The following is a 115878-nucleotide window of genomic DNA, read 5'->3' on the forward strand; positions in this document are numbered from 1 at the left end:
GGAGTTCACAAGACTAGTGCAGGATCAGAACATGGGGCTCTGACATTTTTGGAAAATTGATCAAAACAGCAAGAAATGTTTATCAAAATCTTTCTTGGGCGGCACGGTGGTGCAGTGGGTAGCATTGTTGCCTCACAGCAAGAAGGTTGTGAGTTTGAATCTCGGCTTAGGGCCGTGGAGTTTGAATGTTCTCCCTGTGTCCGTGTGGGTTTCTCCGGGTACTCCGGTTTCCTCGCACGGTCCAAAGACATGCAGGCAGGTCGATTGGAGACCCTAAATTGCCCATAGGTATGAGTGTGTGAGTGAACAGTGTGTGTGCCCTGCGATAGATTGTCGACCTGACAAGGCTGTATTCCCGCCTCTCGCCCAATGCCCGCTGGGATAGGCTCCAACACCCCCCGCGACCCTGCCCAGGATAAGCGGGTATAGATAGCCTAATGGATGGAAAATATTTCTTATAGCCAGTGGGTTTTCATGACCACTGACAAACAATGATTTATGAAAGGACATTCTTAGCATATGGCCTGTGTTATGACAATGGTGAACTCAAGGACGACATTAGTGAATTTGCAAGAAGAAAATTGCAAATTTAGGCTTCATTCTTTAATTTGCTCAATTATAAAGTGTTAGTTGCCTAATCAACACAGATACACATACATTTAATGAAAATTATGCGCGCTGTGCTCACAACATTGGCATTAAACAGAAATATGTGTTTCACATAGAATTTTCATTAATTCAGTCATAAGGCCGGAAACATACCCTACATAAGTACGCGAACGCACACCATCTGAGCTACGCGAAGTCGATTTCATGTGTAGTCGCGTTCTAAAATGTGTCACCTGAAATTCTAACCACGAGCTGCACTTTCAAGCGTCGCAGGATGAAGCCTTCTTCTCTGATTTCTGCTTTCTTCCGCTTAGTCTTTACACGACTGTCCTGGATCGCCCCCTTGAGGACTTCGGTTTATTCGAGTCGTGCGTTTGCAGTGCGTCGGCGTGGCGTTTTCATTTGCATCGGCGTACTTGCGTAGGGTATATTTCCGGTCTAAAGTGAGAGCATGCGTACAGTTGCGCACTTCAACACGAGGAATGTTGCTGTGTAAAAGTGATATTCGTGAAGGCACCATAGCTCATAGACACATGTTCATGCCATAGTCTTCCAGCCAGGAAGCAGGAAATGCGGCTGGAATCCAGGCTGTACACAACATTTTTATATAAAAAATAGGTTATTAATTGAGAACATGTAATGCTGTAAAGGCAAGTAACAGAGAGACATGACTAATATAATTATTATTTATAGTTGATAGTGAATAACATTATGTACCACTTCACATTTTTGTTTGATGTGACATTCTTCATTTAGCCAGCTAAGTAAGTTTAGTCGTTTCAATCTGTGAAGCTGCCTGCTACCGTTGATTAAATATTTCGAAACATATCTAGTATATGTTTCAAGATGCTTAGAGCCCAAACCGGGCATAAACACCTGAGTACTGATAGTATGCACGAATAAAATAGGATTTGCATTTTATTGAACTGTGGTAAGATGGAGTAGTGCTTGTTAGGTTGTATTTTAAAACATTTTTTTTACATTTCAATTTGTGCAGGATAACCAATGGATTTCCTCACTCTCTTCGCAATATATGTGGTGCTTGTGGTTTCCTGTATTCTTCTCGTTTGTAAATGCTCTGGCCAACAGCAAACTCCTTTTGGGAGGATTTTCAGCTCTCTTACTAAGGTAAGTACCCACCTGATGGCGCTATATTGCCCTGTACGTCAGGACCAAATAATGCTATAATCACTGGATGCCTCAAATATCTTGAAAATCTTACAATACGCACTATTTTTGCTTTAACGTACACTTTGTGTGAGTTTTGAAAGATTACCTCAATTACAATCAACGAAGCTCCCACATACATTATTGCAAGTTTCTTAATTATTGCCACATAACGCGGCAACAAACAAGTGAAACTTGCAAGAAAAGTTGCGTCTACTAGATTTCAGTTGGGTAACATCCTTTCCAAGCACTTGTGTTTGAATTTACCAGGTCATATCACCAATGTCAGTGTTTAACTGATAGTAATGATACCAGAGAAATGACAATAACCTTTTAGAACATTTGACTATTTTCATAATGGCTACCTTTTGTTGCATGGCATTTTTTATTTTCATTTTTGTTGCATTTTTGTGCAAAAAGTAATTTAGGTTACAGATATTTGACAGACTTTTCTTTAACCTACAGATATCAATTAGAGTGTGAACTGAAGTGTCTTTCGTTCAGTCTCTGAATATGACAGAAAAGGTTTCGATTAAAACCTGAATTGGAAACCCAGAATTACTCATTCATACATTTCTATTTAGCTTTGTTTGTTATTGTCATGGCACTTTAACATATTTTTATTTGTACAAGTGTTAAATGTGTTAATAAACACAGATCTTCCAATGGTGTCGGTAGCCTTTAGTGCATTTGGGTAACATTAACAAGCATTGCATTTTTTCCATAGATAATCTCACCCTGGGTTCCGCAATGGTTTCAGCAATATTCCTACAAAACTGTGCACAAGTTGTTCCATCAGCGGTATGTACAAACACAGAGAAATTTTGTCTCTTATTCACATGGCTCTAAAACAGTTATTGCATTGATTAAATTGTCAAATATTATTGTACTTCAGCAGTTATTTATTTATTTATTTATTTATTTATTTATTTATTTATTTATTTATTTATTATTTATTTATGCATAAGAAGGTACAAATACCAGACTGGGTAATACAGTATATTGAGTTTTCTATAGATGTGTCATGGATTACTGGATTTATGGAATGGATTTAAATGTATATTTTGCCCTTAAATGTAATCCAATTTTGTTTAATTTTCACTGCAGGAACAGGCTATTTGTTTATCTCCACCTGTTTCTGGAGGGTGTAGTGTATGCAGAATTTTCGTACGAAGTTTTCGGTTACTGCAGGGAGATGAATACCTCCTTGGCCAGCCTGTGTGTGCCGTATGTGTTACTGGCTGTGCAGTCCTACTTCTTCTATCAGTGCTGCAACAGAGACCCTGGTAAGTAGGGCTGTATGCCTGTTGGTTCCCTAAGCAGAACACTCATATTTGTGTACCACAATATATTAAAATATATTTGACTGTGTTATCTTGTGTCATGCAGGTACAGTGACAAAGGAAAACCATTTTGCCCAAGTTCAGGTGTACCAGTATGACAGGAATCTGTTCCACCCCGGGGTGTCCTGTCCCACGTGTCTTCTGGTGAAACCTGCCAGATCCAAACACTGCCGTATGTACATTTCCAAAGAATAGCAGGACACTGCACCTATTTCTCTCAGTTCCTTAATGGAATATCTTAAAACTGTAAGCGCTGTAGGCTCACAGCTAAAATGGCTTCTGACTCAGCAAATAATCAAGATGCTAGTTTGCTCAGGGTTGCCCTGAAAGGAGTCTGTGATTACATTTGCAGCATGGATTTTGAGCAGATACTGATGTGTGGTTTTCTCATTTTATCTGGAACAGGTGTGTGCAACAGGTGTGTGCAACGATTTGACCATCACTGTGTCTGGATCAACAACTGTGTTGGAGCTCAGAACATCAGACACTTCCTGTTGTACCTGGTGTGCTTATGTGCTATGGCAGGTGACATTGCAGTGCTGACTGCCGATATGTTGTTGAATGTTGTACTTGCATCTGGCCTTCTACATGCTCACTATGTTGACCAGCAGGGGGAACAACAGCCAGTGGGGCCAGTTTTCATTATACAAGTAAGTCATGGTGCTTTATGCAAGAGCTCCTTTGTAACACGTCACAACCTATTCCAAAATCAGAAATGTAATTAGATGTTATTTCATGTTCCAAATTTTGAATAAAAATACTTGACAATGACAAGCAATATGCACACTCTGCTTTTTCAATTCAGCATGTGGGGTTTAAGTACAGTAGTACACAATTTTTTTTATGTCAAGTATGTTGCATTAACTATGCTTTCTATTAATAAGCAAAATCATTTCAATTTCAGTTGTAAACAGAATGATGAATTTTCTCAACATAAGGGATGATAGTACCATATAGGTGGTGGGAGTAAGTTAATGACTAATGCCAAAAGGAATTCTAATAATCTGGTTCACCCTTAGAACAAAATTCATGCGATTAATCACAACACATTTCGGCTTTAAACCAGGAATTTCCATAGCTACACACCGTAGATACTCTATTTACTTAAAATGTACACAATGAATATATATATTCTTTGCAGTTCTAATGCTTATATTATCTTTGCCTTACAGCACCTTTTCCTGACGTTTCCCAGGATCATCTTCATGCTTGGCTTCCTAGTTTTCTTATTTATGGTCCTGGCAGGATATGCAATGTTCCACCTGTACCTGGCACTGGTGAATCAAACCTCTAACGAGTGGTCCAAAAATGGTGGGCATGGCTGCCAACACTGCCATCCCACAGCAGGGCAACAGTGCTCTGTGGGCCACGTTCAGTCAAGACACTTCTATAGCCGGGGCTTCCTCAGAAACCTAGGAGAAATCCTTTGGCCTCTCACTTACAGTGGCAAGAAACACAAATAGCCAACTCTTATCACACAAGTGTACCATACTTTGATTTTTAAACTTTTTGTACAATGTAAACATATCATTGGGTTTTTGATTCCATGGAAAATAAACTATTTCTGCCTTTATAAAAAGTGCGCTGTTAAATTCTCCTGACTGGAATGTCAGTTACAGTATACTGACATAACTTTAATTATATTAATGCATTTACTTTATATTCATCAAATATATAAAAGGTATTAAAACTTGGGACAGCGCTTCTTGAACCCAGTTATCACAATAAAATATCCATTGCACTCAATCTTCTATGCACTGTCAAAGGAAACAAAAGTGCAAAGGAAATAGTGATGCGGTTATTAAAACTGATAAGGAAAAATTAATTTAAACCAACAGTATATTATTGATGATTAATATTTGCTTGTATACATAACCTTTCATTGTAGATTGAGACAGCAGCCTTTTTTCCTCTTACCAGTATAGTTTCCTGGGATAGATGGAGAAAACTATAACTTCAGAGCAGTAGTTATATTATTACTGCACAAAAATGGCAGTTGAAATGACATACACACTCTCCCAAGAACTGAAATTAATACAGGAATACCAATCTTTCAGTAAACCCACAAATATGCATTCAAATCTATATCCTATAATGATTTGAATGATAAAATCCACACTGAGCTCCATTTTTTAAAGTCAACAAAAATAATTATTGAAAAATGGTATTTATTTGCATTAAAAAAATACAGAATTTCATATTTTAGTTTACAACTTCTGCTTCTTACATTTGCTGGCCCATTTGCCATCCTGCAACCAAAACCAATGACCTCTTCAGAACTGTGCAGACTGTCTCAAGAGAATCTTGCACCAAGGCAGCTCAGAACAGCAGTGTAAACATTTCAAGCATTTTCATGAAAAGAACGGTGCATAATTAACCTAAGGAACGGCCACTTGTTTCAATGTTCAAATTCAAAGTTAAGGTAGGCATTTGTCCGGTAGAAGATCTCTAGGTAGTTTTTTTTTTTTTTGGTAAGACTATTGTCCTTTTCTTTGTCATTAACAGAATCTTAAATCCTTAAAATTGTAGTCTAATCATAAGAGAAGCACACAATGAAAATGACACCAAACAAAATGCAGAACTTAATAAATTGACAAAATAGTTTGTCCTCAACTCATCCTGGGGAAATACATTTTAACAGACAGGGGATTTGTCCAATCCAAATGGTCTGAAATCTCACTTATTCTTCAATCAGGTTTTCCATTACAATAAAGGAAAGAAGACAGTGTTTCTACGAAAGGGTTGCTACCAGTTCAGTGTTCTCCTATTTTAAAACCACAGAGTTCTGACATTTGTTATGCCTCACGAGCATATAAAGCTGCATTCCTTCAGTAACTGATATCAAGGTGGCTGTATTTTAATCTTGCACAATAACAGTCTGTATCTCCACCTCCTCTGGTGAAGTGATGACAAACTCCTCCGCCTGCTCCATCACCTCGATGTCTCGGGACTCCACCATGGTCACCGTGCCGTCCGCTGTCTCTAACGTCCCGTCTGTGGTCAGAATGGCGCCATCGCTGATTGCCGAGGCTAATGTCATGGCAACCTGCTCGGTCAGGCTCTCCGGCGTGGCAATAGTGATTGTGTCGCCACAGTCCGAGGAAATGGCGGCGTTTTCGTCCATGGACACGTTCTGCACGATGATCTGGTGTCCTGACTGAGACTGGCTGACGATCTGCTGCACAACCTTCATGATGTGGCTGCCCACCTGGATGCAGGAGAGGAAACATGATAATCAAATACAGTTAACAAATCAGACTACAACATAGGAGTGAAAGTTCTAAGTAGAGGACTTTGTTCATAAGCGACACCAACTGTCTTCAGTGCCCTGAACTAACCTCATTCCTACTGAGAGGAACTTCACCATCCGCTTCCGTAACATCGGATGGAGCCTAGAAAAAGGGGAGAAATTTTAAAATAAAAACATCTTTTAAGCTGAAATAAATTACTTTTTACAATTCAACATTCCCAAAAGCTTCAGCGTGCAAATTGATCGGCTTATACCCACAGCCAGGTTTCAGCTAGCCTGCTGAGGGAGCTGGTATCAGTGCTGCTGATGAAAGCTCACCTGGATAATGTACTCTTGTGTATCTGCCACCACGGAGGAGAACTCCACCAGCACTGCATGGGGGTCCTCAGAGATGATGGTGGCAGCCATGCTGTTGGGTGAGTGCGGTTCCTCCAAAACCACAGGCTGTTCAGACTCCTTCAGTGGCCCATTGCAGCCCCCTGTTTCATGAGACATACAGCAAGAAATGACTAGGAATCAAGCATCAGTACTGCCTGGCAGCTTCTGTAAGTCATTTTCACCCTTAATTTTGAAGGGATGAATCAAACCTTCATTGCACTGAAGGAAATGTGTTTTGCACACAAGAAAAGGGGTCAGTGATGTGCAGGCCCGAGCCCAGCTCACCTTTGGCACGCAGGTGGCGGTTAAGTGTTCCATGCTCCGCAAACCCTCGACTGCACTTGAAGCACTTGAAGGGCTTTTCTCCCGTGTGATGGCGGATATGACGAACTAACGAGCCCTTCTCCCTGAACCCTCGCGAGCAGTACTGACACACGTACGGCCTCTCCTGTGCATGGGTACGCTGGTGTACTTGCAGGGCATTCTGAGATAGAGAGAGAGAGAGAGAGACAGACAGAGAGGTGAGTAGGGAAAAGAAATGTTCTACCATTCTGCGGTGGGTTTCCTCTTAAGAGTCTGTTTAACAACTGTAACTGTAACTTAAGGAGCTTGTAAACACACTTGGTAACCCTAAGATCCAACGTTATCGGGAAACCCACCCCAGAGCCTGCCATTCAAATGCCTAAAACTCAGCAGTAGCAACACAGTGTGGACTGAGGGCAGCGTTTCACTACCTTTGTCTTGTAGCCTTTGCTGCACCTGTTGCAGTGGTACGGGCGCTCGTCGGAGTGCGCCCTCATGTGCTCGCGCACGTGGCCGATTGTTTTGTAGAGCTTCCCGCACTCGCCACACTTGAAGCGCCGCTCGCTGAGGTGAGCCTCCATGTGCTTTTTCAGCAGGTACCCTGTGAGGAACTCCTTCTGGCACACCATGCACTTGAAAGGCTTGAACCCTGCAACAGGCACCGTCAGCTCACTTTGCGAAGCTTCAAAACTGAGTGGCAAGGGTAGTAAATCAGTCGTGGTAAATTAACACCAGAAATGCATGCAAGGATATCTACGCATCTAGGCACTTCAAAAAATGAGAACATGATATGTTTGATCATAAATTCAGCGTTTCCTAAAAATGCATTCCATGCACCAAATAGAAAGGATGAGGCTAAAGGCTGTTCAATATACTAATTAACAGCAATGTGAAATGGTCAGGTATAACCGCACTGTGGAATCAAAGGGACATGCTATGAGAGATTACCATTAAGAAGCATACTCGGAGTAGCACAGGCTTACCAAGATGTCCTTTCACGTGTACCCGCAGGTAGTTCAAGGCCTTAAAGGACCGACTGCAGTGAGGGCATCTATGAACTTTTGGAGAGGACGATTCACCTTGTTTCTCCATAGGGTCCTAAAATGAAACACAAAACAAAACTTATACATTCTCACATCTCAAAACAAACTACGAGGGAAGAGGTATGATATGATATATAATAATAAAGATGTGGGTATATAGAATTCTAGTTAAATATAATGCCTGGGGTACAGTGTTTATAATCCTAAATGAGTTCAGTTGAGGATTCCCACTCACCCCTGCATCTTCAGAGTCTAACTCCACACACTCTTCTGTGACCTGGATCTCAGTAATCCTGCCCTCGGGGTCACCACTTTGAAGGGGCTGCATGGGAGATTTGGCCCCAGGCTGCTCGCTCCTGTCTGTCTCCAGCTTGATGCCCGAGTTGATGATGGCCTGGCCCAGCAGGCTGTCTCCCTCTTCCACCGACTCGGCATGCTGCTCCTCCTGAGCATGAAAATTAACACCAAGTGGTCTTATACACAGCAAAAGTGTACCAAGAGAAATTTATAATTAACCCATCAGAAGTCACCACACCAGATCACTTCTACGTGCTGTGTAGGTAATGGAGACCAATTGATACGGCATGTGGTCATACACACACCTCTGGAGATTAGCTTGCTTTAACAAATGGGCGCCATGCAAACACAAACCAAATTAATGAGTATATTCAATTCAACTTTATTTGTATAGCCATTAAGACATGTCACAAAAAAACAGGAAAACCCAGAAAAGGTGTGCCTGAACCCCACAGATTCTGAAAGCGAGTTTCACAAAAAATAAAAATGAAGTCAAGGTTTCAGACCTGCTGGGTCTGTTCGGCGCTGTCCACCTCCATTTGCACATGGACCTCTTGAATGACCTCCTCAGAGTTGTCCATCACACTGACCACTCGAAGCTGCTCCTCCTCTGAAGAAGCCAGTGAAGGGGAGCCCTGCTTAAAACCTGGAACACAGCAAGACGGGACCATTGTATCAGCTGCTCTGGCCCTGGAACATGAATACCAGAACTCACAGTCGGAGATCGACTACAACTGAAAATATAGCAAGGAAATACACTCACTGAGGCCCTTCAGTCCTATTTTGGTCACTCAGAGTATGTTTTCTTCTGGTAACACTATGTGGTTAAAACATGGTACATGCAATACCCAACCAAATAACAGCAACTTGCCACAAAAAAGAATTCTGCAATATAAATAAAAAAACTGCACTATAAAAATTCTAATACGTAGAACCGTGAGCTCTATGCCTGCTGAGAAAATAAATCTTTCCAAGGGCATGAGAAAGGCTGATTGTATAAAGACAGATGGGAATTTTTCCCCATCAGTCTGTATAAATTTTTGTAGTCCATACATTATTAGTATCACTTATCCTTATTGCTTGAATTTACCACATTACCAAAGAGAATCCCAGGTATTTACTGCTTGGATCCTCAATTTATGTCCCAGTTTTACAGAATAATTGGACTATGCTCAAATTAAACTAAGGTCAGAATAACAATATGAACATCCCAGTACCTTTCTGCATTCCATCCTTGCTGACCAGAATCTCCTTGCACTGGCTAAATCGAATCTTCTCTGTGCAGGGAGTGATGGACTTCAAGTGTCTTGTCAGAGCCCCAGACTCCCTGAAGGACAGCCCACACAGATTACACCTATAAGGCCGCTCATCTGGGAGACAACACAATACTGTAAGTGACAGGTTCCCAAAAGATCTCCAGGACTAAATCACATTAGCAGACGTTTTGAAGAGAACATCCTCTCGCCCTCCATTTACCTGTGTGCCGACGGTTGTGCCGAATCAGAGAGCCTTTGGTTCTGAAGGAGTTCCCGCACAGCTTACAGTGGAAGTTCTTCTTCTCACTGTGTGTGGTCAGATGTGTTCTTAAGATGTTTACCTACAAGAAAACAACACTTTGGTAACTGTGCACAGGTCTGACACATATAGATTATTTTTATAAGCCTCAACAGGCTAAATGTGTGATACATGAAGCTCCTTTAGTGATGGCATGATTAACGGCAAGTTATTATAAAATCCCAAATAAAAAATGTAATACCCAAAAGGTACGCTATTATCTCATCGTTATGAAGAGCTGCACTTTTCCAATGATCAGTGTGACGCACCGTTTTAAAAGTCTTCTCACAGATATGGCAGACGTAGCGCCCTTCCTCGTTGACTTTGACTAGAATCTTTGTGACCTCGTGGCCCTCCGCGCTCTGGTCGAGTCCCGAGCTCCTAGCCGCACTGCTCCTTCTCCTGCGCGCCACAGCGGCCGCAGGGCCCCGCCCTTCATCAGAAAACAATCACCACAGTCTCACTGTCTGCAGTGTACACATGCATTAGCATGGGCCAACTTTCCTGACAGAAATGACTCATCATTAATACTGAATTATTTCTTGGTGAAGGGGAGGTGGAAAGTTAATTTTTTAAAATAATGGTTGAGGTTGATGTCTGCTGAAAAGTACTGGCCTACCTGTGAGCTTTGTTTTGTCACTCTCCTCTGAGGACACTGCACAGTCATCCATTTCTGTTGCAGTAACAGAGCTTCCTTCAATCAGAACTACCTGTCAGATTGCACAAAACGCTATTTGAAACAAACAAGAATCAAGAACAAGGCTTAATATTCCAAACAAATGCATTATTGAACTACTTAAAATCTGACAAAGAGCTGCCTCATATCACAAAGCAGGGAGTACGTGTATGAATCACATTGCTATATTAACCCTATAAACAGAAAATTATTATTTATAAAAAGTAAAGGCTATACCCCTAAAAAGATGAATCACAAAATGCATCAATATGCATTCCTACCCTTTCAAAAAGTCAGATGATTAACCTAGAACACACATCCTGCTATGAAGGGGAAATGATTTGCATTTAGCTTCATAAGTGAATGAATGATCAATTCTTACCTCTGGGGTGAGGTCATGATGGGCGTCACTGGGAGGTTGCTGATGACCCACCTCTTGAGCCCGCTGACAGCTGTTTTGCAGTTTGTGCTGAATAAAAGCCTCCAAGGTGGTGAACTCCACTTGGCAACGTCCACATCTGTGCACATCTTCATCTACACTCAAACAAATTGCAAGATGAACAGGTTTTCCAAAGCGAGATTTAAAAGCATTAAGGACAAACGGTGTGTTTTGTCAGTGCTGGTCAGTAATTTACTTCAAACATTCACACAAGAATGAATCTGAAAAATCGATTTTTAATAGTTAACGTTACTGCATTAAACATTCTGTAAATTTGAGTAAAGTTGAGTTACTGCAACACTGGTTGGGCAAGGGATCAATACTGCAAGCACTTGTGAATGTAAGAATGTTACATTTATAGTAAGACGCTGCAGGTGGAGAGGCCTTTTAAACTTACTACTAGCTACGCATTGCCACTTTTCATGCGCTGATGGTCGGTAACAGCACACACACCCTAGCTGATTTGTACGGTATTTATTAAGGAGTGCAACTACAAGCTAGTTAGCAAGTTTAACTGAAATCAGAAAGGGGTTACCGAAATAATAATTGTCTTAAAACAGTGCTATATATTAACTTACTGACATTATCGGTGTATTAGCTATTAATATAAGCGATTAAGCATTAGTGATGCCTTAACGGTCTTTCACTCACCACAGTCAGATTGCTCATCAAATGGGCAGCTAACTTTCTAGTAGTAGCTACGCTATCGAACTATGCTACGGCAATGATCACGTCGAATGTGCTGTGACGGTAATTGCGATAGAATCGCTTTGCAGTCACATCTGGCCAGAATGTAAACAAGTCAGATTTTATTCACGACAAGAAATTTTACGACAACGTTAGCTAGCTAGCTAGCTAAACAAGCAAGTGGAGCTCACTGGCTAGAGAGCTCATAAGAGCTGTAGCTAACGTTAGCAATCTGTGTGCTACGTTAATAACTTGTACGTTTTCAGTATTAAAACTACTAGAAGGGAAAGACACAGTGCATGCAGCCAACTTTAGTCAATTCGATGAGTCAAACAGCAAGGCACACCGTGGTTGCACATCGCTGTATTATAATCAGTCTGCAAGATAACTAGAAAGCTGACTGACGTTATCTTGTAAGCGGGTTAGCAGTCTACTTCTTCAAGAGCAGGCCTACGCCAAGGCCTAATCAAGTTTTCATTATTTAGCTTGTAAATATGGTCATATCATGGCAATGAAAGTGTAAAGTCAGCGTGTTTACCTTCGTCCCCGAGTGTGGTGTGGATGGTGATGATGTTCCCTGTGGGTACCGTTTGATCAGTCGGTGTTTCTGCCGTATTATTTTCTGCACTCATGTTCAAGCTGTCCGTCCCTGTCGCAACTTCACAACTAAGAAACATGGCGGATTTACGACCCCGTAGTCATAACAACAAAAAGGGCACGGAAAATAAATGCAAAATGCGGAGCAATTGTGAACGTGGAAACGTAGCAATGAGCATGAAAAGTAACCCCAGATCAATGGTAATTTTTCGAAAAGAGTAGTTTAATGAATACCATTTTGGATTTTTGCCTTTTGATATTTTTTTGGTCAGAATAAGGCGGAGGAGTAAATTGCGTAAACTCGTCAGTGCTAACGTCTGAAATTTAGGATAACTTAAGTTGCTACAAAGAGTTTAGTTAATTTTCATCCACACTGATTTTTTATTTTAAAAGAAAACCACCCTCCACCCACTTCTTTAGGATCTCGTAGACGACAAAACCCGACCGTAAAAACAATAGTTTTGGGGTAAAGACGCCGTTAATGGTGTCGATTAGTGTATTTACCAAACACATCTCTATCTTTCCTGTCGCTCAAGGTTAATGGAGTGGGAGAATGGGCAGACGCCTATACTAAAGCTGTGGTTCTCAAGCTCGGTCCTGGGGTACCACTGTATATGCTAGTTTTCGTTGCAACCACAATTGCAGTATTTTAATAAACTGTTCTTTTTACATGGTGCTTCTTTATGTATATAGGGATTATTCGCCCTCTTAAACCACATTGTCAGAAATTGTTATGCACGTCAAGAAGAATAAAATGCCCATGTTAACATTGTGCTTATTGTGCTGTATTGCAAACAATTACATAAGGTCACTATTTAACTCATGAAATTAAAGACTGAGGTGAACTAATAGGCTCCTGCTTGGTGAAGGTGTGGTGGACACATGGCCACTAAAACTATGTAATAAAGGACTGCCCAATCCTGGTATGGTTGAATGAAAACCAGCCTACACAGGGGTCCCCCAGGATAAGGAGCCACTGGAATACATTTTGAGAAAAAAACAGCAGAACAGAGTGCCGAGCAGAAGTAATACGAGGTCAATTTCAAAGCTGCTTGGCCATGATGCATACAATTCCCTTAGGCGGGCTCTCTATCCATTACGCTACACAACTGCACAAGAACTTAAAAAACCTGCCATTTTAGAGGCCACCTATGTCATGGGCATGGCTCATGTTGACTGGGAGACCAGGATCACCACTAATGCACTACAAGCAGTCACCTACAGGAAGTATTTTTCATCGTGGCCAAGCAGTGTTTTGAAATCAGAGTTGGAGTTTTCATTTTGTGCTTTAGTCTTGGCTTAGAATTTATGTAGAAGCCTCATGTCTGCCTAGACTAAGACAAAATCAAGGTCAAGAAAGAAAAGAGATGCTGGTACTGTTAGCTGACTTAAGGTAATCATTTACCTTGGGTGCACAAGGGCCGATCCGTTTCAGGATTTTGTGCCAACTTGTGCTCTTAATTATTTAATTAGTTAAATCATATCTTGATCTGACATTTGTGTACGCACTAGCTATAACCACAGACTGCAAGTATATCCTAAATATTTTGCTGTGTTCAAGTACAGGAGTGAACCCGTATAGCATATAGAGCTGTCAGAAAACTAAAACTACAGTAATACCTTGGAACAAAAACCAGCAGACAGAGAGGCCCTCCAGGACCACAGTTGTGCACCCCTTATTTTTAATTGAAGGAGGTAGCAATCTTTCCATATTCTGCTACTGCAGGTCTGTGGTGCACTTCAAAACTGATTGGCACATGTCGTGTTTGTGCCCAGTGGGTGTGGTTTCAAATCCAATTAAAAACTTTATTAGTCTCTGGAATGTGGGACCAAATGTTTTCTACTGAGTGTTGAATTAACACTAGACATTTTACTGTGAGCCAACATCTCAAGGCCTGCCTCTGTTTTCATGCAACTGGATAGCAAAGAAAAGAATGACAGTGACATAGGGCATTTTTTTTTCTAGGAGCGCAAAGTAGGATCATTTCATCTTGGTATGCACCAAGCTCTTCATTAAAAACAGCGAGGTGCACTCAAGGTGCTTGGTGTGCAATAGCAGCTTCAGACACATTACAAATAATTAGAAGCAAGGTGCCCTCAGCTGTTAAAAACATGTCCTGTCTGACTGCAGCCTTAAGTGTTTTTCTCTGCCCTTCCCTCTATGCAGTAAATTACATGCCCACGCACCCAAATAGAGTGCACCAAAAAGAACAAGGAAAGCACAGCGTCAGACAACCTCAACTGTGTCGGACATGGAAGTAAGCCTGTACTGCACATGATGCTGTGAGTGTAAAGCATTGGAGCTCCCCTTGATAGTCAATGAGAAATATCAGACTTTGAAGGCAAAATTAAACTTCCCTAATTGTATTTTAAATCATGGTTTACGGTCGTTATGTTTCTGTTTGAAAGCAGATTGTGAAAATATGTTTAAATTTGTTTTTGCAAATCTACAATAAAAAAACAAAATATATTTTCCCACATATAAAGCATATGGAGGACAACGGTCTAGAAATTGCACTGCCCAGATTGGTGTACCTGCTTTGTAGCAAATCCCATTGGCCCAAATCGATCCCCTGAACTGGCCATGGTTGGATACAACTTCAATGAAATACCCCCTTTTCACGGTATTTCATTGCATTCCTAGTAGAGTGACAGAGAAGGGAGAGAGAGAGCTAGCCAGCAAGTAAACGCCTTCTTGTGCAGCATCCACCGGTATAAAGTAATATAAACTACCTGACTTTCCAAAAGAAAGTTCTGTACGAAAATATTATTTCTAAATACGATTTGAAAGTGCCCCCTGGTAGGCTTACCTTGGAGTTTGGGTCTCTGGATCAAAAAAGGTTGAAAACCCGTGTTCTTTGAGCTCGAAATATTTATCTGTCTTTTAGTATTATATGAAATGTCCTGTCTAAAGCAAAAATTCTGTTTTCTATTCCATGTAGCCTATTTATAATTCGTATAGTCAAATGATGATTCAAGTGAGTGTTCATTAGTCGCCTAATACGAATTAGGCTTTGAAATGGAGAATTCCTAATCGTAACGATGGAGATACTTACGATCACTGAAAATTATTTATGTATAATTCCATAGTAGCCTATACGAACGACTACATTTAGGGGTAAAAATTGTCATGTGGGTAATCAATTTAGTTGTTTTTATTTTATTTATATTTTTAACTTCGGCATTTGATACCGGGCTGCTGTAGATTATCATCGTTTAATCGCATTTTCCTACCGTTTTACTTTGCAGTAAACTTTTTAACTGTACCAGACCCGATGGCGAGTCTCTGAGTCTAACTGGGAAGATTCACTAGCCTAATTGTTTCCTCTCTCCATTAAGTCCTAAAGTTCAAAAACATGGTATTGTTCACGTCAATGATTCAAGGCAATGACAGATCACCTTCAGATCCCTAGGTTGTTGACAGTAGAACCCCGAATAACTAGCCTATGTACGTTGCATATTTAACATTCAGCCAAAAACGGCATGAATAAATGTTTACTTGTCACCCCTCTAGAGAAAGCGTGCTTTTTGGCTTGGGTCAGAATCCCTCGCGCTGTATAATGTTTACGCAGAATTGACATTCTTCTCTTTAACGCTACAAGTCGGCGCTGATTGCGGAAGTGTTTGCAGTTCGTGTGGCAGGAAAAGGTCAGCAAGCTAAAGCTAATGTGTAACCGGGCCGTATGAATGTCTTTTGACACGATTCATTATTTTAACCTCAACGATCGAACTGTTGCTTCTTATCGATACTGCACGGAAAAGTATTTTCACGTCGCTTTTAAAGAACAGTAATAATAGAACATTAGGCTATATTACTGCAATGGCCATGTCGAAATGCAACCGTTTATGTGGTTCCTTGACAGGGGAATTGCTCGATTCCTTAGAGAACGTTCTTTTCGATTGCGATGGGGTCATTTGGCGAGGAGATCAAGCTATCCCCGGAGCCCCAGATGTCATTAATTCGTTAAAGAAAAATGGAAAGCGAGTCTTTTTCGTAACCAATAACAGCACTAAAACGAGAAGAATGTACGCCGATAAACTGGCTAAAATGGGATTCAACGCCACCGAAGAGGAAGTCTTCGGCACAGCATATTGTTCAGCAATCTACCTGAAGTCCACATGCAAACTGAAGGGTAAAGTGTACCTGATTGGTAGTAATGCAATGAAACAGGAGCTCCTAAATGTGGGGATTGAACAAGTAGGCGCAGGTCCAGATCCAATTACAGGGGTTCAGATCGACTGGGCCAATGTTCCTTTGGATCCTGAAGTAAAAGCCGTTCTGGTTGGTTTTGATGAGCACTTCAACTATATGAAATTAAACCGAGCACTTCAGTACCTCAACAACACGGAATGCCTGCTCGTTGGTACTAACACTGACACTCGGCTGCCATTGGAAGGAGGCAAAGCCGTCCCAGGTACGTGAAAGCGGTCATGCTGTCTGATGCTCTGCACCACTGCTTTTGTGAATGTTTTGCAGACGTAACTGTCTGAAACTTATGTAACTGATATAATTTCCCCCATCAGTTTTCGTTTAGGAAAATACAGTGTAGTTTTCATTAATATTACCTGGAATGTTTTCTGCCACAGGGACAGGCTGTCTGCTCAAGGCAGTGGAGACTGCAGCCCAGCGCAAGGCCCATGTGGTAGGGAAGCCGAGCCATTTTATGTTCGACTGTTTGGCCAGCCAGTACGGTTTGGATCCTGCCAAGACCTTGATGGTGGGGGACAGACTGGACACTGACATTCTGATGGGGTCCAATTGTGGCCTGAAGACGCTGCTGACCCTCACTGGAGTGTCAACTGTAGCTGATGCCATGGAGCACCAGAAGAGTGGCTGCCCAGACCGCCTTGGTATGGTGCCTGATTACTTTGTGGAGACCATTGCTGAGCTCTTGCCAGCATTGCAGGGGTAGACCATGACTTGAGAAAATTTTATTGGAAGTATGCACTGAAAGAAATGGAACAAATATAGAAAACTAGATATGTCTTTTAAAATCTGAATAAGGATTGCGGTTTTACTTTAAAATTAATTTGGTTAGACAAATATTGGTTGGATAATCTATCACTCAAGTAACAAAGTGTTTTAGAGCGAACATGGCACGTAGGTTGAAGGTTACTTTATTAGAGAGGTAGGGTTTTTAATAATATGTTTCATGGGGGATCATGTGGTGATTGAATTTTATGGAAACACAACAGCTTGCCTGAACGTAATGAGGATTGGGGACAGCAGCAATTGGGTTCGCGACAGCAGTAATCAGTTGTTTAAAGGGATAGTTTACTTTCTGTCTTTATTTCATATTATTTCAGTTCAGTGTATGTTGTTGATTGGCCCAGGTGGTTTTTGTGTGCAATAAAGGACATTTTAGATACTTACGTTTTTGCTAACTAGCCTGATGGCAATGACTGGTATCGGGGCATTCAGTGGTTCATGGTCTAAATCAAGAAAATACTACAATACAAGTAACTCCAAAGCAGCTTGTATTGTGAATTTGTGTTTCCAGAGGCTGTACATATGAACAGGGTTGTAAAATAATAGCCTTTATTCACAATTATAAAAGTGGATATCAATGTTTATATTGTGCCAGTACTACTGTACTTCCCTGCTCAGTTCTCAAACGGTGCAAGCTCTTAAATGAGTCATGTAGTAATGTTGATAGTGGCAGCCATAACAGTTTGAGTGTAGCAGTCTCAAGTTACAAATTTGAAATAAGATGAAGTACAATTTCTTGAAGAATAATGGGGTAATATTTATAGACATACAATCTCCAAAGGTATAACTTTGCTGTAGAAGAAGTTTGGAGTTTCTTGAAGTGTGTTTTCTTGCTTTAGACCTCAAATCCTTAATGCCCCAATGCCAGCCATTGTAAATCCAGCAGGTCATCAGAAAGCTGGATGAATATCTGAATCATCTTTCATTGCATGCAAAAAAAATTGTCTGGCCCTATTAAAGGTGTATACTAAAACAGAAATAATATTTTAAAAACCCAGAAAGTGATCCATTCCTTTTTTCTAGTATTTTTTAGTGTGACTGTCCTCTCTGTTCAAAAAAGCCTTAAAAGGACAGGGTTGTAGTTTTCCCGTTCTAAGTGGGCCAGTATTCCCAATCTGAGTCCTTTTTTAATTTATTTTGATGAAAAAGATGTTTTGTCTGCAAGGGAATGTTACCCCTTACAAATAGCAGTTGTGTCACAATGGGAAACATTTTGTGGAAAAACAATTTTCATCTCCATCTCTTGTTTTTTGGTTATTTATTATTAATGTCTCCACACTTCTGTGGTGTACCGTCAACACACTGTTTTGTATTGTTTGACAGAAACAATGCAAGGACAATATAATTCAATGCACAGATCTGAAGGGTCTCATTTTAGGTTCTGTGTGTACAATTTTACCAATGCAGACAGAAAGCTTGCTTGTTTTTAACTACCTCCATTAGTGTTATGAGTACACAAAATACATGCTTGCCCATTTCTTCACAAATCTTACATGGATAACATACTCTCAACTTTTGGCTGTGTTAATGTTGTTTGCAGATGCAGTGTATTGGACTGAATGTGGATGTAGCATTTCAAAAATATAATCCTTCTTACCCCTGACACACACACACAAAACGATGTACCTTGTTCAGATATACCAATTACGGAGCTGGAGCTTACTTGAGGAAAGCTCCAGCTCCGTAATTGCATAAGTATTGATGTTTAACACGAAGCCATTGTGGAGCAATGTTCATTTGAGACATGCAGATTAGCATTTTTTTAGAGAAACAAATAAACAAATGGTTGTACTTTTCAATATGCAAATTTTAATGTGTGGCAATGTATCATGGTATATTAATATTTTCATGTTTGACTTTTGGCAGGGTACAGAACAGCAATGACGATAAATAATAATAATAAGAAAAATTTATATATGTGTAGCACTTTATACAAAAAGCAGCCTGTCATACAAAATATAAACTTTAAATGGTGATAATCAATATAGCCCCATAGAGCTGACAGACAGGTGCCTATAGCCCGTCTTATCACTGCTATGCTAATGACACCTTTTTTCTCCTTTCACCCATCTAATACACTGGTCTTAGCACATATTTGATCAAACTTACAAGGAATTTCAAACCACCCCCTGAAGTGACTTTCAGTCACCTTGGATGGTGCCACAGTGTTGCCCTCCTTAACTACTAGGGATCTCAGTGGTACTGGGCAGAAAATTGTTGCTCTCTGAGAACATCACAGTGGCCTGTCGGGCATGCAGATTCTTCATGTAAAACATCATGAGAATCCCTCATCGTCCGCTCCTCCTTGCTGGTCTCTCCGCCTCCCCCATCAGACCATTGTGCTTATCCAGAACACTGCTGCACCCCTGATCTGCAAGTTCCCAAATCTCAGCCATGACACTAGCCTTCTCAGTTCTGTCCAATTGCTGCTTGCATGGGCTTGTGTGAAATTTAAAACTTAAAAAAGAATTTTAAAAACCAGCCTGGGTGCTTGTTGCAATGTAGGCTTGCTCTGTTAAATGACTGTGACATAATTATATGTAGTGTCCGATTTAAGTACTCAAAAGAAAAAAGGGAAAGTTCTATATTTAAAGTTTGTTGGAACTTTTTATACTTGTATTTCTGACTTGGCAACAAAAACATAGACCTAGGTTACTTCTTGACCATAATCCTGTCTGCCTTCATGACTGTTTAACGTGAAAAAATCCATACGTGCATGTTATGCATATATAGAGAGCACATATATATATATATATATATATATATATATATAGAGAGAGAGAGAGAGAGAGAGCAAGCATTTATACTGTACCTCATTTAAATAGGAAGGTTAAAATGACACAGATTATACCATTTGCAACCTAGGAATGGATCAATAAATATACTCCATTAATACAGAATATAAAACGATACATGCTGTAGATTCTGTATTGATTATGCTAGCTACACAGATATTTCAGGGAGATACTTGAGAGTTAGGCATTAAAATGATAAATTATCTGTTTTATAGTTCTGTTTATAGTGTTTTATCCAAAGAGAACTTGAGTCAACTGCCATGCTACCATGAAACCAGGACTTCAGAATACATTGTTTGTGTTGTTTTCCGCTACAGAACTTGCTACCAGTGCATTTTCTCACACAAGGTCCAAACATAGCAAGGCTAAACAGTCCTTCCAGCTTATCAAACTTTCAGGCTCATCACATACTGTGTAATGGAGCTAAAAATCACTTTCTTTGCTGTCACAAATTTTGTCCAAGTACTGTATGTAATAGAAAGCTGTTCACTATTAATGTCCAAATGTACCTTCAGTGTAATACTGTAGATGTTAATTATGCATGTAATTCTCATTGTTGAAGTCTATATTTACTAAAAGACGATGTCATTTTACTCTCAGTGTGAATTGTTGAAACATATGAAGTGGGAAAATGGATTTCAGATGTTTGCACACCTGAAATGTCCACAGATCATAATTTCTCATACTGTGAAAACAAAGTTTACTTCCAAAATAACCTTAGCTATAACTACAAATGACATGAGTATGGACATTAATGTTGCCAGTTTCTAGGTCATGAATGGTTAATTAAATATGTTTTTCGTTGGCAGTAAAAACAGGCAATAAACCAGTTTTTGAAACGGCTATAGTGGTCTAATGTGTATTCATTGTCTACAGTGCTGTCACATGTAGAGTGGGGAAGTGGGAAAAAATCAATTGGTTTGGCACAAGTGCCCTAATTTGAGTTCTGAGCTCGCAAAATGCATTAGCCACTGATAAAAGATTTGAATCTCTTCCCCTCAGTTTTTCTTGGAAGGCTTTTTTCCTTCTACAAAATGCAAACAATTGTCAATCAAAAGAATATTCTGCTGCATTCCACTATATTATTTTACGTAGTCAAGATGAAGTGTTAACAACCAAGCCCAAACAATATTGGACCACACCGGTGCTAGTATGTTTTATTACAATAAGGAAAACAACTGGGAGTAGATGAACCAGCCCCTGCACAAACAACATCTAATATAGGGGATGATTCATTCCCCTACACAAGTTTCTGCACCTCACTGGTTTCAGTGCTCAGATTTCTCTCTTAGGATGGTTATCAGGTGGCTGCTTTAATGTGGGGTCCAGAATGGCAGAGGTCCAAGAATAGGTCCCATAACCTTTGATATGGTTAAAACTATCTTAACACTCTCACCTAAGCACACAGTTTTATGAATAGGCCTAGCTAATGAACAATATTTAATCTTTGTTAGCTTGTATATCCTCACGTTTGCAAATGCAAATGAGGGCAGAGGGCAGAACACTCTCACCTAAGCACACAGTTTTATGAATAGGCCTAGCTAATGAACAATATTTAATCTTTGTTAGCTTGTATATCCTCACATTTGCAAATGCAAATGAGGGCAGATGTAAAACTACCACTACGTAGTGACCATTCTCTTATGAGATTAATTTAGTTATGTAAGGTGCTATATAAGGGTAAATGGTGTTGAGTATTTTGTGGGTTAATGGTTTCACATGAAAAGAATATTCTATGAGGGATTTAAATTAGCATGCCTAGTGTTCAGCCAAATAAATGTGTAAATTAAACACTGGCCAAGGTTTATGAAAACAGTCTATTTAAAATGCCTCCCCTAAGCCCCATCTTTATTTGTGTTAAACGGGGTAAAGTTTGTTGCACTGAATTTTACCACACAATTGCCGCAGGGCTTCGAGTCACCTTGGTCTGTCAACGTCTGGAAGTAAACCGGGCGAAGTTTCATATTCTCCACCTCGCAGTGACAGCTGCTGTCCGCAGCAGCCCGGCTCTCCTGCCCCTTTGTCCATTGTCTGTGGAGCTGCCCGGCCTGTGGTTTTAGCTGTCACGTGTGTCTGCGAGAGGGAGACTGGACCAGTCTGAGTAAGCAGCCAGGTGTACTGCTGGCTGGCTGGCTGGCTCACGCGGCTCTGGTCATGCACACGGCTCCATGCACAGCTGAGTGAAAGGCACAGAGAAGCTGCGTAAGAGGGCGCAGGATGGAGAGGTGTTGGAACTGTTCAGCAACAGCCCTGGAGGGACCGCCACGCACGGTGAGACCTTCCAGACATTTTGACTGGTCAATATTTACAATTATTGAAATTACTCTGTGTGATGGGGTACAGTGCACTAATTGAGCTTCAGATCTACTCACTTCAGTCAGTGTTACGATGAGCCGATAATGTAATTCCTATCTGCTTTATCAGATGAAAGCAAAGGGAAATGTGTTGAGTGTTTGATGGTATTGATAGTATTGATCAATTGTGTTCAGCATACAGTGATTTCCACGTGACAGAGAAGCACACAAAGCACTCTCATTTCAGTTTCACTCCCAACAGGATGGGGCCCCAGCACTGTCCCCCCAGTTTCCTCACAGGGCATTTTGGGGCGCTCTCAGTGCCATCCTGCTTATGGTTGTCATAGCACTCAGTGTCGTGGGACACATAGGCTTCAGACAGCCAGACCCACAGGTAAGGGGTTTACAGCCTTACCTAATGCCAAAATGAGAATTATGCAGTTCCGCGTACCCTTCAGTTGACCACCTGAGTGTTTAATTAACTAATGTGTCAGATGTTCAAATGCTAGTAAACTAATGCGGTATTTGCACTTATACCTTATGTTAATGATATGTATGGGTGTTATTCAGCAAGCATGTCCAATATAGTCTATGTTACAGGTGGTTAGGATCATAGTTCCAGATGAGACTGGAATGGTGGTCAATCAGTCAGCACTGGTGGACCAGCGAAACGATGTGGTGATCTACTCTGTGACCTCCATCGCCAACCACACCTCCACGGTGATGTTTGACATTAAGCATGTGAGACCCTTTCTTTTGTTTTCGAAGGGAGCATCCTGAACCACGGTCTCACATCTTGCGATTATATTCACTGATGCTCGCCAATTCTCATTCAATTCATTCAGGGATTGATATGCTACAAACCTGATAACCAGGAGATCTGCTTTCTACGCAAAATGGAGGGAACTGATTATGAAAATGTTCACACTCTTCTGGATGAATCTAAAAAGGTACAATATTTAGAATCAAAAGATTATAACTTACATATTTTATTTTGAAACTACTTCATATTTAGCATGAGACAAAAGCAAACCCACATAAATGAAGGAGTTAAAACATGTTCTCTGAAATACAATCAGTCACTATTAGACAAATCCCTTGTTAGATACGTGTGTAGTATTTTTGGTTTATTCAGAAAAAGCTGACCATTTGAAAATTAAGCCTAGGTAAAGTGTTTTGTTGGATGTGCAGTGTATGTGGAACATAAACTTACAAGACAGATTCAACTATACATTTAATTTTCTCTCAGAACAGCCCTAGCTCACCTCAGCCTTGAACAGGGAGATGCCAGCTGTGTGACAATATGAACTTAGGACTTAACAAGAGGTTAGATCTGAGGTCCCCTTGTCAGATATGGACTTCTATGTTTTGTGTGTTCACGTGGGAGTTGGTAGTGTGGTTAATTGACAGGTGCCAGAGCGCCGCCTCTGTCTGCATTAAGGGAGGGGGGGGGGGGGGGGGAATAGGCAGCTCAGGTGGCATGTGTATGTATCCCTTGTGAGTCCAGGAGGATGAAATGAAGCAGACTAGGCCCATAGGGCTGAGTCCAGCCACTCCTAAATTCCTCTGCACATCTGATCCTACAACCCCCTCTCCCAGATCCATTTACCGGATTGGACCTCAGAGGGCAGGGTGTGCACAATGGCCACTCTGTTGGCAAATTAGGGCTTTTTGCTCCTGGAAAAAAGCCCTGCAATCAAAGATTCAACGAGTGTCTTCTGAGCACTTTGCTCCTCGCCATTAATGGAGTGTTCCTCTGGTAATTTGCCACTGGTACAGGGTGGAGACATTTCGTATTGGGCACATTGAAATGCTCTAAGTAATGGTCAGAATTACTTTTTTCTGCTAACACCTCTTCACTTGCTCAATAAAGGTTACATAGATTAACTTAAATACCAATAAGTCATTATTCGGTCTGAATTACTGGAATCATCAAAATAACAACATAGAGATAACGGTTTTCTTATAGCTAATTGGTAGTGGTTACAACTGTGAGGTTCTTCTGGTTATCCAAAGTTTAGATTATGTAGTTGAAACGTTGCATGGGAACTTGGATCTCCAACAACTAATGACTCATTTCACAACCAAAAAATAAACTGAAAAACTGATTCTTCAGGAATGGTTCTACTGCAGTCTTTTAAACCTAGCTATCTGTATGCACTTCAAATATATTAACCAAAATGCCGATTCAAACAAAGACCTATTGTGTCTTGTATCTCTGTTATTGAATATGGTGCACTGAGAAACAAGGATAATGGGAGGTTTTTATGTCCATCCAGCCATGACCAAAGCTGTGCTTATCTGACCTATTAGCAGAGTAAATGGTGTAATTACATGTGCACATATTTCAGGGGACAAATGACATCAGATCAGAGACTGATGCCGTGTACCTTTCAGCTTTAAAAATGTGAAGTGTTATTTGATAGCTGCATGACTCACTTGCATCTGATACACCTATTGTAGTCAAACACTATCCCACATAAAATGACCTTTTCCTGTCTCTCCCTCATGTCTTTACAGGTCAACCAGTTCTGGCTGGTGGGCAATGAGACGCAGAGGCACACAGAGTTTCTAGGGGTGCTGGGGGGCAGCCAAGTGGATGCCTCCACCCTCCAGGAACCCCTCCAGACCCTTTGCCAGCAAAGCTCAATTTACTGGACCCGCAGAGCTGACGGTGAGATTGTACACCCGCATCCTCCTAAAATAGAACGTGGCTGTGTATTTGGGCTTCAGATTAACAATAAAAATAGCTCCTAAGGTCCTGAAATCCTCTTCATGTGTTAGCAGAAGCAGGGGGCTCAGGGTGTGTGACTTTTGGTGACACGGCTCTCTGCCTGCCCTTTACGCAGCCAGCTGAAACCCAATCTCTTAACGGCAGACTAACGTGACCTTTGAGGTGATGGCATAAATAACAAGAACAACTTTGTCCTTTAGAATGAGCACCCTAGACACACCGGTTCTGTGAAGTCAGGGCCCCAGGCCAGTGTAGGCGAGTTTTCTTTTTAAAAAATATTAAATCCTGTTCAACCAAATGACAACATTCCTCCGATTTCTTTTCGTCGCAGGTCCAGGGAAACAGAGGCTTATTTACTTCTGCATCGACATTTGCTTCCCCAGCAACATCTGCGTGTCCGTGTGCTTCTACTACCTGCCTGAGTGAGCGGCTGGGCTCAGCTCCACAGCCCAGGGAACGTGCTCCTCCTCTCCACTGCTGAGGCGGTGCCGCCGTTGTGGAAAGAGCATGGGGGGGGGGGGACGCGTGCTGAATCTCCACTCCCACACAGAACACGCAGCCCTGCGTCCCCTCATCCTACTAAGGGGGGGGGGGGGTAACCGGAGAAACCCTGTCTACTAATCCCAAAAGTTTTCATCTTTTTTTAAACTTTTTTTTTGGTGGAGGAATTTGACTGCAGATGAAAAGATCCATTGATGCCTGCGTTTCTTTAAACCTGCAGTTCATGACTTCAGAGATTGCTGTTGGCTGGAGTGTCTCATCTCAGCAATAAAGCACCATTATAGAAGGTACCACTGTCTGTAGAAGCTCATGTAATCAAAGCCTAGAGAGACATGCTGCATAGAACAGAGTACGGTTTGAATAAATATTTCTACAAATGTAGCTGGTCCTTTAAGTAAAACCAAATTTTAAAGGATAATAAAACAATAAAACTGCTTCTCTATACAAGAGTCTACACAAATAAATTTCATAGTAAATACTAACATTATTCTTTACTTGTGGAAGTGGATATTTTCAACAAATTCCATTCTTTTATTACATTTATTACATTTGGTCATTCTTGCAGTAAAACAGACAACTACAAGACTCGCACACGCATCTGGTTCAGGTTGCACATCAGAGCTATAACCGATCTGGTCCTTCTGTAAATAAGGGTTTTGAAATGCAGGTTCCTTTCCTTCTGAGGTCAGCTTAGACAGCTTGTGAGATGCTAGAGTCCTGCAGGAGAGTCATAGCTGGGAGTGATGCTGGAGGTCAGAGGTCTCCCTTTGGCCGAGCTGCCACAGTGACTCAGCCCAGCACGCTGTCATTGAACGCCAGGCACACCACAGCCTTCTGATGGCCGCTGTACTCCCGCTTGATCTCACCCGTCTCCACACACCACAGCCGTGCCAGGTTGTCTGAGGAGGCTGGAAACCAATCAAAGCCCAAATCAGTCAGTGCACAGGTCCACCTACTAAGCACAAAACAGGCAACCTTTGTCTTTCCCTGACAGAAGAGAACCAGTAATGACAAGTCTGACACACAAGATTTAAATGGAGGAAAGGAATGTAAAATTAACACAAAATGGATAATGTAAACAATGCAAAGCATTTTTCTCATTGCTCAAGTCTATTGATTGGCTCATTGATGATGCTTGAAATTCCCTTTAGAATCCTTAGTTTTGATCATAGCAATATTAACCAATGTCTCATTCCTTACTAAATTTCCTCCCTTCCACACAGAGTATACAATCTCATTCATCTTCTCATTCACCTTTACCACTTCAGTTGAGGAATTTCTGCACATTTTTCAGCTCACAGTAAATGACCCAGTAATGCTCTAGACTGGCAGACGGGACTCATTCTACCAAAGTCTATTACACATGAAAACTTGCTGTCAATTCAACTGCCTGCACACTATCTTGGGTGAAACTGTAGGCAAACTGTAAGTGATTTTGTAACTACTGTAGACCAACCTGTGGTTGCTGATGAAATACTTTAGTCACACAGTGCTAACCTTGTGCAATGGCAGCTAACCCACTTCCTTATCCAGATATTTGCTCACATTCCTTTATGCTGTTCATGTCCATGCATTTATTACACGATGGTGATTATCTCTGGGACTTATATTTACCCAAAGCACTCTACAGTTTCTTATTTTATTCAATAAAAGCAATGTTTGATGCTTGAAAACCTCTGAACACTCACATAAAGATATATAGCCATTTGTACAGGTAATCTTAGTTCATGCATAGTTACCATTTTCAGCTGAGTTTCATTGAAGCTTCATTTTCAAGACATGAACTCAGGTTGTGACAACACAGTACATTTTTTGCCGTTTATATAGATTGTGAAGGTTTCGGATAAACAGCTTTGTTTCCCCTATAAATATCTACATACTATGCAATGACTCTCTTCTGCTACATTTCCAAAAATATGAAGCTTGTACCATCTGTATATGTATATACATACTTGTTAATAAGTGTGTTTGGATTGTTTATAGCATGCAAACAAGTCTTCATTCAATATTTAATTCACATTTTAACATGCAATGCTGTATTTCCATTCAAGGCTATTTTTGTCACTCTAGATGTTAACATTGACCTGTGATGTGCAGTGTGTTTCTCGCGGTAAATAACAGCCTTCGGGTGTCCTGCAGTCATGTGACTCACCAGGCGAGCCATGTGCTCGGACTGACCTGTGACTCACAAAGCGAGCTATGTGCGCGGACTGACCTGTGACGATGTACTGAGAGTCTCCTGAGAAGGCGCAGTCCCACATCCAGCCGCGGGACGTCTCCCCAGGGTTGTTGCTCTTGATGCTCAGCTCTGTCATCAGCTGGAAGTTGGACGTCCTCCAGATCTTACAGGTCTGATCTGCAGAACAAGTGGCCAGTAACCTGTGGCAAAAACATAAAATCAGAAGCTGAAGTTTCGTAACGGTACACTGGATTAATTTGAACAACATGTTCACGTGTTGGCGGTGCGTCAGATATCACATGGGCTGACTGCACGTACGTGGAATCGGGGCTGAATTTGCAGCGTAAGGAGTAGCGCTTGTGAGCTGGGATCTTGGTCTTGGGAATGAGCTGGGTCACCTCATCCCCCTTTCCCGCCGCCAGGTTCCACACATAACAGTTCCCCTGAGGAAGAGAGGAAGACCGCACACTTCAGCGGAAAGCTCACAACACACCAACCCTCAGCAGGGCTGGGCCGCAAAAACAGAGACCCTCACACACTGTTAGAACTGTCAGGAGTACTGAAATATACACCTATACTCTTGGTATATGTAGTTTTATATGTCACACCCCCCCCCCCAAAAAGGCATCAGACTTATTTCTGCGTACATTAGTTCTGTCGTTGCATATATTTACAAAAACCGGAGTAAGAATCCCAGGTTTTTGTCTTTTCAGTTATGTTGGGAGTGGTTTGTACGGCCTTGTAAAGGCTGATGCCAGTACTCACTGAACTGTTGACTGCGGCCATGTAGCTGGCATCGGGGTCGATGTGGACGGAGTTGACAGAAACCTCTGGCTCAGGGCTGAGCTGCTCATTGTGGTCGGTTTTCAGATCCCAAATATGAATCACTCCACTCTGGTCCCCAACTATCAATTCTGCCTATAGAAGCACAGACAGCAATACATGGGCTGCTTCGTTTTACAGAGAAGGGTGTGATGCATCATTTCTATACCAGTCTAATGACTGCAGCTACTCTTTACCACGTGCAAACTCATCATATAGAAACTGAAGGTTACAATACTGTTGACGAGGGACTTCAACATTGTAACTTGAACCTAGTGTGAGATTTCTCCGGAAACAGTACAATCATTTGTAATAGAAACTTGGCCACTCATGATTTAACAGCGTGACAGACTTTATCTAAACAAGTGACATGGATATTTATGTCTAGACAATAATGCAACTTTTCTATAAACAAACAGGTGTCTGCCTTAATACCAATATGCAAGGTATTCAATGGTTCTAAGATCATTTCATGTTCATGTTCAATTTTTCAAAACATTGCGGATAATAAAAAGACCTAATACGCTCACTTTTGAAATCAAAATACAAATTGGCAGGTGAACCCATCATTGGCTGATGATTCAAAGTTTATGAATTTAACACCCAAAACATGTTAATGGATCAAAAGAGATATTCACAGCAAACCTTTATTAAGGCATCACCACTTTTTCCAGTAAATTGTGTGTTTTTATTTTTTGAATGTCTTTGAAAATGAGTCTTGCTACTCCCTCTAGTGGGAAATGCTGGGAAATTCATGGAGTGCCTCCTAGTTACCACAGAAACTGACTCACACAACCACGCTTGTTTCTCTATCATTAACCATGTTTACCATGGTTGGATTACTTTAAAATATGATCATAACACAAAGCCACTCCTATTATACAGCTAGTGATGTGATTCATGTGTTATATGCATCACTATGTAATAAAGTAAATCAAAGTTTTTCTCACCTGATTAGGATGTAGACATACGCAGTTAATAGGCGCATTGACCTGGAAGATTCTTTGGCATTGCAAGTTCCTTGACCTTCAAGGGAAAGAGAGTCATATTAAATATATCAAGGAAGTGGTCCTCTAATGAAAGTGAAAACAGTCCATGGTGTGTGAAAGCCATGTTCGCCATGTTCAACGGATGGCTGTTATGGTGGTGTATATGGAGAAGAAACAGGCATACCGAAGGTCCCAGATACGAGCCATGCAGTCCTCCCCTCCAGTGTACATCCAGCGGCCATCCTCATGGAAGCCCACTGATGTAATGTTCTTACTGACACCATCATAGTTGATGACAGGGTTGGGGTTGTTAGAGTTCAGATCATACATGCGGATGTGTTGGTAACCTGTTGAAACAGGGTTCAGCAATAAGGTACAAAACGTGTATTGAGAATGTGTGTGTGTGTGTGTGTGATCTCACCTGCAGCTGTGATCATACTCCTATCTGGAGTCACTTCCAGGGAATTCACCTGCTTTGAATCTTGCGTCAAGGAAAAATAAAAAATGTGCATGTGCATTATTGGTTCTGCTCGTTCCATCTCTTGCCTGGTTTAACTGGTTGCCAAGTGTTTTCTTGCACTGCGTGAAGTGCTATAAATGAACAGCTATTATGACAGCAGAGCTCATCTACAGTATACAGCTTTGTACCCAGTGGCATAGAAACTTGCCCAGTTCGGAATCAATCAGAAGACAGTCCTAAAGAGAGCTTCATCATGGAGTAGAAACGGGTCTGCTACTGTAACAATATAATTTTGTGTCTAAATCTCTGTTGGAAACATTTTTTAAATGCAATGTTGTAGAATATAAGCCCATTCAGTGTTGATTGATACTTATGATGACTATCGTCTAAGTTACCAAAAAAGAAAATACAAATATGTAATTTCGTATCCTTTAAATTATTCAATTTTCATTACTCACAGTATGCAATTATGTATGCAGTCTTTCAAAGGCTTGGTTTTTCATGGAAAAAGAGCACCGATTGTTTTAGGATACCGAGTCCTGATGCTGGACTGTCCTTGTGCAGATGCCGCTGTGTGCCTGCCAGAATCGCACCGTGTGGTCATACCCAGCTGTGGCCAGAATGACGGGGTCACTACCAACTGTCCCCTGGTTCACATTCATCTTCAACTTTGTAGCCGCTACAGACCTGTATTAGCATTCAAATTATAGCACGTCAAGCAGCTTAGTTTAAAAAAAGATAGTGTTCGAAGAGAGGCCCTGTGCCTCTGAACAAACATGATTTTCATTACGCGGTGGTCATTTACGCACAGAGAACATAGGCAGTGACATGTACAGATATAGCTAACCTTACCTACCTGAACGTGCAGGCCCTAGGTAAACATCACAAGGATGCAGCAAATAAATGGAGCCGTCTTTTAAGTAAAAATATCGGTAATTACAAAGATATTACAGCAACAAAGTGAAATTGTAAAATAGTGACAATTCACACGTGAGGACAAAGCCAAACATTATTTTTTGTTACCTTATTAAAACGTAAACATACCACAACACTGCAAGATCTGAGTAAAACACAATTATGAATTCCACCTAATGCCACTTCTACACTTAAATACCGGTTACATAACTACTACATTTATCCAGCAACTGACTTAAAACATGCATAGATAGTTAACAAGCCAGTTCTCTAATATTGACAAAGCTCACGTTACCCTCTTTTCCGAAACTGGGCGCAGTTGGTCTTTACGGTGTTCAGTCTGGTGTTCACCCTAAACCACTCCGACCATCACTCTCTTTCCTCATAGATGGTTCCATAGTAGAAACCTCAGATCATTTTCGTTCCTCAAGAGTTGAAACTTTTATTTTGTAAAAACAAGAAACATAAGGCGAGTAATATGAAATATTTTCTGGCTTCAGAGTGTGTTGAAGAGTTAATTATTTAGCGCATTGTTTATGTTTAGTAGGCTATATATACGATGTGGTAATATGTATAGATAGTCAATATAAGTTATGCGAACAGTAGAGTGCAAATTGTAGTGAGCAGAATTGACATTCATGAACGCCACTGTAAATGTAACATTTTACCTCTACGGAAATGCATAGGGACGTTTGTGACTGGTCATATTGCCAGTCAGAAACTATTCATGTCATATCTGGTAACGTTATAAAACGAATCCGCCTCACGCTTTTTCTGCGAGTTCTGAGTTTTTTTCTTGCGTTATCTCGTGACCATAGACTGTATCGTGACGCAAGGGAAGGGTTGCACTACGCAGTGCACTCAGTTGACCTGGCAGAGCAAAGAACACGCGGAACTGTATTACTGGCCTGGACTCAAAACATTTTACGGTAGTAGGGCAAAACATGGCATCGCAATTCAGTGGTGTCTTACAACTGACGGATTTGGATGATTTTATAACCCCATCTCAGGTAATGAATAGCTTATTGAGTTGCCGCTCACGGCTATTTAGACGTATTATGTTTTGCCAAACCAGCTATTAAAAAACGCTGAGGTTATGCATACTTTAACCGGCTAGCCGGCTATCAGCGAGGATGATCCAGATATTGTTTTGACGTTTGACAACGTTCGCTAGTCTACGTTAACTAAGATGGGTAACTATAGACTATAACGTTAACTGACGGTGCATATATGCTGAATGATGCAGCGATTATAACATAAATTAGCTCAGTGATCCTCACTGCTGCTCATGGAGAGCCCCAGACTCCGTCTGCTGGCTTTTGTTTGTGCATTAAGGTGAGCAACTGATTCTGTCCCGAAGAACCAAGTGATCAGACTTGGCTGTGTAGTCAACTGATCAATTGTTATGCTACTGTGCTGAGTAACAACAAAACCCAGCAGACACTGTGGCTCAGGCTCTACTGGACCAGGATTAGGTTTGAGGACTAAATGAGCTGGCTCATCGTTTTGTAACGAGTTGCGTTGGGCTGTTGGGTAATCGTTTGCTGGCGTACTTGGTTTAGATTTCTGGTAACTTTACCTTGTTGGATTTTTATTCAACATTTTCTGTCAGATAAAAACTCATTTTTTAATGATGACATATAATGCAAATAAAGTAATATAACAGTAAATTTAACAGACTCTGTTGTGCAGATATCCGTACAAATACAGCTACCCATCATTTGCTATTTTCGTCCTGATGTTAAACAAGTTAACTACAGTTATGAACCAGTAAGTCTGATTTGATCCGTTTCTGTTCACCTCTTGGACTAACGCTAGCTGTATGGGTCATACTACAATAAATGTCCTTTTAAAGATATTTAGCACAAAGTGTTATATATAGCCTATGTTGTCCTTTAATTGTTTGAGAGGTGTATAGCACAATATCATGTTATGCTGTCTCTTGCCTTAAGGCTTAGGCTATTCATTTCTGTGTATAAGAAGTAGCCTACATTGTGTAAATCACAGAACTGTGGGGAAAATGACCTACACATCCTGGCATTCTGTTTTACAGGCGTGTGTAAAACCAGTGAAGTTGGAGAAGAAGCCTGGGAAATCTGTTGCCAAAATTCAAATAGAAGATGATGGGAGTTACTTTCAGGTTAACCAGGTAATAATACAAGCAACAGCAATGAATTTATTCTCTCTTAAATTACCAAGCAGTTCATTTTCTTGTCCGCCCCTGTGTTGTCTGTGATGTTTTTGTTCCCTGCTATGTCATACCAAGTAGGCCTACATTGTTTGACAGAATGCTATCCATATCCCCACATCTTAGTTCTAGGAATGAAGAGAGATGCATTGGCATTTTTTAACTTCAGTTTTCATATTTACTAATAGGTAAGGAATATGTATATAAAAAATGAATGGAGCCCTACGGTAGATTGGCGACCTGTCCAGGGTCTATTCCTGCCTCTCACCCAATGCATGCTGGGATTGGCTCCAGTACCCCCTACGACTGACCAGGAATGAGTGGGTATAGATAATGGATGGAAAATGAAGGGATTCTGAGGAAGAGGATCGACAGTCTAGTCAATTCCCCATGGATGACTTGGCTGTTCTGTAATACTAGCAGGGTTGAAAGTGGGGAGATAAAATTTGAGATGTCCCCACAAAGGGTGTAAAATAAAGGGTGGAAGTATAGCGTGTTATTGTTAGAGAAATGGGCTTGTAACCCAGAGACTGTGTGTTGGAAATTAACCTGCAGTGATTATACTCTAGAGCACTGTACTTGGCTGTATTAATGGATACAATAATGCTGGATAAAAGCAATTAGTAAATTCCTAAAATGTAATGTGAATATCATAAAGGTACAAACACTGTGTGCTGGCAGGATGGTGGGCTGCAGAAGTTGGAGAAGGCAAAGATTACACTGAATGACTGCCTGGCCTGCAGTGGCTGTATCACATCTGCTGAGAGTGTCCTGATAGCCCAACAGAGTCAAGATGAGCTATACAAAGTGCTCCAACGCAACAAGGTACTGTATGCTATACCCATCCACCATAAACTAGGTACCATACACTGTACCTATTACACATCCTACCTAATTATATACTAAATACTCTACTCCATATACAGCAACCACAAAGTACATGTAAAACACTGTATCCCCTGTGTTACTATAAAACATACTGAATACTGTACTCCTTGCTCAGCCAAGACAATGTAGCAAAAAGTATATTCATTCGACAGTAGACTCAACGAGATACTAAACCTATATAGTGTATCCATTACAGATAAACTACAAGGTTCCATATACTGTACCTCTAACACAACTGTGCACCATATTCCTAATGCAAATGCAGCAACAAGGTATAATACACTTTGTGCCTTACAAATACAAAACATGCTACTGCCGACATTTACGACAACAAGATGATATACACCATGAAGTACATACCCATTTCAAAAAGCTAATATCTAGCACCGCCCTCATCCAATCACTACAAAACCAATGCAGTAGACTATACCCTTTATACAAGCACTGCAAAAAATGTAGGTCACCACGTACTGTTGCCGAACGCCTGCAATACGGGAGGGAAATTATGCCTTTTGGACACGCTCTGCAGAATGTGCACTGTACGTTTCCACAAACGCACTGTGCTTTTATCCAGCAGAACAGCGCTGAACAGACAGTGGTGGTGGTATCGGTGTCACCTCAGTCCAGGGCCTCTCTGGCGGCACGGTTTGACCTGAGCACCACTGATGCTGCCAGGCGGCTGACTGCTTTCTTCAAAAATCTTGGTGAGTGACCACTGTCCTTAGCCTTCTCACCTGCTAGTGTCTACCTCTCTCCTCTCCTGATGAAAAAACACGGGGCCAAGTTACATGAAGTAATTTTGGAAACATTGGGTAGCATTGCGTTGGAATATAACTTGCTTAAATTGTGTTGGCTAAGATCTCTGATATTGTTTGTTGTGACTTGGCCTTGTTTTGATATCAGTACTTTTAATGGCAGGCCTAAATTGAGCAAGTTTTAATTATCGACAGTGTTTTGTATGTGTGAGTATCTTGGTATTTTTGTATGTTGAAAACGTGTTTTTGTTGAGATATTGTCTTCCTTACAAATTGCTATGTTTTCGGGAGTCCTCCTGCTCTATTTTGCATATAATACTACAGAAAGTGTTATAATAGGAGATGCGTCGGCTGTGATTCAGCCACCCAAACTTTTCCATGGTGTTCCATGACATGAATATTAAAGTATGGACAGAATATCTTTACAATACAGATACACGCAAAAAAAGTTTTCTAAGCTAACAAAAGAATATTACTCCCCTACGGACATGATTTTTGTGAACAAGGTGGTTGTTGATTGCCAGTGTTGGTGCTTGTCTTTCAGGGGTGCACCATGTGTTTGACACTGGATTCAGCAGGACATTCAGCCTGTTGGAAAGCCAGAGAGAATTTGTGGAACGCTTCCAGCGCAAGGACCGGGACAAGAAGGCCCTGCCAATGCTGGCCTCTGCTTGTCCAGGTAGCCAGAAACTACTGCCTTCTTGTTGGTCACAAGGCAAACACAGTGTTCCTAGTTGCTCCTCTATATCTTTATTAGGCCATATTGTATTTAAGTTTTTAAAACTTGGAAATTTGGAAGTTTATTCAGTAAACATTTAAAATAATATTTTCTATAGAAGGGAAATAAATTATGAATCCCAGGAACTGCTTTTAGTTGGAAATACCAGGCCTCCACCAGCTCCTGCCGGACTAGCGTTGATGCATCCAGCATAGACTCATCCAGGGCATCTTTTCTAGCGTACTCCTCACACAGTTCCCGTGTTCTTGTGTGTGGCGAACAGGCTGGATCTGCTATGCAGAGAAGACTCATGGGGATTTCATTCTTCCCTACATCAGCACCACTCGCTCCCCACAGCAGGTCATGGGCTCTTTGGTGAAGGGCTACTTTGCTGAGCAGCATGTAAGTAATATTATATCAATAAATAATTGTAGAAATATTGATACACAGTGATCTGAGCAGTGGGTCAGTATGTTTCACTTAGAGTGTTGTGATGTTTTTGCATTCATTTGAAGTGTGAAGCAAGAATGTGAGCAACTGCTAATTTTTAACGTGGGGTTGGAGCAGCTTGTTTAATTACAAATGACAGCGGTCCAATACCCAATTAAGTGACTTTAAATAGGTGTTTCCATTTTTTCACTGGCTGTGCATATGAAGTGAGTGCATGCTGTGGTTATTTTGTTTGTGCAGAACCTGACCCCAAAACAGATCTACCATGTAACAGTGATGCCCTGCTTTGACAAGAAGCTGGAGGCATCTAGATCAGATTTCTTCATGAAAGAGGCCAACACAAGAGAGGTGGACTGTGTCATCACGTCAGGTATGGAGGAAAAAGTTGACCAACAAGTGACACATTTAAAACGTCAGTGTAAAACTGTGTAGGTATAGAACCTTTTGATGAGTTCTGTTGCACCTTACTTTCATAGAAATAACCTTTGACGTATATGAATGCAGGAGAGGTTATGAAGATGCTGGAGCAGGAAGGGTTGTCTCTGAATGATGTGGAACCAGCACCTTTGGACACCTTGTGAGCTTTCCTCCATTAATATATCTAAAGCTATTGCTTTTATTGCATGAATATGTGATAAGTGTGTACTAAGTGAAACATTATATTTTGAGTGTGCTAAATGTATAGCATATAGCACATAAAAAATATTTATTACATTTATACCAGAGTACAGAATGTCTTGAATATGTTTTCAGTGTATATTTAAGTACTGTATGTTTTAGGTAGCTGTTTATTAAACATACTAGAGCACATTTTAAATATGACTAGAGTACAGTATATCTTGTATGTTTGCTTCACAATGCATTGAAGACAGAATTAGAGCGGTATCCTGACTGAGTGGGTAGCCTGCTTCGTAAGCGCAGTAGCACTGTTGGGGAGGTGGTGAGGCCAGGGGCAGTGAGCCGTGTTCTCTGTGGCTGCAGCTTCAGTAGCGTGCACGAGGACGAGCTGCTGCGTCATGCGGGGAGCAGCTCCGGCGGATACCTGCATCACGTGTACATTCACGCGGCCAGACAGCTCTTTGGAGTGGAGGTGAAAGACATCACGTACAAGACCCTCAAGTAAGCCCCCTCAGACTTCCCTGAGAAAGGGCCTGGTAGAACAGAGTAAAGGGATAGTTCAAAATGTATGGAAAGTAGCTTTTTGGCTAACTTACCCATAGTTAGATGATAACATCAATACCAATTTCATCCCTTTGCGTCCAGGACAAAAATATTATGCAATTTCTACAGGGTCTGTGCTAACTGCTACCACTATGAATGGCTACAGACAGTGGCAACGTTAGTTATTTACACTCACGTCCTGCATATTTTAAACGAGTAAAAATAAAAACAGAAAAACAAGATCTTGGTTGTTTTGGAGGAAGCTAAATTTAGAACTATAATTGAGAAATAACCATGTATCCATGCACTGGGCGCAGTGATTTATAGCTGTGCAGTGCCGCTTGAATTGCAAGTTTGGGGCTGCTAGGTATGCAGTACTATTGGCTGCAGTGGGAGCGGCAGTGGGTGCGCAGGTTAACAGTCAGTGACACGCATACCTGACAACCCCCTATTCATGCTTGTATTTCCATCACTTAGCCGGCATAACACTGCTTGCATCTGAAGCTATTCATAGTGGTAGCACACTTAGCATGATATCGTTGGACGGGATGAAATTTGCCTAACTATGGGTAAGATAGCCAAAAAGTGTATTTTCCAAAACGTTGGACTGTCACCTTAAGCAACTATCCAGAAGCGCAATTTCTGCTAAAATGCATGCGCAACTATCAAATGTGCATCAGTCAGTGGGTTTTTGTGATATTTAAGAGGTATTTTGCTGTGTGATCTACCGTGGGTAAGGAACTACTAATACGATAGGTTGTGAAGTTGTGACCTTTCTTAAACACCTCATTTTATTCTCCTTTGTAAATCTTCAGGAACAAGGACTTCCAGGAAGTTACCCTGGAAAAAGACGGAACTGTTTTGCTGCGCTTTGCAATCACTTATGGCTTCCGTAATATCCAGAACCTGGTGCAGAAATTAAAGAGAGGGAAGGCGTCCTATGACTTTGTGGAAGTGATGGCTTGCCCTTCAGGTGAGGGAATGAGGGGTTTCCAGTGGTTCGCCACACATCATGGTTCAACAAATCTTAAACACGTTTCTTTGGGTTTCTAAAATGTAGACAGCAATTTGGAATAGTCAGAAAGTCAGAGATGATCTAACCTCATGTTGAAGTGTGTCATAGAGTGGGGGTGTTTAGTAAGGGGGTAAGGCTAAAAGTTTAGCGAAAGGGTTTAATCTGTCCCTTGGATAGAACAAGATGTCATCATTATATTTGACAATGCATTGGAAGATATTGAGGATATTGAGCATATCCTTTCTGTGACTGCCATCGCAGGGTGCGTGAATGGGGGAGGGCAGGTAAAGCCCTTACCTGACAAGCCCAACAAGGAGCTGCTGCAGCAGGTAGAGGACCTGTATAAGGCAGAGAACACCCGGGCGCCCGAGGAGGAGGATCGAGTTGCACATCTGTACCACAGCTGGCTGCACCATGTGGGGGAGGAGAAGGCCCGGGAGCTGCTACACACAGGATACCATGGGGTGGCCAAGAACACCAACGGCCTCGTCATGAAGTGGTGAAAATTACACGGTGAACACCGTGTGAGGCTCAAGTGTAGCCGTCAGTCAGCTCAAGGGTAGGCGGAGCTTCTGCACAACACTGCTTCTGTAACACAACAGTCCTCCCTTCCTTTCTTTCTGTGTACAGCCCTCAGTAAAGCTACTTCCTTAAGTCACTACATATTGAGGAAAGCAGTCAAAAAAGCCATTATGTAAACCGGAATTCAATGTGTGTTCGCTTCCCAAGCATGTCTAAGCCACAGGTCTATTTTTTTATTACTCCTTTTGAATTAGTTTTTTTTTTTTTTAAACTTTGCTTTATTGGGTAAATCCTTGCAGTTAGCACTAATAAAAACTACATGGATTTATCCCAGTTTAGCATGGAACAACATAAAGCAACTTCAGAATTTTCTTCCTTGTGTTGATATTGTTTTCATTCTAAGTTTTAACGGAGGATGCTAGTGTACGTATGGTTTGTGATGTTAGCCGTAAAGTCTAAAATACGCACAACAAAATATGACATATAAGTATGTATGACATATAAGTATGTTTATGTGATTTATCTCTGATTTATCCATGTAATATTTTATAATATATTTAAATAAATATATTTTACACACTGAAGCTGGGACTATTTGTTTAATTAAAGACTTGCTGCATAAGTGTACTTGCATGTACAAAACATTGTTTAATAGTATCCAAATCATTATCTTCCATTCTGCACCACAAAGCCTGCAGACTTACCAATAGCTTTGAAGCATCTCTGCATATTCATATTCTGTTACTGCATGTACATACAGGCACGTAAGATCATGAGTAACTGGCTATGTGCTCATGAGGTTCATGCAGTTCACAAAATTACAAATTCCATTTAAACTATGGGTTAAGTCATATAAGGCGGCAGTCAATATGGCTGTTGGTATATACTGTCATATATTATTTTGCCCCACTTTTACTGCTCTATGGATAAAATGATGCTAATCCGGTCTTTTATTTTTTACACTGTGCTGTGATGTCTAATGGCTGCGACTCACCCTAAGTACACAGTAACACTTGTTCCTCCCTTGCTCTGTCACATCAGCTCTACCTAGCATCACATTAATGACAGACAGTGACCTTTGCTTTTAGAAATTACATGGAAACTGCAAGCCTCTTGCCAAGTGTTGAACGCTTACAACCTGTACAAATCTGGATGGTTAGGTTTTGGCTTGGTGTTGACAAAAACGTGAAATCCTGTCCTATGTCTTGTTTAAAATTAATATACATATTGTGACTGAATTCATGATTAAGCAATTTAATAGCGACTGATTTCAGCTGTTCACGTTCATATAGAATAAAACATTCTTTATGTGCATATGAAAATAAATAGAGATGCATGTACAGATTATTTTGGTAAAATCACAGCACAGCTAATGCCAGTGCTCCCAGCATAGATGAACAGCTGCACTGAACTCTAATAATGCGACATACTGTGACAGCAATAATAAAGTATTGAACTCTACTGATGCTCTATGTGCATGTAAATTATAAAACTTCATGACTGCATGCTTCTGAAAACTGAGAGGAGTATTTTCATCAGTACTGTAGAAGGCTAAGCACATCTGAATCTAAAATTCTGTACGGTTGGTAGATATGCTTCTGAACAGCTGAACTAGAGAGCTACAGTAATTTCCATGCGGCATTATCGCCCGTTTGTCCTCTGTGAGGAAATGGAATTTCTGACTGGGAGACCCAAGGGGGTTTCACGACAGGCTGGCATTTAAGGACATTCTCACCATGACATTTCTGGCTGACATAACATGAACAATGAAAGGAATGTTGCCATTAATGACTTCTTTTTTTCAGTAAAATATCACTGAAGAAAAAAGGATTTAGTTTGGCCTGTCACAGTGATTCAGCTGATTTAACTCCCCAATCCATGGAATAATGTACCCTACTAAAAACTTAATATTTACAGTATTTAATATTCAATATGTATGTGATATCTCAGAATAATGTATCTCAATGGGATACAATATGCAATATAATACGACAACATAATTCATAATACATTTTAATGTATAATACTTGGAATATTTATTTTGTAACTTGGTGGAACCCATGTGTAACAAACTCAAATTATTCAACTCAAACATATCACATAAAAATAGCAATACCTGAAGCTATTACACCCAGGAGTAAACCAAAAAACCACAACATAACTCATCCCAGTATTAGTTATGCACTTGCGTTACTCAGTCAGGACATTTTGACGCACTTCCACTGGATCAGCTAATGTGCAATACAGGATGCTCCCTCTCAACCCAGTTCTGGCTTTTGAAGAAGGAAGAACCTGAAATTAAGAACATCATCCACTGAAAATGATTGTAAAAAAGTTAAAAAAAGATTAGCCTGATTTACCACCATATGTGAAGTGGACCTCTGATAATGACCAAATATGAACAGTGTAAAACTGTTGAATTGAATTTTGGATACATTTTATCTCTCTTAGATAATTATTGGAGACACTGTAAGATAAACTAATATGTATTGTAAAAACTAAACGTGTATGTACCTTCAGATAGATTTTGCATCTTTCCAAAAGGAATCTCCATTTCAGAGCTGTCCTCTGCACCTCTGTCAGACAAACAAAGTCTTCAGCCTGGAAAAAAAAGATTATCCGATGAATATACATAAAACTCCAATTGAGTTTAAACTGAGCCTGTAAATTTTACATTTGATTAAATCCTGGGAATGAGTGACAATTAAAGACATCAATGAAAGGTGGGTTTCACCTCAAAATTCCAGTTCACAAGATGAGACCAATCTGACCTACATTAAAGCAACTCAATGAATCCTATTCTTGTTTTCATTTTCATATTGAGCGACAAAATGTCTGATTCATAAGTGAATGTTGGTACATCTAGCGCAATCACAATAAATAATTTGTTTATTGTAATCTGCCTAATAACATATAAATGCCATCATAAATGCTCATTAGACAGACTCATATCTCAGGAGTTCTGCTTCAAGGAACAGTGGAAACTTTAAAACATGTTAAAATATGACCTATTATGATGTTTCCATAAATATGGTCACACCGACCCAGCCTCTTTTGATAATCCCAAGGCAAATGGGATTGAATGACTGGAGCCTTGTGGCCTGTATTTGCACTCACCGTGCATCCCAGCGTATTCTCCGCTGCAGTGCCGGACAGCGAGCAGGACTGCAGCGTGCCCGTGTGATCAGTGACGTCCACCAGCAGGTCAAACCCCGCCGTGGCCTCCAGGGGCTGCCCTTGCGCTGGGCACGCAGCATTGGCGCACACCTGCATTTCCTCATTTACCTGAAATCTGCACTTGGCACTGAAATACACACCTTGCCCATTAATGCCAAAAATCAGCAGTAAAACTGACACTTCTGCAAAAGTGCCCCCTAGAAAATGATACAGTGAATAGGCAATGAGCAAATGTACATTGCTTAATGTCGCATTTAGAGAAATGACAACTCCTCAAGTCTCAGGCATTAACTCCATTATCACGTTGTGCATTAGTAAAACATTGTTCAAGCAGATGGGCATTTTTAATACACGCGTACACTTACCACCTGCTTCGAATGACTTTGGAAATTGAGGAGTCAATACTCAAAGTGGTCATGAAGCCATATGTGATTCCATAGATGGTATCTTGCCTCTCAAGATTTTCCTGAGCTCTGAGTTTCAACTGATTCACAGTGAACACATCAGTAATAGAATCCACTGAAAATAGGAACAGATACAAAAACACAGCGTTACATATCAGGACACTAGGTACTGAACTAAAAACAGACCTGGAAACAACAGAATTCCCACAATGATGGTTTCTGGAAATTCTGTAATAGTGTCACAGTTTGGGCACACTCTTAGAAGGTCAATGTCAACAAATATGTATAATAATATTTATTATTTATATAGCGCTTTTCAGAACACCGAGTGACCATTTCCACCGCAAATTAAAGCATTTCTTTCCTGCAGAGATGACAATGCCTTGAACAGCCCTTTTCAATTCCACCAGCTGAGTATGAGCTGACCGACCTTCTCAGTGAAAAGTTGGTGACGTATTTCTACAGTAGAATTCCAGGCGCTGGTACTCTGCCAGGGGTCATGCAGGCCGTTCTGGCCACAAGCGGCAGCCCAACACCCAATTTACTGACTTCACATTGGTGTTGCTATTTTTTTTGTTCACTACATGCATGTTATAATCATTGCAGTTTGAAATTAAGTTTCTAGCATCTTATTAAAACAATATACGACTACATACATGGTACTTCTCCAGGCTGTTTTTCTTGATCATCCAGTCCTCCGGTTTCTGAGAACTCTCTGGCATAATTAAAGAGCTGATTGGCCTCTTTTGTGTCTTATCAATTAAAGAAAAGGATTAAACACATTACACACACATTATCAGAAACAATGTCTAATTTTACTTATTTACAGTAATGAATAAGTTCAGGGCCTGCTCATTTAACTGGGCTAAAATTAAGAACTAGACTAAAGATTTAATAATCTATACACCCAAACACAAATCACAAGGTCACAAATCATTTATATGCCAATAAAATTAGTTAGTAGATTGCATATCACTTTCTATTTGTTATAACCCTTCAAACTTTTAATTCCAGGGATTTTCTTACCAGGGTTGACGGTAATGATTGTTTTTGAGGTAACTGTGGCAACCATACTTTTGCGGAAGTTATCAAAACTGACACGTGCATCTGCAATGAAGAGCACTAAAAGAAAAAAAATTATAAGACAAAAATTATAGTTCAGTGACCATTACAATCAATTTCAGTATGCATGTTCAAATTGTAGACTATCTCACTGCACCTGTCTCTCTTGTTATCCACGCCTGAACCAGCTGAATTGCTTCTCTGTCCCAACTAAACGAAATGGAGGCCACATTTCACCAGTCAGAAGGAATAATGATACTGTATGCACATACATGCATTATTAACTGGAAGAATGGTCCTTCTTCTCACCAGGTTAAGGAAAACATTGTCTCGGTTTCATCAAAGAGTTTCACTTCACACCTCTGCCCTTTGCGACCATCTGAAGTTGTGAAATACTTGATCTCTCCGATCTGCAGCAAGAACATCAGTGATTTTTCAGGTGATAAATCTCATAATGGATCATATTTCATTAACGCACTACTGTTGCTATAAACGGAGGTGATGAGCGCCGTCTTTGTCCAGAATTCAGCATTCTTGTGACTCGGATCTTACCGACTGAACAGCTGCGAGAATATTAATCACACTGCCGTCCAAGGTCTGACCATTTGCAACAATATCCCCCAATGAATAGAAGTCAGCTGGATCCTTCACAGGCAGATGGAGCAGAGCTAGGAGCCTGTCGTCTGCCTCCATATCTGGGTATACACTTATGGTGGAGTGATTTTCAGTTACCAACAGCCTGTAGAAGCTGCAATGTAAAAAATACATAAGCAGGTTTTAAAATACACTTCCAGATAATTTCAGATGTAATCAGAGAAGATATTTAGCAAAGACCATTAGACTATTACTCAGATAAATTTTGAGCACACCATATTGTACTGTATATCATTTTAATAGACAGATTACAATAACAAATCTTCATACAACTAAATGTAATAGGTACAAAAGAAAGTAACTCAAATGTTTATTACATTTAAAATGTTATTATAATGGCAGTGATAAGTTTTGTTGTATGTTTCTTTCTTCAAGGGCAGAACAGGAGCTTCAGTCCATGTTCCATACACACAGTGCAAACTGATTGCATATAGCCTGGCTTTTTACTGTACTCTAATTGTTACCTTGCTAATTAAGGCCCAGACCGAGAGAGCAATGTATGGTTTACATGCCCATTTTACTGTTTATAGGCTAATAGCAATAACAAAGATGAGATATGTTTCACATAGTTTATTTCTGTTAGGAAATATTACATTACAGGCATTTAGCAGATGCTATTATACAGAGCAACTTACACAACTTTTTACATAACATTTACATTCCACCCATTTATACAGCTGGATATACTGTATACTGAAGCACTGCAGGTTAGGTATCTTGCTCAAGGGTACAAGGGCAGTGTCCTACATGGCCACCCAGGCAGTGGATTATGTGTGCAAAGGTTACGTGTGTATGCATGCAAAGCAGTCCTTCAAGTCTCTTCTAAAGGATAAAACTTTACCTTGGAGTTGAAGGGCAGAATCTGTCCTCTTTCTCAGCATCTTTTGTGAGGACTAAAGGATTCTCAATAATTACTGCAAGACAATGTTTTCCATTAATATCATTATAAGAAAGCATAGGGTCTTCCCTTTGCACAAATGAAAAGAGAAAGATTATCATGTAACTGCAGTCAGCAGTCCAAACTCACTACAGTGCCTTGGAAGAGGGCTGATGAAGCATTTCTTTTTTTTCATGAAGCTAGTGGTCTGTGTAAACAAACACTGGAAGGTATGAAGTTATTTCATTTGTTTTTAAAACAAAGAACTGTAATGACTTGAAAAATGAAAAATGTTTTCTTTTATTCTGCAAAGTAGAAATGGATATGAATGGATGTATCACATTTCTTAAGTAAGAAAAAATAACATTATTAATATCCCACAACATTGGCACAAAAATAAGTTCTTGTCAAGACCTGAAATTAATTCAGAATTGAAGTAGGACCACTTTGAAAAAGACAGTTGAGAGTCCACTGGTACTAATTCTAAGGCATATCACTTGCATATGTAATACTAAATATATTTTGCTGGCAGAAATGTTTTGCCTTTAGTAATGATTTGATAACCTGAGTAGATCACAATCATTCTAACATATCCCGGTAATTAAAGTCACTTATATAATGTCAATTATTAAATACATTACAAATTCAGAAAACTGAGTGATCTCACCACAGTCTCCAATTCTGAAGCTGTTGGACAGCCCATGGATATAATCATCTGTGCCCCACGATGAAGCATTGATGAAATGGTCTGCTGAGTCCTTAATGGTAAAGCTGAAGGTGAATCTTTCGGAACCAATATCTGACAAGTAAAACAGGTCGTTCAAACAATGAAAGTGAAAAAAAAATGACAGTGTTAATTCCTTTTGTAAGTAAATTTTAAATCTTGTCAGGAGAGGGCAGTAGAGAGCCTTTCAAATTTAATGTGAGGAAACGCTGGCACCCAACTTGAAAGAGAATATGCAAGTGCAAAAATTATTTTGCTATGACTATTGACAAACCTTAACCCAAAAGTTCTTATTTGAGAGGAAAAAATACTTTACTTTTCCTGTCTGGAAAGCCTTTGACATCAGTTTTCCCAATAACAACCCCTAAAATGTTCTGCAAACAAAAAATAACAGAATACAATTCAGATGAAGTGAAAATTAATAAATAAAAAGGGGGGGGGGGGGGGGGGATACACACCACAAAAGCACTTGAAATTTAAATCATGCCTAAAACCAAAATAAGTAATTGTATTTATGATATTATAAGATCCTTAATAACTGTCGTTAAATAATTAGGCATAACTACATAGCTATTAGAATAATGATTAAGAAGTTATTAATTGCCTTTCTTTTAGTTAACCTTTTGACCCTGCCATCGAGATTTTCCCAGCCACTATGCCATGCAGGGAAAAAACGCTATTAGGCTAACTCACCGGATGTGTACAGTTCGGATGTAAATCAGAAATGGCCACGTAGGTATGAGCAGTGGCATGGTACGTCATTTTCTTTTGAATAATATTGACAGAACAGACCCCCAGAAGTAGAACAGAATGCAAGACCTATAAAAACAAGGGCACCAAGGTTGACTTGCTAAAGTTAGGAATTCTCAGCAGTTGTCTTATTTATCTGTACGTCTAACGTTAGCTACCCAGCTAAATCGTGTTACCTAGGTGTTAGCTAAGGTTAGCCAATTTATTTTCTCACGGAAATAATACTGAACTTTACATTACTGTCAAACAAGACATATTATTTTCACAGAAGTTATTCCATATCTGACAACAGGAACATTTAGTATTATATTTCAAAGTATCGGAAATCCACGCTTGTAGCGTATACAGTTTGAATTAGCCTTACCACAACAATAAATAACCTTTGCTAATTTTTAAACATTACCCAGCTACGTGACTGACAACGCGACTCGAGCTGGGCGTAAGATGGTGCGCGTGCAGTATTGCTAGATAGCTGGCCTGCCAGTTAGTAAGCATAGGCAGCTAATTGTATGTAGCGTAGGCCTAAGAGCATTTTGAAGCCTTGTCGTAAAAAGATATACAGGGCTGACAAGTGCAACGAGATAGCTGGTTTATCATTTCATTTTCAATCAGTACAAAAGTGGTTAAAATGTTCTTGCACGAAATGACAATATAGACTAACGTTAGTAATTACGTTGTGAGTTATGTCATAGAAATACATTGGCAATCCATGAAATAAAGTATTGTCTTAAATATGGTTATTTAAGGTTCAATCAATAGCCTATTTTAATCAGAATTGGCCTATGTATATTGCCTTTCGGAAACAAAATATGAGGTTTCCCTACATGCTAAACAGGCATTCACGTGTTTAGACTGGTGAAAGAGGTTTATTTTATTTATCTTCGTGTGTTTCTCATTAATTCCTGAGGGGTAAGCATCAAAATTTTGTTAAGTTTTGGAGCTTAATGTACTCTTAATCGTTTTGCTATTGGAAGAAGCTATTTGCTTGGAAAGACAAAAAGTTTTGAAGCTTTGGTATTGCTTCTGTGTTCATTCTCCTAAATATGTAGCAAATTATGTTGAAACTGGAGCCAGCAACTCGTGCAGTCGGACATAGCCTATGTCTGAGAATCATTTCAAATTCAATTGTCCTACAGTGTCTTGTGCCTTGTTTTCTTTGCAAAATTGGCATTTCATTATTGTTGAAAACATTTGATTTACCATAAATAGAACATTTTATTTTATTCAGTTCAGTTGTTTATTTTTTCTGTGGATGGCATTTAGTTAGCATAAAATGCCTGCTGTTGCCTCACAGCAAGAAGGGTCCTTATAGTTTGAATCCTGGCCAAGGCTTTTCTGAGTTTACATGTTATTTCCATGTCTGCTTGAGTTTTCCCTAAGTACACTGGTTACCACCGGTTCTTAGTCCAAAGACATGCATTTCAGGTTAATTGGAGAGAGTCTAAATTGCTCCTAGGTATGAGTGTATGCCCTACAATGTGTGTGTGCCCTACCTGGCAAACTGTCCAGGGTGTATTCCTGCCTCTTGCCCAGTGCATGCTGGGATAGGCTCCAGGCCCCCCCTGCAAACCTGATGAGGAATAAGTGTATTTTCCAGTATATTATTTACAGATGAATATTCTTAAGTATTTTTTTATTTTGTTGTGTGGATTTTTTGTCCAACTTCAAACGATTTAACAGGGTTTTGTTTGTCTTTTTCATATTTAAGGCTGAGTATTCTTCCTCAATGCAAGTAAGCATAGTTCTAATCTCCCCTGCAATGTATACAAAGATGTTTTACCAAGCCTCTTTCAAAGGACACAGTGTATGATGGTATTTGATGTTCATGAGCCTTAAAACCACTGTTACCCCAAAAATTATGATAGAGCATTCAGCATAAGCAGGGGTTAAACATACAATAGAGCAAGGACCTTTACACATATTTACACAAAGCCTTATTCACATAGATCAAATATATAAATGGGAGCAAATAGTCTGCATCATTATCAGAAACCTCAGTGGCACTTCCACCTGTATGAATGCACTTGTTTAAGGAGCATTGTGCATTCTCCCAGAGGAATTCAACTCATTGAAATATCAAAGGTATATAACCAGGAGATGTATGCAAGCAAATAGGCTATCTTTTTCTGCCCTATTCTGTAACTACACAGTAAAATGTAATGCCGTTCACTAGCTTTTGACTACATCATATCTACCATCACAAAGTAGATTGGTCCTAGCCTGGGCAAGTGTTTACCTTGAAATACTGTAGGCTAAATGTAAAACACAAACTGGTATATTTGTATACTCTGCAATTCAAGTTTAAGCTTGACCATAACATTTGACTTTACCATCTCTTGTAAACCCATGTATGCAATTCCTTTACACCTTTGTTTTACAATTCCTGAATCCCTGAACTATTTTTCAGCTTCTTTACATATTTTTTGAGGCTAGATTCCTTTATTATTTATTTATTTTCAAAAGCACTCCAACAGATTTAATCTCTCATAGTTAGTATATATTGAACAGAATGACTGGTTTAAGATGAAAATATATTATTATATTTTGATGCGGTCTAATCCAAGAATGGGCTGCTGTCTATAGATGAAATGAGCTCTCTGAGCCTTTCTCGGGTTATATATTACAGTATATATTACATCACACAGCGATCTCAGTAATCTTGGCTATATGGTTCTTCCTGCTCTGGTTGAGAGATTTTATGATCCTGTCTTGTAGACTGATTCAGTCTTTTTCTATGCTGTCCATGAAGCACAGTATGGCAGTACAGTACTGCAAAGCACCTTCATTGTATTATTGCATGCCGTGAAACAGACCACCTGGGCTCATATTTTTTCACCTGTGAAATTGAATTATAATTGTGTATTGGTGATAAAATATGTTGCTAATGGCAAAGGGACTTACCACATCAATATCACGTATCGTCTGCGATTAAAATTGAATTTTCAATAAAGAAATAGAGGTGGTGAAAAGAAAGTACTTCTTCAAAGATCAAAGCCTCTCTGGAGGTGGAGTTATCACTTGTTAAGGTCAGTAGTACAGTAGGAGGCACCTTAGCAGTTTAGTTTAAATGTGCACAGTTGGGCATTGTTCCTAAAGAAACAAAGATCTGCCATTCAGGACTGTGGCATGTGTTAATGAAACAACTGTCTCATTTTTTTTTTAAATTCTTGTGTTTCTTATAGAATATAATAATCCTTTTCCAGGACACACATAAAGCACTCTTTTGTGGCAGATTTTACATGAATGGCTTAATTTTGCACTATAATACAGGATATGGGCTGAGTGAAAGCTCACTTTGCTTTATACCTAATTATGTTTTATTTTAGAAGACTCTCTTCTGCACCAAGAAACTGCAAATGAATGAACACACAATGTGCAAACATGCCTAGTCTTAAATTCCAGTTTTACTCCAAATCATATTACATACTGCCATCAATAGGAAAGGTGCGTATTATCATACTGTGATGATAAAGTTGAGAATCTTAATATAGACTCCTAGAAATGCTCATAAATGATGAACTATTTTTGTCACAGAATTTACCCTGTTGTGAAGTTTTTTTTAAATCAACTTTCCTTCATTTCTACCTTGAACAGAGTGCACACCATGAAGAATATGGCTTCTAGAAGATGCTGAATATTTATTTATAACTCTGAAACCTTATACAGTAAGTAGCCTATCACATTCAATATTTAATCTGTTCAGTAATATGCTTCACTTAGCTGCTGTTGCTTTCTGATGTACATTATGTTTACATGGTTGCATGACATGAAAAACCCAATTTTGTTTTATGAGGTATTAGCTCTAATACAAACGACCCACTAAAGGAGATGTCCTGCAAGTGTTCAAACACATCTACCTCACGATACAAAAGCTTATGGTGCACCTGCACCTGAGAGGTCTCACCACCACAAAAAGGGGAGCGGTGCCTTAGGCCACTGCATTGTCTTGTCTGTTTCTCTTCTATAAACCCACCTCCCTTTGATTCTGTACGCTATTTATTTAATGAGACAGTTATGGCATGTCATCCTTCCACCTGATACTTTGAGGCAGGCTGATTAACAGAGCTGGAGCTGGAACATGATACGGCAGATTACAAAGCTACCAGGATATCAAAGGGTGAAAAACCTCACCCAGGCGTTGTCGGTCACGTGAAGGAGTTCTAATGCTTAGGATTATTCTGGCATCAGGGTTTCAGTGCTGGCTGATTCCCATGCTTTAGTGTGTGTTTTTATACTAGTTCCACGCCCAAATAATATCTGTGGAATGTTTAAATCATTTCTTTTAAGTAAGCGTGTGGAAATCTAGGAATTTGGTATTAATATGCTGGATATTTACTGTACTGTAGTATGCCTGTATGTGGAGCAGCTTCATATACAGGAAAACTACAGCTCTGCTCATTTTAATTTATATTTAATTATTAACTTGAACTATGTAGAAATTTATTTAGTAACCATTTCCCTTTAAAAAAAAAAAAAAAAAAAAAAGACAACTTTATGCTCCCTGTATTTGATCCACCACTTTGTGCCCTTTGGGTGACTGCTGTGCCACCTGCAGCTGAGGTGTATATATCGTTATGTATATATATATATATATATATATATATATATATATATATATATATATATATATATTCCCCAGGCCAGTGGCTAGGGTCCATACTGGAGGCCACACAGTACTACCAGAGAGGCAGTGCTAATTACAGGCAATTTTACTGATGACAGTTGAAAAATTTGTTCTCAGAAATAGTTTCTACAAGGAAAAACACGTTATGATCTTCTCCCACATTCTAACAGCATGGGTGCAGTGTATAACCCTGGAAAACTCAAGGGGTCAGACTTATCTGTACTGTAAAGCGGATTTGTACACCTGTGATGATCTGGACACCCGGCCATCCAATCTGTGCCACACAGAGAGAGAAAAAAGCTGCAATAAAAATGAACAACATGTTTATTATATTTGGTTGCAATTTATTCAGCTGGTGAAGTATTCTCTTGGTTAAGACATTCATTTTATTTGGTATTAGAAGTTATTCACAAGCAAATCAAACAAAGCCTGAAATTTTCTCATTTAAATGTAGCCTACCTTGTTAAATGTTTATGTGTACCCCCTCCTGGACTGACAAGCATTTGAATTAATCATGCGGTATGACTGAGAAAAAATGTAATAACAAAAATGGAGGTAGAATGGCCCTGTCTTTCGCTTAAGTTAATTGACCAGGTCAACTGGAAACACATAAAAAAATAAAAATATTCCTCTGCATTTAATTGCTGTAACATATTCTTTCATGTCCATAATCACCATTTACTTAACCTTCACCCAAAATATAATCACCTTCCCTCCACTGACAAGCAACCGATTCATTTGTCGTAGAATTGCATCCATGGTCTTTCTCTTTGAACTTGAACTCGTAGTTTTCTCCAACAATGGAAAAACTCATATTTCACTTGATGACACCACAATATCCTTGGGAGGGGACAAGGTCCCAAAATCTGAACCAAATGTGCCTACCTGCCTGCTTTGCTTCAGGCTCAGTAGAACAAATAATGAGTAGTTACATTAATTATTTTTCTGTTTACGTTTACAGAAACTAACAAACTAAGCACTAAAGTGAAGCATAGCACCTACAGTGAGCTTTATAATGTTTGGGACAAAGAAATTTTTTCTTGATTTGGCTTGGTACTCCACAATTTTTGATTTGTAATCAAACAAGTGACGTGGTTAAAGTTCAGATTCTCAGCTTTTAAATAAAATGTATTTTTATGCATTTTGGTTTCGCCATGTAGAAATGACAGCACTTATACATAGTCCCCCCATTTCAGAGCACCATAATGTCTGGTACAAATGGCTTCACAGGTGTTTTTGATTAGCCACGTCTGTTCACTTGCTTCCTTAGTGCAGGTATAAGAGACTTTCTGTATCTAGTCTTGATTGCCTTTGAGTCTGTTATTGACATTTGTTAACATGAGGAACAGAGCTGTGCCTATAAAAGTCAACGAAGCCATTATGTATAAAAAGCGCTGTAATTTCTACATGGTGAAATCAAAGAGAATAAAAAGATGTCTTTGCCCCAAACATTATGGAGCTCAGTAATGCTCCTGTGATATGGAGAGTTAAGAGTCAATGGATACATCTTTTAATCTTTCTTTGACCTTGCTACACAGTTTAGCTGACTGACAATCCAGTTCCACAAGACTCTGTTCACTTACTAAACTTAGTATGCATACAAATTTAATCACATTGCTAAATCTAACAGTAACTGAATTGCCATCCCCTTTTTTACCGACATATGCAGTCTTACACACACGATTCAGCCCATTGGCACTGTGTTGTCTCTTTTCCCCGGATGAACGATGCACAAATGCCCTCAGGCCTCCTCTGCCATTGGCTTTGCATTTATCATTTTTTAATTACATTGCTTCTTTAACAGACAGTCACATTTCCATTGGATGTATTTAGAATTTTAAAGTATGTATAAATATATTGGCAGTTTTAGGTCTTGAATAAAGGCATCCTCAAAGATGCTTTCAATATGTGAAAGGCTGTCAGTGATGGAATGTGCTGTAATAGGGTGCCCCCCCCACCACTGCGCACAGACATCAGGAGGCAGCTCCCAGGAGTGCACCACAGGGAGGTCAGAGTTGAAATGGCTGACCCCAGGATTGTTAATCAACTGTGCTACATCTGCCGTCAGCTGAAAGAGCTGCAGTGTTAACCTGAGAGATGGCTGTAGTCATATCAGAGGGGCCATCAATACGCACTTCATCAACCCTTTCCTAATGCTCCCCTCGCAAGTCATTGATATACACTTGTTTAGGGATCAACCATTCACATTGACTGTTCTTCTTGTTTTTCCAAAAGTACATTAAGTATGAATTACTGTACATCCGAGTATCATTGGTTGATTTGTAGTTACAGTTTTACATTTTGGGAATTGGCTTTTCATTTTTATTTACTAGCATACCCGAGGAAAACTGAGGAAGGTGGGTATAATAAAATGGCTTACATGACATCATAATCCTCCGGCAGAAGATAGCATGCAAACACAAATAGTTTTGTTTTAGTCTTTCCTTCTTCTGTTAACTTCAATTTAATGGAAATGAGATATATGTTTTTGACCGAAAAAAAAGTCTTCAGAGTCTTCATGAACTCGCAAGCTTTGATCAGATTATATGATTCATAGCCAAGAAACTGCTTTTTTGGAAGAACACTAGCCTTCCAGGCTTGATTTTGGATTGTAATGAATCCCATATATATATAACAACTGTCCAGTATATTATCAAGTTTAACATACAGTTCTATGTATTTAGTGGTCACAGTATGCCCTGGTCTTTCTATTGCCACATGAAGGCTTTAATTGTACCCTCTAGGCCATGCACCCATTGATTTACAGATGTATGTACAGTGCCATGAAAAAGGTAGATGCCCTCTTACTGATGTTCTCTATTACTGCATATTTGTCAGGCTGAATGGTTTCAGATCTTTAGACAAAATGTAATAATAAACAAAGGGACCCTGAGTAAACACAAAATAAAATTAAAAAAAAATTCATTTATTTAATCAAATAAGTTATCAAACACCCATGTCACCCATGTGAAAAAATAATTGCCCCCTTAGTTATTTAATCAACCAATTAACCAAATTTAATTGATAATTGGATTTAGCTGATTGAACACAACCAGGCTTAACTGCAGCCAGCCCTGTTGAATCTAAACCTCACTCATATTGAACCTTAACATCAGAGTGAAGTAGCCACCACAAAATGTCTACAAGCACACTATGCCATGATCAAAGGAAATTCCTGAAGAGATGAGAAAAATGTTGTTGAAATATATCAGTCTGGAAAGGGTTACAAAGCCATTTCAAAAGCTCTGGGACTCCAGAGAACCACAGTCAGAGCCATTATCTCCAAATGGAGAACACTTGGAACAGTAGGGAATTTTCCCAGGAGTGGCCAGCCTGCCCAAATATGCAGCTACAAGTCATCCATGATGTCATGAAAGATCCCAGAAGAACATCCTAAGAACTGCTGGCCTCTCTAGCCTCAGCTAAGGTCAGTGTTCATGACTCCACAATAAGATAGAGACTTGGCAAAATGGTATTCATGGGAGAGTAGCAAGGCAGCAACCACTGCTAAACAAGAGAAACATCAATGCTGTTTACATTTCGACTGCACCTTTGTATGTATATATTCTTAACTGCACTACTTGTACATAGGGCCACTGCAGTTCAGCAAATGTGCAATATCTCAGCTGATAATCTTACCGTATTGTATTGTTTTATATCTTATTGTTTTATAGGTTACTGCAAATATATACATTTTATATTTTATTTATATATATATAGCACTCTAAATTAGTTTAGCTTGAACTCTGTTCTATTTTTAATTGCTGTTATGTGTGAATGCACCGTCAGAATTGCTACTCACTACTTCGTTGTACACTGCAATGACAATAAGGGAATCTATCTATGCTCGTTTCAAATTTGCAAAAAAGCACCAGAATGATCCCCAAGCTGTTTGGGATAATGTTCTATGGACAGGTGAGTAAAAAGTGGAAATTTTTTGGATGACATGGGTCCTATTATGTCTGGTGTAAAGCAAATACAGCATTTCACACGAAGCACGTCATACCAGCAGTCAAACATCCTGGTGTGATGGTGCAGAGATGCTTTGCTGCCTCGGGACCTGGACAACTTGCCATTATTGCAGGGACCATGAATTCTACTCTTCCCTTGAATATCCTTCAGGAGAATGTCTGGTCATCTGTCCGTGAGCTGAAGCTGCAGTGTAATTGAGTTATGCAGCTAGACAATGATCCAAAACACAGTTATTAAATTTAAGGGGGTAGTTACTTTTTTGACATGGGTGATATGGGTGTTTGATAACCTTTTTCATTCAATAAATGAAATAATAATTTTAAAAATGTGTTTTATGTTTACCCATGTTCTCTTTGACTTATATTGCATTTTTTCTAAAGATTTTAAACAGTTCATTGAGACAAATATGCAATGATAGAAGATATCAGGATACCTTTTCACAGCACTGTATGACAATTGTTTTTTTTTTTCCTTTTTGTCTCTTTGAACGTGACATACACAGTCATATTGCAATGAAGACAAATACCAGATTTACTTTGTTCTTTTGCCTTCATAATATATTTTATAAACGACACCATAAATGATACTGCGATTCAGCATGACTTTGTATGTCATCATATCCATCTTTTTCTCAAAGCTGGTGAATAGGCTTCTTTCTTATAATGGCTTTAGGCTGTTAGTCTACCCTTTACATGGTAAGATCTTTCTCTGGGTGTGAAACATCTGTTCCAAGTTGCATTGCGTGTCTCTTCTCAGCCTGTCAGTTATCAGAATCCTGGCACCGGCTGTCTCAGACCCATCCTGTGTAACCCGAGTCCCTCTGAAAAAGATTCTCTCCACCTTCAGGGCACTATTTCACTTGAAACATTCCATGATCGGAAGGAAAAACATTAAAACGCACATGCAAGAACACACATGCACAAACGTACACATATAAATACACACATACACACAAACACAGAGACAAACACTGAAGCACACACACACACACACACGCAACACACACACAAAGTTTCATACTCAGGGTCAAAGGTATGGGTCATAATATTACACAAACTATTTTACAAATAGTAAAATATATTTAGCATTACAATAAAAGTGCACGTGTTGTTTAGACTTTTAGCTAGATTTAGGTCACTGCTGGATAAGAACAGCATTTTCAGTGTTAAGTCAGTGACAAAGTGCACATATAGAACTTGAAAGAGATATGCCCTGGAGATATGTGACAATTTCATTTTGAATTCCAGGAATCATTTGTAACCTCACAGCCCAAGGTAAAGCCTGAGTTCATTGAATGAAATCTGTAGTCTGCAGTAAATTATTTAAGTCTACAATATACGCAATCACAGAGTGATCACTCCACTTCATTTAGAAGCTTGAGTACACAAAAAAACATGGAGAATGTAGGGACTGCCCACATCCTGGGGCAGAGTGCTAGATATCTGCATTACTGCAGTCAAACACACGTCGAGCTGTCAGATCATAAACATGGAAATATTACATGGGCTGTACTGTCCTATAGATCAAATAATAAAATGTTAATGTTGTCATATAAGTTCTAATATGCTTGAGATGGTGGAGCAGTGTATTATTTTTAATTGATTATTTTTATAGTTAATTGACTTCTCGAAAATGAGAGCAGACAGCTGCCTCCCCAGACTGCACTTTCTATATAATTTGTTTGCAAATATTCCCCTCTTGAGAGGGATAGCAATCAAAGGCCTGCAATTCTCCCAGGTTTTGCATGAAACCCAGTATTTATAGACCAAGTGAAAATAGAGGTGCCATCAATTACTTTGGTTATACTGTATGTGTCTTACAGCCAGAAGAGCTACTTCATATTCTCAGAGGCTGGGTTTCGGCTGCAGTAAACCAAAACCCTCCCACCAAGCACAAACAATGGCGATTCTCTTCAGTCAGACCTGTGATGCTACATCTTTGCTGAATGTGCCCACATCTTTGCAGTCAGACCTGTGATGCAACATCTTTGCTGAATGTGCCCACATTGTAGATTCTCCAGAGACTGAAATATAGCAATTATAACTTGTTTGTGTAGCTAGGTAAAGGTATTGTTGGCTTTTTTTTTTGACCGAAAGCGATATGCATAATCATTGATTATTGACACAATTCTCCATTCTGATTAATTGAGTTCTCAATTTTATATTTAAAAGTCTTCCAGAATGGGCCAATAAACATAATCTACATAACATAGTATTTTATCATGTGCAATATGATCTCAGAAAGATCTTGTAATAAAAACATCCTTCTGAAATGTGTTAGCTTTTTTGTCTGCCATAATGCTGTTGACCTTAATGATGCCATATTTTTAGCTGATTTGCTGGTAGCAAAGCGTACATTATATAGCTGCATTATTATATGCAACCTTTTATCTTTCATAACCTGCCTTACCTTTGTTTTGATATATATGGAACAGAATTGTCCTAATGTCATATTTCATTCAGACTAATAAGATGATTCCTTAGGCTGACAATTAGACATTTTTATGTTGCTAACCTGAGGAAGTCATGACTGCTTGATACATCCAATTTCCTTTCAAATACTGGTGACCTACACTTACACAGGGCACTCTGAATAAAGGTAGAATTGTGTCAACCATGTGATCAGCATACCATACAGGCAGTCAGACTAAATGTCATCTTTGAAAGCAAATCCATGGGAATCCCTCAGTCTGCCTGCATGATGCTATGGACATTCTTTGAACCCTGATGATAGATCAAGTTGAATGATTATGTCAGTCATATTGTCCAATTGCATAGAATGACTTTCTAAATAGCTTCTTGATGGGGGGGTGGATGGTGGGAGTGAGTCATGGACACGGATACCTCACTTTGTTTAAAAGCAAATGGGACAGGGAAAGATCACTGGCAGCTTTTGTACTGATGACAAAACCAGTTCCACTGATGTGACCGCCTTAAGTAATATAAGAGAAACAGGTAAAGACAAGTCAGTGCATTCATTTGAGCAGAGAGCATTAAGATTCAGTTCTCAGGTTGTAATTCCAATCACCTGTTCTGAGCTGAACAAAGCCAACAGTCTGTTTCCCGTTGAGCCTGTGGAAGCTGGCATTCTGCAATGGGCCTAAATCATATTAATAATGTGCTGATGAAAAACTGCACAGATGGAAGGCAGTGAGACAGCCCTGCATGATGTCAGCAATCAGCATGTTCGAGCTGTAATGTTTCCCTTCTCAAATAATGCATCTGTTATATTCATTTCAAGGTGCAGTGCCAATCCATTCATTGGCCGTTTGACTATTTGACTGAATTCAATTATAGTCAGCCTGAACTTTCTGAAGACCTCATATAACCGTTTATGACATCAATATGTCTTGACGCACAATTTGTAAATCTGGATTGTTTGGTTATTGTGCCTTATAAGCACAGCAATTTACCTAAACCTAGGCAAAATATGAAAGTCCTTTGAAGGAAAACTTTATTTCTTGAAATACAATACAGGGAAGACCGGACAAAGTGCCTCATTCATTTGATTGTACGTAAATGGCATGCCCCTGCCCTTCTCCAAAAGTCAATGCTGTAAGTTGGAGGAAAAAGTTCTATTAAGCAAGCAATGGATATTTAAGGCTGGATATCAAAGAGAAGTAATTACTTGGAAAATTCTTATCTTCTGCGATAATGGAAAAGATTCATATCATGATTAATGTTACCCTAGTAAAGATTTTGACTATTTCTTTATCTGTATTGATAAAAGGTTTAATAGACCAGGCCTACACTACTAACTTCCTTCATTGTCAATATGTGCAGTTGTTATGTCAGAACAGATAGGAGAATGGCGTATAGTCTAAAAAATACATCACTATTCATCAGTGTAGAGACATGCTCGGTGGTATTGTCGCAATACTGTTGAATTTTATGTCTCGGAAAATATGAGCTGAAATTCACCTGATTTCAGCTTTTTCAGGATTCATAGTAAACATATACTCTACATTTTTCATGTCTTCAAAATCACCATAAATGAAACTTTGGGATGCACTGTACTGTATATGGTATGGTATCAATTAGTAAATGCTAAATTGATTGATTAATCTGGAGTGCCATTGCTTAGCAACATACATATCTGTAAAACCATAGGTTGAACACAATGCAGTCACAATCATAACAGACATCTTACCATATTACTTTATAGAAATGTTTTGCTCACATTTTGCTTTAAACCATCTTGAGATTCTGATAAAGTGCATACTGCTTTAAATAACATTTACTACAGCACTGTCCAGAAACTTTGCTTTGTGTTTTATTTGTGTCCTACATTTTGCATGACTCTTTTAGTCTATTTTCTGTACAGTAGATGTATCAAGTGTGTTTCATAAGGCTGCCCAGAACAAAAATATAAACAGTGGGTCTCATCAAAGTTTTTCATTTTATGAATAAAACAGGTCTTTTAAGTGCTAAACGGAAAGGCACACACACTTGTTCAAGAACTCAAATATATAAAGAGGGAGCTCATTTCTGAGTTGAATATGTTCCGAAGAACAATGAGGCCATTTTACTCCTGAACATGCACAAGTAAAGGAATGAAAATTACTATTTCTGTACAAATCCTGCTATTCAGTCATTGTGAAGGAATTTGAAACACTATAGGAAATGGTGCCATAAAATACATTTCAACTGAAATTACATTTGAAAGTTTTTAAATGTACCCATTTACTGGATTTCTTTTGGAAATAGTTAAAATAGAGTAAATGAAATTATACCTTTAAGGAGAAATGACATCTCTTTGTGCCAGATGAACAGCTCAGGCCTTGGATGCCAGTCACTAATGTGAGGCAAAGCAAACTGCCTCCAGTCTGGGGTTTTCTTTAGGTGTTTTCTCTCCTTGCCTGCAGACTGGCAACCCCACAGGGGGCATCTGTGTCATGCACTCTCAAATACACTTAGATCTCCTTTGCAAATAAGGAAGAGCACATCAACAGCTACTGCTAAGCAGTGATTGTTTTCCATCTATTTATATAATATCCACAGATCACGAGGTGCACCACCGTACAGCTCTGCTCCTTAGTAATGGGTGGTAAAGTTTGTCTACTGAGGGTTATGTAGGGTTGGTTTAATGATAAAAAGACCTTTGAGATGCGGTTACGGGTAATTAAAAATTGTTGACACTTAACAGAACAATTAATAAGCTGTTTAATGGTGGCTAGTTAATGTGTCTTGCAAAGGCGACCTTTTATAAAATGTATGATGGCAATATTGTATACTGAGATGCAGATTCTGATTCAGCGCAGAGTAACAAGGACTTATCTGTTTCAGGATTTTGAACTTCTGCTCTCAATTATGTAATTAGCTCCGTTATATCTTAATCTGACACAGAGGTGGAAAGTCCATGGGTCAAAAAGTAAAAGGCTGGCCATGTGTTGCTTCCACCATGAACTCAACCAGCTGATTTCATTCAAATAGCTCTACTTTCCGGTCGAAGAATTCTGCTGATTAGCAAATCCAGGTGACTGGAACAAAATAGTGGGGAGGACTTTTACTTTTTTAACCTGGATTTTCCACATCTGATTTGACATTTGTGAAACACACCAGCTTCAACCACAGACTGCAAGAGAATTGTGAAGATTTTACTGTGATCATGTACAGGAGTGAACCAGTGCAATTTATAGAGCAGTCAGAAAACTAAAACTAACGTAATTGGTTGGAACAAAAACCAGCCTGCAGACTGATCCTTCAGGGCTGGAGTTGTGCACCATTCCTTTAACTGGAAATATTATCCCATTGAGATGTGTCTGCTCTGTACCATTCTGGAGAAAACATAAAAACATGTCCTTGAGTATTTGCTTTTCTTCAATATTTTCCTCAAAAAAGTGATATAAGAGAGTAACTGCAAAATGTTAGAAACACACTTTCTAACTTATCTCTCACTTTCAGTTATCTTCATTCCTGGTCCTCAAAAGCTGCAGGGTCTGCTGGTTTTTATTGTTAGTTCACACTTTTTTGATCAATTAAACCAGCCAATTATTAATGCGAAAACTAAAACCAGCAGACCATGCTGCTGCTCTCCAGGACCAGGAATGAAGTACACCGTAAATTAAGCCAGCTTCAAACAGTGCAGACTATGCACCTGAATTTATTGTACAGCTGCAATATTTGCTGGAAAACAGGAACACCATACAGCCTCTTTAGTGATGATTTCCTCATGTAATTTAATTTGTCTTGGGTAATGCATCATTCATCAGAGTAATGGGAAGGTGGTTACTCCTGCATTTAAAATGAGATCTCAGCAGTCAGTCCTGCTCCAACTGTGTTCCTTAGAGGTAAACCATCCGCACGTGTTTAGGGAGTCATTAACTTTCACAGTTGGTCACAATGATGTATGACAAAGGACAATGGGCTCATTAATCTACTGCTGACATCACCAGCTGCATATGTTGTCTATTTTTCAGAAATGTGACTCCAGTCTCAAGTGGAAATTTCAAGGTGACAGAGATAGTTGTATTTTCCACAGAAATGGTACTGCTCCTGATGTCTCTTTCACGGATGTGAGAAATCTTATGTCCTGGCATACGAATAATTAAGTTTTATTTTGGAAGTGGCATGAGTGACTGATCTGACATTTGGTTTGAACCTACTGATGACCTGTAGTTAAAGTATGGGTTTAATTCATTTGGATAAATCCATTATGTTATCCACCAATATTTATTTTTGGAGAATTTGTGTGCACAGTAGCATTATTCAAATTTTTCTCCTGTAACACTGCGTTTAATTCTATTAATAACTAACTGTTGAGGAGTCATGTCTCCCTTGAATAATAAATACAAATGTATTGGATATCGATTCTCATGAAGAGCCACCAGGTCCAGGAAATGATTTGTATACAGGATAAAATGAACATTAGTCATTTTAGAGATACTGAATCTATTATATATGTTTTTATTTCATCACACATAAACTATTCTAATGCTGTTTTTACATTGCAATACGTCACATCCTCTTTAAGTTGTCCAAAACTCAGCTGCAAAAAAATCAAGAGGCGGGACCTTATCACCCCTATTTATCTTCTTTTCACATTTTACAATAGATTTAAAAAGGTAAGCACCAGACATTATAAAAAATGAAATAGACCAGCCAAAGAGAAGACGTTGTCCAATTTGAGGATTCACACCCTTATAAAACATCATTTTATTGAAATAAATAAATATAGATGCTCAGCATCTGAGGCAGTATCAGGGAAACTTAGTTAACTTTTCTGGCAAAGGCCTCCTGTAATCTCATTGATGGTAGCAGATTTCCTATAATAGATTTGGTTAGTTGGGGTCATTTTTTTTTTCATTTTATGGACCCACGACAAGTATCTGTGCCCACTGAAAAACAGCGGGAAACTGAAGTGTGCTCCCATAGTGATTTTCTCCACTTGGTACAACTAGCATCAGTGGATTATTTGTTTTGCTAATATGGAGATTTAAGATGTTCTTGAGGCTGCTGTTGCAATATTCATTGCACCCCTATTTGAAGCTACTGCAGTAGGTCTTTGGTTGAAAACTGAAGCCTGATATGGTAACAGGTTTGTGGTTGATAATCAAAGAAATATCCAGCAAGGCCTAGAGAATGATGTCTCTATTGAGAAACAAGTGAATATTTGAAGGGAAAGGCTTTGTCAGCTACATGTACCAGCCGAAATGCCAACATAGTTAAATATATATTTCTAATGTCAAGTTTTACCTTGTTTTAGTATCACTGGAGACATTCAGTGGTAAGTCTTGTTTTATTATAGTAGGTTGACATCCTTATTTCCTAACTAGCTAAGCAAAGCGACCAGCTTTTCATGTGGAATATTTTATGGTGCAGTAGATGGATAGTTACAAGCCTTTCGTGTGTAAACCATTTTTACCAAAGCACTCTGGGACACCTTTGATTTATAAACAAAGCATATCAAAAAGTTGGTGGGGTGATACCACATTGGAGAGAAAAGTTAGTGAGGCTTATATACTGTATATCTGAGCCTGACAAGTGAAGCTATTATACGCCATGGGTGACCTCTGGCCTATACGTCAGGGCCAAGATTGTGACACCTTTTCACATGAAAAGTGTGAGATATTCACAAATGCAAGCAATAACAATCATGAAGAAGTGTCTATGCAATTTCGCTGATACATGGGAAATATGCGTAACATTTACTTTGTGTTCAACCTGAATGAGGCTTTGTTCAGTACACAGCCAATCAGGTTGCCGCTGTTGCTTTGTATCATCAGCATGTGAGTAATGTAGGTCAGTAAAAGGCTTTTTACTTTGCCCCAAACAAAAATATTCTGTGACACTGACAGTGAAGATAGCACATAGACAGCCTGTGTTTTGGGCATGTGTAAATCTGCCTACCATGAATGATTCTTGTCAATATTAGTAAAGTGCAGAAGAATTTGCCCAGTGGGGTTAGGTGTTATTATTAAGGTATTGGTTACACACTGCTCCAGACAGACTGCCTGTAGCGCTAATATGTCTGACAATGTGAGCCAGTATGTCTTGTACTGTATATCATGCACATGATCAGTCTTGTGCAATACTAGTTGAAACAAGTGAGTACAAAAATTTTGTGTAAATTATTCACAGTAATCAAAGACTTCATCATAATATTTTATTATGAATGACTGTTTGTTAAAAGGCTGCAAAGCTCCATTGTTAAGCTAATATGAGTCAGTAAGTCAGTCAGACCACGTGTAATCAGCATGGCATTTTCCACATAATTTCATTCTGGAAACAGGTGCGTTTCAGTGTTGGACGCTTCTAAGCATTTTTCTCAAGAAATATTTTTTTTCTTTCTTTCTTTCGGAGAAATCATCTCCTTTTGTCAGTCAGACAATGACATGTGAAAGTGAGTCCTGTGCTGAAAGCTGAGTCCAGTGAAGGAGATGAGTGATGCAGGGGCTAGGGGCCCAGGTTAACAGCAGCAGTGTGGCTGCTCATTTCTTCACCGTGCCCAGAACCATACGTACATATCTCCCCAGTCGACTGGAAACATTGAATCAGAGGGGACTCAACATGAGCAGTGCAGACCGAATGCGGAAAAAGTAGCAACAGCAGGAAGAGCATGGATGCATCCTGTTTCCTAACTTTAAATACTTTCACCCCCCCCCCCCCCCCCAAACTGCACTCATACACAATATTGTGTCACAGGTAGTAAATGTTTCTTTTGCACCCTAGTGCTGGAAGGGCAAATAATAGCTTTGGGAAATATTAAACATAATGGCATTTCCAATAAAATGAGAAAAGATTTTATTTCTTTGGAGAGTGAAATCTGACATGTGGTCCCATCCTGTGTGATCATTTTCTGTGTGAGTTGCTATACTTTGTGTTCTCATGAACTTGAAACCCACAACTGAGACAAACACTCATGCTTGACAGACTTATGGAAAGCGTCAATCTCTGGACAAATTGCCTGCTGTGCTTTGTCCTTAGTTTGACAGTGGTACTATACACTTAGCAGCCTGATTATTTTAAAGAGATTAGGTTTCTGCACTCTTATGTGATTATGTGAATTTCTATATGTATATGTGTGTGTGTGTGCCTATGTAATCTTTAAATGTGTCTTCAAATTCCTGCCTCATATAAATGTAATAATGTTACTTGTCCATTTTTATGACTTCATGATACCTGAATATATGATAAAAGCATTATACAAAACTAGTTCAATCATCACTGTACTTTACAGGTTACTGACCATTCCCCAACATCTCATCAATGTGACAAATGTTGCAAATGATGCAAGCTTGCAAATATAAAGATACATAAAATATAAAAGTATATTTGTCACAGAAACAATTATGATTATGATTTAATAGATAACTAGAATTATCAGACAATACTAATATAACTAACAGGGATTTACTTGCAGTGACTAGATCTAATAACCTTGCCTTGAAATAGTTGAGGAAAATGGAAATTCCCACTGGGGAAATGATCCAAATTGTATTGCTAGTATTAGCTGTCTCACTGCATCAGTCCCTTTCTGGATGGTAAGCGCTTGACTGGGTGTTATGCCACATATGGGAGCAATCACATTTTGTTGTAGGCAACCCTTCAAGAAGAATTAATAACAGAGTGGTTCTGTTTAATAAAAACATGGAACGTATTATTAACCAATCTGACCCTTGTATGAGGATGGCAAAATGCCATTCCATGGATTGGAAACATGATTCAGATCAGGAATTTTCAGCTGAATAGAAGGCTACTGGACTCTAACCAGCCAAGCCCTGGGGTCTGTTCCACAGTTGGGATAGGTGACCTTATGTATGATCATGGTATTTATGGAAATAAGGTTTCCATCTGCTATCAGAAAGCAGGATGGGGAGTCATAATAGCAGAGGAATTCTGAACTTTTTACCTTTAAATACTATTATTGTCCTAAACCACACTGATACAGCCTAGTAGGAGTTCAATCCCAAAAAAAAACCTTTAAGGATAAATAAATGCACATTATATGAAAAAGCCAAAGACCTGTAGGCACATTTTCTTCTGTACAGTTGAAATAAATGGCAAAAGAAAGAAGACAAACAGGAGAGTACAGAAATACAAGCAAAAGCTTTTTTTTTTTTTTTTTAAATCAATGCACAAAATTAAATTTGGGAAAACCTCCCAGTGACTGCTGCCCTACTGCAGACATTGGCAGTTGCCAACACCCTGCTTAATGAAAGACTGCAAGCGGAGCAATAAATGACACTGTGAAGATGGGAATTTACATCTGCTGTAAATAGCATGTGATGACTCACATAAAAGGCTGCCTGTTAATTTGTTAACTCTGTAAAAGACAGAAATACATATTTTCAATTAATTCAGCAATCTATGCATAGGAAAAAATGAGATTTTCTTCAAAGGCAAGTCATGCTGTATACCATGTGGGAAGAGAATAGCCGTCCAATGAGTATATTTGGTCCTATAATGGACTATACACTGCAAGAATCCCACATTTACTGGACTGGAGTGCATTTTTGATCATACTGATGTTTTCTGCACAATAGAGAAGGGAAAAAAAACAACAATTGTTCAATGTCATTATTAAGAGTAGAAGAGAAGAGAAATAATCAAGAGAGAAATAGATTTTGCTCCTTTCTGGTCAGTTCCTAGTTGGGAAGGAAAAATGTGAAGCTACAATTTCTATGTAATTCCACTTCTGTCTCTTTTATCCGTAAATTATTCCATGCATAGTCAGCATCCTCAGTGTGTCATCCTTTTATTCTGAGTGCATGTTTCTGATTATTTTTTCTCTGAACTGAAGGAACAGCCACAATCTGATCCCACATAAAATGCATATTTCCATCATCTTCTAAGTTATAGGATTATAATTGGATTCATCTTTTTTATAGAAGGCAAAAAGCCACAATTGTAAGAAACTATGGCAAGCCTTTACTTTAAATTTCTTATGAACTACATACTAGGATAAGTATCTTATAACCTCATGCCTGTCAGATATAATATGTTTTATTTTCATCTTTAAACAAAAAAATATATATTTTATTGAAAGTGAAAATGCTTACTTGTCTGAGGATAACTTGAAGTAATGAGTAAATTCCTAGGGATTAGAAATTCCAAATCAAAAGTCCCAGTCCATGCCTGGAAGTTAGAAGTGATTGTACTTTGTATGATGTTTTTGTTTTACAGAAACACCTAGGGCACAATTTGTTATGAATTGGTACAGATTTCTTTGCTTTCTGTGTCTGCTTTCTGTGAACTTTAAAGAATAGCACACTGACCTGTGACAATAAAATTCTCTGCTATGGGTACTGTTTGGTGAGGGGGGCAGTTTTTGTGTTGTAGAATTCCAAATCCACCCATTTGTGCTTGAATCAAAAGAAGGCAGTTTGTAAAAACATACATTTATTTTGCTAATTGCTTGTTAAGGAATTCTGAAAGCATGAATTCCTTTAGTTCCAGGCTGTAGTACAGACCGGTGACACCATACTATTGTTTGGCCTCACTGAAAAAAGCTGCATTCCCACTGACACACTCATCTCATATCCTCTTCTCAACACCCCACAGTGTTACTGTATTAAACACTCCTTTTCACTTCATTTGACGAAAGGAAGAAAGGTTGGGTGGAGAGGGGGGTGCGGATTGTTCCAGACCGTATCATCCGAGGAGACAGGTTTGGGGGCCCCAGCTCTGGCTGCTCTCTGGGCTTCAGTCTGTCTGAGGCTCTGTCCCCATTCACAGTCTGGCCCGAGCACTTTGATCAGGCGACCATTCAAGGGGAGTAAAACGAATGGATGAAGAACCCTTTCAGCTCTGGAATTAATATACTGCACCTCACAGACATAAACATGCTCACACAGACACACACACACACACACACACACACACACACAAAGGCACTTTGCTATTGACACACATGCAAATACCCAAGGCTTGTGTTTCGCAATGTTAATTTGCTTTTCAGTTACTTTATAGCTTAATTTTTGGCGGTTTTTGCGTATGTTCATCGAGGAGATACCATGGTACATATTGGTGCTCTGGGGGCCTTTCACAGTCAGTTGTGAAACTGAAAAATCTCAGTCTCATAATAGACAGGTCATACAGTTAAATTATCATGTGTTTTTGCTGCACTTAATTGTTGTTTATTTTCAATGGGTTAAATTATCATGTCATTGCTTTCAAGTGTAAATACTCTGAACCTCCCAAGGCATGTAACCACTCAGATACTGTGTTAGATGAGAACAGTGTGCTGGTTCAAAAAGTGACTCTAAGAATATGATTGACTTGTTTATGCATGCAAATCTCTGGTGTACATAGTGGGCTGGGTTTGAGTTAGCAGTAGCTGCCAGTGCAGGATATTTGGTGGGGTGAATCGTGCATGTCTTTTCCTCTAGTATCTCTTTGTATTTCATAGTTATCTTTGCCTTTCACGGATTACCAGGAGATGTATAAAGAATTGCTGCTCACATAAAAAGACCTCTATGATGATGATGCACCATTTTAACTGAAGTGTGAATGCCAATGTTCTGTCTCAACATCTGGCATGTCTGGGACAAGGTGTCCGTTTTAGTACTAATGTAGAGCTCCAATTAACAAGCTCTCAGGCTCATTGATTTCCCTCCACTGCGACTGTGCTGTGATACATCGGCCTAGCACAGCCTGACAGAAGAGAACTGAGTGAAAGTGCTATAATAAATGCACTGCCATGTCATCTCTGAATGCATCCTGAGGATACATCTACATTTCCCCCCTTACTTCCCCCGCCCCCCACTCATCCCGTTCCTCTCAGCTCACAACCAGACCATCAATATTTTATTACCTGTCCTTATAGTTCCCTATTGATCTGCCCTTCCCTGGCTTGAAGCTCGTATGTGGACTACAATCCACTGCATAACCTTTTCTGCATGTCATGGCCCTGGATGGTGGTGGGGACGGAATTAAACTGTGCTGGTTTGAGCTGCTCATCGATTGCTGGGGAGGTGAATGGCATGTGTCACATTAGGAGCCCTCGCTGTGTGACCTCACAGCCCCTCCCATAGCATAAACATTGGAGAAAAAAATTAAATGACTTCTGCCCTGAATATGAATATCAGCCTAATGGATTCAGGTTGATGCATGATTAAATATTCAGTCTCGTGAACAGACGGTAAATCTTTGTTGGCACATTAATATGAAGATTAAAAGCGCCTGACATTTTGAACTGAGTGGACAGCAGTGGCAATATCTGATTCTATGGACCGAATCGCTTTTGATGCATGCTTTTAATCAGAAGCAGAACAAAATCATACATGAATGCAAAACATTGTATTTACGTAATATCTGTAGTATACAGATACTTGTAGATAACAATTAAATTGTTATTTTTAACATTGAACAATAGTTAAATGAAAAAGATTCATTGATCATTTACATTTGTTATAGTCCTGCACAATATTTTTTGTGTAAAACTACATAAAAAAACAAATTCCTATAATACCAGTTGTACAAGGACTTAAAAAGCCAGAATATCAAAAGGCTGTCCTGTAGGCTTGCCCACCACATTACTGAGACATACCTAGAGTAATGAAAATACAATTTTGCACTGTAGATATATCTCACCAGGGCCGGCCCGTGGCATAAACGGTCTATGCAGTTGTTTAGGGCCACAAACGCTCGGGGCCATATGACCACGAGGGGGGGGCACACGATCCAATGTTTATCTAAGGTAAATAACGTTATTTTCGCAATTATGTTATTCATCCCCTATTGCGGAACTTGCTGTATAAATTTTAAACGCAACCAAACATTTCATAACAATGTAATGTAAGAAGGATTTTACCAAGCTAACCCCCCCCACCGCCCCCCGCTTAGGGCCACCAAAATCCTAGGGCCGGCCCTATATCTCACTGCAACACTCTCATCAAAATATTAGATTTCAGACACTGAATAATTAATTAGTTTGTATGGCCTTCTATGCATAGAGGTCACTGTTTAGACTACAGTTATAAAGTAGAATTTTGTTTTGTTTTTGATAGTGTTCAAGCATTTGAGGTATTTTTCATGTTTAATTAGAATTGTCTTATTCTTTCTCTTGATATTAAAGAGGTGCCTTCAAATGCCTTCATGAGTGAGCCTTCCCCGCCTTTTCTTTTAAAGGCATATTATGCGGAATTGTTTTGCCTTGCTGTAGTCCTGTGTTTACAATCAAAGAAGTCTCTTCCTCTGTCTTTAACACCACCCACTCACCCCGAGTACCCGACTTAAGCCATCTAGGTACTTAACGTAGCTAGCTGAATAGCTAGAGGTACTGTTACCTACAGGTCCAACAGAAAACATTCCAACTCTGTGTGACTTTTCATCCTCTTTGTGAACTTCAGCGCTGTCAGTGAATTGGAAAAGCAATTCCAAGATTGACTCTGGTTTTTGAAGGAGCTCTGTCGGCATGTCATTTCACTTTGCTGTGGGCTACATGTGCTTCTTCACAGCCGCCATTGCAGTAGCTACTAGCTAGCAACAAACACTCTGCTGAAACCTGATCCTACCCCACAGGCTTTGAAGTTTTTACTTGGATTGTAATATATTGATGAATAAATGCTGCTGTAGCAATACTGTAGTTTCTGGTTTGCGACTTGTATGGCTGCCTTGATTGCCGTTGGTGTGTGAGTGTGTGAGAATGGGTGAATGAGAGACATTCATTGTAAAGTGCTTTGCAGTTGTTGCTGTAAAATGCGCTATATAAATGCAGTCCATTTGCCATTTACCATTTCTGTCCTGCAGATGATGGAGTGGTGCTGATGTTTTCCTCGTCTGGAGGCCTGAGTAAAGCTGGCAGCAGGAGGCACAAAGAGGCACAAATTGAGCAGCAGTCTGTGGGAAAAGGAGCGATCAGCAGCGGAAGGCAACCATTTTAAAAAATAAAATACAAACTGGCAGAAGCCGGATGCCAATAGCATTTAATTGCAGCAAAACCACTAATTGCTTATGAGGTGGGCCAGGCCAGTAAAACTTCCCCCATAGCGGTATGTGCGGAGTGGGCGATGGGAAGGAATGTGACAGTGCTGCAGGGACAAGGTGAGGTGCGGTCAGGAGGGGTCCACGAGAGCCAAGTGGAAGCTTAGCGCTGCGTGTAACTGTAGCCCTTAAACATTTAAACACACATGCCTCTGTACTGTACATGGCAACTAGTTTTTACTGAAAATCAATAGAGCAGATGGGACCTGGATGCCAGCTACAGGCCTGAAAAAAACACCCATTGGTTTACCATTGCCATACTCTTTCTAAACATTTAAGTCAATTCTAGGTTCTCATTAGTGAATAAGATTAATATTTTCAGCAAACTATGTAAATGAAACACTTAACATGTGGTAGAGAATGGCCAGTATTTTCAGACAATTAAACATTTTACACTAGTAAAAATAATACAGTTATTTCGTTTTGCTAATTAAATTTTTCTTGTCTTTTGCTCAAAAGTGGAAAACAAGTTCTTGGCATACGATCAATGCGCTGGTCTCTATAAACAACTGAAAGATGTTCCTCAGATGAGTATTCTTACAAAGAGGAGGTATTTTCATTCTCAGGAAGATGCAGGCAACAAATCCTCCCTTCTCAACTGTAGGTCAGGAATATTTGCTCCTAGGCTGTTTGTAACTGCCTTGTTAGTGAATACATCATATGCGGTAAATCTCTGACCACCCAGCAGCCTCTGTATAAAGTAGTCTGATATTAAACAGCGAGGAGTTGGGGGAGCAGTTACAGCCTGGCCTCGGGGGCCTCTTGGTTCTGTGGCTGTTTTCCGTCCACCTAAAAATGTGGGAATAATCCATAGCCCTGTCTCCCACAGTGGCGCAGGAAGTGGACACTGTCTCAGATCTGATCACTAATCGCTGGAAATTACATTACAGGCATTTGGAAATAGTGCTGTGATGCAGCTGAGAACCTCCTCTGTCAGACTGCATGATCCTTTCCCACACGGCAGCTTCTGATGCATAGCTTTGCCACAGTTTTTATTTTGTAGAAAGTGGTAAGTTTATCAATGTATAATTAGACACCTTAAAGGTAGGCTGTGAAGTTTAAGGAATGTAACTGAACAATATATGCGGTAAAAGGTTGTTATCCTCCAGGATATGAATAAGATCCCAATGATAAATCCTGTACAAGGATTTTTCTGGATCCTATCGACCATAGTTTACATTCTCGGCTACCTGTAATTTGCCCCAAGAAACCTTTAAATTTATAATTTAACAGATAATACTAGGTGAACATGCTGTGAGCCTGGTGATTTTGCTGAATGAGACCTCTGTCTTAAAAGCCCTAATGAGATGGTTCACTTGACAATTACAGTTTAGACCCATGAGCAAAACAACCTGTCCCACTCCATTCCCCCCCAACCCCTTGAAGGAAAATTACAAACTATATAGTAATCACAGGTTGTCCCTCAGGGTGCAGCTATACCTCCCCCATTGAAGAACAAAAAAGGCACTATTTAGTCAGGGTCAGGTCTCAAATGTGACATCATAAGGAGGAGATCTTGACTCCATTCCATTCCAAGGCAGTTACAGACAGCTGCTATGTGGGGTGGCATCCAATTTACCTTTGGGGGCTGGGCTGTCCTTCGTTCTCTGGGGGAGATTGAGTCCTGTGAGTGGACACAGTACAGGTGGTGAGCGTACGCACTGCGAGGCCGGCTGTATAATCACGGTCCAAGTACAGGGACAGGACAGGGTAATCAGCACTGTGGGGAAGCAGAGCGCTCAACCGTGGTATGAAAGAGTGTGGAATGGGTATTGTTCTTGCTCTCTGCCTATTAGAATAGGCACTCTGTCTCCTGGCATTAGTGAAGCCTGAGTCTGGGGGATGAGTGGAGGGAGATTATTTATGGGCCTCGGTGGGCAGGGGGCAGAGATCCATCTCCACTTCCAGTTCAGCCTCATTTGCTGCTAATAACAGGACCGGGGGACAAGTCGGCTGTGTTTACTTCTCTCGTTTTCCACCAAAATGATGATGGGCCTGCATCATTCCATCATTAAAAGTCTATCATTTCATTTTAGCGCACTATGGACAACCTTTGCTTTGTTCTGATGTTGTATCTCTGATGCATTTTGAGTTTCTGGGGTCTAAGCTGGTAATCAAATATTTCCACATGACACAGTAAATAATTTGGATATTCATGCCTTTCAAGTTGAGAAGCCATCACAATCATCTCACATTGAGTTAGACACAGTACATTTGAATCATTATCCTTGGTTTTTTTTTTTTTTTGTAGAAAAAAATGCAATATTGCTTTTACCCTACACTTATCTTATTTATAGGTTTCACCAATGTGACTTCTTAAATGCATTGAACACCTTGGGTGATTACAATGTCTAGCTAGCTTACCCAGATGTCAGATGTCAGATGTCAGTGGGTTATATGGCTACATAACCCTGTTTCTCGGGGAAAATATAATATTTTAAAATATATTGTTTGCGGTGACAAATTAATGCGGTGACTAATATCCTCAACATTGCAGTAACCAAAATACTAGGGATCACTTTGCTTTTCTGTAAACAAAATGATCAAAATAATATAAAATATCAGAATGACCAAAACTAGCAAGCTACATGCAAACATTTGTGGTAGATTTTAGCTTCTTAACTAGATGTCAGCATGCATATCAGCAGGCTAATTGGATACCAAGATGTATTTATTCTATCTGCATCTACATAGTTTGCAGCTTTTGCTTTATACTTCTTCCTCTACTGAGGAAGCAATGTGTACTGTAGTTAGCTTTGATGAACTTCAAGCATCACATTAGCAGTGGTGTAGCTAATCTAGTACTAACAAGCTTACTAATTAGTAATTTAGTTAACTTGTTAGCTATCTAGTTAAATGTTGCATTTGATATGGGTATACATCTAGTGTAAAAATATGAATTACAGTCAGTGATGATCACTGATTTATTCAGAAACATTTTAGCCACCTACTGTAGGTTAAGGTTATTCTTTTGCAGTTTGTCCTTTGTAGACTATAAGACAATTTCCTTGATTCATTGCTTTATTATTAGAATTACCTATAGGCCACATGTGACAAAATCAATACTTTAAAGATTGTTAGATTTTATATATTTTTTTTTAGTTAAAAGTTTTTGAAACAGAATAGCTCAATTTCCTGTCAAATGGCAGATTCTCACAATGAGAACCACTATTGCGGAACATATGTGCAGCATGTGACGTCGTATAAATCTAACAAATATGAAACATGGGTGCAAATCCTTTGCCGAACAAACGTGCTATTAAAGACAGCCTACACGTTTTGCAATGAAAGACATTTTTCCATGTGAAAATGGCTGGGGAAGGCTTTTTCTTTGCCATCTGTTCTAGTTCAGGAGCTCTTGTCACCACATGGTGACTCACTTTGAGCAAGACGGAAAAGAGCTTGCAGGGCTCTGCTTCTTTGCTGAAGAAGGTGACCCTGCTCTGTAGCCAGCACATGACTGCTCATTCAGACAGAGCTTGTCCTGTTTGTATCCTTCCAGGTAATGTAATTATAGGGGGAAGTAAGGCACAGCCTGAGTGCCTCAGGAAATAACGCAGTGCACGATCCCTGCCATGAATGCAAAAAGGACCTGGTTTCTCATTTGAAGCGTCTGATTGCCGAGGGGAGATTTTCAATATTAGCTGACTCAAGTGCTGACTCAAATCACTACATTTGAAAGAATAATATGTGAAACAGCCTATATCACAGAAATTAGTTTAATATGTGTACTGGAATACAGTAATCAGCTGACAGTTATGGGTACCTTGTCAGGGGTGAAGATAGAAGGGTTAGCATGTACATTATTCCATGGGTGCTGTTCCCGGACAGCCAGTCTTCCCATGACCCCATTACCTCTGGTGTTTAAAGGGGACAGGGTCAGATGACAGCAGTTGTCACCTTCTCTGTTAAGGGGCAGCTTCCCTTTCTCCAACATATATCCCATCAACCACCACTAAACCGGAGCATATATTTTAGGATGAGTTTCGCCCTCCACTGAGCATGAAACTGAGCTCACAGTGTCCATACAGTCAATATTATAGATGTTCTGACTACTCTCATACTTGGTCAAATCATAGCTATTTGCCTCTTGTTTTCTGTGGGTGTGTACAAAACATATGTTTCTATATCTGTAACAGATTTAGCACCTATATCATCTTACACTGCACATAAAAGTGCCAGGCATTATAGAGACGTACTTTCCCATTTCCAAGAGTAGCATATGTTCGAGAGGCTCCGATGCACACAGGTGATAGGGCCTGGGAATGCTCTTTTACTCTGACCTCTCAGTTCAACAGGAGCAGGTTATGCCCCCCATGAGGACACACTTTCCTGGCAGGATTGCAGGGACAGTTGCTCAAGTCTGTTGAAATGTGCAGAATGTGTGTGGCCATTCATGTAGATGTGACAGTGGACATTTCCTGGGTCAGCTGTCTAGTAGTCCAAGTTGACAATTATATACTAAGATATATACTAATACTAAAAGAGTACCTTTGGTTGAGACATAATGGAAGATGTTTGATGTACATACTTTCAGTATGTGTATTTATGGATGATCTGCATATACAAAGTTATTAAAAAGATTTTGTGTTTACAGTAAGGACTTTTAAACATGTTGGGATCTTAATTTGATGTTGAGTGAAGTTTACTACATGTAAATATTGTGCTTGTTTTATTATGTAGGTCTCCATGTCAAGAAAGTATATAAAATATTTCACTATGATCAGAAAAACTAAGATGTTATAGCGATGGCTATGCTTTGACATCATCCACTAATCATCCACCATCAATCCCACCATCAGTTCCATTGGTAGACTGATGAGCTGTGGATGGCAGTGGGACAGGCCTGAATTAGCTCTTCTCCATTACCGAGAACACCAATACTTGACCCTCATGGTAGAGGTCAGCAATTAGTCTCACTATGTTTGTCGGACAGGTTGAGTCCCCTCAGGTCAGGTCTGCTGGATCCATAGATGGACTTACCAAACTCCAACCACGGCCTAACAGCCCTGTGGTAGCACAGAGGCCGCTGAGAAGGCTAGACCGAATGCTGCTCAGCTAAGCAGGATTCTGCCTGCATGCCATTGTGCCTTGGCGGGAGAGCCACAGCCTGAGCGAAGAGCAGGGCCCGCTGACAAAGGCTGGGCTGCAGACCCCGGGCATGCCTCTTTGCATATCAATATGTTCGGGCCTGAATGCAGCCACTCAACTGATAAATAGGATCACTATCTCAGCTTTCAGACCTCTCGTCCTGCCTCATAAAGGCCACTTTCCTAAGAAAGGCTCTCAAAGGCTCTTCACCCGAAAGAGATTCGACTTGAACACTCCTCTTCGGAAGAACAATGACCTAGAAAGGACCCTTGCCCTTGCCCTGTACCTCTGTCCCAGTTTTTTCCTTCTTCCCTTTTAGCGAACCTTTAGCCTCTTCCATGTCTTCCTCTTACCTCCAACCCTTCAAACTCCATCTACAGCCAATCAACTCTCTGCTTTTGTACAAATAGTGTTGTCTTGATGTGTAAGGTACATATGAAAATTCATTCATTAACTCTGACAACATAAACACATGACCAGGGAACATTGAAATATGTTGTAGTCACGCAAGAATACTGAGATAGAGCCATAGTGAATGATTCAGGGATGAAACAAAACCAGCATTTTGATGCCGCTCTATTGGGTTACCCTGGTAATGGAGAGGGAGTGACTTCTGTGGACTGGCTTCCACTGAGCATGTGTGATTGTGTAAACCCTTACGTTTCTGGGGCTGTTTACAAGTCTGTCCTAATTTGTGCAGACTCCTATCCTTAAAAACATGCTCCTTAAGTCTCCTTAAGACTTCTGAAAATCCTTTAGTAAACTGGATAACACGCAGAACAGAACCCCAAAGTAAATATTTAATATTACAATATCCTGTGGGATAAACAGTTAATATTTATCCCACAGGATATTGTTCCAGGAAGATAAATTCACATGGAATCACTGGTCGATCACCCTAAACAATCAGGTCACTCCTTTCTGGAACTGTTCTATTTAAAAAATGTTGGTGATCTGCCATTACGCAAGCATGAGGCTACTGCAGCAAACTCTCTGCCTGTCCCAGTCCTCCATTCAACAGCAATCCTATGCGCAGTGAAAGGAGTTCAGCTGAATATCTGAAGTTTAGACAACAAAATAAAACCAAGAAGCTGAATAGTTGATGAGTGACTCATATGAAATTCCATATGCTTGCTAAGAAGACGTTTAACTATCATCTGTTAACCCTGCATCAATTGGATTTGTATGACATATACTTTAAATCACCCCTTAAGAATAATTTATAAATGCGTATTACCCTTGACCTTAACTAAATCAAACTGACATAGGCACATAGTACATATAAGCGCATATTGCAGCACCTATAAACTAAGAAGGCAGTTATTGATTCAACAATTTCCCTCTAGCCAGGGTATGGGAGTTCAGTTAGCAATACAAATGGTTTCTGCTGAAAAGATGGCCAAGCAGCTCCTGTGGCCAGTGGCAGTGGTCAGCACTTTAATGCAACACAGCACATGGGTCAAAGGGCAGGCAAGGGTCAAAGAATGCCATTCCTAAGGTTTCAAATGACCCTTGCCAATTGATTGCTTACACATTCAAGACTCCCCTTTATGTTAACTTCAAATTTAGCCTTGGAGCCATGACCCCCTCTTCCCTTTCCCCTCACAAAGCTCTGGAGTGCTCCATTTAAAGAGGATTCCTGGCTTGTTTACAATGGGTAATGTGAACATTTACCCATTAATTTTATGCAAATGCATTTTGCTTGGTGGTTCCAGAACCCACAATTTGCGAGATGTTAACATGTTAATAGTGAGTGAACAATGCTTTACTGCAGAAGAAGCTATCCTTCTGTGCATATTATATTTAATTGTTGTCTTTTTTTTGGTATAACAGGTGTTAGGAGCAGACAACAAATACCGCAAAACCACAGTGAAACATTCATGAAGGCACAGGCATCTTCCATGAGTCAGAGAAGGCACACATTTAAAATAAGTCAGCTAAGACTTGAAAACATTAAAAATGCACACAGAAGATTAATGTAACATCCCACCTAAGAGAACAGCATTGTTTAATATTTAAATTAGCAATACATTTTTGTACAGAGAAAGAATAGTATTAGTTTTGTATTAGAAAAAATAAGTATTAAATAAACTTTTGCCATATGTCCAGTATATAAGACCATAATCCCCAATATCATGACATTTACAGTATAAATTACATGTGGTGATTTACAGTGAGTATTGCATATACCTTATGTTCTTTATAGAGTTACATTGTACCAGGAGAGTAAGGCAAACTCCAGCAGAAATCCAGCATTCATCCCAATGGATTTTACAGTAAGAAAAACCTAAAGGAAATCAGAGAAAACCAGCAACTGATAACTGTTCATAAATGTACATAAACAATGAAATGTGCGAAATGCAAATTAATAGGATTTTAAATAAAGCAACAGCAACATCTATAAAGAAGGAAGGGTTTTCTTTATAAAATGTCTCTCAAGCCACTGTTGCAACACTTCTTAAATATTATTTTAATACCTAAAGATTTTATACTAAACAAAAATAAATAAATAAATCATGTTTCTCACTTTTACATAAAGTAGCTGATAGAGGTTTTTTGGACAAAGGGATGAAAAGAGGGTTTTCATGTAATGCAATTCTACAGCAGTGGTGCACAACAAAGGCAAATTCAGTTGAGGATTTTGTGCCAACTTTTGTTCATAATTTCTTAGTTAGCTCAATCATATCTTGGTTTGACATTTGTATAGGCACCAGCCACAGCCACAGCTGCAAGTGTATCGTAAAGTCTTTACTGTGCTCAAGTACAGGAGTGAACCAGCGTAGTCTGGAGAGCTGTCAGAAAACTAAAACTGACTGCCCCCCCAGGACCAGAGTTGTGCACCCCTGTTCGACAGTATACTATATGAGCATTAACTGTGTTACCTGGTGGGCCTGGTGGTAGTTTATTAAACAGTAAAGTATATAATGAATGCATTGACAACACAAAACATGCCAGAAGTAAAACCCTCATGAAAGAACCCTCATTCTGAATAGGTCAATATTATAATCTAGACCCAGGGTTTTTAACAGGGGGTCTGCAGACCCCTGGGTGTCCTTTAAAGTCCTGTAGGGTCTCTGGCCAGACTTCATATGCAATGACTATATATAGATTTGGGAAAATATTTCAAAATATAAAACCTTTTTTTATTTAAATATAGCCCTTTTTAACTTATAATGGGGTCCCCTGGATGACTCTGGGGCCTGGGTGGGGGACCTGGGATCAGAAAAGCCTGAAAACCCCTGATCTACAGCGATGGCAGATTCATGGCAGTCAAGTAGAGCATGTGGCAGTTTATGTCTGTTTGTAGCCTTCACACAACCAATGCACACAGAAATCGCTTTAATTACAAGTGGCTGTAGTCTTACTGTAAGTGCTTCTTATCTGGTATATGAAAAGTAGCCAGAGTGTTTCTATTAATCTTTCTGGTTTATGAGACTCAAAAAAGGGAATGTATTCTATCTGTGCTTTCTTAATTCTGATCCTGAAGAGCTACACTGAAGTAGCTAAGAATGATAATGATGCACGCATATAGATGACTGTGAGTAAAATAGTTAAAAAGAAAGTCCCTGTGTAATTAAAAACATTCCATTTAATTTTGTACAAGGAGAACAAACTGTGCAAAGAGTTTTTTTCATTCTGAATGCCATTTAAAAAAATAACGAAGGGGAGAAACTCAACTCAACCACAACCAGCATTGTCACATCAGAGATTTGAATGTTGCCACCAATCAAAAGTACAAAACAGAATGCTCAGATACACCTATTTACTACCCCAAAAGCCAGTATAAATAAAAAATGCAGGTATGCAAGTTTCTGAAATAGATGGAAGATAAGAATGCCGTCCTTTTAAAATGGACATGAGATTATCTGCCTTTAAGCTATTAACATCAACCATGGCTTATCTGTTTCATAACACAAGTGCTCAAGTATTTTAAGCTCCTGATGTCAAAGGTCACAGTGAGTACCACTTGTGAAATATTTGACCCAAGATTACAAATCTTTGTGCTTTTCACTCATGACCTTTTTAAAGAAATTGATAATGCTTCCCTTAAGATACTGTTATCTTGTTTTGTACAGACAGGCTTATTAATGCCTAACATGCGCAATACTGGAGGATCGCTACAGAACAAGCCAAAATAAGTTTTGATTCAAAATGAAACAAATGTATAATTTGAAAGAAAAAAGTTGAAAAGAATGCAAACACATTCATATAATGTATGCCTTTCAGAACAAAATGTCAGGAAGATGGAATTATTTTGCCATCACCAACCACATGTGTACAATATGTACTCTTTAATCCTAATGTCATTTTGCGCAGCATAGTCAAATCCTCTAAAAATCAAATAAGAACAGAAAAGAAATTCCGTTGGCCCCTCAACAACTTTTCAGAACACCAGGCCTATGTGCTCAGTCCCAGCCAAAGTTGTGGCCAGTCATTTGGTAGAACTTAAGGTTGAAAGGTCTGTAGAAGTCCCTGAGCCGAAGCAGCACTTCAGGCGGGATGTGGGGGTGGGCGCGGCCCTTAGATTTCCCCAGGCAGCGTGGGCGGCTGCTGCCCTCCGGCTTCTTGAGGCAGGGAAAGCCCTTAGTCTGATTGAAGTAGAAGTGCTTGTCGGTGACGACGCGCTTCAGGCCCAGGAAGTCCTGCACTCGGCCCATCTCTCCCGCCGGGTCGGTGACCAGCCGTTCCCCACTGACAAACAGGAGGCCCGAGAGGGGGAAGTACTGCAGCCAGTTCTCCAGGTGCTTGGCGTAGATCCCGATACGAACAGCACTCCAGGAGGTGTCTATGAGCCCCCTGCTTGAGTTCTTGAAGACCAGGTTCTGGAAGGAGGGCAACCCTGGGTTTTTGGACAGGGTCTGGGTGTAGTCGGACACGGCCCTAGTCACAGGGTCCCGAACCACCACAATGAGTTTGGTGTGACGGCTCATGGCGAACACACGGTGTGGAGCCTCCTTGGTCACAAAGTAGCTGGGCGTCTTCTCCATGGTGATCTGGCCATCCAATGTACGAGGCATCAGGTTTCTAATACAGAGACAGGAGAGCATATGTCAGAATAAGACGATCAGACTAAAACTAGTCTCACATTTTTCCTGCCTCTAGTCAATATTCAGATACATATATTCTAATATATAAATTTGCCCGCTGCAATCCCATCCCAATTTGAAATGTCCAATTTGTGAACTGTGTACAAGAAAGCTCTTATATGCCCCCCTGTCAGCCAGCTCAGACGAGTGAAGACAACTTGCAGTTCTCTTCTGAACCACGCAGTGTCAGCCAGATGCTTCTTTTCACACTGCAGCCACAGGCCACGCACATGCAGAGTGGGGTGCGGAGGAGACCCAATCATACGTGTGCGCAGAGAGAAAGCCACGGAGGCCTGGATGGCAAACAGAGGTTGCTTGAGCAATGAACACTGCTATCATCAGCTACTGAATCCCTCCCATATATCCCTTCGGTGACATGAAACCAATTGTGCATCACCCCTGTGGGGCAGGCGGCCACAATCAGCATTTGCACGGGTCAGATTTGATCCGAGATCTTGAAGCTACACATGAAGCTACACAGCAGCCCTTCAGTTATCATTTTGAAATGACACAGCTGGCAATAATATCACAATTCATAGGGGAAAATTGAATCAATTTCATTTCCTTTTTTTGGTCAAATTATAAATGTTTTTTTTCATATCTTAAGACTATGTTTGACTACATTTGTAGACATATTATACTCTTAGCCTTGCAGTTACATATAGACATGATACGTTGTGATGAATTGACAAAAATCTATAATGACACTAAAAATAACTACTCAGTTTGATCAAACAAACAACACACCGCCACATACTGGGACATGTCGAATTAGCTTTGGTGCCTGTGGACTTACAATATGAGCAAGGCTGTTACCATATGTTACATATTACTGAGATATTACTTTATGTTTCATTATTACAGAGTGCAGACTACACCCCCCTTGACTCTAATTCAGATGTGAAGGTCTTTGGTTTCTACCTTATTATTAAGTTAACATCTTGTGATTACATTAATATTAAATATTTATTACATTAAATCTTAGCCTTGTGAAATACATGTGTGATGGAATGCCAAGTGAATGAGAGGTTACTCAAAAAAGCCACAAGCCCCAAAGAAACACTTAACAGTAATTTCCTAGAGACAACCTCTGCGTTTTCATGCTTGTCAGAGGCATGGTTTTTTCCCTAGACCCATAAGCCCTAATCAAAAAGCATGGATGTAAGATTTGGCCGTGCTTCTCTTCAGTGAATCCTCTTCCCATCTCCATGAAGCCTCTTTTATTGACCATCTTGAAAACATACAGGGGTGATAGTTTTCATAAGAAGGACATGCATCGCGCTACTGTTATGAGTTTCTTCTTGTTTTGCAACAGTCTTGGCACTTGTCTCACATGATCGGGGTTTCAAAGGGTGTATTCTTAGACTACACTCACATTCTCTAGTACAGCAGATGGTTCATATGTGTTTTCTGTAGCTTGCAATGATGTTCTTGCCATAGTGTAGTAAATTTTAATAAAAATGACAAACAAAAAATGTGATGTGAAAGTACAGTGTGGGAAAATACCATCTACCAACCCCCATATTTATAATCATAGCTTAATTGATTCTGATAATGTAATTGAGATTTTATGAGTCAAACCAAAATATGCATGCATGGTTTTATTCTTAAATGCAGAAGCAACTTTAAAAATGACATCTTCAAAGCTGGATGCAATTTTTGAGCTTTAACATATTGAGAGAGATGAGGCATGGATTTTGTTCTTAGGTTTTTACATTAAAAGATTGACTAATTTTAATGAACATTAAATTGTGTCGCTTGAAGCAGTCATTATGGTACATTTTTGGCTATTTGTTTTTAAATCGTAGAGGACATGTGGTCTAGACCTACTAAGCAGTGTTCCCTCTGAAATACTTTATTACAGCTGGAAAACATTTGCAGATTTTCTTAAATGAACTCCTTGGCTTGGGAAACTTAATGGAAAAAAAGAAAGCGAACTGTTTTGCTAAAAACAAGAAATTATGTCTAAGTAAAAACAGCTAAATGAACAATTATCATTTGTAACAGTCTGTTTAAGAAATACGTATTGCAATTATCAAAATCCATCTGTAAATCTTAAAATGACTTCTATAGCACATAGTATGTTGTTTACACATAAAATATTTTGAATCTTGCTCTTCAATCTCTGGTTGGCAAAAAAACAAGTAAAGTACAACATAAGTCTTAAGATTTGAAGTGGCTAAACATATCTGTCAATGGACAGGCACAAAAGCAAATCCTAGTTGGAAAGCCAACCTACAGTCCTCTTACTATTGTTGTATAAAATAATACATGCATATGGATTAACCACTCCTGCCTTGTTTAGCCCCAAGATGAAGAATGTTTATGGCTGAATATTTACAATAGCCACAGAATGAAAAACATGAGTGTAATATGGCAATGCATGAGTAGGCCAGGCAAGTCATGATTTCCAATGTTGAAAATGTGGGAGGAGCCCTCGGCGGGATTTAGCCATTAGATTTGAGGTGGGATAGGTGGGTGGTTGTCACTGAATGGGTGAGTATTACTGAGATTGACAAGGCAGCACAGTGGTCAGTTCTGGGGGAAAATGTTTCACCCATCCTGTCATTTGAGAACAACCCACACCTGTGAGGAAGCAAACATGCCTGATTGAAAATGCACAGGGTAAACAGAGAATATTACTGTTTCTGTGATTTAACCCCAGGATGTGCACTCTAACCCAGACCCACATGTCTCAAGAATTCCCACTGATGACCTCTATGGTCTGCCACAATGTGGATGTCCCAAATTATTTCATCTTTTCATTCCTCCATAATTTAAGGTTGTGTTAGAGAGTTAAATATGAGCGTGATGGTCTTTCTTTTTGATAACAATCAGCAGTAGTGCAAAAGGTAACACGGCTGGGCTAAGTATATGTACAGAACTAAGTGCATGTTTAATTCAAAGCAATCAAGCTAATGGAAGCCATGCTGGGCAGGCCTCGCACGTTGACACAATGTTTACATTTTAGAGTGCTGGCCTGTAATCACAGAATAGCTTGGATAATACACAAAGCTGAGAAGGAGGCCACACACTGGTAAAGGCCAGCCAGTCATCACTGGAACAGGGAGTGCAGCCTGATAAGCTCTCCTGTCCAATAAAAAAGTAGCGTTTCTGCACCTCAAACTGTGCCCAAGCTAATTCAAAGCAGCAGCATGCCGATCGGGCAGAGCCTGGTGTTCTTTTGTAGCTTATCGGTTTGTAATTTATCATTATCAGCAGACGTGGTGTTTTAAATTTTTACACAGGTTCTGAGGGGCCCCTGTCCTGCTGTTTGTTTTAATCACACCTTGCGCCGCTCTCTCGGCAGCTGTGGCCCGACGGTTGACCCGTCGCATGCTGTAGCATTTATCACCACACAGACGGCTATCAGCATGCTGTTTACAGGCTGGGGAGGGATGTGTGGGTGGCCCAACACGCATTCGCTTTTTAAGAGGGCCCAGGTTCACATGCTCTACTCCAGTCTACCTGCTTGTAATTCAATGTAAAATCTCGCCACCTTTCACACTCTTGTTATTTAACTATTTGGTAGCCTATGTATTCATGACTAATATGAAGACATCGCTAAGTGATGACACATTATTTTATTTACAGATACAGGCCTTGGTAATATGCATATGTTTGGATATTAGCGCAAACACAGCAGATTCTTATTTTTTCAAGTCTGGATATTCTAAGATCTTAAAATGTCACCCTTTTACTGTGCCATGTCCGTTTCCGTTCTGTGAAAGGCTCTTTGTCACCTGGTTCAGAAATGAAGATCAATATGTTGGTCTCTGTGGTTTGGGGGGGGGGGGGGGCATGATGGGGGTGGGGGTGGGGTTGGGTAATGGAAATGAAGTTCGGGGAGCCTTTCTGTCTCTGTCACTTACACCCATCTGAGCTTGTGTTACCTCTAAGGGGGCAGGCGTCATTTCTGTAAATGAGTTTATGCAGCTCCGCCGTGTCTATCAATAGTTAATGATGCGGTTTTTTCCCTGCTTTCTCTGCCCACTCTTCCTCACTGTCTCCAGTACGCTTCCTCTCTTCAGTTACACTGGTGCCAGTTTCTTGAATGCTGAGGCACTTTCCTTTCCTCCAATTATTTCTGTCAGATATTTATTCTCCACACGCCCCTGCATTTTCCAAGATATCGTAAGCAATGCCACTGTAAGGACATTTTGATGGGCATGTAGTCAAAACTGCCAATCCAAACAGAATTACATGTCCAAATCTGTGACAAGCGTGTAGTTGCTGAAATACTAACAAACTAAAAACAATTACTTGCATACGTAGCTACAAAAACAATTACATACTGCTCTTGGTAGAGTTATACTGATAATTCTTCACTGCTCTTAACTTATAAATTTCCTGTTATCTAGTCATGACTGAAGCTCTGTATCTGTGCTCTAGGTCACGTCCGTGGCAGAGGTAATAAGGTCAACATGTGTGTCCTGCGTGTGTGTGCAGTTATGAGCCTCTGTCGGCTGCCCAGGTCTAAGGGTTGACGGCTTTATGGACCCTGTCTACCTAACATTCACTCTCACTTCTGTGAGATGAGCTCAAGGCAAGGTCTGGTACTCAAAATTAATTGTTTTCCCTAGAAAAAGCCACTCATTTACGTTGTAAATCATTACATGTGAACAAGGCACAAAGGATGTAATTTACAAGGGGATTCACCTTTTCATTGGAATTTAGGCACTGAAAACTTTGACACTCTTCAGAAGAGTACAGTCATCCTCTCATAACATATCTGTGCTCTTCTTAGTGTGTTCTACGGATTTATTCAAAATACTCAACTGAATGAAGCACAAGCACAGATAATCAAGCACAAGTTCCTTGCATGAGGGAACCATGGAAGATATAAGTAAAAAGGAAAACCTGGGGTGCCCTTACATATAAAAATGAAATTGCATCTTCCTAAGATAAATGGGCACACAATAACCAGCGCACACATATGGGTTCTGCCGGTGAGGTCTGCATATTAGTGAGCGTCATGTGTACAGCGGGAGCACTTGAGCAGGTAGGGCAAACAGAGAGGTCATTAACTCCAGTCCATTGGAGAGCTAAATGCAACAGCACACACTGAGAGCTCGGCCAGGGGCTTTCATCGGTGTTTGTCCACTGAACGCAAGACTTATTTCCCCACGGCAGGGTGCAGCCCAGCGGCCCATGAGTGTAAATAATGGGCAGAAGTTTTGATTTATAAATGGCTTCCCTCTCTCAGGAACACACCCTGATGCTCCCCCCGACTGAGGCAGGGTCAGCCTTCTACCGAGCTACCAATGGCACAGGATGCTCCAACATCTGGCAGCAATAAGGCTCAGAGCAGAGAGACGTGTTTGCTGGGATAGGAAGTCCTGTCCCTGGTTTCAAAGCTCAGCCAAAACTTTTTTTGAAATTGCTGTTGACTTTTTGTTATGCAAGTCTCCGGACCAAGCCAGACCAGACCCGACTGTTAGAGGATTACAGGCCTTTTCCCCCTCAAGGTCACAATGAGACATTAATGATTAACTGAATGAGCTACAGACCACCATGTAACTGTGTGTATTTGTATATTTTCTTCAGCAGTCAGTCCCACTGCACGCACAAAGCTTGGAGCGCTTTATATACTGTGAAGACATTTTTCAGTGAGCACCCTGTAAATTATCATGCTGGTTTGGAAACTTAGATGTTGCACAGAAACATGCTGGACAGTCAAAACATGCAATAAAATTAAGGAGAGCAGGAGTCATACTGCATGCAGTACACAGCACCAACTGAATTATGGGAAGGGTTCATAAAATACCATAAGACAAAGAAAATTCTCTTCACAGAAAATTAGAGACCTTTTGGCCTCCATATTAAGACACTGAAAGATAGGAATAACAAGGCTAAGAAACTGAGACAACTGAGCTGACCTTTCCAACAGTCTCAGGTAGTCAATAATATGCAGGGCTGCATTTGAAGCCACATATGTCATTGAAGGGGACTGAATGGGAGAAAAGGGAGCAGATGAACAATTAGTAGCACCTTTTATTTCTGCAGTTATAACTCCATGAATGTTTGCTTTCTGGTATGACAGCAAAATGTCACCAGTGTGTATTGAATGGTATGTAGGCTGTTCCAGAATACTGTGCTATTTATAATACTATCTCTTATTAACCTCTTTGATGACTGGTGTGAAAATGCAGGCATATCCTATATTTTATGAAAGCTACCGCCTTTGTGAAAATATAAATGTTCATTGTCTTTGAGAAATAAATTGCTTTGTTTTCCACCAGAGATCAGTCCTGTATGATTCAAATAGATTTAATCTGAAAATCTCATTGCATCAGTGCATGAGGACTGCAGGCATGTTTAAATTTCAAAAAGAGCTATTGTGTCTCACACCTTTATTGTAAAATGTATGCAGCATCTGGAGAGGTCATTATTTGTGAGACACCTTCCTTTATTCGCAAATCATTATTCCACCACATGTGACAATGCTTTATCCATTGACGTGAGCAGCACATCATGCAAATCTCATGATTAAAAGGGTGAATGCATGCTTAGCAATACATTTAATATAATGGAATGCAATGTGATTAACATAATCATTAAATGATAAGTCAATATAAATATATAACATATATAACATTTATATTGCCATAGAACCTCCTGGTATTTAATGTCAAGAACATTGTTTTTACACTCACAATTAAATGTAAGTGTTGGTTCTCTTCATTGTTTGGGAGGCAATTAGTTTATTAGTAGATTTTTTTTGTCCACAAAATAAATTAAAAAACGTGGCACATGCACTCGTGAATCAACGTTAAGTTCACATTTTGACTGAATTCACGCCAATGTCCTGTAATTATGGTCAAAAGAAATCTAAGCATGTATGTGTATGAGGGGGAAAACTTTACTGGATAGGTTAAGAGGAAATGTTTTCTAAGGTTCCTTAAAACACTAAAACTATTCTTACTGCTATGTGCTTCCACATGTAGCCACAGAGCCAAGCTCAGTGTTCCCACTGTCAGAGCACACAGCGCTCTCCACCTCAGTAAGGCTTCAGTCTCATCAGCCCGAGAGAAAAATATGACATATAAATATACAGGCGGTTGAGTGCATTTGTAGACTCTGAGAGATGGTCTGTGTGTGATTAAGTGCTCTGGTGAGAAACGGCCTTGTCATTATTTAGGGCAAATGAGAGCTTCATAAGTTTGTGGGTTGCAATTAAAAGGCAGCTGTAAGCAACAAGCAGCCCTATAAAAGAGCAGTAACAACCAAGTCCAGCAGCCAGAGACAACAGGGGTGTGGGAGGATGCCTCAGAGATATGGCATGTGCTCTCCCAAATGGAACTGCAACTGTGTGTCATGTTCATCTATTGCTGTCCTCACTAAGCTAAGTTTTTTGAGACTGCCAAAAATAATAACATGAGGCATCACTAGGTCTAAGATCCACTCAAAGTCAATGTGATCATTCGGGCCTGTTTGCTTGAGGAGGTACTTTTCTGAGATTGAGAGAGGGGAGAGGAAGGAGGAGGGGGAGGGCTATGTCTGTGGTTTACTCAAATTGTTTCCCTGTATCAGATGGGAAAATCTGTGTCTCTCTAATGTAACCCCTGCTTCAGAAGTCTCTGAGATTTTGTGAGTTTATCTCTTTGTGCCGGGACACAACTGCCCACACCCAATGATGAACAGACAAGAGGAGGAAACTGAAGGTTATATTGCTGTGGGCAACTTCCCCATCAATTAAAACTCAAACTTTTTCTACTATATTACTACAACACTCAGCTTTGGGGATAACAATATAACCGCTTCTAAGTTTTACTGCAATTAGAAAGGGGCATCTTGCACTTTCAGGTGAGGAAATTAAAGGTGCAGAAATATGTTTTTAAATTACTGTTTGTTTCAACACATTTCACAATTAAAACATTCCAAAGCTTTACATTTCCACTGGACACTTTACGGCACAAAAAAGTTTTGGGAAAGAGAGGAAGGCAGAACAGTACTTGTGCTTAAATAACCAGTTACTGTACTGTATGTGAGATTACTGCGATGATACATTGAAATGCACTTTAACTTCTAAAGAGAAGCAGCCAGTATTAATTATGAACCTTCAAAGGAACCAATGCAAATTATACCCTACTAAAGCGTGCTGAAATAATGCCAAGGTGCAAACCAGCTTATTTAACTTCTGTTAAATGCAAATAGAGAGATGCAAAGCAGCATTGTCCTAACTATAAAAATGCATTAAAAAAAAGTAATTAGCCATTAGCTAAAGTCAAAATTGTTACAAAAAAATGAACATAATGAGGGAATGGACATGCAGAAAGAACACGAGATTTCCAGCTAGTCTTTCATTTCAGTAGTTTCTTATTGCCATTAAAGAAGCAGATGACCATTTTTAGGTAAAGCCAGCTTTAAACTTCTACACTCTGATTTCTCTTTACAGTCAGTAGACCACACATTGTATGGCAGAAACTGTTAGCCATGATCTTACCAGTACAGATACAATACATGAAAAGGACTAAGGAAAAATACAAACAAAAGGCAAACAACCCAACCCCTATGTTTTTTATGTATAAAACCAAATAATAATTTCATAGTCATATAATAAAATGTTGAAAGTCTAATCTTACATTTTATTCTGAGTATTACAGACAGTGCTAAACCATAACAGCTCTTTAGAGTGGGGCTGAAGCTGATATTTTTGTGCAGCCTTGTCATTCAATCCCAGCTGCGCTACGCAGGCACTTAACACTATATAGCATTTCCCCCAACTGTGTTATTACTGCAGTGAGCGAAAAATGACATGTCTGAAGTTTTTGCTCAGTTTAATGAACATTTTCAAATGAACCAGCGTGCACCTCAGAACATTATAATTTACACCATATGGCCTTCAAATATGGGCCCCTTGGCACCTACCCAGCTCCACACCATTAAGATGACTTGTGACTGGACGGCACAGAAAACCACTTCCCAGCCTGTTAAAGATCTCACTCCTTGCGGTTTCTGCTTGTCCCTGGTGGCTGCCCTTAACTGACGTACAGGGACCGTTGTGGAGAGAATGAGCTGGAAAGATCCCAGCTTTGCCCAAAAAAAAGCTCCACACCCAGAAAATGGATGTGAAGCCTTTTGATGTGCAGGAGTCCTGTACTTTCATACGCGCAGTCTGAATCCATATTGTCGCACTGTCAGATCTCCATGAAGGATATTTAACAGCGGTTCTGTGCCTCAAGGAGCCATTTCTGACAGAAAGGAAGCTGGCTCAAAGACAGGGCCTCGTTGTAAATAAACCTCACCCCTGATTTTTAAATGTCTCCCATGAGGACAATTTGTACAGCTGTTCAGTCCTCTCTACTTCAAAACTGTTGATTCCTAGACAGCAATGGCCTGGGAAAGAGTATTCTTCAGTGCAGTCAAGTCATTCCTTAAGTTCTAATAAAATATACATTATAGAAAATCTAAAAGAAAATCACTTTTTTCCTTTTATCAGTTTATCACTCTGACTTTGCATCAGTATATGGACTGCCACAAATGACAAAAGTTATTTACTTAACACCATGGAACTGCTGTTTTTATGACTGTCTAGCCCATGTTAAGGGTATACTTAAAGGCCTCAGGACTCCAGAGTTGAAACACAGATGCACTTGTATGCATGTTTACACGCAAACACCCACATAAATACAAGCATGCATACACCACCTCGCAGTCTTTGCCATACATAGTATTTCATCAACTTCATGCCTAGAATGATGACGCAAGGCTTACTGTAGTATAAAATGACTTTATCTCTAACTGGCTTACCAAAAGGCAAAATGACACTTAAAACAGAGACCGGAACAAATAAAGGTGAATTACTCCAGTCCCAGGCAGCAGTCTATTTTAAAGCCCACACCCCCACCCCCGTCACCCCGAGTACTGCCAGACATCAAACAATGGTAGACAGGAACAACAGAGCATCACTGAGACAACAGCCCCACAAATGTATCATTAATGATAAGGCTGCAGCTCAAAAGCTAGTTCATGAGTATAAAACGGTAGGACAAAAGAGACCAAATGGGCAAGCCAGTAACTAGGCACCTTTATGTCAATAATAATAATAATAATAAGAAGAAGAAGAAGAAGAAGAAAAGATCATTTCATTGTACAGCTGAATATTTTACAAGAGAATTCAGGTTACGTGCTTTGCCCAAAGGTATCATTCAATTGAATCTCACATGCAATTTTTTTCTTGTAATCACAATCATAACTTATACCACCAGAAACATAATTTTTTTACAGCAAGCTTTCAGCTATCAGCCACAAATATATCAACTAAAATTAAAACAGCTACCACTTTCTTTTTACTTTCTAAAAACCTGCATTTAAAAGTTATGATATCTTATTATGTTAAAATATATGTAATTTATTTTTCTTTCTGATGCCAAAGTCTCTAACTGAAGGTACCTGGTTGGCTATTTTGGACTTTCTGTTGTCCCCTACAAACCAGATCAATCAGTGAGTGGTTTTAAGTTAGGAACCTGCCAGAGAGGAATTAATCTCTCTGCATAATCAATAGTCAGTCACGGTGGATCAATCTGTTTAAAATGTATTCATTTATTTTAATGAACAGAGAATACACAGGTCAGTCAGTAAGAAGGCAGGGGGAAAATGTTCATTCATAAATAACATATACCCTTTCTATTCATTTCACTGTTGTGGTCATGTGATGTTCAAAAATAATGTAAAAATAGTATCCAGGTGAATACATAATACTATCCAATGCGGACCCTATGTGCAGTGAAAAGAGTAGCAAACCGTGTACAGGAAAAAAAAGATCTGCCTTTTATATAGTCTTTTTTCTCTATTCAAAATTCAATTTCCCCTAGCCCTCATGCTAAATTAAAGATTTATGTTATTTTCTTAATTGAATTCTGATTGAAGAAGGTGTCTGACATCAAGGAGTAAAGGTCAAACAATTGATAACCTGTCAAAATATTGATGGCAGAGGTTGTGGATGAGGGCTTTTCGCAAATTGAAAAGCCAATGTGAACCTTTTAACAGGCCATGTTCAGCTTTCAGTATGTATTTGCCTGTTTATTCCAAGTGCTGATTTTCATAGGCATTTTCACAGTAATATTGAAAGAAGTTTGAAGGTCATTTTAAGAGTTATGGTATAATGAGTATTTGTTGGACCTATAAGACTACTCTCCTTAATATTTGTACCATCAATACATTGAGTATTTAGAATTGTGAATTTATTATTATTATATGTAAGAGTTTTAAGAGTTCAAGAGAAATCAGCTATTTTTCATACTTCTGAAGTCTTCCTGAAACAGAATTTATGCTTCATAAGCAAAGTTCTTAATAATGTTGTATACAAACTCCTGAAGAGAGAAATTCCCTGTTTCAAATTATAATTTAACATCAAAGCACTGGAATTAAGATTTGGCTAGCTAAATTCATACATTCATACATACTGCATTGAATATCTGTACATTTTAACAAATATGCAATGTTGAAATGTTACTTAATCCTGTTCATTTTCTTTCTGAATGACAATGCAATACATCCCCTGGACTATATCAGACTTATAAGTCTGATATTTGACAATTCACATCCACTGTCCGTTGTGTTCTTTTGACATGGTTACTGTCAATGAACAATTACTTCATTTTTTATAATTTGATCAAATGATGTAGCATGTAGGTGAAACAATAATTGTTATAACTTTGTAAATGTCTTTCTAGTTATATGCACAGGATTTTTTGCACTGACTGTTACCAGCATGGATCCATAGCTGCCACTCTAAAACACAAATATTCCGAACTGAGTTGTAATATGTAATGTTGTCACAGGGGAACATTGGGAAAAATGCTTTAAGAGAGGTTCTACCAAGCAGTTTTTCTTAAACTGGCAAAACTCCTAAAAACTTTAAACAGTATTTCAAATATTTTCCTCTGTAGATGTATGAAGACAGTCCAGAACCATGTAATGCATCAGTAAAATACTTATGTATGAATAATATGTACTTATTAAAGGACGGAATTATGGTCAAATAACTTGAATGGTCAAATGAAGTAATTTTTATCCAGGCAATGATTGCATAATTACCTTGGAAAGTAGGCTCATTTGCTTTTTTAAAATACTTTTTTTGCTTAGTCTTCCTTGTGGCTTTCATTGCTGTGGGTCTGAAGAAGTGGGCATTTTAAATGCTGATGAATCCATTGCATAATATGTTCAGTGTATGGTTGAGGCTGGTTTTACCATTAAACTAAACTTGCATGCAACAATTTGCTTTAATTTCTCGGAATACAAGAGGGAACACATTAAATTGCATGCTGGTTCTGCCTTTGGCTTATAAAACATTAATGTAAGTCCAATGTACATTCTTATTGGACTGAGGCAGTGGACTGGCGTCTATCAGTAAAACCTTAAAACAGCTCATCTGCTCTTAAAAAAGTGTAAGAATAATTACCAGCTTAATTGATGCCTATAAATCAACATCTGTTTTTCATGAACAGGACATATGAAGGAAATATAGACAATATACTTAGCTCACGCTAGATACACAAACAAAACAGCATGCTTATCAAAAGCCTCTCGGTGAAATGTTGCTGCAATAAGCACCGCAGCTATTGTACATTAAACATTATTAAGTATTTGCCTTTACCGAAATGTATTGACTGGATTTTCACACACAAAAACTAAGAATTTGCACATTTCCACCCAGGCAGAATCTCTTTATTCTAAGAGTTGTAACGGTCACCACCCTACTTTCAGTTTGCCAATGATAGTAAACTGGTAGTTTAACAGTATTAAAACTACACATTTAAATGGAAACATGACACATCAATATTAAATCATTTTTAAAGTGACAAATGACTAAAAATAGTTTTATATCCTTTTCCCCCTACAGTGTCTGGTTGCAACTTCAGAACAATGGTACTGCACAAAATCATTTGTCAATTCTGTTCCTCTAAGAGGCCAATAGCTAACTTCAACTTTTTCACTCTATAGTCTTATAATCTAACTTTATGTTGTATGATTATGTATTGAATATTATGACTGTGACCCTGATGACTTATCATCAACACTGCTTGTTGCCTAAACCTGTTTGTATGCACGTATCTGCTAAATGGCATCATTCCTGGAATGATCAGCATTTGGGGTCCATCACTACGAAGAATGAAGGCCTTTGCTATTACTTCAAACATCTTGAGACATCAAGTTCTGTATCTGATTGTCATAACATTGGATCTGATTTTCAAAAGTTTGTTGGAGAAAATAAAAGGTTACTACTAGCACACAAATGAAAGTTAAGCATCCTAATTTCAAAAGATTTAATAACTCATAACCTCATAGCTTCATAGTAACAGAGCAATTTCATATCTAATGATACAATAAGAGGTGACATAACTGTAGGTTAGTTAAACACTGAAATGGAGAAAAGTCTCAAAATGTCAAAGCTACATTTACAATGTTTTTTTGAGTGGAAACTTGGAAAAGTGAAAATAAGAAGTGTTAAAATCAGTTAATGGTCCCTTCCCTCTAATCTTCTGCCTGGACATTGTAATAGTTAGCCAGACAATGACAGCTTTGTTTATTCAAGTAATAAAGATCTGATTATTCTGAAGACAATCAATTCCATGTTTTCAACCATGAAAGACTTTCTCAGAACAATGTCCTTCTCTGTCCCCCACCCTTTTTCCAACTGTTCTGTGTTTGCTTTGTAGGGATTGAGGTCATATTTAAGAGGGTGATGCAGAATCAAACTCACACCAAATGCCACTTAAGAGGTGGCAGTTATAGGTCCCTTTGGCAACTTTTCTTATTCCTCTTTTCATTCAGAAATGTTAGCTCGCAAAAACAAAAATGCTACATAAAAAATAAAAAAGACTACAAAAATAAAGACGAAACAAAACAACTCATTAAAAAGCCAGGTTGTGCACCATAAAAACCAAGCAAGTAACTTGCTTGATCAGGCATTTTTTAATCCAGAAAAACATAATTAAATCCCACAATGATTCCACTGTTTTACAGATCTTTCCCTCATAAATATCAGACACATACGCATGCAAACAAGCTACTTGCACATTAATTAGCAATCATAAAAAAGTTGATGGCAACAATTTAAGCTGTGCAAACCAGTGCAGTGAAAACACCCTACTTAACATGGGTCATTTTCCTTTGTGTAACTTTTACTGAATAAAAGTTTTGTTATGTGCTTGCAATGTGTCTGTTTGTTGGCTTTTGAACACCCTCTCAGGCTGTGTCATCCTTTTTCAAGGATCAGTTGTTTCTGTAAATCATTGTCTCTCAGTGGCAGGATGACCCGCACAAAAGAAAGGGGTCACCCCTATGGGGACCCCTTACCCGCATTCACAAAACTGCCTCACACGGGGCTTCACTGCTCTTAGTCTTCATCTGTAACTGGCAGTAATTGCGGTATCAGATCCACCTGCTAGATCTGTGATCGTAGTTTTGTCATTGTTTACGCGGAGCCCTACCCACACATCTGGCATGCAGCGCTTGTTTTCTTCTGTAATCGTTTAGTTTTGTTTGGCCTCAAATTGCACGTACAGCATGACCAGGAAAACATGATACAGTCTGCAAGATCATCCTGCATGAGTGCTATTATTTATTGCTTCATCATCTCAGAATACCATCAATTGTTTCTCGTTGCGGCAACAAATAAGGGGTATCCATTATAGTACAGAACGCTCTGAAACAATCTGTTAATTGTTTGTAAATTATATATTATATTATATCCTCCTTGGGAAATGTTTTGCAGGAATTCACACTGACAAGTGCTTACCTTTCATCTGCTCTATTTGAGTACATTGAAAAAGACGTAAATTAAAGTGTACAGTAAACTTTGTACATTTGAGGTGTGACATCACTTAATATCTTGTTGCCCTGGTTCAAAATACTATGTGTGATGGATCGCTGAGAAGCTGTTCTCACTGTTCCTCTCTGCTGTTAGTGATGGAAGGTGCAGGATAGAGGAAGAAAAGAAGGTCCTTGCCTTAAGGCAGGCTCATTCCTCTCTTTAAAAGCATGCATGATGAAAAGAGATACTAATACCTTCTAGCCTTCTAGCCTCTAACCCAAAGATCCAGTGACAGGGAGAAAGCAGTAAATGCAGTAACCTCTGAACCTGACAGTAAGCACAAAGCACATTCTCTTCATAGAGCACACTAAGAGCAGGTACAGTCCAAACAGCTGACCTGCCTTGATATCATTTTTGTATGATGGACACGCAATGTGATGATCATGACTAGTGTAAATAAACTGGTGGCAATGTTGGGTTTAGAACATGTACAGTACATTAGCCTTTCCTATATTCCTTCCACAAAGAGGATTAAATCCTTGTCTGTATCAGCAGAACCATAGGAAAACAGCACGATGAAGGAAATGAGTGGATTGCATGAGCAGCTTTGATTTGAATAGCAAAATGCAAAAATGGACACAAATGAGCAATGGGCTCCCAGTGTCTATAATGTATGTGCATTTTGTTTAAGGCTTAGCTCTTAGTCCTGCCTAGACCCCTGCATGCTGTGCCCGAATCATCCAGTAAATACAGCACTAAAGACAGAAAGAAAATATTTAAGATTATTTCCTGACATCACATAGTCTCAAACAATATACTAATAGAACATATAAATACAATAGGTGAGCCAGAAGTAACTGTCAGTGTTTAATGGTGCTATCTAGTTGACGGTATTGGAAATTCAGAGGTAGGCATTATTCCAGCAGTACCCTAATAAAGAAAGGTATAAGGCAATCAATGAATGGGACAAACCTAATTTAAAGAAGCAATATTGGAAAGGACATTATACCCAAAAGCAAATTTATGGTGTAGTGAAAAAGTGCTACGTGAGTAATTTAACTATGCAGCAGCAGTAAGACCTAGGCCAAAGGACAGACTGGTCACCTAGAAGTACACATTCTGCACACACCATTTGAATGTAACAGACAGTAGCATGCAAACATATATTAGGGTTTATAATGAATTCAGAACAACTCCATTTGAAAGATTTTACATAAAATTTGTGACATGGCTATGCGTATATATATATCAAAACTGTCCAAACTGTCATTGCCTTAGTGATGTTACACATCGCTGAATTCAAACACTGCAGACTGTGAACATTGAGACTTCAGATTTCAGCTTGTGCCACATGTTTAAATGCTGTATTTGTCTTTTCCACTCAGTGGAACCACTTGGTGTATGACGGCATCTGCCAAGCTTACTTCAATGAATGACAATAATAAGATGAAGAATGTGCTCCCACACACACGTAATTGATCTGAAAGGCCACAGTTACCATCGCTCGCTCGACCGCATCTTTATCTGGTTACATGGTCGCACGGGAGGCCAAGCTGGCCCGGCTCTTTCCGAGCCGGCCTGTTACAGCACAGTGCTGCTAAAGCAATTTTCAAATTTGTACCCAGCCTCGCCTCCTGGAAGCCAGGTCTGCCACAGGCATTTCCAGGCAAACACTTAATCTCCTGCCTTTAAAGCACTGACAGAGAGCGTGTGTGAGAGAGGAGGGAGACGGGACCAGTGTGAAGGAGAGAGAAGCAGCGCCGGCGGACTAAAATTATCAGGGGAAAAGCGTTTCCATGTGCTTGCATGTTTCGAATTGGATGATGCTAAAAAGTAAAAGAGGAAGAAGAAAACATAAAAGATGAAATTACAGCTGTGAATTTTGATGATGTTTGTGGTTTCTCCCTCTCTGGTTCCCGTTTTCGCTTTGGCCATGCTATGCTCTCTCAGAACTGACAGAACCGTCCTCATGAAAGACTCTTTCAGATCTCCCAGATATCTGCACATAGTCAGGCCTTCACAGCAGCGAGCCAGTGAGCCACCCTTACTCACAGACTGGCTCACCGTCACCCAGCTCATCTTTTCCATTCGCATTAATTCTGTTACATACACAAAGAATACATTTTTCATTTTTGAAATTAAAAGCCAGTCTTTTCTCAATGTCTCTATGAGATACTTGACTAGCAGTTGTCACAGTAGTTTTCTCCTCCCTTCAAAGTACGCATGCGGGGTCCTTCCCTTGAGAGTATGTCATTGGCTCCCTGCCTCCTTTGATTACCCTTACAATCCCTCTAATGGCTGCCACAATTCCGTCGCGGCACACAGGAGAGCAGTCATGTGAATGAGGGTAGAGACCCCAGCTCCTCTCCCAACAGGCCTTTTACCACCATACTCATTAAACCCCTGCTATTGTGTGAGCTCAGATAAAAGCCATGTCAAAGCATGTAGCAGTCCTCTGCGTAATGTCATGTCAAGTGTGACAGGGTCATAATCTCTAACCCCCTTCAATGACTCCCAGCCAGCAGAGCTGATACCTGGCTGTCATTACGGATGCAAAATCCTTCTGGTGTTGACGGAGCTGTCAACAGACTAAGGACTACAAAAACCATTCTGTTTTTTTTCTGCACAAGTGAAAACCTATGAGGTGGAACAAAGCATTAAATACATGATGTTAAAAGCCCAGGGGCTGGACTGTGGGAGGCCATTAGATAGAAAACAATCGCAAGAGCACATCTCAGAGAGTCCAGAGAGTCTGCCTGTGTCCCAATCTGAAATGTGGAACTAGTGCTCTTAATTAATGCACGCTTGGTTTGTGTTGTCTTCCACTCACAGTGCAAACAGTGTTCCGTTTCCATAAGTACAGCTATTCTTCAGCTTGTTTTCTCTTTGTTGCATTATTTTAGCTTGTCTTATAGAGCAAGTAGATACATGTACAAACCAATGAATGATGCAAACATTGTGTCGACATGAACATGGACTTAAAAGTGTAAATTCACATTTCTCATTAATAAGATGCCTTTTACACAATTAATATTTTAAAAAATCTCTCTCTGACAACATGCACGGGGCAATTTCTAATTTGTCACAAAAGTTCCTGCTAAATGATCACATAATGCATTCACTGCAGGACCTAATTTGGCATATGCATTAACATGTGCCTGACTGATGAGAGCAGGGAGGAGTAGGGAGATCTGACATGTCCTCGCATCAACTGTCAACTTGCTAATGAAGGGGAGAAAAGAGCAGTCTGTTTATCCCATTGTCCCCATCGTCCCCCGCCAAGGCATTCTGAGTGCCAGCATTCTGGTTCTCTGTCACGAAATATATAAAAAGAACATATCATTTTTGATTATTAGGAGTGGAGTTTCATCCTTTCCTGCTTGATTTATTTTCCTGGCCATGTGCAACTCATCGTTCAAGCTGTGCATTGATTTATTGTTCTGTCTCAATGAATACAACAAAGTATGGTTAGAAAGCAGGGAAACTTTTACACCATGTTAACTACATTTTTATGGATCTAATCATGGATGCTAACTGCCATAGTCTGTCACTCTTACTCTAAGTGTGAGAAACACACTTAAACTATTTTTACATTTGCTGAATTTAATAAAAAATATTTAGTGTTCGTATCAGTTTAAGCCAAACTTGCCCCCCACCCCTAAAAGTGATAATAGACAACCTCTGAACTAATACAGTCTCTTTGAGGAATAGTGTCATGTCACGTGTCAAGTTACATTCAGGCAATCCCATGATGCAGTGTGGATACACATCAATCATAGTGCAAACCCCAGGGAATTACTGAGTCACTTCAACTCTGTGAGTGTCAGGTCAATAAACAGCATTTTATTGGCAAGGGACTGAATACCCTGCCAATGAGTGTGTCTCTAATCCCCAGTGTTTATTGACAAGTGATATTAATGAGTGAAGCACTGACAAGGTAGAGAAAGCTGCTCAGGAGAAATAATCAATTACACCACCCTTTGCGGTTGCTCTCTCTCTCTCTCTCTCTCTCTCTCATGCACACATTTTAATTTTGCTTTCTTACTATCAACCATACTCAAAGATTATATTCATGCAGGGCTCCCAATGTACATTCCATATTACAGATAATGAACACATTGGCCTTTTTTGACTATCAATTCACATGAGCCAAAATATTTGATATGTTTCCTAAAACATTGTCATTAAGACACAACTCTCAATACACCATTTGAACAGATACACCGGTTTACACAATAGCCTATTCATGAATTTACCTTATTGATTAAATGATCTCTTCGACAGAATAAATTAAAGATTGATTATTTATCGTAATATCATGAATGAAATAAAAAACACAATTCAGAAAATACTTTGAATGCATAATTAATGCTTAATCTCAGTAACAGAATTGTCTTTGGATTTAGGCAATGAAAGGCATTTTAGCTGCAAGCAGTTGACCCACCAAAACAGTTACCATGTCTAACAGATTTAAGTGGTGTATGCAACTACTTCAAGCAACTGCAGTACACATTTTATTCGTACAACTACTAATACAACTAAACAAATAACAACAACAACAAAAACAACAACAACAATAATAATAATAATAATAATAATAATAATAATAATAATAATAATAATAATAATAATGTTGTTGCTTATCTTGCCGGAGCACACTCCCTTTGGATATCTGGATGAAGAAAGTCTTAATCGCATGGACATTTTACGAAATAGGCTATATTTCACAAATTATTTAAACAGATTAATAAAACAGACTAATAAAAACATAATATATCCTCAGGCTATTTGGAGACTTTGGGATACCCTTCTGGAAAAAAGGTGCGCGTGGGAGGATGCTTCGAAATTAAAGCAGATGATTACTTTTGAACTATTGAACTACGTTTCCAGAATGGCAAGAATTGAACACGTCAGTGGCTAGCTATTGATTATGTCCGGTGATATAAATAGAGGCTTACTAATAATGCTTACTAATACGCATCTCCATATATTTGAAGTTTCACTGCATGTTATAAGTCAGTCAATTTTCTTTTTACTGTTCCCATTTTAATGATTTAGGCTAGGCTACTACGATTTGTGCGAGTTTATTAGGCCTACTGAATAACTAGCCTGCACAATAAGCAATTTTGAGACTAGGCTACTGGTGTCAAATTAATAGTCGCAGGTTTTAAGGCCATCAAGTTACGAAATTATCGAAATTAAGGTTAACAATATGTTGGCCAATTTTCAAAGTTTTATGCAAATTCAAATTCATTATTCCAAGGAAAACATAATTATTCATGATTATTTTCAAAGATGCACTTTCTCAAAGGCTGTAGATCAAGTAATATATGCTACGTGTCTAATTGGCAATGTAGCTAGTTCGAAGTAGACCTATCTTGTGTTTTTAAAAATCGTAGGCTTGTTCTCATTTAGATGACCACCGATAACTTTTTTTCTCAGGTGTGTAACACAAACACTCTATGAACTGTCCGTCAGCTATCTTCTAAGATATAGGCTATCTCTGAATATATAAGGAAGGAGCTTACCTGTACCACTCGAGTCCCTTGTCATAAAACCTATCGAAGAAGTGCGGTTCAGCGCCGACGGCTCTCACGTCAGGGTGAATACGAAGAAACTCGAGTAGCGCTCTCGTACCCCCTTTCTTCACGCCTATGATGATAGCCTGTGGGAATTTTTTGGTCCCGAAGTTGTTGAACACAGAGATGCTGTTGTCGACATCTTCTGTTTTCGCCCTTTCGCCGTTCGATATCTGTTGATGTACTTGTCCAATCTGTTGCAGGATGGAGTGTAGCTCACTCAAGTCAGGAAGTTCTGGGGCTGCCGAGGTTCTGTTCCAGTGGCCCTGTGCGCCAAGTTGGTGCTGAGGTAAAGGCGCCAAAGACCCGAATCCGTTATGCACGGTGTCCAGTGCATCGTATTTGTTTGTGTTTGTTAAAGTTTGATGGTCGTACACTGGTCTCGGAAGGGAGTCGCAATATCCAGTAAGACAGTAAAATAAATAAGTGAAAATAATAATCATGGTAAAAAATACCGACACTTTGGACTGCACCTTCAGTTGTCCAAAGTTGAGCCTAGTCCTCCATATACTACATCCCATGAGTCGCTATGCTGATCAATATGCAAGAGGCAAAACGTAATCATGCTTCATTACACTACCTCAAGTATTTCGCCTATTTTAAGCGGAAAAGTTAAATGGGAAGGCATGCCAAGAACCAATCTAGATCAATAGAACGTCAGGTCTAACAAGCTGAACAGTTGTAAACCAGTCCATGTGTTATACGAGGCAATCTTCCTGCATATGCCATGCATGGTTTTCATTTAGTTGTCATATTTTAAATAAATGCATGTCATCAATTTTCCACTCGCAAGAGCATTTCCAGTTAAGTAATGTCAATTGACAATTAATCCAGTGCCCCGTGTTTCACTGAGTTTGAGCTTTTGTGATAACTATTTATGTCAGTGATTCCAGAGAGACTTGCTTTGCTCAGTTGCGTGATCCCTCTTCGCTGTTCTGTCCCTCTCCCGGCAGCCAAGGTTTTGCAGACTCCTTTCCTTCTAAGGTTGTTATCCACGCCCTTTTTAAAACTCCCCTCCCCTTTAGTTCATCTGGCGTATTCTGGAAAAAGAAGCATTCTAACGTAAATCAGCTGTTAGGGAGAAAAAAATACGTTATATTATTGTTTCATTGATAACCCTTTATTTGCATAAGCTAGTCCACTTTCAGTGCATCCAAATATATTAAATAAGACAACAACGGGCATTAAATAATTAAAATGTATCTGAATTCTTACAATATCTAAGAAGAAAATTTATTGAGCATGTCCTGATTATGGTTGTCTATTTTGTGGAGTCGGTGATTAGCTATCATTCTCACACATAGATGAAAGGCACAGTTCTGTAGGACTGTTCTCAGAGAACTGACATAGTTCTCTCTGCCAACTGTCCGTCAGCACACACGCTGTATCGGAAGACAGGCTCACAGGCTGGACACAGGCTTCTTCCGTTTTTACACAACACCAAATGGGGCCGGACAGGTGCCATCTGTCGGAAACTCTCGTGGCCAGCGTCATCAAGAAGACAGTATTTTACAGACACTTAAGTAAAACATGTTTTCCTGAAACCCCGATAGCCTATATGTATTTGCATGTTTCATTAAATTAACTCATAGTAAGTCTTGTTTTAGATTTTACTTGTGAGGACAGAAAACTAAGCAAAGCGCAATTGCAAATGACTGACACCAAACATAGTTAAAGGAAACCATAATAATTTGCCAGCTAAGGGAGTTATAAGACATTCTCGTGTATTACTGAAATGCATTTGCAATCACCTGTGTACTGGATCACGGAAGAACAGATTTGTGAATAATGAATCTTATCCTTAGGGAATAAGGGATAAAAAAGGAAATGTTTCTTAACAGGAGGAACCTGCATCCTATACGTAAAGCGCCATCTGAAAAAAATTAACCCTCCTTTAAATCCTTATCACATTGTGTCCTGTTACAACTTCAAATTTTAGTGCATTTATTTTCAATTTTGCAATGGGCTTTCTGCATTTAGAGGAAATTTTGTCCATTCTTCCATGGAAATTTGTTGTAACTCTGCCTAAAATGGAAATTGCCAGTGGACAGCAAGTTTTAGGTCATACCACAGATTTTTAATAGAATTTAAGTCTGGGCTTTGCCTGGGCCATTCCAGAATACCAATATTCTTGTTTTTACGCCATTCCTTTGTAGCTTTTGCCACGTACGTTGGATCATTGTCAACCGCAGATCTACTGAAAGCAGATTGTCCTCAAAGAATTGCCTGTATTTGGCTTCATCTATCTTTTCCTTGATGGCAACAAGCTTCCCAGTCCATCCTCCTCGAAGGCAACCCCATTGTATGATGCTGCCACCACCATGCTTGATGGTAGTAATGGTGTTGCCTGAGTGCTGGGCTGTGTTTGGTTTGTGCCAAACACAGCACTTTCCAGAAGGTCTCAGGGTCTGTCACGTGGCTTGTGTGTTTCAGCCATTTCAGCCAATGAGTTCTTCATCTGTGTGAATATAGCTGGTCTTGGTCACTTCCCTGACAATTGCCCTTCTCATCTGGTTGCTCAGCTTGGTAGCATGGCCAAACCTCTGGGCTTTTCCATCTGTTTCCATTTTGTTACTGTGGACTCAACTGAAGGCCCTACTTCGAGGAAGGTTCAAAGCTTTATCAATCTTTTTTATAACCTTCTACAGCTTTTTGTCACCGGACAATTTCATCATGAAGTTCCACAGTCCTTAGACTTCATGATAGCCTGACTGATCTTAACTGCTGTTTTATTGTGAGACTTCACAAACTAATAATTTTATTATGCAACCATGCAACTGCACACCGGTGGATTTGAAATCGACACAAGTGGATATCATAAATTGTATTTAGTGTGATCTCTTAAGAAAATTGAATACACCTGGACCAATTTAGATTGTTAATACAAAGGGGATGAATACTTATAAGTCAAGTCATTTTCAGGTTTTCATTTTAATATAATTCTGAAGACATGGATATACTTATTTTCATTTTACAGTAGAAAAAAAGTGCAATTTAAAAATATTTTAATTAGACTTTGCTACACAGCAAAATGAGAAACAATCACGGGAATGGGGGGTGAAGGCACTGTATTTCTAAAAATACTCCAACTTGAAGTTTTGTATAAGAATAAACAGGCCGTTAGTAACACAGCTTGAAAACAGTACATTCTTTGGATGCTCTGTTAACACCCCCTGTAGTATTATTATTGTAACCAATAACCAATAAGTAACATTACAAATATTATGAATATAAAAACATAATTTACTGGCAATAATAATTGTACCCAAGTAACATACATAGATCTTTTTTTTGTTTGTTTGTTTTCATATACACATGAATGTAAGGCCATTTTGAACTATTGCTTGAGGGAAGCACATTAATTGAGTTAATTCACCTGATCGGCCATAATCAGATAAGGTTAATATAGACCATCTTTCTCTTGCTTTCTTTTTCAGAAATGAATCAGACAAACACAGGCATCTGCAGGGAAAGATGAATGCTCATTCAATGCCGGGGTCTTGCATGTGAAGTCAAGCAAGGCAGTTCATGTGCAGATCATTATCAAATCAAAGTCAGGTCGAAAACAGTTTTCTTTTCTTGCATCTATTTACTGAAGAGAGCAAGAATCTAGAATAGAAGGGAAGAGGGCCTTTTTGATTTTGGTGAAAGTTAGAGTCTGACATGCTAATGCACGATAATGACTACCACTCAAAGGAAGGCTGCAGAAATCTACTTTCAGATCAAAAACATTCTGTGCCTAAATGCACATCTTTGAAACATATGTATCCCTTGTGCACAAGTTACAAAATTGGTATGCATCCCTGCACCCAGGTGTATCCAATGCTGTGTCAGTTGAAAAGCGACACCGAAAAAATGTAAACTAATTTTTAGTGTGTGCATATTTCTTTCAAAATTTGGCAAGGATATATTATTTGACTGAAAATAACAAAATGGTGTCTTCTTTGAATATTTGAAATTTGATTAGTGTATCAGAACTTGCAGAATATGCATTTGAACATTTAATGTGATATTTTAATAACTGTTAATTGTCTTATTGCACAGGGAACTTAATAACTTTGACTCAAATCGGGGGTTGAGCCAGATGTAAGTGAGCACAATTACAGACAAATGAGGTGCATGACATTATCTCTTATCATCATTTTAAATTAGTAGAACTGACTAATTCAGGTTAACTTATGCCAAAAGTACGCACTGTTCACCATATCAACGTTGGCTTAAACCCCAAGATGAGATAATGTGTGAGGCAAAGGTTTGGACTTTGGAGTTCAAAAGACAAGTGCAGAGGTAAGAGAATTATGAAAATGATTACGTAAGAGAACTTAAAGAAACCAACAACAATAACAATGTAGCAAACACAATCTTCACTTTCACACAATATATACAGCAGTAATCTTATAGTAATGCTACATGAAGATTAGTGTGGGTCAGTGAGTAGGAGTAACACGTATACTATATAGATCTGTTTGAATTACTCACAAAATAGTTAAACAATTGTCCATAGGCATGCAAGTAATCACACTCCAATACCTTTTGATATGCAAGGTCATTCAGTCACTGAAGTTCATACAATTAATACATGGTTTGTAACATTCTACAGATTGTACTATGAATCATGGTTTGAAATGAAATGGTAAAAACTGTTTATGGTGTTACATATTATATGTATCAGGAAGGGGCCTCCTGAGTGGTGGTTGTGCTGGGGAGGACTGAGCCCTGTAACCCAGACATTGCTAATTCATGTCTAGATTGTGTTGTTAGCCAACAATGGTGCTGATTCTGCAGCAGCAAGACACAATGAGCTTTTGCCTGGTTTACACTAGCCCACGGGTATAAGCCAGCCTGGGTTCTTTGGGTTACCACAGCATGCTCCCCATATTGCTTACAGGCAAGATGTGCCCTTCTATTCTTCATTGCCAGCTCTACCATAGTACAATGTAGCATCAGCTGCAGTGCCCCCTATGTGTGTGGGCCAAAACACTGTCTCCATATTACGACTGCCAAACCCAAAAAGAATGGGTCTGAAGAGGAGGTTTAGAATAGTAGTATCATATTTTCACTTCAGGCACAGAGAATACATTTTACATATCTTAAACATTCCGATCCTGGGTGATTTTGACTGCCAGTATATGACATTCTAGTTGAATTGTTCATACAGTATATTTCTCGACTAGGCTGATTTTTATTTTATTTAATTCCAATTCTTATCTGTACCTAAAGAAGAGGTTATTCCTACTTAAAGCTTAATTCCTGGAGAAGTTTGCAACTCATGCTAGCCTTACGCTTAGAAGTCGTAGTAAAGTTTTGCCAGTCTTACCTCAGTCGGTGCATCCAGTTAGTTGGGCCATCGTATTAAGATGGCCCAACTGAGTTTGTGACAATTTTTTGTCTTTCTGACAAAATCAAGCACGTTTAATATTATCGTGAGCCTTTAGTCTTGAATGAATAGGTTTGTGATGGTCAATAATGTGCTTTATAATCCTACACTGCCAACAGCCAATAGGAGCACTGTCTTTGTCAGACATCAGCAAACCGGAGGAGGGCTAAGATAAAAGAATCTCCAAAAGAATCCTGTTTGAGTCTTATAAGGTGTGAAGCTGCATGATTCCCAGTCTCTGCAGAATATTAAGATAAGAGCACACCTCTAAGACTAAAAACCCATGATTGGTTAGAAGTAACCTTGTGTATGATAGACATTATTCATCTGTGCCTCAGACACATGACAATCTCCATTGATCTTTATTGCTCAACCTGGCAGCATGTCAAAGTCCCGGCAGTTTCACTCAGCATTCATCTTTTCCCTTTTTAATATAAGTCTATATTATTGACCTGTACATTCCCAGGGTTCAAAACATGTCAGGCATCAAAGAGACCAGTTTAGCATAAAAGTGTAATGCTCTTGCAAATATCATCTTGATTCAGTTACATTGTGCTCATGAGCACCACCACCGTTTTTCCTTACTGTGTCTTCTTTTTTTCCCCAGCCATCATAATTGCAATGACCTGGGCTTTGGCATGAAAAAAAAAACCACAAAGTGCCTGTTTTTGTCTGGCATCTCATGTCATTAAATGGTACCCTATGTCAGGTGTTGTGGTATGCTTGTGAGTGACATTACCCAAGTCAAATTCCTGCAGTCCTGTGTAATGTGTTAACTGAGGGAGAGAAACAGCTGAACAAAGCTCTGCGCAGTGCTGTTATTCCGTGCCATGGCAGATAAAGCTCTGTCACAGACCGAGAAGCCTCTTTGAAGCGGTTATCTGATTAAACAGTCTCAGCTCAGAGGCTGCAAGTCAAAACAGACCTTCCTGATGATTGCCTTGTGCCATGCCAGAGCCTCAACACCTTGTTTACAAAAAATGAAAATTATTGGTTGAGTTTCCAGTTGGTGCAAGTAAAACTATAATTAACCCATCTTCATATTTTTCACTGCAGCCAATGGTAACAACAGAACACAAACTGAAATCCTTGGGAAAACCACAGAGTGACCTAACTGTGACATTAGGCACGCTCAAGCTTACCTTTGCAAAAAGTAAAGGACCACATGTGAAACACAGGGTTTCAGAGTCAAGCAAGATGGTGTTTATAAGAAAAAAACAAGCTAGGAAATAACACTGGAATATTACCCTGGAGCAAGCCAACTTTTTTTTCACGCATGCTGAACTGGGTGTCTATTTTCACATATGGAGGTGTATTTTTTCCAATCTGATAAGTTACTGTATATCAGCACTTGCCTTACAGGGTTTTCCATGATTTTTGTTTTTTTGATCAAAATTTTGATTAAAGCAATTTTCCTATACACCTACCCAGGCCCAATCTGGGGTTTGAGGACTGTGTTCTTAAGATCTAGCCAAGTGGGAGGAAACAAGACAACCCCAGCTTTTCCCAGAATCTGTCCATCTGGTGCAAACCATGCTTTAGACCAAGCGACACCTGGCTTCCACATGCATCAGCACATTCTCTTAGAGTCAAGGCCAGGGCTCAGGGATGGTAAAGGCTGATGTAATAATCCATGGGATGCACACTGAAGTCATGCAAAGCTTAACAGTAGTAAACTGAATTGGCTACTGTTGCGTGGAAGGAGTCTGTAAATGTAGCAGAACTCATGGATATATAGATGTATATCTTTGCTGTCAAAATGTTTTTTGTGCTTAAGATTTGGGGCAAAAGAGCTCAGACTAAAGGAAAAATATTATGAAAAAATGAAAATGTCTTCTTGTATTATTTCTTTACCGCACATAGTTTTCCGGCTCAAATCAATTACTGTACAAATAAATACATTCTGTTTCCTGTTTACTTATTGTGTCTGGGAAATTCTTACTGGAGAATCAGGCCTGGATTCAATTTGAAACATTTGTACATAACTTTGAAAGAAAATGTGAGTGTTGCTCTTTTTCTTCAGTAAGAAAAGATGAGTTCATTTTAGTGATCACTAATCTCTCAAAGGGTGACACAGTAGTGCATTCAGTAGCAATGTCATCTCATAGCAAGAAGGTACCAAGTTCAAATTCCAGCCAAGGGCCTTTCTGTGTGGAGATTTCATGTTCTCCCTGTGTCCATGTGGGCTTCCTCCAACAGTCCAAAGACATGCAGGCTAGGTTAACTAGAGGGTCTAAATGGTCATTGGGGTATGAATGTGTGAGTGAATGGTGTGTGGGCTTTGTAATCGATTGGTGACCTGTCCGGTGTATTCTTGCCTTTCACCCAATGTCTGATGTGTTCCCCTTCCCACCCCATGGGATCAGCCATCGCGCAACCCTGACCAGGAGTAAGCGGTGTACCATGGATGGATGGATGATTTCTCTGAACTGGGAAAAGAATGTAACGCTTACATTTAACTGAGTCCAAGTTAGAAAAATGAAAAAAAATTGAGTCAATAGATTGAATCGATAAGATTCATTTTGGAACTGAATTTCTCATTTAGAGGGCAATATGTGGCCAAAATATACAGAAATAATAACCGATAATAATAAAATTAATTATAATACCATCTGATCTCATCTGACAATATCATCAGATTTTTTCACATTTATTTATAAATACTGGAATTTATGTGCAGATTTATGTGGTTTGTCATTTACTGAACTCTTCAATGAGAAAACTAAAGTATTGTATTGCTGAAAAAATATGGAATTGGTTTGGGATGTGGAGCAGCTTCCCTCTGCAGATTTGAATGCACAATTTTTATCTTCTGAGACATGGCCTGAAATGAGAAAGCCCTGCCCCCACTTCCCCCACTCATCCAAATATACTGTTACAGATGTTTACAAATATAATACAAATTGGTGGCCAATTCAAGATGGCACCAACTGATAAAGCACATATATATTCTTATGAGGACTTTTGTCATTATAGAAAGTTTGGTATCTCTGCAAAGGAAGTGTGATTTGTAGCAAATCTTTGAATTTTAAAAATATTTGGACCCAATGTCCCCATATGAGTACTTTGTGATTAATGGCATACTGGCTCGTAACTATCAGTAAAAAGTGACATATTTGTGATCATTGTGATATAAAATATTAGGATAGTATTCATGTAATACATAAAAAAATCAACCACAGCCTCTGTGCCTACATTTACAGTCCATACTGTGCATGTAAAGCTGGAAAATATGAGTTGTATTCCTTTGAAAAATATTTTCATCACTAAGCTTTTAGCAAGTTGATGTAATGTAGACAGTATTCACATATATAATTGACACTGACCCCATCTTCTTCTATCTCATAAGCATTCTGCTCATAAAACAGTCTTCAAAAGCTCTTAAAGGTGTTTGGAAGCATGCCATTAGCTGTGCCCTTGAAACACTTCTCACCACAACTTTTATCAATAGCATTGGTATGCAACAGCTTACTTAAGTTGACACACAGACATATCTCTTTTTGGAAAGCATATAATTAATCAGCTTCTCTAAGATATGAAGTCTGAGATACATCTAGTGTCAGAAAGTAAGAAAGATGTGTCATCAAAAGCGTGTCTGCACTTACTCAACACCTCAGTCTAAAGTAGATATGCCTTGGTTTGTCAAACAAATACCTCAAACGTGCACTCTTTGGTATGCTCTTGACCATTTCAGTGCATTATTAGTAAACATGCAAATGGAAATTTCATGAAGGCTTGATAATTTCCTTTGAAGGGTAATTTATTGCTGTCTGTTTTCTCTGTCAGAGTGAAGGTCTCCAGAATGACAAAACTGAATGATTCCCTGCACACAACAGTACCATGGGACACAAAATGTAAAACAAATTTTTAAAAATGTTCAGGAGAAGTGTTCAATGCTTCAAAAGTTCTTTAACTTTTGATCAAAGCTACAAGTGTAGTGTCAACCCATTCTATACTATCAAGAGCATTTAGTTAACAAAGGATACCTTGTTTCACAACAATCCACAGACAAATCGCCAGTGTTGTTCTAAATAAATCTGCGAAGCCTGTGCACACACAAGCAAATCCCATTTGGCAGGATAGTTGAAATAGATTATGCGCTCTCTCAATGCTTCAGCACTATAGCCATCATTTATTTTTTTGAAAGTTAGTGGTATAAGTACAAGTGAATAATAAGGGCAACTTATGCACTAGATACATCTTTAAAATGCATAAGTTGCCCTTATTATTCACTTGTACTTATACCACTAACTTTCAAAAAAATAAATGATGGCTAATAGTGCTGAAGCATTGAGAGAGCTCATAATCTAGTTCAACTATCCTGCCAAATGGGATTTGCTTGTGTGTGCACAGGCTTTGCAGATTTGCAGATTTGGGTGACAGCAAAACACTTATTTCAGTTTTTTTTAAATAGATTTTTTTTTTTTAATTTTTGTTTTGTTTTCCCTCAGTTGGATTTCAGAAATCTATTTTGAGAGTTTCAGAGTCAGTAACCAGTGCATGTATTCCAAGATTCAGTATTCCAGTTCAGGATTCCAAGACTCATAAAAGCAAACGTTTGGCAAATGTATATTATGTTTTAGATTCTCTGGACGGAGAAGATTTCCTAAGCTTTAGGCTCACTGATGCTGTGCCCATATGTCAGTGATTATGGCAAATTACAAGTCTCCTTCATGAAAGAACATGTTCCACCCAGGGCTTGTCATTTCCAGGGCTATTAGGAAGCCCTCAGTCACATGTGAAACACTGCATTGGCCAAAGTGCACAGCAGTCAAGCCTGTCTTGTACAATCCATTCAAATGTATATATTTTTCAAATTTCACTGAGAGAACTGATCATTGCATTTTGACTTAACATGTACTTTCAATATCACTCTACTAAATACCTTCGATATCACATTACATCACAGGCATTTAGCAGATGTTCTTATCCAGAGCAAGTTTTTTACATAGCATTTTACACTGTATCCAATTATACAGCGGGATATATACTGAAGCAATGCAGGTTAAGAACCTTGCTCAAGGCTACAACGACAGTATCCCACTGGAATCTGTGACTTAAGACCAATACCCTAACCTAAATGTCTGATAAGCAACTGTTTACAGGACCAACAATAGAAATGTAATTAGCCATCGTTCAACTAATTCACCTTTGATTGACCTTTCAACAGTTGATTTTTGCAAAAAAAAATAATGTCGTTAGTTAAGACACTCTAAAGATGTATCTAAATTCAGTCAACGTTGTGATCTAAGGGTCACATACTTTCAACTTTATGCCATATTGCCATTGTACAATATGTGTTGCCTGAACCAGTCCGCTTGCTGGTTAGTTCACATGGAAAGCCAGGTCTTGAAAAGGGATATTAAATCACCTAGCAGGAATGCACAGTCTGGCCTCACCCTGGGGCATCGATCCCTTCAGACTGGAAGCATGGTGTCCCCAGAGGCAGTCGGTGCTGTCAGACAGGATCATAGAGGACACCCCAGAACAAAGGCTCCGCGGCGCAAAGCCATGTTCCTCCCTTTATGCCCTCCGCCTTTCATCATAAAAGGAGCCACATGAAATGAAGTTTTATTCAGTGGTCACCGGTGATATTCATTAAGGAGGGAGAAGAAAGAATATGTGAACGGATGTATGTATTATGGCGAGGCTCAACCTGATACACGGCTCCCATTCCAACCCCACCACCTTTGACAAGCAGGCATCTTTTTTCAAACCTTGTGCCCCGTGTCCATGGATAAATCAAGGGGAAAGGAAAAGAAATACAGGTGAGGGTGAATTCTGAGGTTACAGATCACTCTGGCAAGGTTTTTTTGTCAGTACTGTGCAAGAATGTTGCACATAACAAGGGAAAATATTAGCTTTTGTATCCAGATAGAGGGTAAAAACTAATATTGAATCTCCATGGACAACAGTTGTTGGTAATTTAACAGATGCTTCTAAGATATATACTTTAGGGTAAGCCACAAGTTGCAGGTGTTGCATATACACAGGAATGCAAAAAGAAAAGAAAAGAAAAACAGTCATTTGTGCCATACTCAACATTAGGCTACTGTGTAGAGATATTGCCAGCGGAATCCATAGCCTCTGCACAGCAGAGACTCCAGCAGCAAGAATCAGCCAGATGAGACACATACAAGGAGACAAACTGTACAAAACATCGTACACATCCCCCAAATATCAACTGAATATTAAGGTGCAAAGCAGACCAATATTAGAGATACAATATTTAGGTATTCTACTGTATCTGCGTGATTTGAGTGTGTTGTTGCTGTTTTTATGTTAGTGGAAGAGCACAGTCCGATTTAATGGTGGGGCATGAACAGGACTGATGACTTTGTGTAATAGTTTAGGCAATAGTTAGAAGTGTCTATGGAATGTGCTCAACTTTATCACTAGCCTGTAGTCATTATGGGAAAAGTGTTGAGCACTAAGCATGCAATTATTTGGTTGCAGAAATGAACCTCAATGGTTGGCTTGTTCAGACCAGCTGCACGAATGATTCTTAGTCAGAACACTCCAGAACATAATTGAAACTTCTAAAGATTTTCGTAACTTTTTTTGTAATTGTTAAATCAAGTTGTTAATCATGTGTGCTTGACTAACTTATCAAATTCACATAGCATTTGGAATTTAGAACATAAATTGTACAATGCATTGCTTCACATAGTTGCTAGCGGTAGCCTGTTTATGTCATCTCATTGAGTAATTTGTTTAAATTGAATTAAATATTTATATTGAGAGTGCATTTACATTCTGTGATTAAAGCCCTTCTCTGGCATGTAATATGCTCTGTCACAATTGTCCACATTAATAATATTCTTAAATTCATTTCAGAATATAACTAGTTTTCTTGTCATGCTGTGTTACTTGACTTTTAAATAATAATTATATGCAATATAAATGTGAACTTGTTAAAACAGGTTTTCTCAAGATTCATTGCAGATATTGATAATATAAAAAATGTACTCTGTATAAACGGAAATACATCTTGTGAGAAAATCTCAGTACACAGTATAACAGGTTACCCAGCATTGTGTCAGTTGTGCTGTTAGAATTCTTACAGTTTTATTCTTGTTAAACTACTGCCACTGCTCTGATTAATCAGAAGCAGATTAATGTATATACTTAGAGTCCTGTGCTCATTAAGTCAAGGTTCATTCAGCACAAGAGCAAAAAGGAAACACTGTAAATGTTTATATACATACACTTTCATGCTTTAGTGCCAGACTGACCCCGCACAGCCCTTTTAGAGTTTATCGTGCAAACTCAAGTGGCAAAGCCCTAGCTTGCGCATTGCAGCTCACTGTAAGTTTTGTGGTTAGCTGTAAGTATAGGGGAGGCAATTGTGTGCCTTACAAAACAGGCATAGCAGAGCAAAAAGCTTTCAAAGAAGAACAGGATGTAAATACCAGACGTGTCTGCACAGGAATGCTCTTTGCAACCAGGGAATTGAGAATAAAATGTTTATCTGCATTCTGAGTCAAGAAATGAACCTGGAAGACAAATATGCCATCAAAGCTGCAGAAGAATGCTGACTTGATTTTCCCATTTAACATTTACAGCTAGTAGAACATTTACAATCTCTCTAATGAAACCTGTTTTTATCCCAAAGCTTTTTTTTTACACCATTTTATATTTTTGTTTGTTTGTAAAAGCGCTATATAAATGCAGTCCATTTACCATTTACCATTTGTTTTTCAATAAACATCACATTGTAAATGCTGTAAAAATCAATAAGGGGTTGAGAATCTCATCTGGTTTTTATTGTGGATATTTGTACCAGGAAAAAGAAGCATTGCAGATAATGTTTGCTCACATTTTGTGAATAGTTTTCAAAAAAATACATGTGATTAATTCAGTTGTAGAGAAAAAACTAAAAAAAAAGAAAAACTCAAAACATCTACTGTAAATGACTGTCAATCACATACCTTGTAGAACTGATCTGTCATGTGAAAAAACCATGGCATCACATAAATAAATAAATAAATAAATAAATAAAAATAAATAAATAAATAATAATTTCACAATACAACTTTATTACACTGTGAATGACATTTTTCAGTCATTATCCTTTTATTTATACAATTACAATAGGGTTGGAGGTATTATTCATACTTAAACGAAAATCATATTATCATATGATTGTCATTTTGGGTCAGTAGTTCAGGTAAAAAAAAAAGATTTTTAAACTCTTTCTGTAAAAAAAAGTCCTACATTTTCCCACCACTCTGACAGAAGATAGAATTCCCAGCTGTTCAGATGTCTCCTTACAAGAGGTCTTCACAACATGATCCAGATCAAACAACATTTTGGTGTGACAGAGGGTATCTTTTTACACACGTGTCATGGCAACATCCTTGCAGCTGAACAGATGTATCAGTTGCCTGTGCATTGGCTAGACAGGTAGAAGTGTCAAGGCTCAAAGAGATTTGAGAACACTGAATATATATATATATATATATTTGAATACCAAAGGAAGTGCCCAAGAGCACATTGAGACTGAATGACACAACGGTGTGTTTTGACAGCTTCTAGCCACATATTTAGAGCAAATTTAGGAGCTTACTGCCTTTTCAGCCTCATTCATACTCAGAACAGGTCTGTGCAAACAAGGGCTGGAACTAACAGCTTGTGACCATATTCACCCTTAGCCTATTTCATCTATATTTTGAATCTGCACAACAGTGAGTGACTCCCTGAGAAACATAAACAGAGAGGTACTATATATATGCATGCAATAGGGTTTTCATCTTTATTAACTGGTAAGGAAAGGTTATATTGCAATATTCTTGTCTTGTTTAGCCTTTGTATCTGTTGCTATAATACATTTAATGTGCATTGGATTTACAAAAGTTACAATAACTTGATTAGATTTATTTATCAATAATGATGCATTAAGAAAGGCTTCAAAAAAAGATATCAAGTGTTATTATTGGCCTGTGTAACATCACCATCACTATGATGTTAAGGCGCAAACTGCTACATTTTACAATATACACTAACTAGCAAGTTATTAAGTGTGAAATTTCTGACCTCATATTGCTACATGTGCATACATGAACTCTGTATGCATTGCTATTCTGGATTATGTTTTCTTTGCAGGCATGGTTATTGACAATGCCATAGTTACAGAACGTTTACACTTAAATAAGTCTGGAGTCATGCTCTTTAAGCAGTGCTCATAAAGAAAAATCTGCCTTGACGTTTCAGTTACTCTGCATTTTCACTGAAATTACTGTTGGTTATTAGTTTTGTTACACTGGTATGATGGTACCAGTCAGCTGGTAATGTAGCCTTGAATTCAAGCCACCACTACCTCTGAGTAACTATCAAAGAACTGCTGCCATCATTTGCCAAAATAATCACAAGACAGGACAACAACCCAAGGTCTTACAGAATAACTATGCTCAGACAATTTCAAAATAATTAGTTACTTACACTTAAAAAAATTTCTGTTTCTGTTTTCTGTTTCCTCATGTCTGGAGTCTTTTAATTCATCCAGGTCTGTTCAGTTCAGATAGACAACATAACTGCTTCTAATCACTGGATTAGGTTTTGTAATTTTGACTGTTGTAAATATTTCAGAAATATC

General features: G+C 39.2%; 8 protein-coding genes and 1 long non-coding RNA gene across 22 annotated transcripts; 5 read left to right on the forward strand and 4 right to left on the reverse strand.

Moving 5' to 3' along the window:
* Window positions 1-1041: 1041 nt before the first annotated feature.
* zdhhc4 (zinc finger DHHC-type palmitoyltransferase 4) lies at window positions 1042-4698 on the forward strand. 4 transcript variants are annotated; one of them, XM_064322858.1, is made up of 8 exons: window positions 1042-1199; window positions 1607-1737; window positions 2504-2577; window positions 2884-3062; window positions 3166-3291; window positions 3525-3640; window positions 3728-3769; window positions 4292-4698. In XM_064322858.1, exons 2-8 carry the CDS (start codon window positions 1615-1617, stop codon window positions 4580-4582), a joined length of 951 nt encoding a protein of 316 aa, XP_064178928.1. In that variant the 5' UTR covers window positions 1042-1199; window positions 1607-1614; the 3' UTR covers window positions 4583-4698. The 4 variants fall into 4 exon arrangements, with proteins under 4 accessions (XP_064178928.1, XP_064178929.1, XP_064178925.1 ...); XM_064322859.1 differs by having other exon boundaries at window positions 3731-3769; XM_064322855.1 differs by having other exon boundaries at window positions 3525-3769.
* A 572-nt stretch (window positions 4699-5270) lies between these two features.
* On the reverse strand, window positions 5271-12871 carry e4f1 (E4F transcription factor 1). Of its 3 annotated transcripts, none has more exons than XM_064322852.1 (15): window positions 12756-12871; window positions 12285-12412; window positions 11003-11154; window positions 10564-10654; window positions 10214-10377; window positions 9867-9987; window positions 9608-9760; window positions 8897-9036; window positions 8329-8538; window positions 8034-8148; window positions 7482-7699; window positions 7033-7231; window positions 6688-6848; window positions 6458-6511; window positions 5271-6327 (listed from the first exon to the last, which is right to left on the reverse strand). In XM_064322852.1, exons 1-15 carry the CDS (start codon window positions 12854-12856, stop codon window positions 5977-5979), a joined length of 2358 nt encoding a protein of 785 aa, XP_064178922.1. In that variant the 5' UTR covers window positions 12857-12871; the 3' UTR covers window positions 5271-5976. The 3 variants fall into 3 exon arrangements, with proteins under 3 accessions (XP_064178922.1, XP_064178923.1, XP_064178924.1); XM_064322853.1 differs by having other exon boundaries at window positions 12848-12866; XM_064322854.1 differs by lacking the exons at window positions 12285-12412; window positions 12756-12871 and adding an exon at window positions 11711-12165.
* Window positions 12872-15090: 2219 nt separating this feature from the next.
* On the forward strand, window positions 15091-20971 carry pgp (phosphoglycolate phosphatase). The gene is made up of 2 exons (XM_064322860.1): window positions 15091-16758; window positions 16931-20971. Exons 1-2 carry the CDS (start codon window positions 16164-16166, stop codon window positions 17254-17256), a joined length of 921 nt encoding a protein of 306 aa, XP_064178930.1. The 5' UTR covers window positions 15091-16163; the 3' UTR covers window positions 17257-20971.
* Window positions 20972-21676: 705 nt separating this feature from the next.
* Window positions 21677-26144, forward strand: bricd5 (BRICHOS domain containing 5). Of its 3 annotated transcripts, none has more exons than XM_064322868.1 (6): window positions 21677-22399; window positions 22670-22816; window positions 23011-23163; window positions 23268-23372; window positions 24943-25096; window positions 25488-26144. In XM_064322868.1, exons 1-6 carry the CDS (start codon window positions 22346-22348, stop codon window positions 25580-25582), a joined length of 708 nt encoding a protein of 235 aa, XP_064178938.1. In that variant the 5' UTR covers window positions 21677-22345; the 3' UTR covers window positions 25583-26144. The 3 variants fall into 3 exon arrangements, with proteins under 3 accessions (XP_064178938.1, XP_064178939.1, XP_064178940.1); XM_064322869.1 differs by having other exon boundaries at window positions 21681-22399; window positions 23023-23163; XM_064322870.1 differs by having other exon boundaries at window positions 21681-22399; window positions 22685-22816.
* A 21-nt stretch (window positions 26145-26165) lies between these two features.
* mlst8 (MTOR associated protein, LST8 homolog (S. cerevisiae)) lies at window positions 26166-31463 on the reverse strand. Of its 4 annotated transcripts, none has more exons than XM_064322863.1 (9): window positions 31318-31463; window positions 30641-30794; window positions 30069-30120; window positions 29832-29994; window positions 29609-29684; window positions 28602-28754; window positions 28155-28279; window positions 27873-28036; window positions 26166-26565 (listed from the first exon to the last, which is right to left on the reverse strand). In XM_064322863.1, exons 2-9 carry the CDS (start codon window positions 30767-30769, stop codon window positions 26447-26449), a joined length of 981 nt encoding a protein of 326 aa, XP_064178933.1. In that variant the 5' UTR covers window positions 30770-30794; window positions 31318-31463; the 3' UTR covers window positions 26166-26446. The 4 variants fall into 4 exon arrangements, with proteins under 4 accessions (XP_064178933.1, XP_064178935.1, XP_064178934.1 ...); XM_064322865.1 differs by lacking the exon at window positions 31318-31463 and adding an exon at window positions 31152-31311; XM_064322864.1 differs by lacking the exon at window positions 31318-31463 and adding an exon at window positions 31131-31311.
* Window positions 31464-31715: 252 nt separating this feature from the next.
* narfl (nuclear prelamin A recognition factor-like) lies at window positions 31716-39303 on the forward strand. Of its 2 annotated transcripts, none has more exons than XM_064322861.1 (11): window positions 31716-32032; window positions 33076-33171; window positions 33892-34035; window positions 34673-34802; window positions 35398-35532; window positions 35855-35973; window positions 36262-36391; window positions 36526-36598; window positions 37003-37140; window positions 37998-38155; window positions 38459-39303. In XM_064322861.1, exons 1-11 carry the CDS (start codon window positions 31967-31969, stop codon window positions 38698-38700), a joined length of 1431 nt encoding a protein of 476 aa, XP_064178931.1. In that variant the 5' UTR covers window positions 31716-31966; the 3' UTR covers window positions 38701-39303. The 2 variants fall into 2 exon arrangements, with proteins under 2 accessions (XP_064178931.1, XP_064178932.1); XM_064322862.1 differs by having other exon boundaries at window positions 31718-32032; window positions 34676-34802.
* Window positions 39304-40719: 1416 nt separating this feature from the next.
* On the reverse strand, window positions 40720-47000 carry meiob (meiosis specific with OB-fold). 2 transcript variants are annotated; one of them, XM_064322873.1, is made up of 14 exons: window positions 46771-47000; window positions 46311-46436; window positions 45934-45991; window positions 45561-45692; window positions 44858-44930; window positions 43915-44110; window positions 43672-43772; window positions 43520-43572; window positions 43327-43422; window positions 42957-43052; window positions 42262-42415; window positions 41837-42023; window positions 41234-41320; window positions 40720-41011 (listed from the first exon to the last, which is right to left on the reverse strand). In XM_064322873.1, the coding sequence occupies exons 2-14, from the start codon at window positions 46377-46379 to the stop codon at window positions 40910-40912; spliced, it is 1404 nt and encodes a 467-aa protein (XP_064178943.1). In that variant the 5' UTR covers window positions 46380-46436; window positions 46771-47000; the 3' UTR covers window positions 40720-40909. The 2 variants fall into 2 exon arrangements, with proteins under 2 accessions (XP_064178943.1, XP_064178941.1); XM_064322871.1 differs by having other exon boundaries at window positions 46732-47000.
* LOC135248343 (uncharacterized) lies at window positions 46108-57175 on the forward strand. 2 transcript variants are annotated; one of them, XR_010328411.1, is made up of 3 exons: window positions 46108-46370; window positions 49962-50032; window positions 56786-57175. It is a non-coding gene; the product is annotated as an uncharacterized LOC135248343 (long non-coding RNA). The 2 variants fall into 2 exon arrangements; XR_010328412.1 differs by lacking the exon at window positions 56786-57175 and adding an exon at window positions 51162-51323.
* A 20090-nt stretch (window positions 57176-77265) lies between these two features.
* Window positions 77266-101878, reverse strand: si:dkey-121b10.7 (heparan sulfate glucosamine 3-O-sulfotransferase 6). The gene is made up of 2 exons (XM_064322874.1): window positions 100856-101878; window positions 77266-80504 (listed from the first exon to the last, which is right to left on the reverse strand). The coding sequence occupies exons 1-2, from the start codon at window positions 101425-101427 to the stop codon at window positions 79886-79888; spliced, it is 1191 nt and encodes a 396-aa protein (XP_064178944.1). The 5' UTR covers window positions 101428-101878; the 3' UTR covers window positions 77266-79885.
* Window positions 101879-115878: the final 14000 nt, after the last annotated feature.

Source organism: Anguilla rostrata, chromosome 2 (assembly GCF_018555375.3).
Source record: "Anguilla rostrata isolate EN2019 chromosome 2, ASM1855537v3, whole genome shotgun sequence".
Classification (NCBI taxonomy): Eukaryota; Metazoa; Chordata; class Actinopteri; order Anguilliformes; family Anguillidae; genus Anguilla; species Anguilla rostrata.

Coding starts and splice junctions, on each gene's coding strand:
- zdhhc4 (XM_064322855.1), top strand. CDS start 1,615: ATGGATTTCCTCACTCTCTTCGCAATATATGTGGTGCTTGTGGTTTCC. Junction 2,578..2,883: donor CACAAGTTGTTCCATCAGCG/GTATGTACAAAC, acceptor TTTTCACTGCAG/GAACAGGCTATTTGTTTATC. Junction 3,292..3,524: donor TGCCAGATCCAAACACTGCC/GTATGTACATTT, acceptor TATCTGGAACAG/GTGTGTGCAACAGGTGTGTG.
- e4f1 (XM_064322852.1), bottom strand. CDS start 12,856: ATGTGTTTGGTAAATACACTAATCGACACCATTAACGGCGTCTTTACC. Junction 7,232..7,481: donor GCAAAGGCTACAAGACAAAG/GTAGTGAAACGC, acceptor TCTCTATCTCAG/AATGCCCTGCAAGTACACCA. Junction 6,328..6,457: donor TTCCTCTCAGTAGGAATGAG/GTTAGTTCAGGG, acceptor TCCTGCATCCAG/GTGGGCAGCCACATCATGAA.
- pgp (XM_064322860.1), top strand. CDS start 16,164: ATGGCCATGTCGAAATGCAACCGTTTATGTGGTTCCTTGACAGGGGAA. Junction 16,759..16,930: donor AGGAGGCAAAGCCGTCCCAG/GTACGTGAAAGC, acceptor TTTCTGCCACAG/GGACAGGCTGTCTGCTCAAG.
- bricd5 (XM_064322868.1), top strand. CDS start 22,346: ATGGAGAGGTGTTGGAACTGTTCAGCAACAGCCCTGGAGGGACCGCCA. Junction 23,373..24,942: donor TTCTGGATGAATCTAAAAAG/GTACAATATTTA, acceptor ATGTCTTTACAG/GTCAACCAGTTCTGGCTGGT. Junction 25,097..25,487: donor CTGGACCCGCAGAGCTGACG/GTGAGATTGTAC, acceptor TTTTCGTCGCAG/GTCCAGGGAAACAGAGGCTT.
- mlst8 (XM_064322863.1), bottom strand. CDS start 30,769: ATGAATGTGAACCAGGGGACAGTTGGTAGTGACCCCGTCATTCTGGCC. Junction 29,685..29,831: donor GCTCGTATCTGGGACCTTCG/GTATGCCTGTTT, acceptor TTTCCCTTGAAG/GTCAAGGAACTTGCAATGCC. Junction 28,755..29,608: donor TATGTCTACATCCTAATCAG/GTGAGAAAAACT, acceptor GTGCTTCTATAG/GCAGAATTGATAGTTGGGGA.
- narfl (XM_064322861.1), top strand. CDS start 31,967: ATGGCATCGCAATTCAGTGGTGTCTTACAACTGACGGATTTGGATGAT. Junction 32,033..33,075: donor ATTTTATAACCCCATCTCAG/GTAATGAATAGC, acceptor TCTGTTTTACAG/GCGTGTGTAAAACCAGTGAA. Junction 33,172..33,891: donor GTTACTTTCAGGTTAACCAG/GTAATAATACAA, acceptor GTGTGCTGGCAG/GATGGTGGGCTGCAGAAGTT.
- meiob (XM_064322873.1), bottom strand. CDS start 46,379: ATGACGTACCATGCCACTGCTCATACCTACGTGGCCATTTCTGATTTA. Junction 45,992..46,310: donor ATCCGAACTGTACACATCCG/GTGAGTTAGCCT, acceptor TTTTGTTTGCAG/AACATTTTAGGGGTTGTTAT. Junction 43,573..43,671: donor ACAATGTTTTCCTTAACCTG/GTGAGAAGAAGG, acceptor CATTTCGTTTAG/TTGGGACAGAGAAGCAATTC.
- si:dkey-121b10.7 (XM_064322874.1), bottom strand. CDS start 101,427: ATGGGATGTAGTATATGGAGGACTAGGCTCAACTTTGGACAACTGAAG. Junction 80,505..100,855: donor AAGGGACTCGAGTGGTACAG/GTAAGCTCCTTC, acceptor TCTCTGTATTAG/AAACCTGATGCCTCGTACAT.